A 117,524-nucleotide genomic window follows, 5' to 3' on the forward strand; every position below is an offset into this window, starting at 1 on the left:
TAAGTTTTTAAGGTGGAAAATGAAAAGATGGAGATCATTTAATGGGGCGGATGCGAGGCCGCGTGCATTGTGCCAATTCAACTACCCAGTTCAAACACATTTATTCCAGCACTTATTATATCCCTACCAGACTCAACTCAAGTAGCTGAACAGGAACTCATTTGTGTACAAGATTGGTAAGCTGCCAAACATGCCCTTCCCCTGCAAGTCTGCAACATCAACATTCAACAACATCAATTGCCATACAAATCCCTACTCCAATATTATTTAAAGGTAGGCTACCTGCACACTCGATACATGTATATATATAATATACAAATTTATCGACCAAGTATGTTGAAAAATGCATCCCCGTCACTATTTTTTCTGTCATTACAAAAGTATAGGAAAAGGGGACTAGGTATGTGCAAAAATTTATTGGGATAATTACATTGTCCTTCTATAAAGTTTGTTGTGATTACACGTAAACCCTATATAGTTTGAAAAATTAGATTTAATACTCTTATTGTTCGTTTTTGTTTAACAAATAGATCTCCAATTGGTCAAAATCACTGAATTTGCTGATGCTCTCAAAAAATTAGAATGAAAATTTATATTTACCCCGACTGACGTATCATTGATTTATTACAGGTCAAATAAATTATTTTTTCTAACATATATCTTCACATACTGATGTATATGAAGAGGTATATCTCCACTCTTATAGGATAATTTGCTCAAAAAATATAAGGAAAAAATATTAGATATATGCAAAATTTACTTGTATGATCTGTTGGTCTCGAAATATTTACGACATCTATGAAAAGGGACCCACAATAGATCATATTTAATCTAATATGGAGATTTACTAGGTCATACACGCTAGGAAAATGGCAGGAAAAAAAAAAGCAATTTAAAAATAAATAATTAAGAAGTTAGGGTTATGAGAATTAATGCTCCCCAACAGACTCTTTAGCCTTTATATCACCTAGAAAAAGTGTATTATTGTTGTACACTCACGAAAACTAACTCATAAAATTTGTGTAATTATATTGCATTAAATCAAGTTTATCAACCAAATTAAATGTGGAGTTTTTTTTTTTTTTTTGGTGAATTGTAAGTTTTTTCATTCATTTAGTAATATTTACAGAGTACTCCAGGCATACCCGGAAAGATACAAAAGGACCCACACTAAAATTTAAAGAGCAATTAAACTGTGTGGGAAATGTATCAAGATGAGCCTATATACTGTGATCTTCACGGAAATAATAAGACCCTCGGAACTGGGTTTTGCACCCTAAAAAATGAATTCATTACGATGCCTCCAAAGGGTGTAGACCGTGCATGATAAAGCTAGGTGTCTCGCTTTGTTATGAACGAAGAAGCCAGTTTTCTCCTTCTTGAGTCATTTCACCGCACTGTGCAGGGTGGACATACGTCGGTTAATCCCAAGCCATACTCGGATATGTGACCAAACGTAGTTGCTGAACGGGCACTCAAAGAAAAGGTGTTTGGCCGATTCCTTGGTGTTGATGCAAAGTGAACACAAATCCTCCTCATGGAGGAACCCGAGTCTGTCCCTTGTAGCTAATATGTTGCGCAAGCCAAGCCACATAATAAACGAGTACTTCGGTGGGATGAAAGCCTTCCAAATAGATGTTTTCTAAGGCTGTCTTGTAAGTTTCGGTCTGAAGTACTCATATACTTTCGACGTTTGGAGGCCTTTAGTGGTAGCCCATCCCGTTATATGTTCAATTGCTACCGCCGGTGTCCCAAAAGCAGTGACTATCTTATTGCGGATATCAGCAAGCCGTTGAAAGAGTATAGAATCTCCTTTCTTCGGTTGCCAGTCCCAAATGTGGAGTTCTTTCGTCATGCCATAACATGGTTCCTTTTTGGAGAAACCTACCAAATTTTTTTTTTCTAAAAAATAAAATCTATTAATTAAAAATAAAAATTTGGACGAAAATACAGGAGAGTCGGCATTTATTGCAGAAGAGGACAAGTAAATTTCAACTGAATCATTTTTAATTGAGTAATTCATGCTATTTGATATTTATATTCATCCTAAGATTAAATTTTAATTATGTTTAGTAAAATAGGTCATAATATGGGTGAGTATATTGTATTATTTAGTAATTATGCAAATATTATGTCCAAAATATATCTGGAAACAACATAGAATGCCAGTCGTGTTTGCAAACAAAAATTCTTATTAATGAATTAAATATGGATTATAATTATTATTTACTATTTTTTTATCTATTTATTTATTTATAGTAGATGAAATTAATAGGGATAAAATCTAAAAAGGGAGGAAGGTGGTGTAATTAATCCTAACTTTTATTTTCATATTTCGCAATTGGGCCTTTGACCGAACCCAGTGTGGAGAATGTCTCAGGCAGGCCTACCAATACATATCTAAATATACAGAAGCATTTTTTTGGCACAATATAGTTTTAGGCCTAGTTCAAAGGGTAGGCCAATTAGGCCCATAAGTTTGGCCCAGTTAAGGCCTAATGGGCCCATAGTATGATTTTAATGTACTGTGCAGTCCAAGACCAATCGTTTATTATAGGCCCAACTGACGTTCTCATCTGAGCGCATGAAAAATATCTTAATCCAGCCAGTTGCCAGCAGTATGGTAGCCTGTGACATTCTCCATTCTGCTAAAGCTATTCCTGTACTCTAAAGCCGTCGATATTTTCAATCCATGTATTGAAGCTTTCTAACGACGTTTGTGATGCCTTAAGTCGCGGTGTGGTTCTATACACCAACATATGCAATAATTGCCCTACTATTTGCCGACTATAAATGGCGGGAGCATCAGTTTGTCCAAATTTTATTCCCCAAACCCAATCATCTCTCTCTCTCTCCCCTGTCGTCAACGAGTTTTACTATTTTCAGTTCAAGTCCCTCTAAAACCCTTAATTCGCAAAACCACCGCAAAAATCCCAATCTCCGAAACGCCACTGCCGAAAGGTGTACAGGAATTTCATCACTCGATTCCAGCTCTACGTTGACCCTATTTCTCTCTCTGGATTTTCTCCTCTCGATTTTTGGTTGCTGTGGTTCCTTTTTCGTTTTCCGTTAGGGTTTTGATGACTTAGGATTATTTCGCGGGGAGGTGTTTGTTGCTTTGCGTCAATGGATGCCCCGCCTGCTGCTCCCGCACTCGCGCGAAATGGCGGGTTTTCGATGCCGTCGATGTCGCCATCTTCCTCCCAGCCTTCTCGCAAGGAGTGGCGAGTCGTCTCTGAGCAATCTGTTCGAAACTCCGGTAACGAGGTGAACATTCTACTTGCATTTCCTTTTATTTTTTAAATTAAGATTTCTTACTGTTAATTTGTTTGTTTGTTGTTTTTTTTTTTAAAATAAGAATGACATTTAAAGAGGTTGCCCCTACTAAATCTACTTGCATTGGCACTATGCCGATTTAAAATTTTCCGATTCTTAATTGTTTGTTGAGAAAGTAGTATTTCATGCAGAGATTTTCTGGTTAGGATTTTTGTGATTTTTCTATACATTTTTGGTTTTGATATGCTTATACGCAGGAGTTGGAGCGGTCAAGACTAGGTCAATCTGATGAGAGATTGATATACGAAGTAAAAACTGTGTTTTGAATTCTGGCGTTTTTATTGTTATTCTTTTAAGAGTTGTTTTAGCGCTTTGCAAAAGCCAGTAAAATTGAAGGTGATTTGCTATGTGTTATTTTAAGGTACAGCATGGGCGAGAGCCAGTGGATGTGGATTTTTGCTCAATAACTATTGATGGAGGTTTGGACAATGATATTTTGCAGCAGAGACTTCATGCAGTGGCGAAACAAAGGGAGGAGTTGCAGCACATGGAGATTGAGCTTCGTGCACAGGTCATTGCAAGATCCGAAATTGTGGGAATGCAGAATACCTTTGATACTCAGTTAAAAGAGCAAGCAAATGCCAATATTAAACTTCAGGTTTTGCACTTTCATTGGGTGAATATTTGTTGCTTTTTTAAATATGGACACATGGGCAGTAGTTAGGTACATGACTGTGTACCAGTCATGTTGTTTTGTTGCTAAAATCTTAGGACTATATTTTAGGAGCAACTGCATGAAAAGGGACAGAAGATACATGAGCTGGAGAGAAAGTTGGAAGAAACGGAAAGAGAGTTGCATGCGATTAGATTGGATAATGAAGCGGTTAGCTTGAGAATCCATTCTCCTTTAGTTGTATTTTCACCCTCTGATGCCTAACGATTGTTTTTTTGATTTAAACCTTTTCATCTGTTTTAGCAGGCTTGGGCCAAAGAGGATCTTTTAAGAGAACAAAGCAAAGAGCTCCAGAGCTACAGGTTCTTTCCGTTTCAGTTGTTTTTCAATGCTTTCTACTAAAAACTTGTATTTTGTGATATAAATGAGATTAAAATGTATTTGATTCGCGGTACATTTATCAATCTATTCAAAAGTCATGGTTTATGTTCTCTCTATGTTTATGCATTTACTGTCCAGTGATTGCTTGAAAGTCTGATGAGCTTTCAGTAATTCGCAGCTGCTGGTTTGTTGTATCAATGATAAAGATTCTATTTATGCCTCTCTGCACTGTGGTCTAAGGTTTTTGAAGGTGTGTGATTATAATGCTGGGCTTGCTTTATTTTGCAGGAGGGAGAGAGACAACTCTGAAGCTGAAAGAGTGCAACATATCAAACAAATTCATGATCTTCAGGAACATATTCAAGAGAAAGACCGCCAGTTCATGGAGTTGCAGGAACAGGTCTGTCAGCATGGTCAAATTATTCTTATGATCTTATGCAAATGATTGATTCTCCAAATTTATGAGGCACCTATACACAAATTTCATTTATTTGTCCTTTTCTAGGTCTAGCTAGTAAGTGTTTAATAAGAGAGATGTTCATCACATTCATGCAGATCATCTGGGCTTATTTGCTTTACAAGCATTTATTGGTCTTAGTGCTGGATTGTGTTCGTGCTTTAGTGTTTTCATGAAATTTACTTGTCATAATGTTTTGTGGACAAAGGCATGTTACAATGCCCTACATGATGTATATCTGCATGATGGTTGGCTATCTTATTCAGCACAGGATTGCTCAAGAAACCATTCTTTATAAAGATGAGCAATTACGTGAGGCACAAACCTGGATAACTCGTGCCCAGGAAATGGATGCTTTGCAGTCAACTACTAACCACACTTTACAAGCTGAACTGCGAGAACGCACAGAACATTATAATCAACTCTGGCTTGGTTGTCAAAGACAGGTGGTTAAGCTATAGTTTTTTTCTATATAAGATCTAAATACGAGGTTGCTAGTTGTCTTTGTTCTCAATAGACACTAACTTAATATATATAATATATATATATATATATATCATTCAGTTTGGGGAGATGGAGAGGCTTCATTTGCATATACAACAACTCCAGCTTGAATTGGCCAGTTTAAGGGAAAAGAGTGGGAGTAATTTAGATGGTTCACATTCCTCGCAAACAAATTTGAAAGATGCTTCTGAACTTGGGCAGAGCAGTGACACCCAGCTGGAGGTGAATGGTAATGGTTCTCCTGGTGACAACACCGGTGGTCTACAAAATGGAAATTCTGAGATTGCATCTGGAGGAATCCCATCAACACAGGTAGAATATGCTCTATTTTCTTCTTGTTGGTTACTTGTGGTGCCTGCATGCACGCCATACTAAAAGATTTTGTCAAATGTTTAGCAGTGAGCTAAGGGATCAACTACTATTAGTATTTTCAGATCTTATATTGTTGTTTGCTTCTGTTTTCATGTTTGTTCCTTTTATCTGCTTTCTCTTTCTATCAATGTGTGTGTAAATTAGCCTGATTTGAACTTCTACATGTCAATTTTCGATGATGCCTTATCTGTGTCTCAGTTATTTATGCACGTATTGTTGTAGAACTGATGTCAGAACCGTAACTCAGTCTCTGCTGTTTTCTTGCTTTCTTGGTGTTGGTAACAGATTTTATATATTAAAAACCATAGCATTCATAATAGGATGAACGTTTTCCACTATATGAAATATGATTCCACCATGCAGAAGATACATCTTATGAAGTTTTCTACTGAAGTCTTCTTTGTCATTTTTGCTGAAAAATTACCTTTTTCCTTCGACTAGGCCGACCATGTGCATGGTGTTGCATTTGCTCCATCCCTGCTTGGTATGCCAACTTACATCCCACCTGGACAGGTGGCTGCTTTGCATCCATTTGTAATGCATCAACAAGGTCTACCACACCCATCGCACGTCATGCAGTCTCATCTTCACTCTGTACCTGCAATGTCCTCCATCCAAAACTGGCATAACCAAAATGTAAGTAATGTATTTTTGTCTCTTGCTATCCCTCAGTTTTCACAAATTGCAACAATTTGTTGATTGCAAGTTTTCTTGCTTTACCATAATCAAGGCTCAACCAGATGGCCAACATGTGCCTACCCATGACCAGTATCCTCAGGAAACCGAACAAAACTTATCTAGAACAGATTCCCGTTATGACTCTGGAACTTCAGGGAATGGGAAAATTGATCTTGCAAACTATGTGGATAGCAATATCAGTCGAGGGTTAGATACTGATTCTGTGGTTGCATCAGCAAATGAAGAGGTAAAGGTTTGTAGCTCAAAAAAGCTAATTCCCATATACCTTGCCTTCTGTCTTCTGATTCTTATTTTCTTATCTTTAGCTTTCTTTGATCTGATTAACATTTTACAGGTTCTTGATTCTATTGATAAACCCTATGACAATACCCAATCCCCAAAGAGCTTGCAGCAAATTTCTTCCCAGTTTCATGATGCTCTCCGACTGGATCTTCCTGCACACAGCAATGGCACTAAGGTTTGCTTCTCACATTAACTTGGCGTGATCTTCTTTTATGTTTCTGCAATGTAGTTTATGACCTGGGTGCGAGTTATGCTACTTCTTGTCGCATTAGATTCATGCTCGTCTTGCATTGATACTGCCACAGGAGATGCAGGGCAACCCAGTTAGTGAAATTGGAATAAAACACAAAAGTATGATGATGGAACATCCCAACCTTGCTGTCAATGCTTCCTCCTCTGCAGCAATGGCTAATGCTAAAAGTTTCAGTGAAACAACCACAGATACTGCCTCTGCCTCCAGTGCTGATCTGGCTGATGGCTTTGTTTCCACTGCACAGAAAAATAATATAGCAGCAAAGCCTGGGGATAGCCATCTACTTGATGAAAGAGCATTACTGGCTTCTATAGCTCGCACAATTGGGTCGGGTGGTAGAATTAGGATTAGCTCAACGGTAAGTTAATTGGTTGTAATATGTTTGACATGAAATAATCTAGTAATTGTACCTGATCATTGTCACATCTCTGTCAATAGCTTCCTAATAGACTTGCAAAGATGCTGGCCCCTCTTCACTGGCATGATTACAAGAAGAAGTATGGAAAGCTTGATGATTTTGTCGCCAGTCATCCTGAAGTATGCTCCTTTTCTTTCTGTTGATTTTCTTACAGAGTTTGATATTTTTGTTAAGTTTCTTTCATTTTGGTTGCTGTAGTTGTTTATTATCGAGGGCGACTACATTCAGCTCCGTGAAGGGGCACAAGAAATCATAGCTGCCACAGCAGCTGTTGCTAAAGTTGCAGCTGCTGCTGCCGCAACTCCAACTTCATTACCCTCTGCCGCAACTCCAACTTCATACCCGTCATTGCTGCCTTCTGTAGCACTGACTCCCATGGCTCAGTCCCACCGACTGAAAAAGACCTCATCTCTTGAATCCTCGTCTGTGAATGCTGATAAGACCAGTTTTACTGAGTTTGCAGGCCCTACTCCTCTGAATGTTGTTGACCATCCTTCTCAGTACGCACCAGTCCAGAGCCCTAACATGAATGGTGGTTTCTTTCATGTTGCTGGAGGGACATCAAACGTTAAAATTCTGAGTAAAGCTAAAGACCACTTGGAAATGAATGGCTCTGAGACCAGACTTGGGCGGTCTTCTCGGTTGCCTGTTGGAAACGGAACAAACTCTGAGAAAACTGATTTTCCTCAAAGCAAGGGTGCATCTCATGGAAGGCCAGGTGTGGGTTCAGTTGGGAAACAACACAACAGGTATTCATTGAATATTGCGCAACTATCTGTTATTCTTCCGGCTTCTTTATAGAAGCTTATGAATTACATTTTTCCAGGGCAATTGGGGCTGCGTCAAGTATGAGAAGATAGTAAGTTCAATTTCACTTTGGAATATTTTCATTTGTTCGTATAACTAATTATTTATGCCTGCTATAAGATGTGGCTCCTGCTTGACACAGAACATAGATATATGATATCTTTATCTTCTTTTAGATATAGCACCATTATACATGACAAAGGGGAAAGCAATTTATCAACGATATCTATGTCATAAAATATTGAAGTAAAGAGGTGAGGTTTTACCTATTGCTGGTAGCGGGTTCAACATTCTTCATTTCAGTACTGAAGGATTGACAGGCTTTATTAAAAACAAAAAATTTAAACGAATTGGTATAAAAGTGGCTATCAAGGTGTACGGCCCAGCCAGCGGGCTTTTTGGAACATCCAATATTACATGCACATATTGCATGCAGTTTGTGTTGATTGATTAGAGAGTGGGGCAATAAATCACATAATTCTTTATTATTGATGCTGCATCCTCTTCCTCTACTTCCACTGAATATATGATTGGCAAACTGGTTTCTGTATGAATCAAGAGAATCTATGGCTGATCTCATTTTAGCTAAAATTTATAATGTTCTGACTTAGATGTTTGGAATTGCCATTTTAGATCATTCTTTTAATTTTTGCAGGATCTGTTTTGGATCTTGCAGGCAGTGCCGACACTCAATTATTGGCATCAAGCCGAGCAAAGAACCGAAGATTGTGACTGGAAGGAGGCAGTAATATCTCAAGTTATATTCTCCAGCTATATGTTTACTATGTGCAAATTGATTCAAAATACTGGGTGGTTTTACTACATTATATTCTCTTAAATTGGAAAACATGAATTTATTTAATCCTTTCGGTTGTTGCATTTAATTGCCTGCTGTACTGTTTTGGTGCAACGTTCAGCATTTGCTCTAAATTATTGGTAAACTGATGCTAAATTTTTGTGACGACTGAACCGACCGACAGACCGACTGGTGAATTTTCATTTACCCGTGGGCCTGTTGTGTTGATGCATCTGATGTGGTAACCTGCTTTTGGTATTTGGCTAAATAGACATCCATCGCTGTACAAAAGAATCATGCAATGTGTACAAAGATCTCATTCCATTGAGATTGGATCATAGTGCACTTTTGATAAAGGAAAGTAAAAGATTGTTGGCGCAGAGTTTACCGTTCAGTGCTTCTAATAATCGTGTTTTAATAGATTCAAACTTATATGACAATGCTTGTGCGAACTCCAACATACGCAATATTGCTATTTGAGTGAAGTTCTTTGTGGATCTCTCACACCGAGTGAGAATTCCACACTGCGCGCCTGTTCCAGTGCGAGAAACGCATGAACAATTGCCACATAAAAACATATTGGTGAACGATTTCAGCTTACAGAAACACTCCAGATATCAATCAAAGAGGAACTTTTCGGGTCCCCAGGGTAGATCAAACGCTTGATTAAAGGGTACAGCTTTCAAGGGCAGATACCTTTAAGAGCTCCGAAGTCATTCTTAACTTTTATTTTTAGGAGGACTACTTTGGGAATGTATGCGGCAATCAGTAAAGGTAGAGAGAAAGCTGCCCTGTCATAGGGGAGTAAAGGCTACAAGACAGCGGCTATCTCTTTATGTGAGTCTATAGGAAAAGAAAATCCTGTGTTTAAGGGGGAACAGCTGTGGCCTAATGAGGCACCCAGAAATGGGCAGGCACGAAGATTAAACACAGCTTCAAAGATTGATATAGCACAAGGAGGCTAAACGCATGAGAAACACAATACTGCACACAACAATTAAGCCTCAATTACATCCAAAACGGGTAAAAGAAGTTCTCTTCATTTTTCTGCTTCACATGTTTCAGAAAATGATGTATACCATCACCATCATCAGAAAAAGTCCTTCCTGAGAATTGCATCTGCGGGGTCAAATTTGAAAACTACCACAAGGCCCATCGACGAGAAAAAGTAAGAGAGTTAGCCCGACTATCATTCTCTGCCCTCCATAGACCCCAAAGCAGAGTTTCCTCGGCCATCACCAGAACTAGCCTCCAGTGCACCTGGCTGGCTTCCTCTCAAGTCCCTCAGATTGCCTGAATTGCCAATTCCAGGTTGCATAGCGAAATGCCAACTGTTGTTAGGACCCCCGCCAAGACTAAAGTGGCCTTGCAGTTGTTGCTGGTGATGAAGCTGGTGTAGTTGATTCTGCTGATCCTGAGGCCGGAGAGCATTCAGCTGGAAAGGGAGCTTGGGGGGCCCACTCGGTTGCTGGTGCACTGCTGGAGCCTGGGTCTGAACCATGGGGGAACTGCCTTGTGGAGTAACCGAGCTAGTAGGACCCTTCAGGTAATCTTGATCGTTAGCAAGAGGCAATAGTACCCACACAAAGGTATTGGAAGATATAATTCAAATACCTGTGAAGGTGCTGCAGATCCCTGAGGCTGGGCATCAGCAATTGCGGCTAAATACATCAAATTCTTCTGAAGGATGGCTTGATACCTGAAATGTTTTAAGATGCCAATTATTGACTTTCATTGCATACAGCACTGGATGATTCTATTTCACATTAGATTATTCTAAGAAAATGAAGAAGTCCATATTGGAAAAAGAAAAACAGTTGGACAGTGAACAATGCTCCAATGATAATTCAACGAAGAGAACTATAGAGGACGAGAGAGAGGCTTCAGGAATGATGAAGGGTGAGCCAGAGCAAAATACGAAAAGGAACATGCTGGTGCTGAGAGAGAAAACTTCAGCCACCATATGCACATATCAATCTTAGTCACTGGATGTGCATTCACAAACACTAACACATACTCAAATATGAACACAAAACCCATCTAATATAAACCCCTGAACTCTAATAATAGCCCTTACAATGCACAATCAATTTCTCTACTCCCAAAATCCTCCTCTGGTCGGTATTTATATCTATGCTTTGTTGGTAATAAAGTTCTGCATACTTCCATGGCCAAGATTTTGAACATTCCCAGTGTCCATTAACAACATGTCTAAACAAAACAATAATACAGTATTCTGATAACTGGCTTCATATAAGAACTAAGTTAATCTCCAAGCTTAATGTGCTTCACTGCAAGGAAACTTAACAATTAATTAAATTTGATAAATAATTGATACATAGTGAAAATGGCATCTTTTAGTCTTGCTTATAGTCTTAGCAGTCATCAATATTACAAAAATCTATGTTAATTTGAAGTGCACATGTAATTCCATCCTTACTACGGCAACAACATATCATGTTGCTGTGCAGATAAGAAACTTGTGCAAACCTTTAACATTAGTCTTTCCCCTAGTCACTAACTTAAAAACTTCTTGTTCTTGAGAGTTTCACAATGGCGTCTACCCAAAGCATTAAATGGATCAAGAAAATCATAGAAAATGAATAATATTAATGAATTTAGCCCATAAATTTGGGACTTGCAGTACACAGTTCCCCCGCACCCCACCCACCGCAGCAATCACGAATATGCCGATTCTATAGGATTACTCACCATATAAATGATCTCAACTTATTCAAAATTTTCAGTGCATCAAACCCTTAAACGAACTGCAAAATGTGGGTTAGTCCTCTGATCTTTGATCTCAGGTTATTCATAAAATAGCTTGCCAGTTGCCACAACTTCACTAGGCATCGTTCAAAGTATATTACTCTTAGAGAAATGACAAGTCATAGCAACACTACAACAGCACATATTCCAACCAAAGGAGTGACAAAGTAAGACTAGTCTTGTATAACAAGATCATTCTCAAAATAAAACAAAATTTTAACTTACTGTGCACATTCTGCAACTTTCCCCATGTTTTGACCTTCTAGTATTGCCATGATCAAATTTTTATTCTCATCCAAATACTGCATGAAACAGCCAGTAATCAAATCAAGGAAAAGCAATTTTACTTTCCCATATAGCTCAACTTCACACAGAAACACACTCATACACTGCCCAAATAACCAGGCACCACAGTGATACTGTCCCAAATTTGAAAGTAAACTATGCACATCCAAAAGAACAAAGCAAAATTACAGAAATCACAGCAACAAATTCAGGTACATTTGAATCTAAGATAACTTAAAGCTGTTTACTACTGCCTGAAGGAGTTCTCTTGGTTTCATTTTCAAAGTAAAACATTAAGAAAATGCTCATATAAACACGACTAAATGAGATCTTGGCTAAATTATGTCTGTTCAGATCTTTTTTCATGATATTCATCTGCATTCTGAATATGTTTAAAACTGATAATTTATTTTGGTGTAAATGCAGCGAAAAGGAATTGTAAATTGACTGTTCTCTGCAAATTATAATTCCAAATGATACATGATATTCTAAATCTTCGAAAAAACAAACAAAGAAACAAGGTGAGAGTTCAAATGAGTGAATGAACTACATGTGCAAGTAAATCAGAAATACACCATAAATTCACATAAATCATGCTCTTCCTTAAAAAAAAAACAATAAAAATACAGAATGAAAAATAATTTACAATCCACCACAAATGCGTAAACCATCCTTCAAAACACAAGCAATCCTTTTTTACGATGAGTTATCAATGGACACACATAAACACATAAAAACCACAGCGTAAATAATTTCATTTACGCCGCCACCAAACAAGTAAAACGTTGTACATACAGGACAGAGGGTTGTACCTTCTGAATCTGCTCGGTGGAGACGAGATTGAGAGGCGTCGAAGGAGCAGAAGTCAACGTCTGAGGCGCCTGCTGCTGCATTTTGTTCATTCCTTCTTCTTCTTTTCAACTTCTTCCCTGAGCAAATCCTTAAAACCCCTCAATCACATAAACCCTAAGCTCGGAATTTCGATGAAAATGAAATCAAATGATTCGTATCGTGTGAGGAAATAATAGGCTGTCCAATTTATACCAATGGGAAATAGTTGGAAAAATTTTTAGACAAAAATGAAAAATTGCTTCTCTACACGCGGCTGTTTTTGGTTTTGTTTTAAAATTACATCCCCACACCCAAAAACTTAATATAATTATAAAATACACCCCTATTAAATCTTAAATTACAATCACTCATCGTGAGCTTTATAAAACATTACAATGTACGCCAGAAACACGTACAATAACAAAAATACCTTTGCTTTTATAAAAGTACTCACATTTCCAATAGCGAACCGGGCGAAATGTAATTTTTTATTTTATAGGGATGTATCTATAATTATATTAAATTTCATAGGATGTATATGTAATTTAAGATTTGTTTTCTGTGTTTATCCATTTTCTTTTTGTTGTTGTTGTTGTCAAAGTTAGGAGAAAAATTTATATCAAGCAAAACACGATTTTCATGGGAAAAATAAAAAATTATAAAAATATATTTATTCTTCCTTTTTCTCCCTTTTTGGGATAGGGTATTCAATTTTATTTTATGGGATGAAATAGCTATTAAATTTTCAAATAATTATACTAGGATATTACTATTATCATTTTACTTTGTATTTAGTGGATTTTCATGTATAAATCAAATTTAAGAGTATTAAATAGTATAAATTAATCAAGGATAACTTATAACGATCTTCCCTAAAGTTTGACATAATTACGAATACTTCCTTGTTGTTGAAAAATCACTATAGCCCTCCGATTTAACGGCCGTCTAACAGTTAGTCAAATTCGTTAGGTTTTCATTCAATTTTTATGGTAAACTGACCAAAATACTCTTGTGGATTAAAAAGTATAGTTTTATTTATTTTAGTGAAAAAAAAATTTGGTCCATTAACTTTGTCCGTGATTAATTTTAGTACACTAACTTTCGTTGTTATCACATTTTGACCAATAATTTATAAAAATGGGTCAACTAAGCACGGTGGCGAACGAAAAATGGATTTTTTATCGGAAAATAGCATGTGAACGGCACATGCTCTTTAATTTGAGGATTTTTAGTTCCATGTGGCACTATAGTGTTACATGGCACTTGAGGTGGCAATTTTTAGAGGGAAAAATGTTAGCTTTTCCCTCCCAAAGCCAATTACCAACTAATAAAAAGGGAAAAATAATCTCCATTGAGGGATGGGCTTCTCATCATCACCATTTTAGTAGCAAAAATTTTAGATTTCACACAATAATAGAGTGAATCGTAAAAGAGGGGAGAGAAATTAGGGCTCAAGAATTTGGGGAGTTCTGCTTCTGTTCGTTCTGCTTTTGAAGAATTTGACAAGATGTACATGTCATTGTCTACATGGAAATACACGTGACTATACTAACTGCTTTTTCACTATGGCCTTGCCAAGTCAGCAATTTTCGGTGGAAATATTTAAATTAGCCATAAAATTGGCAATAAAAAATCCTAGTTTGTATTTAGTTCACCCATTTCTGTAAATTATTGGTCAAAATGTTATAACAACGAAAGTTAGTGTACTAAAATTAACCACGGACAAAATTAATGGACCAAAAAAATTTTTTTCCTTTATTTTATTATTTTTTTACGGAGTAAGTGGATAATTTTTTATAATTTAAAAAGAAAACATCCACTCCGTTTGATTTTTTTCTAAATTTTTAATTTTTTAAAAAAATAAAAAAAATACTGTAAGGCAAAAGTTGACAATTTCATACCTCTATCCAAGGTTACATAATTTCATCAAATTGATCCCGTTATCAATTTTCTGTTAATTTTTAATGAAAAGTTGAAAATTGCCGTTAGTTTGTCAACTAACTCATGTTTTTGGCCTTGTTGCACATAGGTTGATGAATTGAAGATAAATCTACCGCCAAATTGAGTCCCCTCTCTCCTTTTTTTGTACTTTCTTTATTTTTAAATCTTTTATGATAATTTGTAATGTGAGAAAATATGAACATTTCAACTTGTTTTCTTATAATAAAATATTGTGATGTTGTGCCTGAAATAATACAGAAAATATAGATTGGCGCAAAAAAAAAAGAGTATCTATGTTTCCAATATTATCGACAAAATACAGTAAAATATACACAAAGCAACATGAAAAATGTAATAAAATGTAAAGCCTGTTGTTATGTGTATTGAGCATTTTGCTCTATTTTGTCGATAATATTAAAAATTATAGATACTCTTTTTTTGCACCAATCTATATTTTTTACACTTTTATTTTAGGCACAACATCACAATATTTTATACAAAAAAAAATATTAAACTATTCCTATTTTCTTACATTAGAATTTGTTATAAAAAACACAATAATAAAGAAATTATAAAAAAGCGAGAGACGGGTCTCATTTTGGTGGTAGATTTTCCTCTTTTTCATCACCCCACGTACAACAAAGTCAAAAAATTGAGTTAGTTGACATACTAACGACAATTTGCAACTTTCTGTTAAAATTTAATTAAAAGTTGCTAATGGGACCAACTTTGCAACTTTTCTTAACATTTTGGGACCAAAAATGAATTCTTATAAATTATAGGACCAAAAAGGACATCGATCCTTTTTTATATTTGCAATTTAGTGAATTCTCATGAATTTTGATTTCAGGGGAGGAATTAGATAAATGATTTTGGTTGACTTCATATTAAAGAACTTAAAACCCATTAATACTAATTGACTCAATGAATTTAGATTTGATGGGAGATGGATAAAGAATTTCAAATAATTAAATATTAAAAAAAATTGAAATTCATAAAACCTACAAAATATTTGAATTTAAAATTCATTAACGTCCAATAAAAAATAATTTAAATCTTTTAAATTCAAAATTTTACAAAGAAAATTCACAATTTTAAATCAATCAAACCAAGGGTAACCATAAAAATTTATGATCCCACTTTAGTCCAATTGGCATTGTACAACTATAAAACTTTAAAAATATCATCATGGACTTATGAGTTTTAATTAAGAATTATGAAAATAAAAAGAATAATTCTACTTATATTTTTTTATTTATAATCTATTTATTTAAAGTATTCCTATATCGGTATTATTACAGATGGCACTTATGACTATTAAAAATTAAAAATAATTTGTGTAATGATATTGATATTTTTTAGTGGTGTATATGTAATTTTTTAAAAAATACGAGTTTGTTTTTTTAAGGGGGAGGGGGGGTTTCCTTGGGGGTGGTAGCTTTTGAAATCAGAAACGAATGAGAAAGCAGGTGCAGGTGGTCCATTTTGTAATTATTCTCTTGTTCCTTCCATGGAGGCACACCGTACTCCTCTCTCTCTCTCTCTCTCTCTATATATATATATATATATATACAGACTTCGATTTGATTCTTCTACTCTCCACTTATACTTCAGTTCAATTATTCATCCCAACAATGTATTTATAGTGCATCTCAATTTATGAATTTGGATTTGAACGTAGAAAATAATAATCATAAAAAAAGAAATTAAATGACTCAATTTAAAAAAAATAAAATAAAATTTATTAATATTTAATAAAATATAGTTTAAAATTAAAATTGAATGATTTGAAATTTTTAAAATTGAAATTATCCAAACAATTTAGAAGAATTTATTTTTTAAAATTTTAAATCCAAATGCAATTTTCACTATCATATGAATTTAAGATTCACGAATTTGGAACTTATCCTATCAATTGCAGTGAATTATGGACATGCTCTTATCTGAATTGATATGGTGATATTAAATTAGTTACACTAAAAATATTATATTTATAATATAATTTATTATTATTTTTAAAAAATTATATATCAATCATATGATAAGTATATTGCATTTTTAATTTTTTAAGACTTTTTTGTGGGGTGGGTGGGGGGAGGGCGTAGGTTGTTAAGAGTGAAAGATTCCCAATCATGTCCTGGTGATACATTTGGGCAACGTATATGTATGTATATATATATGTAAACCATAATTTTAAATTATAATTTGATTTAATTATGTCACATTGACATAAATAAATAAATAAATTTATTATTTTTTAAGAAAAATAATTTATTATTAACAAATTACATGTGCAAAATTTTAAACAAAAATAGTATTTTCTTAAAACATGGGGATAAAATGATATTTAAACATTTAAGCTTATTTTAGAAGTGTTTTTCCCCCAACACCACTCAATTTGATTTTATCTATTTTTTGAATTTTTGATAAATATTATTCACTTTTAATTTTGCTATAATTTTTAAAAGAAACTCAAAAATTAATTCTCAAAAAATAGCACTATGTTTGGTTTCATTTTTAACTTGTTTTGATGTGTTTTGTGGAGATAGAGAGAGAAAAATAAAGATAAATAAATATGTGTTAGAGATAGTGTATATATTTGGAGATAATATAAAATAAGTATGGTATGTTTGATGTTGTTTAGTAGGAGACAAAAATTACTGTTCATTGTCAAATCATATCTCTTTTATATATATTTATATATATGCATGAGTATATATATAATTTTTTTAGTTGTAAGGCTTATAATTAGTGTAAACTTATTTTGACAAAAAAATAAATGAAACACTGTTGCAAAATATTTCAAAATGCCACCAAAACTTTCAAAATAAATCAAGATAAATATTATTTATGTTTTAACCCATCTTAAAAATGAAGTAAAATTGAAATCAAACATTATGAAGAATTTTCAGAAACGCGGTATAAGTTGTCTTATTGTGGATGTGATGGAGAGGAGAGATATGTTATAAATACAGCTGTGTTTCCGTTTCCCCCCACCTCCAATTCTCGCCCCCTAATCATTAATGTCCTATCACTCTCTTCTCCACCTGCTCTGCTCATTGCCAACCATTTTTACATACGTTTCAACATTCTACCAAACCTAAAAATGCTCTTTCTCCTCATAACTCTCATTTATATATATATATATATATATATGAGATATTTTATAAATTACTTATAACCTTTAATAAGTAAATTTGAACACACTATTGTTATATAATTGAATTCAACAAACTCAATAAAAAATAAATAAATATTTAAAAAAAATTACAAAAGAGCATATTTGTCATAAAAATAATTTTATTTTATTACTAATCATTATTTTCTAATTATCAATTATATTAATGGAATCAACTAAGAAATCACAATTATATTACCTTTTAATTTATTGTGTATACCAATCATAGGAATGTTATTCACGTACGATTCCTTTTTCTTTTTTATTCCATTTCTAAATCCATTCTGTTCCCACTTAATTTCATTCCTACATACCGATTATGTCCTAATATGATTACTATAGTTGAGTAATATTCTATATCTCTTCTTGAATAATAAATTATATTCCTTAAATAAACATATATATATTTAAAGTTTCATTCCATAAATGATAATGTCGAACCAAATTCTGAATATGCAAAAGACATAAATACAATACTAACATATATGAAAAAATAAGTTTGTTGCAAATTTAAATTGAAAGATTACAATATTTGAATATACATATTATCCCATAATTATTCTCTTCAAATGCATAATCTCCTCTGAGCTTGTAATAGTAAATTATAGGCTAGCTTGAAATATGATATTAAGTAGGGATGTCAATATAGGTGGAAACTCATGATTTCAGCCGAGCCCACTTAATTTTGAGTTGAATTTATCATTTTTCAATACGGGTTCAATATAATTTTATTTAAATAAATTATGGGACGTTCTAAATAGATTTTTCATGTTTATTTTTTTATTCGTTTATTAAAATTCAATAATATAATAGAATTGATAAAAATATTAGTATAAATTATAAATATAAGTTCGTTATGGGTCTTAAATAAGTCTGACCCAATAATTTAATTGATTAAATTTATTGTTGATAAAGTTGACTACATATAGCTACTTCCATATGTTCTAAATTTTTTTCACATTTTTTTATTAGAAATAAAATTACCAACATATTAGGGGTGTTATAGTTTAACTTAATAAAATTAGGTTGCACTGCCACCATGGATCTTATATAGGTTGGTGATAGGTTTTAAAGTGTCCGTCCCATTATTTATTTGCTTAATTTTATTATTGATTTAATTATACTATATATTACTAATTATTTGTACATTTCTAACTTTTCATATATTGTATGAGAAACAAATTTTTCAAAATGTATTTAATAAATTAATAAAAAACAAATTAAAGAAAAGTGAAGAATTTTATAAAATAGCCAAAACTTGTAATTCATATGTGACCATTTAAAAGTTATTTTTTTAATAAATTGAAAATATAAAATTATATTATAAATTTCAATGCATGTTCAAATATCAACATCTAATTATAATTTCTAATGAACTAATATGTACTATTATTATTGTGATTGAAAATCCATAATTCAATTTTTATAAATACTTATCGAGAAATTAGTTGCACAACTATTTATCTCATAATTTGCTTCAGAAAATGCAGTACTTTGCAATACGCTATGAACTTATTATTTTATATTAACAAATAAATCTTTAATGTCACATGATTACTTTCATAAATAATGAGTAATGCAAATTTAGTCGTATGGTATAACAAATTGTATTAAAAATATTGTCATCTTATTATTATTGAATATTTTAATTTTTATAAATATTAAATATGAAGAAATTAATATCATCGACCTAATTCGACCCATTTGCAACTCAACTCATTTTCAATCAGTTCATTCAAATTCATTTTGAATTGGATTTGAATCCAACCCATATTAAACTCAGACAAATTTGGACCCAACTGAACCCACTATTTGGCACCTCTGTAGTGTTAAGCTTTGAGGATATTATATCATCATGCTAAGAAAGACGTAAAACTTTAAGGTTGTAGTGCTTCGTCGTAACAGAAAATTCTGATCAGTGTGGAATTGTTGCATGAATGTAGTGTCTCATTGCATCATAGAGGCTCCATTTATACGTATTACCTAGGATTTTGACTTGCAGCTAACTCATGTTGAATTCGAACGTCATGAATTTTTTAGTAGATCAATCTCAAAATACACTATACTTAAACATACTTTAGTGCAATTAATCAATCAAGAATAAATAAAAAATATGCATTTATGTTGGATAGATTGTCAAGATGCATGAAACCCCAAATTTGAAATGAACTTATCATAACATTTATAATATCAAAAATATAATTAAATTTTAAATTTATTATATATTTTAATTTGAAGCTCAATTATTGACCATTTGATCTGAATTTTTTTATGAGTAATATATTTCGGAAAAAAATGTCAAACAAATATTATTAAAAGAAGAATAATATAGAAATGAATTTTTATTAAATTTAAAAATAATTCGGAATGACATTACGGTGGTGAAGTGTGGAAGACAATGCATGTATTTATTAAGAGAGAGAGGGAGAGAGGGGCATTTGGGTCTTTTTAATTTGATTATTTTTGTTGCAATGCAGTGTAGTGTGTGTAGGTGGGCAACGGTGCGAATGTTGGAAGCATGGAGGCAAGGCAAAGGCCGAGAATGGCGGCAATACAATTACTAAATTCCAAGCTCCATCCATTCATCCATCCTCCTCATACTCATTTCATTCCTAGTAAATTTCCATTTCTCTTTTTCCTTTTTCACACACACACACGCAGTAGACAAAGATAAAAGCCCACAGCAAACGCACAAACAAGAAAAGAAAAAAGATTCTCTCTCTCTCTCTCTCCCCCTCCCCCTCTCTTGTTGCTTGAAATCCCAGTAAAAAAGTACCATCATTTGGCGGATTTATCATGAAAACAAGATATTCTGGTTTTTATTTGATTTATGTTTGAAATGGATTGGTGAGAAAATTGGGAAGAAGAAAGAAAGGCTGTTTTTCGGAGTGCTGGTTTCTTCAAATCCCAGTAACAAAAAACCCTTTTTTCTGGAGTGGGGGGTTTGTTTCTGTTTTTTGACTTGGTTGTTTTGGTTGGTGATTGTTTCGATAAAAAGGTGGTTTTTCCGTTTAAGGAAAAAGTGGCTATGGAAAAGGAAGCTAAGATTGGTAGTGGGTTTGGCGTTTCACACAAGAAATCATCATCAAACAGTCATATTGTTAGTTCGATGAAGATGCAAGAGATGGATGCTCAAACTGAAACTCAAGCATTCCCTTCCAAGATTTGCATGATGCCTACCCATCATCAAGAAACCAACCCGGGCCGTCCATTTGCTGGCAGTAATGATCACTCTGGCGGCGGCGGCGGTGCTGGTGGTGGAGGTGGAGGCGGAGGCATGGAGCCCACAACCAACAAAAGCGGAGCTAACGAGGTGGTGGGCAATACATACCGTGATGATATCTCATCTTCTCATGGTGACGATGAAAATCTTGCAGAGAGTACACATATGCAGCCTTTTGACAATTTTACTCCCTCTTATTCCTCCTTTAATCCCTTCAAATCCCCAGGTAAAATTTAATATTAATCGCTTTCTTTCTCCCTTTTTTTTAAGTGGGAGAAGTTTATATAGTTTGTAAATGCTAGAAAGAGAAAATTCAACTGATTTTGCTCATCATCTTTTGGTTTCTTGGTTGTGAGCTGATTCAGGAGTAATGGCGGCGAATGTGGGGTTTCCTTTTACAGCTGCTCAATGGAAAGAGCTCGAAAGACAAGCTATGATATATAAGTACATGATTTCCTCTGTTCCCGTGCCTGCTTATCTTCTCTTCCCATTTTCAAGAAACTTTGCTGGCTCCTCTGCTGCATGTAAATCAAAATTTTACATTCTTTTTACCTCTGGATTTCTTTGATAGTTTGGCTTTTACTCAATGAAGTTTGATGAATCTTTTGAAGCAATAGGTAATGGTAGATACTCAAGAAATGGAGATCCGGAGCCTGGGAGATGCAAGAGAACAGATGGCAAGAAATGGAGGTGTTCAAGAGAGGTGGCCCCCCACCAGAAGTACTGCGAGCGCCACCTGCATAGAGGCCGTCCCCGTTCAAGAAAGCCTGTGGAAGTTAAAAACAATGGTGAAAACCATCACAAGAAAACTCGACTTGATCAAAGCAGATCTCTTCCCACAGTTCAATCTAGCTCTACTGTTTCCCAAGAGTTTGTTGCAGCAAATCAGCCCCTTTTGTTGTTCAATGCTAAAACTGATCTCACCATTTGTACACCTTCTTATAATGAAACTAATAGGTAGATTTGTCTGCTGTTTATGTGAGTAAGAGTATAGATTTTGAATGAAACTTTGCTTATGTTTTGGCTTGTGAACTGAAGGGATTTGAGCGTAACGGTGGACGAGGAGATGGTGGGAAGAGATGAAGGTGCTGAGCCGCCATGGCTGCATCCGATAGAAGCAAATATGGGATTGGCAAATGAGGGGTTCTCTGTTTATAGCTCTAACAATGCACCTATTTTTCATCAAGATTATGTGGAGCAACAGCCTTGGGATGTGTTTACTTACCCGAATTTTGAGGGACAAACTGGATTCGTTGATACTTGGTCGGTTGACAGCATGAACATCACAGACAACAGGAATCTTGAATCCTGCGTATCGCTAAACGATGGAAATGGCTCCCCTTCACTCAATTTAACAATGGCTATGGCTGCCGCAGATGTCCTGGGTGAAGAAATGAGAAGTATACAAATGGGGACAAGTGTTATTGATCACAATATTAAGGATTCAATGTGGTTGAGCCCTGTTTCTTGGGAGCTGTTTGCACGAGGAGGGCCGCTTGGGGAGGCTTTGCATCCGGGATCGCTTGTCATTGGGGGCTCAAACCCGGCATCCCCCTACAATTCAATCAGCACGCCTGCTACTACCGTTTCATCGCCATCGGGGGTTCTTCAGAGAACACTATTTTCACACTCTGATGGCAGCGTCTGCAACAGCCCGACTCTCGGGCCTCCCCTGACAACGGAAGCTGCCATCCAGTGGCTCAATTAGAGTGATGAGAATCTTAAATCATATATATATGTCCTTACATTTGGTTTTCTCAATTTTAGTTGTGATGTTGTCCTTGTTGTTTGTTCTTAAGGTGTATTTTAGTACAAGTTTATGTACATTGAGTTCAATTGTTTCTCTTGACAGTTAAGAGGGGTTGTGTTGGGCAAAAACTATGTTTGTTTTGATTGCGTGTGTTGTGATGAGGACATCCTGTGCTTGCCAACTCTGAGAGTCTTCTTGACACTGCTGCTGGGCCAATGCCTTTTAGTCTGTAACGAAAATATCTAGCTTGGGAGAGTGTTTTTTTTTTTGGTTCATCCAAAGTGCCACTAGTCTGGATATGGATCCAGTTAGGGTGAGCGTTCGGGTACGATAGTTCGTATTCTGACCCAATCCAATTGAGTTGGGGTTTTTTTTTTCTTTTTCTAAGAAAAAATTTGAGCATCAAGTAACCCAATATCGGAATTAAAAATGGATCGGGTAGGATTTTCCTACCCGATCAAGTACCAGATATTTGAAAAATAAAATAAAATAATTATCTCCTTCTTCTCTCATTCTTCTTCTTCTCTTTGGTTCATCCCTCTTCTCTCTTATTCTTTTCTTCAATTTCAAAGTTTCAAGTTCCCAACTCAACTACTAAGTCCCAACTCTCAAGAGCCAAGACTCATAATCCCAATAAAAACCCATCTTCATTCTCTCAAATCCTAATTTTTAAAATATCATAAGCAAATAATGGAATTAGAATACCAAATTCAAGGATTTATTACTTATTATAAACTCAAACATTTAAATTTTAAAGAAAACTGAAAAAAAAAATAATAAGCTAAAAACAGAGGCGGTTCGAAACAGCATCTGTTTTTTGACATTAAGATGTTTTATGTTCTACTTGATTTTTCCCCTCTGATTTTGAGTGGAGGTGAATTTCAACAAAAAAAATAACTAAAATTGTGATAATAGAAAGATATATATTCAACTGGTTCGTGTTGTAGAAGAAACAAGAAGTTGAGATGGCCGAGTTGGTCTAAGGCGCCAGATTAAGGTTCTGGTCCGAAAGGGCGTGGGTTCAAATCCCACTCTCAACAAACCCGTCTTTATTTTTCCTTCATTCGCCATCGGGAATTCTAGTGAACATATTTAGGCCTGTAGAAACTCGATTTTGTATAGAAATTCTTCTGAGGAAAACAAGTGATATGATCTGGGCCAGCCCACTGATAAAAGCCCTTCTTCCACACACACCAAAAGGAACCGAGATCATTCGCGAATGCAGCAGAAAGAAACATAGACAAAAACCAACACGCTCTTGATTGCGAGTGAAAACCCGATTGAAGAAACGACAGTTTATCAATCCAGACCCTTCTTCTCTCAAAGCTTCATGATTCCTCCACACTCTTACTTACCTTTCTCTCTCTATAAATCCCATCTTCTCTCACATCACACATCAACCAATACACGGCAGCAAAGAAGTTGTTACCGCAGAATCGCTAGTTTTCTCTATTGTTAATGGCGGCGGCTAAGACTTTGGTCTGTTCTCCTTTTGTATTAAGCAACGTTGTTGGGAGAACAAACAAAGCTTGTGATGCGCCTTCTTCTGTGTTTTTCCCGAATGTGTCTATAAGGAGAAGGCCACTGTCACTTGTTAGAGCCCAGGCAAGCGGCGAAGGCAAAGACACGGCAGTGGACGTGCATCATGTTGGCGGAGGCAACCAGGGAACCGCCGTGGAGCGGCGGCCGCGGAGTTTGGGTGTGGATGTCTCTCCTTTTGGTAAGTACTTGGCGCATTGCTTTCCTTTTTGGTCGATATCTTGTATTTTTACTTGGTAATGGAGTCTTATATCGAGATATTGTGAAACGAAAATAAAGCATAATATCAATGGGGTGAATGTAAAGAACATGGATGAACATTTACATTGACAGGCTTGCTAGACCCCCTATCTCCAATGAGGACAATGCGTCAAATGCTCGACGCCGTAGACCGACTGTTCGAGGACGCCATGACGTTTCCAGGAACGGGAGGAGGGGAAGTGCGGGTGCCGTGGGACATCAAAGAGGAAGAAAACGAGATCAGAATGCGTTTTGACATGCCCGGACTCTCCAAGGAAGACGTCAAAGTCTATGTAGAGGACGATCGTGTCCTTGTGATCGAAGGCAATGGGAGGAAGACGGAGGAGGAAGGGGGGAAAGATTCGTGGTCGAAAAGGGGGTATAGTACATATAGCACAAGGCTGATGCTGCCTGATAGCTGCGAGAAGGATAAGGTGAAGGCAGAGATGAAGAATGGGGTTCTTTATGTGTGTGTTCCCAAGGGGAAAGTGGAGAGGAAAGTGGTGGATGTTCAGATTAACTGAGGAAAGATGTATGTGTTTATTATGCTCTGTTTTCTGGTGTTGTAATGGTTCTGCTTAGTTACTGTTTTGTGTTGCTTTCTTAAATCTACAACATGTACAAGGTTTTTTATTAACTATTCACAACATGTGAATCTTATACATACGATATGTCTGATACCAGACACATCAGAGTGCATGACGAGGTTTGAAACAAAATATTCAAGAATTCGCCAGACCCACTTCAGTAGAATGGGCAAAAACCCCCCCCCCCCAAATACCCCCTTTAATTGGAGTTGTGGTTCACGCACATTAATGCGGGGCATTTTTATTTTTCACACATAAAATAATAAACATATTTTTATTTATCAACGGTTGTATATTACTTTATATGAAGCAGTGTCTATATTCAAGCAATACAAATTAAAAGCCTGAATTTATTAAATTAAAATCGAATAGTTTAGATTTAACTTAACAAATTTATAATTTATATTTTATTGGATCAAGATGAGTGACTTAAATTCTACATAATTTGAATCAACAGTTTAAAATTAAAATTGTATATATAATTAAAATTATATCTAGATAACATATATATAGTTAAAAGATATAGATATATATAAATAAAGAGAGAGAGAGGCGAGGAGAGGGAAGCGACGGTTGACCAAGATAGCGACGGAGGAGGAGACTAGGAGCTGTGGACCAGGGGGAATGGCGGAAGGGTCAGGGGCTGATTGGGGAAGGAGGCAGCAGTGGAGGGGGGAAGGGGAGGAGAGAGGGGGAGGCGAGGCTGCAACAAGGGGGGAAGGGGGGGGGGGGGGGGGGGGGGCCCTGCCGTTGGGGAAGGGGTGGGGGTAAGAAAGGTGATAGTTTCTTTTTTTCTTTTATTCTTTTGCATTTTAAATTAATTTAATTGTTTATGATAAAGGGTAAATATGTAATTGTTTAAATAAAAAGAAAAAACTGAGAATGGCAAGTGTACCACAGAGCCTATCCAAGGCGGGATCTTGCCAATTTATTTATTTTGGCTAATTTACTTATATCAGAGTTTCTTTTTATCTTTTTTTTTTTTTTGGGGGGGGTAAAATCTATGTATTGTAGATACATCGAGCAACACAAATAAATGCAGAGAAATACAGAGGAGAAATTATTATGCATCAAGTTAATTGTTTCCATGCAGATGGATTCATTATATGAACAGCAGTGCTAGCTATGTTAAAACAAAGGAGAGGGAAGAACAGAACCTGCCATAATTTACTAAAGAAAAAAGAGTTTTCGTTCAAGATCAGATGCATAAAACGGTATCAGTACTTTGAGGCATTTCCTAATATCGAGCATAATTAACATCTTGCGCCTCGAAAAAGGTCATATACTCTACAAGCCTAGCAGTCAACTATAAATATCCGGTGCAGCTGAAAGACCAGCAGAGACACGACACAGGAAAATGATAAAAACATCGATGCCACAGAGTACCTTAAACGTATCAGTAACTCCATACGTATATATATAGAGAAAAATAGAAGTGGTTATCTGAAGATCATCAGCGCTAGGGAAACTCCACTGAAAGCTTTAATGCATCACTTGGCGGGGTGCACGGGGTCGGACGGGAGTCTTTGATGGGCTTACCCTGGAAAACGTGAAAAATATATTATTAACCAATTGTGAAAGATAAGGTTATACAGAAAAAGAAATGGAGTGATAAGAAAGAAATCAAACCTTATAGGCAGTGATCCTAAGACTGCACCACTGCAGTTCAGAGCTGCAATCGCACTCTCAGCCTGGCAAAAGGAAAATAGATTCAATTGAAGTTTCTTATTTCAATTGTAGTTTGCAAAAGACCAACCTAACCCCAAATTTCGGGCGCGCACACTCACAGAGGCATAAAAAATTAGAAAAGGGATGAAAAGTCAAATTTGTTACATCAACATGGTGCAATTCTACGAGAAATCAAGCTTCAATGGTAATAGATAAGATAAGTCAACAAGCGCAAGAAATAGAAGAAATTGTTAAAGAACCTAAATCCTTGTTAACCAACAGCCTTCCCAAGTCATTCAACAGATAGAGGAGGAAACATAAAGTAGAAAAGAGTAAAGGCAGTCACTCATCGAGATAGGTAAATATTATGGTCAGATGCAAAAGTGAGTAATATATAAAAAACAAAAAGAATATAAAATAGCTCCTTGGCATTTAAAGAGATGCAGATAACATAATTGCTGGCTGCACAGAGAACAATGGAATAGTTGTATACTGAACCTTGCTCAGCAGGATATGCTCTGCAAAAGGGACTAATGCTGTAGAATCTTGATAACTGGAGGCAGATAAGGAGTTGGATGACAATATGCCAGAGGTCAGGGAAATAACTTGACCTACTATATTCTAAGTGTTAATCAGGTCTGAGGTACTGTGTTCTTCTCCCTCAACAAGTATACATTCTTTGGGTGGCAAGTTGCTCTCTCACTGAAGTTCTTCGCTCAAGGTGTCATGCATGATTATATCCCTAATCGGATAGGGGTAGAACAAAAATCGGGCGAAAGGAAGTTTGCCAGCAAATCAAAATTTCCATACGAAAGTTTTCTTTACCAGATGCAGTAATCTTATCTATTACATTCTTTGCCTTCAGTACAAGATAATGTCAAACACGACATGAACAAATAGGGTATCAAGACTGCCCATCTCACTCTGGTGTGCCTTTGTTGATCCCAGCTAAGTAAACGCACATTATGATCAAACATATCAAACCTAAGCATTCATAATGTGCAAATTTTTCCTGTCGACCATGTCGTGCTTAGGCATTATTTATCAGCTTTTCAGTTCCTTTCTACCAACTGATTACCAAAGAACAAGAGTTCTAAAATTGAAAACGGTCTCCATAGCTCGTTCCTAAATCAATCAAGAGTTTCCTTATGGAGTCCCGCAGCATACCCTTTCCACATTCCGCCCCCCCAACCCATAAGGAAAAGGAGAAATCTTAACTGCATTCAGTTTTTTGCTTATACAACTAGTACAGCACCATTTAGTTACAAACATAACTGCCCAACATGTGGATGATAAACTATATATTAATACTTTCATTTTGTAGCATACGCGATAAAGCACATTTAATAAGATCATAGAGCTCATAATATGTTGCTAATAGCAAATCTGTAATAAAGTTAAAGAAAATTCAACAAACTTATTAAGATATTTAAAATAAGTTGAGAACCCCTTACTTTTTAACGAGGGTATAAGCCCAAAACATCTTATTTTGGATCTTGTAAACTCCTTTTCTAAAAAGTTTTACAAGACAATTCACAACATCTTAAAAGCTAAAGAACTTATAAACTCACCCAACCACCCTCTAAGTATGTTTAAGCATACTAGGCAAAAGACACATAACAATACTGTTTCATCTCACAGATAACGCAAAGAAACGAATCTGCAGCTAGTTAGGTTGTTGACATAGTATAAAGAACACCAACCATTAAAAAAGAATTCCTCATTCAAATGTGCATTTTTAGTGTGCAAAGAGTATGTGTATTTACCAACAAGCTACTATAAGCCCAAGGATATACGGAAAATTCTTGCCCAGACCTGGCTCGGCCAAACTAATTCAATCACAGAGTAAGTGTATCCCTCATTCAAATGTGCATTTTTAGTGTGAAAAGAGTATGTGTATTTACCAACAGGCTACTATGAGCCCAAGGATATACGGAAAATTCTTGCTCAGACGTGGCTCGGCCAAACTAATTCAATCACAGAGCAAGTGTGATACACTTGCTTTGTGATTGGTCACTTTCCCTAAATTGTACACCAGTCACATGGCACCATGTGAATGGTGTACAGGTTTGGCCGAACCGGGTCCGGGCAAGAATTTCCCTAGATGTACATCATAAACATTATTCAACAAAAAACTAACTAAATTATAGCCAAAAGTACCGGCGTAGAACCAAAAGTAATAATTTTTAGCTAACATCATTAAGTAGAAACAAGTCAAACAGAATAAATAAAAACTGTGGTTCTCACCATTACGAATTCCACGAAAGCTATACGAGTGGAATGATGATAGTCACCAAGCAACCTCAAGCGATGAACCTGATTCAGCAGATACATGCCATGTCATCGGTAGAAAAGTTTAAGAAGATAGTTGAGCAAAGCTATCAAAACAGATACAAACCTCGCCACAAATGGACTCAAAGAAGAGTTTGACATCTGCTTGGGTGACCTGTGTTGAGAAAACAATTAAGTCATGCTTGTGTCTAATAAATTGCCATTGACAACATGTCAAAAGGATTGCAAATCATGAAGCTACCTTTTTATCAATATTTGTACAATAAATAGTTCTTGCACACATCTCCCTTTCATCCTCAGACTAGCATCACAGTATGGAAATATGTTAGTGCTTCATTCTTGGGACAAATAGAGCTTGAAACAAGTATTGCAAGTAACTGGCAAGCTAGCATAACTTTCTCACCCTTGGCAAAAATGTCGGATTAACAGGTGCAATTGCAGTTTTGGAAGGCAGTACTCTCACTGGATAATACCCAAGCATAGTTCCTGACAAACTCAAAGCATTCCTTGCTCCTTCTGCAAGTCAGAATGGAGACAACACAATGTGATGCAACCTCAAGCTCCTTTAAAATAAACAACCAAATGAAGTATATCCACGTACCTTCGTCAGTGAATTCAACGAACGCAAAACGGAGTACAGAATTAGGGTCACCACAAACACGACAATCCACAACCTTCAACACAAGCAGCATACAAGAAAAAATTTAGATATATCATTTAGTCGTAGGATGCAGCTTTAACCACTGAGATTGAGTACTAACACACATGTACCTGTCCACAACTTATGAAAAGTGCTGCAAGTTGCTCTTCAGTGACCTACATTCATCACAAGAATGGCCAAACTTTTACGTTTTCACTCAGAACAAGAAAGAATAACAACCAAGAAAAACCACAATAGACTATCTTTACCTGATGATCAATATCAGAGACATACACTGTCCTCCTAATCACATCTTCTCTTTGGGCCATGCTTGTCCGACTATTCACCCTCCTTTTCCCATTAGTATAGCCATTTTTCTTCTGCATTTTAGGAATCAATCAACACAACCAACTAGCCAGCCAAACCTCTATTAGGAAAAGGAAAACAGATAAAATATCTAATCACAGAACATAGTTTCATGATACCAGAAACACAAAATAACTCAATTTCCATTTCTCTTTGCCCAAATATAAAATTCAAGAAACTGAATTAAACGAGATTACTCGTTGCTATACAATATTCAACACAATTATTGTAACAAATCAATTTGAAAGAACAGAAATCAGTATTTCCATATTTCCGTCTTCTTTATCAAGGAAACCAAACATCAATACAGAAAAAAAAAAAGAAGAGGAAAGATTAGTATAATATCATTAAGCTTGCAAAATCAAACAGAATCATCAAATAAAATACTAACCCTTCTAAAAGAATTTTCAGTTGGAACACCTGAATTAACGAGCTGTTGAATTACAAAACCATTAGCATTATACCCAAAATGCCCTGCCGCCGCCGCCGCCGCCGCAGCTGCTGCTGCTGCATGGGGGGGCGCCACCCCCAGCCTGGGGTGCCCGCCGACGACGACTGGGGCAAGCGACGGCGGCACAAATTCCTCCGCCATCGGGTTCAATTTCGAGAGCATCTCCTCTAAATCTCTCATCTCCCTCTTAAACCCTTCCCCTCCATCATCATTCTCATTCATTTTCTTCTCTTGTGGAACCCCATTTCCATTGCTGGAGTGCTGCTGCAGCTGGGGGTGGCCGTTGGTCATTTTCTGCTGCATCAGGTGGTAATTCTGATCGGCGGGCTTCGTTGACTTTTGGCTATTAGCGGCGGGTTTTGTTGACAGTTGCTGGTTATGGTGATCCACAGCGGCGTCCGTTTGTTGCCCATCCCGATTCGACGACGGCATCGCGTTAACCCCGGCATTTTCCACCACCGCCATGATCAAAAACCTTGGCAAGATTCTCTCTCCCAAGCTTCTCTTCCTCCAAATTCCTTGTATTTCCTACACGGGTCTGTCAAAGAACACCAAAAAAAAGGAAAACCCAGAATCTAAATCTCAACTTCAATCGATCAAACCTCGGAATTCTCAATTCTTAAAGCGATTAATAACCAAACAAAAAAAAAAAAAAAGAATCAGAACTATTTACCTGATGGTAACAGCTCTAAATGGTTTCCATTGAGCGAATAAACTGGAAGATCGTGAGCTAAGAAAATATCAAAGTTGAGAAGGAAAATCTGTATAGGCAAACACCAGAGCACTGCTTTTCCTTTTCTCCGTTTATTTTATTCTAATTGCGAGAATATTTTACTGAGCCTGCACGGAAAAGATATGTAGTGAGAGAAATGAAACAGTACTACTACCATAATACTGTTGTTTATCTCTAGAGAGAGAAACGCTCTTTTTTCCAATTAATATTAATAAATAAATTATATATATATATATAACATTTAATTTCTTTTTTTATTATTTATTGGAGTTTTGTTTCGCAACGCCCCAGAAAATATGATGAAGAACTGGTGAGGACAGAGGGGGACCCACCCTGCTATGTGATCAGAATTTAGTGCCATTTTTTCTTTTTTCTTTTTTGTCTTTTTGTTAGTGATTTTGGTAATTATGGTTTAATCATGGCTAATAATTGTATGATCATCATCTCAGTAAGGTTGATGGCATTTATGCTCCAATTTTTTAAGGATAAATTATAATATTTTTTTTAAATTAAAATACTTATAATATTTTTTATATTATAATCTTTTAAAATTAATAATTATCTAATAAATAGTCTGTATAATAAAAACATCACGACGAAGTATTTATTAGACATTCATTAATTTTATAAGAAATTTATAAAATTTTAAATTATAAAAAAATAACTATAATTATAATATATATCAAAAAAATTCATTTTATAATATATTTCACATAATTTCATATTTTTATTTAATTATGTAAAATCATTAATTGATGACATAATTATTTAAACATATAAAAATATATCGGATCAGACCTATCATGAAACATCTTATAAAAGATAAATAATAATCCTATATATTTTGGAGAAAAATTAATATTACAAATAAATTATATTTAATTTTCGTAGGTTAGTTAAATTAATAATGGGGGATGGTATTTACTTTGAGTGTTGGTAAAATGTAATTCTAAATCCATCAGTGTGTGGATGTTTAAATGCCACAGTCAAGAACGAATTTAGAAGTAAAAAGTTAGAGATGGTAAAAAAAATAACACTTCAAGAAAAGAAAAACTCACATTTATATATTGTGTTTCCCTTGCTAATTATAAATACTCTCTTATTATTTGAAAAACTTACAAATACCCTTAAAATTAAAAATAATTATAAGGGCTACAATAAAACGAAAATTAATACTCTATCCTTACTGAATTTTTATTTTTTCTTTAAAAAATATACGAGAAAATAAAAAGAAAAGAATGGGTGAGTAACGTAAAACATTCAAAGGGTATATTTTAGTTCATAGGATTTTTTAAAAAAATAAAAATAAATTAAAATTTGTAGTCCAAAATGATATTTTGATAAATCCAACATGAATATCAATGAAAACTTAACTAACGAGATTTAACAGTTAGACGGAGGTTAAAATGATTTATTTATATTTTTTTAAATGATAATGAATTATTATAGTTATATGAAATTTAATATATATGTATATAATTTACCTGAAATTGAAAATATAAGAGCAAGGTATGATAGAAGATATGAAAGGAATTGTAAAGGGGTGAAGGAAAATCACATGAAGCATGGGAATGAGTAGATGCATGAATTTTGATGTTCCGCGTGCAGGTAAACGTCACAAGCAGGTGCTAAACGTATTTGGCCTTAGCTACCCCAAAAAACTATTTATTTATTAAGTAGATGCCAAAATACCCAGTCTTTATCCGCAAAGGCGATTTTCTTGGGAAAGGCATCTTGCTATTGCTACCGTCACAGCCCTAGCTGCCACGTGTTACGCTCGCCAACACAAATAAACCACATGCTATTTATTTAAATTAAATATTAAACATTTAAATATGCAATTTATTTAAAAAATGATTAATTCAGAAAAATTGGATTCGATTTGACTTCACCGGATGAACAATCCTACATTCAAGTGAAAATTCAAAATCAAGAAAATAAAATGTTTTCAACATGCGATTATAGCAGAAATAATAGAAAAATATCTAAAAGCCATGGTTTGAATGTTTATAAACGTATTTGCACTATTGTAAATATAAACGTGCGCCTAGAAAATTAATAATAATAATAATAATAATTAAAAATTATGAAATTATTTTTATACTGATATAAAAAAGAAAGTTTATTTTTTTTGTCGATAAATGACGATTTGTGATACTGTTATATTAATTTTTTTGTTGTGTTGATAATATTAGTTTATTTATTTTAATATGATGTGTTAGTTTATATATTTTATTTTATTTTATAATATATTTTAAAATATAAAAAATTATTTATTATACTTACGTGTTTAGGCTACGGATTGTAATATAAAGAGTCAAACATGTGAAATTTCAAATGAGTACAAGCTAACGATGATTCTTAGTTTTAAAGATGCCTTCATGGAATTGCGTACTGTAATGCGAGGAGAAGAATTGTACGCAGCCAGGCAATCCCCTGACGGCACCGTTTTGTTACGTAGACGCCACGAACACCACCAACAGTCCGCACACGGTAATAAAACTCTCTAATTTACGAACATTAAAATTCTTAATAATAGCTACAAGAAGAATATTAAAAGAATTGCATTAAAAGGTGGGTCGCGACCATCTTTCTTTGTATTTTTTATATAATTATGAATACTATTTTATATTTTTAAAAATATAATATTTTTTTTATTTTAACAACGGCCACATTTCGTTAGTTGTTCTTACATTTTCATTATTTTTTTTATGGTAAACGTATTAAAATACCCTCTTAGAATATAATTTATAATATATACATTTTGATAATTTTTAAAAATATTTTTATGGATTAATATTCCCTATAGATTACTTATTTTATTCACCCTATATTTTTTTATATATTTTTATAAATACTTTTTTAATTTTTAAAAAAATTCCAGCAAGAAAAATATAATAATGTCCTCTTTACTGTTTAAGAATTACATAACTATTTTTTATTTAAAGGGGGTATTTATAATTTTTCAACAATGAAAAAAATATTTATGATTATGTCGAATTGTAATTTACCCTAAATAAATTATTCGAGTCCCAAACCGTGATCATTTACTAATACAATGCGTTGCTATATATACTTTGTATTTTGTTGAAAAAGAATTAACAATCAAATATGCTAAATTATCAATAATCAAATCAAAATTAAATATATTTATTTTGTTACGATGCATCGTGTTTCAAAATATTCCAATATAATTACTTGAATTAGAAATATATATATATATATATTATGATAAATAGTAAATAATATTTAAACGTAATAAAATAAAATGGCTATCCTTATTTTGGTTTGAACTGAATTAATAAAGCCCATTAGCAATAATGCAGGCGAGCATTTTATACTTATTATATAATTGACATATAATTTAAATCAAATAATCAATTTTTGACATAATATACAATCACATATTTTATATGATTGGTTGAATCCCTAAGTTGATTTTGGATTTTTTTGTTATAAATGTGAAATTTTCACCTTAATACTTATAATTTAAATATCATCGTACCTTAAGTCGCTTTCCCATAAAAATAAAGCAACATAAGAGCAAATGGTTTCGACTTTGATTAAGCAAATGCGACTTGTGAATTCTTTTTTTTTTTTTCATTCTGTATTAAAATATTAGTTGGTCCGATTTCAACCGGCATAAAAAAATCAGATGGACTTTAATATTTATACGAATGCTTAGATTATATTTGAATCGAATGGTTTGGAATTATGAATTTATATTTAGTAATAATTTCTTTTGTTGGATTTATTTAGATAATTATGAATTCAACAAATTTAATTTTTTTTATATGGAGTAATTCAGAATTCTTATCAAAATGTATTCTTAGGATATATTCATTAATACAATTTTTTATATTAATATATATAAATTATTATAATATTAAGTGATCTGTCGTTACCAACCGATCGTATATGAGTAGGATCAATATATGATGCTTACTCCGCTAATGAAATGATTAATTAGACACACCGCCAGGAAAAAAGAATCAACTAGTGGACCACTAAACTTAATTTGATGCAACCTAATTATTATTTGTTTAGGCTGCACTGACTTTTTCATGTGGGCCCCAATTGTTCTGCAAATGATCCCGACATCTTTTAATCCTAGCCGTCAATCGAAGGACCACAAGTCTTTAATTGGCCCTACATATCTTACATCGGTAATTTTAATTATAAATAATAAATATACGAGTGTTAATGTATAACTAATAATAATAATTATTATACTAAACTAATTAGTATTATTTAATACAGCTTGCTATTGGATCGGTGCTTAGTGTTTGAAGTATTATTAAGTTTGTCATGAAAAGACGCCCTCACAAGAGATGGTGTCTTAGTTCAGCCAGTTCGTCGCAAGGTATTGGTCGCTTTGATTTCAGTTTTATAGAGAGGAGTCACACGATTTTATCCTGTTAAGACGCTTCGTTGCGGAGAAAAAACTTTAGATTTATAAGCCAATCAAGTTTCTCGTCTGCAATCAATATGGAACGATTGCCTATGTTATTAATCCTCAAACGAGGGACTTGGGAAGAGCACATGGCTACATTCCCACATACGACGCCAATAATGTAATTGTGATTTTGAATAAACAGATAATGGGAAAAAATACCTTTGTCATAATACTATTAAAATAGTTCAATACATATACACATTGTTGGAATTCGAACTCATAATCTCCTAATTGTGGGATCTCAGCTTCATCCGAAGAATAAATTAAATAACTTATCGACTCAATTAATATACTAAAAAATAATAAAATAAATTCACATAAAATGAAATAAATAATCACACATCTCAAAAAATTCATATACATAACTTCAAACCTGTATATAAAATTTCATTCTTAACTATTAGACTTAGACGTGGTTACTAATTGGGCCTAAATAAATTTATTAATTACCCAAAAAATGTGTTTGATGGTCTTTTTCTGACTGGGACAACAATAATAATGATTGCCTCTAAGACAAGGCGCGGAAGTAAATTTTGTGAGCTACTGAAGAAAGGGACAGAAATGGCCTAAATCATGCCAAGTTTTTTATAATAGTATACCAATCCCTATTAAATTAACTTATTTATTAGTTTTATTGAGTATAGAAAATTTCAAGACTATTTTTTTCTTTGTAGAGTACATTTAAATGTAACTTTTTTCCTTCAAAAATTCAAACGGGAATTAAAACGTGAAATATTATTATATTAATCTACTGTGAAATTAATGGTACCAAATTATTACTTTTAAGTAATATGGTATATTTGAATGTAAATTTTGTAGTTTACGAAATGAAGTTAATTTTTTCAATAAACATGTGAATAATTACATCGACACCCCTGACATATAACTTGTTTATACAAATTATTCCTGCTTTTTAAAAAATTAAACATACACCATCATAAATATCGACATCATATTTTTTTGAAAAACTACACATACACCATATATGAACGCCGATAACACTACATAAACTATTTATGTTTTTTGGCTGTCGTGATGTTTTATGTAATTACGTAAAAGATAAGGGTGATTTATATAATTAGGTTATAAATTAGTAAATGTAAATAAAATTATCCCATATATATATATATAAATGGATAGTTGGAGTAAATATGGAAAGGGTTTAAACTGATTTTATTGGAAGTTTAATATTTTTTTTTAAAAATATTTTTATAGAATGTGTAAGAATTCATAGAATATTAGCAATGTAGATAATTCAATAACTTATTTTTATATGAAATTTAAAATTAGGCGAGTTTTACGAATATTTTGAAAGATATATATACACACTTTTAAAACTTCAGCAAAATGTTGTTTGAAGTGTAAATTGGTGCGGCCCAAACTATTATATGGGCTATGGGCTCCATGTGCTAAAAGCATTATTATATTTATTCTCTCCTACATTTTTAACGTATCGGTTATATATTAATTTTATTGAATTCGATGGCCTAACTCTTAGAAGATATAACTATTGTTTTTATATACTTTATTTAAAAAAGTAAAAAAATAAATATATTTATATATAATAAAACAGAAATACTAAGGCCATCTAAGTAAGCTTTGTCGTGTTTATACTATAGAATTTGAAATATTTATAGATTTTATTTTATTATTTAAAACGAAACATTGATGCCTGAGGGTATTTGTGTATTTAAACTTATTTGCAAAAGATATCGATATAATTTATTTTTTTCAAAAATATAACTATACCATACTTTGGCCTGGGGTACTAACTAGTATAGATATATAATTGAAAGGAATAATTACAGTCAATTCTCCTGAGATTTGATGTAGTTATACTTAAATCCCCTATAATTTGAAAAGTTACGTATGCACTCATGATGTTTGTTTCTGTCTGATAAATAAGTTATCATGTTAGTTAAAATTCATTGCACTTGTTGATATTAAAAAAAACAAATTGAATAAAAATGATATTACCATCGATTGAATTATTGCAGATCAACCAATTTTTTTCGCAATGAATATATATATCCTCACATATATTAACTCATGAAGACGTATGAGAGTAATTTGATCATATTTAGTATAATAAAATAGTAATAAGTCAATTGGGAGGTAAATATATATTTTTTATTTTATTGTTAATATACACAAATTCGATGAATGTTGACTAACAGATAGATTTATTTGTTAGACGGAAGCAAATGTTGGGGGTGTTGGATGTAACTTACAAACATGGAAGTTTACATGTAATTACACAAAATTTCAGGAAAGAGGAGTGTAATTGTCTCTAATTGAAAATAATAATCAAGTTATAGGAGGGCAAATCATGAAAAAGATCGGGGAGGCAAATGTAATTAGGCGAAACCTCAGCACCCTTCATAGGAAACTTTCAAGAAGAATATAATCAGCCCCGTGCCGCATGCTGAGCCCTAGAGCAAAGTGACCGTGAAAAATAGTCGAAGCGCCGCCCAAACGTCAAAAGAGGTATTTGTATATTCGTTCAATTTCAAATTCTCAGAACCCTAATCCTGGATATTCATCTATTAGATTCACGCAGAAATGTCGTTTTGCTAACTGTTTAATGGTTGTAAAATCATGTTTCAGACGAACTTTAGGTTGAAGAAGCCCTAGCTCGACGAGCCCTTGGACTCTCTTCTTCACGGAGTTGGTTTGCGCGGGGATTTACGCTGCTGAGCTGATTGTCTGATCTGGTATGTTTTGTATTGGAAGGAGTTTGATGGTTAGGGTTTCTAAGCAATTTGTGTAACTAGATTCGTGCTCGAATGGAATGAATTCAAATTGGGGTTTTGGAGTTCTGATTGTGGGTTATTGTGTTGGAAACTGAATCAGGGGATATCTTCATATTTTCAATCCCAAGATTCGAAATGCATGTAAATTGTATCAGCCTAAGCGAATCTATTTTCAATTCCTGGGTTTCCTTTTGACTCCGTTAGGATCAAGAATTCAGCTTAGCAAAATTAATGCAAAAACGTTGATTTTTTTTATAACAAAAAAAAAGTTGAACTGAACTACATCAACTCGTTCTTGCACATTTTGGACGATTATGCATGCCAAATACTTTCCAGACGTACTTAAATGTCATTAAGAGTGTCTTATTGTCATGCTAGTGCAAAAGTTTTCTTTATCTTTTACTTAACCAAGTGGAAATATTTTCATAGTTTTGTTTCAATAATATTTGAATTAATTTGAAAATAAAGTTTCCAAAAAACTTCTTACCTTGAATGAAATGTAAACACCATTATATGGTGTCTACAGGCATTTGCTTTAGATGCTTTCCATCATTCCATGGAGTGGTAGATTTGGAATTGAGCTGGGATTTTTGAGATTTTTTTGCATTAAGATTTAAAGAATTTTGTATGCATTCCTTGCTTATGTTGTATTGCTGATACTTGTTGTGGAACTTGACTTTGAAGAAACAAGCAATGCCTCTGGTAGCATGAATTGTCTTCATTAAACATACTGTTCCATGAAGCTTATATTTGAGGGGCTACCTGCATTCCGGTGAAAATGGTCCATGGCAAAGCTTGGGAACGAAGTTTCACTAGTTCCTTCTGTATCTATATTTTAGCTTTACTTTTGGTCTTGCAAGGCTCTTAAAGCACCCATTGGTTAGTTGATTTGTCTTCATGCATCTCAATTTTATTTTCTTAAATTGTTTCCTGGCATATAAGGTGTAAAATTCGAAAACCTCGAGTCCACTGAATTTGGTCTAGTCAGTTGAACCAAGACCTTATTCTTAACTGTTCTTTTAGCCTTATGTTTTTCCAAACAAACATAATTAGAACATTTTTTTTCCACTTATTGATAAATGTACCGTGTCAAAGGAAAAAGGGCTATCAAACACTGGGTCCCTGATATATTACATATTTTCCAGGATCATTTTTCCGCAGTGTAAAGAAGTCTGAATAAGGTGAATACATAAGTATCTGACGATGTTGTCTCATCTCATGACACAAATGCTTTGTTTATGATAGATGTCAAGCGCTTGGACAAATATGAGCTTTGGAATCATACGTAGGGATGTAGAATGGGAGTGGGAGAATTCAGGGTGGAGTCTTTGGTATATTTATAAAATTGGAAGTTCTTGCTCGCTCTCTGAAGAGCTATTCATCTGGCAAAATTTTAGAGAGGATGAGGAGATCGTATTTTAATTCAAATAAATAATAGCTTTGGAGTATCATGGAGCATATGAGCAATGGAGCTTGTGGAGCACCGCTCACCTCAAGGATTGCTCTCTTGGTTTGCTTCATAAGTTTTTTCCTTTTTGATTATTTTCTCCTTGTCAAATCATTCCAATGGTAACAGAAGATGTATAGGGTTATTTAAAGCTGGCACCAAGTTCACTGCTTAAATTGGCTACCCTGTTGATGAAATATTTTCTCTCTGCAGCATTTACTATTGACTTCTTACTCAAGGACTGAGGATGAGTGGCCGATTCTCTCGCACCGCACAATTTGTTTTGCATATATATATATATATATATTCTATTTGCCTTGGTTTCGTTGTGTTTCAGTGGGCATGTTTCTGAAGCACAAACACTCCAGACTTCGAACTATTGTTCTTGACATGCGATTACTTATTCACTACTGTAAAGTAAAGTTATTACTTACAGCTCTTAAATTGTTATGCTAATTCCTCTTTGAAAATCTCCCAGCCATTAGGAAACTGTTCTCTGTTTCTCTTTGCTGAATGTGTCACCTGTGATGCACAGATGTTGGATTTATATTTTTCTAAACAATCCTTCTTCCTCTCTTTGTCTAAGAAGTCCCTTTGATAGAAGTGCATGTTAAATGAGATGCACAGATGAACATGCATCAACATTACTATAATACTTATGGATGACTAGAGGTACAACTAAAGTTACTGAATCATCTTACCAAAGTGTATATAATGTGGATGGAATTGGTGTAAGAAGTGTTTCAGGTGCGTGTTCATTTGGAAACTACAAATTATTGTAGCTTATTTCCAGACTCCCTTTTTGATTTTGCATTTGGCTGTTAGGGATTGATTGCTACAAATAAGCAAGTCCACCATATCAGCTTATAACAATGATAATAGGACAGCCCATAGGAACAAGTGATGTAAAAGTGATTTTTGAATTCAGTGTTTCATCACTAAACTGAAGTTATTGGTTTGCGTTATTGTTTCTTGATTCTATTTCTGCTTGTCCTCATCCACTTCATCTGAGGGTTGATTGTATTCTTGGTATGATTAATTTATGATCTATAAGGGTGTTGACACATTGAGAAAATCTGTAGTATGCTTCTTGAGATAAGCTGGATCTCTTAATGTATGGCATTTAATTTTTCTACAAATAGATTGTTGGGTTTCTATCTCGTGGTATTATTCTCATTCTGTTTCTAACTTGTCAGATTGATCATTGAACATATCTCTCCTTCAAATTGAAGCTTTATATAAGTTTGTTCTTCAATGAATATGTTCTCTTGCAGTATGGTCGCATATTGGACATTGAATTGAAGATTCCACCGCGTCCTCCTTGCTATTGTTTTGTGGAGGTATTGTTTTACTTCAATTCACTGGGGTTCAGCTCTGTGCAATAAGAAATTCTTGCCAAATATATGCTGATGTCTATAAACCAATGGATACTTGCATTCTTGCGTGTGCACATTTCATTTTGAAATCTTGGGATCTTGTAACATTCTGTTCTCCGACTCATTTAATCTTATTTATCTGTAGTTTGAGAATGCCAGGGATGCAGAAGATGCTATACGAGGTCGAGATGGCTATAACTTTGATGGTTGTCGGTTGAGGGTGAGGCAGTAAATAAAAGTTGACGATATTTACCTTTTTGTGTTGTTTGTTCCCCAACCTTTTGGGCCTTCCCCACATCTCTTTTTAATGATTATCTGCTTCATATTTAGGTTGAGCTTGCACATGGCGGCAGAGGCCCATCATCTTCTAGTGATCGCCGTGGTGGTTATGGTGGAGGAGGTGGCGGCGGCGGGGGGCGGTTTGGTGTTTCCCGCCATTCAGATTATCGGGGTGAGTGTGCCCAAGTTTACTTAATGATTCTTCTCGGCTTAGCTGTCTGTAATTTTTTGGTTCTTTTATTTTTTCTTTTTTAATGTTCTTGTTCTGTGTTATAGTTATCGTCCGCGGGCTTCCTTCTTCTGCTTCTTGGCAAGATCTAAAGGTTAGTGAAAGTAGAATGTTTTATAAGCTACACATTCTGTTCTTTTCTGCTAGATTGGTTGTAGCACCTTGTGAAAAAAATTTCAGGATCATATGCGGAAAGCTGGGGACGTCTGTTTTGCTGAAGTTTCTCGTGATAGTGAAGGTATTACTTGAACTATCAGCACAGTAAACATTTTTATGTATTTTTGCCCTTTTATGTTGGATATTTTTATTCCTTATCTGTCTGTATGTATTTCCCTATCACTGTAAGTGTTTTCCTTGCCGATCATACTGTGTAATTTTTTGCCATTGCTTTGATTTGGTCATGATGGTAATTATGCCTCCTTGGTACTGATATTTCTATCAAATGCAGGAACCTATGGTCTGGTTGATTATACCAATTATGAAGACATGAAATATGCTGTAAGTTTATACAGTACAAGAGTTGCGGAGTTGCTTAAGCTTTTGTGTTTTTTATTTGATACAAACCAGCTACTCATACATTTTTGAATTAACCAGATCCGTAAGCTTGATGATAGTGAGTTCAGAAATCCATGGACCAGAACTTATATCAGGGTACACGTCTTTCTTGTTTTTATACCTTAGCATTGCGCTGAAAGAATCTTTATTGATTTTGTGTTAACTGCATTAATCTTGAGATAAAATGAGTTCTATTTCGAGTCCACCCTTGATTTTAGGTAAAAGAATACAAGGGCACTCCATCAAGAAGCCGAAGTAGGAGTCGCAGTAGAAGCAGAAGCCCGAGGAGGAGAAGGTAGCAAATAAACTCTGTATTTTCTTAGTGTGAAGATACGTATCTGGTTGAATTTACTAAGTGAGGTGAGGCTTAGGTTGAGATTTGATTCCAGCTGCTGACACTGCTAATAAATTGTTTTTCTTGCAGCAAATCACCAGGCCGTTCTGTTTCTAGGTCTCCATCGGCATCTCCTGTTAAACCTTCCAGGTATATGAAGCTAGATTTATTCTGATTCAGAATTTTCTTTATTCCGCTGCTGTTAAACCTCAGATCATCTTGAACAATTTTTTGGTCTTAAATGTGCAGACCGAGGTCAAGGTCTAGGTCAAGATCAAGGTCGAAGTCGAGGTCTCCATCCCCTCGCCCGGTAGTGATCTTGAACTGGAATAATCACAAAGGATTTCTTTTTTGGAGTAGAGTTTCCTTGATGGAATGTAGATTTGACTATTATTTGAAGTTCATGTGATAATGTTTTGATTGCAGGCTAGGTCTGGCAGCCCCTGATTTTTTCGGAGTCAAATGCGAATATTCTGTAGCTTCTGCAGTGCAAGAGTATCCGGTCGTTACATTATTCATGTATCTAGCGCTGCAGACTTGGACTAATCACTCTGGATTGAAACATTTAGAACTTGGATGTTTTGCGTCGGGCACTCTGGGGTTGTTATTAAACCATAACTTGCTCTTAATTGTTGTCTCGATTGCTGGAGATTTGTTAGGTCATGTTTTTGTGTACCTTACTAGACGTCGGTATATTCTAAAGCTATCTGGACAGCTTTTGTTGAATTAGAATGTTTCAATGGTGACTTTTATTATGTTATTTTTTATCTATACTATTATAAAAGAAAATCTGTTTGTCGAAATAATTTTTGATTATTCAAATTTACACTTTCATTTGTTTTCCTTCTTAATTCTTAAAGCATTTTGGTTATAATAGTAATTTTTTTTTCGCTATATCTTTTACTTTCTCATAATATTTCATATTTTTAGTAAATCAACGATTAAAAATTTATTTTATCTTTTCCTCTCAATAGCGTGTTTTATGAACTTCTTTCTTGTATATTTTTGCAATTTTTTTTCTGTTTATATCACACCATATTTCTTTTTATATATTTTCTATTTACTCGCCGCAACAATTAACATTAAGAAAAATTTATAAGCATGCAGTAACAACTAGTATTATCAAAAAAGGAAATGAGAAATCAAAGTCAAATTTAAAGAAAAAGAGTACATGCTCACGGCAACGGCCAGCCGCTAGTTCCTTTGAAATCTGGGGAAGAAAAGCGTTAGCCAAATTCAAACCGAAGTAAGAAAGAGAAGGGAAATCAAGTTTTAGCAATATCGACATCTGTAATTACTGATTTTCATCATAGGTTATTCCTAACTTATGTTTAAACACCCCCGCCCACCAAAAAAAAAAATTGAATAAATCAAATCCTATTTTACCATCTTATAAAAATAATAACTAATTCTAATAGTGATCTGATGAAAAATTAAATTAAAAAACGTACATACAAACCTTTGTAAGTATAATTGAGATGGATGCATAATCTCAAAACCTGGACTGAGTTATTTTCCTAAAATTTGTAATTTTGAAAATAAAATTCAGTTGAAAAATCATTTTCAATTTAATTCATATATATATATATATAATTCATTGCCTATATTGAGTGTGACATTGGGAAAAGGTGAAGAGTATAACTTATAACATTATGGGTTTAATAATATTAAGGTATGAGATGTTATTTTTTATTTTAATAGCAGTTGTTGAATATATATAATTATTTGATATAGATGATTATTATATAATTGTTATAATTATTAATAGTTGTTAAGTGTAGATAAAATTTACTAAAATAATAATTATTTACAACTTTCACTTAAAAAAAGAAAAGAAAGAAAAAGGGAAGGTTATATTTTAGTCTTTCTCTTTTAAGAAATAAAAAGTGATGGAAAGTTTTGACAAATAGCATCATATAGGGTGTTTTCTTGAAATAATTGAAAATAACAGGGGTGGAATGTGAAATAATAGAATTTTGGTGGAGGTGGGCGCAGATTTACTCTTATATATTCCAGCAAAACTGTAACCCTAACCCTACTAGATTAAGACGCAGCGGCAGCTACTCCACCACCACACGAACCCTCACTTCCACTTCATTTCCGATCTCTGAACGAAAAAGGGGAAAATGTCTTTTGGAGAGCTCGCTTGCACCTACGCTGCCTTGATTCTTTTCGACGATGGCATCCCCATCACTGTAACTCTCCTTACTCTTTAACTTCACATGTTTGTTTTTGCGGGCTCGCGTTGGTTTACATGATTTGGATTGTTCTGTTTGTTAGGCGGAGAAAATTGCGACGCTGGTTAAGGCTGCGAATGTGACGGTGGAATCATACTGGCCGAGTCTTTTTGCTAAGCTTTGCGAGAAGAAGAACATTGAGGATCTTATCTTGAACGTCGGCGCTGGAGGTGGCGCTGCCGTCGCCGTTGCTGCTCCTGCCGGCGGTGCTGCTGCTGGTGCCGCTGCTCCAGCTGCCCCCGCTGCGGAGGAGAAGAAGGTATTAGTAGTGCTCACTGTTTATTTGTTTTCATTTTATATATGCTATTTTGTTTATGATTGGACCTTGAATTTTGACGGTAAATTATGATTTTCATTTGGTAACAAGAGAAATAGTGCGGCAAACCTAATTGCTGGAAATCAATTTCTAGTCTGCTTTATTGGAAGACTGACTTTTATTTGGTATTGAATTCGAGGATGAATGAAAATGTATTTTGTTCTTAACAAAATAATGCGAGTTGTATAATGTTCTTGTTGTATTAATGAAATAAGAAATGCCGTTATGGATATAATTAATAAGAAGCACTTTGCACAATTGTATTTTCCTTGCTCAAATCTGGGTCGAAAAGGTGTTCAGCTGAATACTTAACAGTCGTCTAACTATGTTCTTGGACCTACATAGGTTGGTAAAGTGAATTGATAATGTGTGTGTTTAACCTTTTCAGGAGGAGCCAAAGGAGGAGAGTGATGACGACATGGGCTTCAGCTTGTTCGATTAAGAGGAGTTATTTTAAGTATTGTTTTGTTGTTCTATATTTGCATACTTGGAGTGTCATCCTAATTTTTGAACTATAATTAGATCATTATCTTTAGTGTTTATGTTTTATTCTTAGAAGAAATTAAAGTTAGCCTCTTATGACAGTTCCAATGATTCAAATTCTGAGTATTTTGAAGGATTCTAATCATGCAGTTGAGTTTAATGTTTGGAATGTGTGATAAGTAGACTGATTTTATCTGATATATGAAGTTCTGTGTCCTTGTGATTACCTATCTTGTCATTTGGATGAGTGAGCATGCATTAGAGACAAGTTGCTTCGCCGCGGTCTTTTACTAGGCCAGTCTCTGTTTTTTCTTATGAATCTATAACCTGATATATGTCTACATCACGAACTACCATGACTTGCATTGACTTGTGATGTTCGTAATCGTGTTAATGAATCATAGCTGCTGGGCTATGGAAGCAGGCTTTGTTTGAGGCTCCAGGGTGTTTGATTTCTGTTTTTAAGCAAAGCTGTGCTTGTATGCTCAAAGTACAGAAAGGCCCAAGTCCAACTCTATAATTCATGTTGATGAAATGGAATTATTATTGCTTCCACATCGCATTTCTCATATCTTTCCTGCTTATGGATCAGTGAAACATTTCTTGTGATTGCTTATTATTGGTAACAATCAACATACTGCTGAGGCTGATATCAAAATCCAGTGACTAGCTAGACTAGTTCCTTATTTTTCTTAAACCCTCGAAAAAGCATAATAGTTAAAACGAAACAATCTATATGGCCTGTGGTCCTGAATTGAGATCTCTCATTCGGCTGGGTTGGGGCAGGAACCTGTTAAGAGCAAGGTGATGGCGAGAACAATTTCAGAGTCTGCTGCTGCTAGGGCATGGGAAATGTTTAACTGTAGCACACCTACTTGATGTACATAAGAAGCTTATGACGTTTAAATAAGGCCTCATTGTAACTATTGCCATGACCAAGCGATCATCATGAGATGGATGGTCCTTTTATATAGATTGAACATGGAAACATCATGAAGTATGACGGATCATCCCATGTTATTAGTAGTATAACCTGCATTGTGTCTGCCATGTAGTTTATTTGGTGTTTTCATCAATAATCGGTCCACATAAACGTATTTTATGTTGGAACTCATGTGATGATGATGATTTAAGATAACCTTTGCCATTGAATTTAAAGTATTTTATATTCTTGTTTAGTAGTTAGTTATATTACTGTACATTAAATAAATTGATTCTGGAATGATTGAATAAGAAAAAATGTGTTTAAGGTGTTTGTATTCACAATTACATCATAATTATATGAATACTTCTTGAGCCAAAGATTATTTAATGAACATAATGGATGGTTAGATAAAAAGTAATTGCAGTAGGATAATAAGATGTAAATTCTAATTTTATCAAAACAGTCATATGAGATTTGATTTCAAAAGTGATGATTAAAAAAAAAGTTGAAACAACACACACGAATCGCATTATGAAGGTGTTGACTAACATAAGTACTTAAACTTGAGGCAACGAGATATAATTTTTTTTTAAATTATAAAGAGTATATATATACTTATATCAAATTTAAAAAAAAAGAATATAATTATCTCATAAAAAAAGAGAGAAGGAAGTTAAACACGGAAAGCGGGAGTGGAGACTGGAGTGCATGCTGCTGCTCCCCATCCCCCCAAACTTCGGAATCCTGTATGCATTATACTTATACTACTCCTTTCCTACTCCAATCACACTTCCCTTTTACATACACTCCTTCCTTCTCAAACACTCTCTTCCTCTCTATCTATATATATACTTCTTCCCACCACTACTTCTCTCCACATTCACAGAATTCCTTTCAATCAATCCTTCTGTTTCTCCAATTCAGCCCGCCATGTTGATGCCGATTCTTACCCCATTCGACGCCCTTTTCGCCGATGCTATTCGCCGCAAAGTCGCCGCCCTTTCTCGTCCCCCATCTCCTCCAAATAAGGAAGCGCAGACGACTAATGATATGAAGAAGGTCAAGGAAGTAGGCGGCCCGTCGGCGGCGAAGATGCAGGACGATCGCCGGAGGTTTCGAGGGCTGAGGTTTGCGCCGGAGCTCGACGGGATCCACTGTTTTGAGACTATTCTCCCTTATGACTCGTAGCAATTACTTTTTTCCTTGTTTTTCTGTTTTAAGTGATCAATCTATGTAATATACGTTTCGTTGGTATATAATGGAACAGAGCAATGGGATTATTCTTTCTCCCACTTAATTTTCTTCTTCTTTTTCTTGTCATTAAGTAATTATTTCTTGATTGGTTCGTTTGTTTGGCCCTTTTTCCTTTTTTTGGTCGTAATTTTCTGCTTAGTGAAAATATTTGTATCTATAAGACATTCTTTGGAGTTCATCAATTTTCGTAGTTTGAATTTGAGTTCAGCTTTCGTACGATATGTTCAACAGTCTTTAGGATATTTGGCTAAGAGTGTGTCTCCTCAAAACATTGCATAAGACGATTGAAAACTTATAAAATATTGTAAAGTGCCCGACAATTTTTTAGACGGGAGTTTATAAGATGTTAGGATTCCATAATTTTTTTTTTCAAAAAAAGAAAAGGGATAATTAATTTTATATCCGTGATCTATGATTTATTTACATAAATTACTTCCACCTTTTAGAAAATCACACATGCACCTATAAAAATATGATATTATTTATACAAATTATTCTTATCTTTTGAAAAATTACACATAGACTTTCAGTTACACAAACTGTCTCTACTTTTTTATTATCACAAGTGGTTTTGTAATTACGCACAAAATGAGTGGTTTGGGTGTGAATATAATTATCTATACTATTATAAAAACAAAAAGCCTTTTGTACTCACAAACTACGATTTTATAATACCGTTATACTAATATTTTTGTTATGCCGAGAATACACCTAAGTTGGTTCTTTTCTTTATTTCTTGATTTCGTTCTTTTCTTTTTAAAATGTGATGCGTTGATATATATAGTTTTTTCTTATCTATTATAATATATAAAAAATATAAAAATATTATTTATCATATGCACATAGAAACGACGTGACACAACGGTTAGTTCAACAAAATGAGGAGTTCGTAATTAATTTTTATAATTTTAACAAACTTTTTCAATTGAATCATATCACTATATTGTACAAGCTTTGTAATTTTATTTTATCAAAACATAATAATTTTAAATTTTAAAAATATTTAATAACATGTATGAATTTATAAGGTACTTCAACTTTTAAATAGGCGTGGCTGAAAGCCTTCTAAGTCTGAATGTGTCAGAAATTTGAGTAAACAGTAATGTTAAATAATCAAACATTGGGATATGATTCTAGATTGAAAGCTAGTACGCTTCCGGGTTGCCGGAGTTTACTCCCTCGGACCAACTTGTACATTACTTTCTTCTACCTAATTCACCTCTTTAAATCCTATTCAACTCCTCCTAACTTTTTTTTTTGGAGATCATTATACCATATTTTTTTTAAAAATTTGGTAAAGTTGCACGTAAATCTTTTATAATTTGAAAAATTATATCAAGTATTTTTGTTATTTTCGTCCAACAAGTGGATCTATTAATTAGTCAATATTCACGAAATTTGTTTATGTTAGCAAACAATTGAATGAAAATTCACATTTACCCGGTAATTTAGTACTGACTTATTGGAGGTCAAACAAATATTTTATAATAAAACTATCCTTATAAAGAGAAAGATGTACCCCTTACCTTTTCATTTTTCCTTTCCTCTTATTGAACCGAATGAGCCCTAAGTGCTGTACAGGACAAAGTTTTAGATGCACGAGAACCACTTCTTAAATCTGTAGGGGCCACCTCTATAATTTTGGTGCCCATGGACTGGTCATGATTATGTCATGCTGCAACAAGAATGTCGCAGTTTGATGAAAGGTTGATTGTGATACCCCATGACATATCGATTAAAAACTGATAAGATAAGTACTATACAAGTTTTGATTCTGATTAAAGAACTGAGTCCATCCATTTTGAGCCTTTAACTCTTAAGTGCTTCAACTTCACTTAATTTGAATTTTGATTTAATTTGGTTTCTATTGTTAAATTGTTACAGATTGTATTTATTTAGAAATTGTATTATTTTTATAAATTATATTTATTGATACATGTATTGATATCCTATAAATGTGTATATATATACACAACATATTCTGGGTCAATCGTTTTTTTCAATTCAATTCGACTAATCGAACTAATGATCCAATAATCTAATAATTTATCCGGTTGAACCATAGATCCGATTTTGAGGGCAATGGAAGAAAATTTTGGACATGGAATTTAAAACACTCTGCATAAACGGGTCATAAAGTGTGAATTTTAAATCACATTAATAAGAAAAGAGAAGGAAATGAATTAAAGATGGAAACAGAAAGAGGGGGAGTGCATGTTCATGGTGATGGTGATGGTGATGGTGATGCTTCTTCCCAACCTGCCAACTGCTTAAGAATCCTATATCCATCACACTTCTCTTTTCCTAATTCAATCACTACCCTACTCCTCCCTTCTATATATACTTCTCCCTAACCCCACATCTCTCCAACGTTCACCCAATTTCCTCCCCTCCTCTTGCTTTCAATAGCTCCTTTTGGTTTCTGCTACTGTTCTCCATTGGATTCACCACAGCCATGTCGATGCCGATTCCTACCCCATTCTACGCCGCCGTCACCGAGGCTATCCGCCGGAAATTCTCCGCCTTTTCTGATCCGCCGCCGCCATCTCCTTCTAATAAGCAGGCCGATACGGGTGATGATGTGAAGAAGGCCAGCGGCACGTCGACGTCGGCGAAGAAGCAGGAAGTTCACCGTATGCTGAGACTTGCGCCGGAGCTCGATGGGATCAACTGTTTTGAGACTATTATCCCTTATGATGCATAGCAATTTGCTCTTCTTCTTCTTCTTCCAGGTACATACGTAATACACGATTGCTAGGTAGGTACATATATACTGAAACCCTAGAAAAGGGGATCATTCTCTCTTCCCAATTAGTTTCTTTGTCTTTATTTTCTTATCAGTAAATTCCTTCTGCTTTGGTTTTCTTCATCTTCTGGTTTTGAATTTACCAATTCCTAGAGTTGCATAATTACATTCACATCTCTGCATAGAACCAACATTATATATGCTTCTCTAATTATATCAAATTTTAAAAAAAACCAACAACTTCCGAATGAATTGATACAAAACGTGTGCAGATTGAAGATAAGAGAGAATTATACTTATAAAAACCGTAGGAAGAATAATATCTTTGCTTCTTAACGAAACACAACAAATGCGCTTTTCCTTATTCCTGCACTTCTTTAATGCACATAATACTAATTGAAAACTAAGAAAGCTTCTTATCTTCAGCACGCTTTTTCTTACCCATTTTAGATAAGCAATGACCGTGCCTTGTAACAGTTCCTCGTATATAATTAGATAGATATGATACAAATTTTAAAAATAATAATTAGATAAATTAAATTTATTTTAGTCTTCGATATTTGATTTTAATTTTAAAATTACTACTTCTCTAAACTCAATTCAAATCAATCCTTCTAGTAGGTGATTTTTCGATATTACTCTTAAAACAACATATTCATTTTTTTTACAATAAAAATTATTTTAGTCCCTCACCTTTTTATTTTCATAAATTTAGAAAAATATAACCTTTTTAATTGAAAAAAATTACAATTGGACAGTCATTAAAATAATAACTTGGTTAATAACATATTAACATAATTGTGTGAATTTAATTAGTAAACTTTTTGAACTTTTCAAATGAAAGAGCAGTTGAATAAATAAGTTGGAAGAAAAAAATTAAATAAAAAAGATACAAAAATATTCACTAACATTATGTTTTTATGTCATTAATCAAGTTATTATTCATATAATTTTTCAACTACTTCCAATTAAGATTTTAAATTTATTTACAAGGGACCAAATTGCAATTGAAAATAAAAAAGTGAGGGATCAAAATGATTTTTTTTATAAAAAGGAAAAAAAAATTATAAGGGTAATATGAAAAAATCACCTATTAGAGGGACAAATTTGAAGTGAATTGAAAAGACGAGGACTATTTTGAAGGTGAACACATTTGCCAAGGACTATAATAAAGTTTATCCCGAAAGTTAATATATACAATTAAAAACAGATCAAGTGATTAATATGAATGAAAGTGAGGGATAGACACGATGGTACATTAATGGTTAATATTAATAGATGATGTGGACAATCTGAAATAAATAAGTAATTGTATTGGTACAAAAATTTAATGGTATAATTGATATTTTAAAATTTGGTTTTGTGATTTCACAAAATCGCTAGTTGTGAATGAAAAGTGGCGTTTTATTATAATCAAAGGATAATCACATCTATATCCCTTGATCTATATTTTGTAATCAATAATATCTTGATAATAAATTAATAACCACGTGGATGCATGCCCACAATTTATAAACACAAAAAGCGCTGTTTTAGGCACTAACGACGTAAAAGCTAACACAACAATAGTCGCTAAACTCACCCCCAAAATAGCCACCTTTTCAAATTCCTTCACAAACATCCAACTGAAAAGAAGAAAAGGGTTGTCGCAATAGAACAGATTTGGCCATTAAATTATAATATTCCCTCACAAATCAATGGCCTAAACGCCTTTGCTTTCTCAGGTCCTCAATTGAAACCACGCTTTAACCCTCAAATCAAGTCCTTAAATCGTGTTTTGCCTTTATTCCTTCTTGTCGTGATCATCAGAGATCATTCTTTCCTTGGATCTCTCTCATCTCATGCATCAATTCAAACAGAGTACGTATATCTCTCTTTTTCTCTCTATAAAAACATGCAAATCAGTCATAATTGAGATCAAGACATACAAAGAAAACACAAAGAAAAAAGTGTTGGGAGGTGAGGAAAAATGGCTGTGAGTAGTGTTTACATTACAGCACCAGCTGCTGCTGCTGTGGGGCTCTATTTGTTTGCCAGAAACCTCCCAAGAAACCTGGTAGAATCCTCATATTTGTTCTTCTCCTCTTGTTTGCAGTACCTAAGCTTGTGTTTGTTCTGCCGCTGATCATCATGAAATGCAGGCAGGTGGGCGAGAGGTGAAGAACAATGTGAAGGATCAGCCAAAGCTGGCTCCAGAGTTTGATGGTCTGTACTGCTTTGAAACCATTGTAAGAGACGAGAAGAGGTGTTAATTCATAGTGCTATTTCGCCCTTTCCTTTTTCTCATTTTGAGAAGAAGATGAATGAGAGGTCAAATTTTGTTCTTGTGTTGGAAGGGTCCTTTTTTATACCCTTATTTGGTGTGTTAGAGTTCTTCAAATACTTGAAGGAATATGTGTATGTAAATACCTAATTTACACTTACTTTTCTTGATATTTGCCATATTTTACGTACTAATATCTATTATTATTTAAAAAATTATAAATACAATTCTCACATAAAAAATAATTATATTGTCTCTAAAAGGGTGGATTACAAATGACTAATTTACCCTTTTTTTTAAAAAAAATTGTTATAATATTTAAAAAAAAAAAGAACTTAGGATGGATAAAGTAAATAGTCCATAAAAAATATTTTAAAAGTTTCTAAATAATATATAAAATTATAATCCATAATCCATAATCCAAAATGACATTTTGGGTGGTTCATATAAAAATTGGATGAAAATTTAATGGAGGATAACAGACGAGCTCGTTGTGAAACGAATGCTAAAATTAGGGGGACTATTTGCAATCTTACAAAAAATGAGGAGGTATTTATAATTACGTTAAATCTCATGAACTTTAGAATTAAAAATCAATATATGATTATAAATGGAGCAAATGATTGCCATGAATGAAAGTGGAAAGATAAACATAATAGGATATTTACAATTAAAATAATATGTTGATCATTTTACATAAGTAATTATATTGATACAAATATTTAAGAATATCGTTTATATTTCAAAATTATTACACTATCACAAAAGTAAATTATAAGTGAAAAATAACTTTCTTTTTATGTTAGTATAAATTATAGGGATATTATACTCCCTTTTTTCTTGATATTTGGTGTAATTACACCTAAACCCTTTGTGATTTGTAAAATTACATTTAGCACCTCGAGGATTTGTTTACGTTTAATAAATAAGTTCTTCTATTAGTCAAAATTTATCAAATTTATTGATATTAACAAAAGAATAAGAAAAAAATCTATTTACTTCAATTGACTTATTACTGATTTATTGCATGTCAAATAAGTATTTTTAGATCAAATTGTCCTCATACGTCTTTATACGTTAATGCATGAAAAGAGGTATACCTTCACTGTTATAGAGATAATTTAGATGAAAAAAATTATTTGACCTGCAATAAGTCAGTAATAAATTAATGGAGAGTAAATATCAATTTTTTTCAAATTTTTTTATTAATATCAGCAAATTTAGTGGACTTTGACTTACAAAAAAATTTATTTGTTAAACTTAAACAAACTTTATCGCTGCCAAAAATAATTTTTCAAAATATAAAAACTTATGTGTACTTATTCCATATATCAGAGGAGTGAGTAATTATCCCTAATTATACTTGTCACCTGAAGTTTTTGTACTATTAAAAAAAGTTCGGTCTTAAAACCTCACCATGAATTGTATCGAAAGGCAGTCACATAACTCACCGACGAGGAAAGCGCCTTTATTGCACGTGTAAATTGCAAACGCCCCTCCGATGTTTTGCATAATCGACGGTTTATAGTCCATTAATAATAATTTATAATTCATATAAAATTTTATTTAAATCTCTCATCAGCATTGCTGCCTCACCCTTCCCATCCCTCTCCCCCTTCCAAGTCGGTGGATGCTTACGCCCACCCATTAATTTCAGGGAAATAATAATTTGAATCTAGTTCAATCAAATTTATACCATTCATATCATAAATATTACTTAGAATGTAATTAATATACAATTCAAAAAAAATAATTAATTGCTTGACAAATGCAATATATTAGCTGTGTGATTGATTTAGCTCAACCAATCTGAACTGGACTAAAATTTTCCTTAATTTTATGGGATAATTCATTACTGTAATTCATGTATATATTGTATACCTAAATATATGTATGCATATTGTACAAACTTATTTTTATAGTTTCAATAAATTTACTTTTTTAAGCAATATATAAAACCATCAATTTAATTCAAATTAGTGTAACCAATTGATTTACTGTGGATTTAAGTAAAAAAAAGAGCATAGACCTTAAACTAGTTTTATTGAATTTAATACCTCTTCAATATAATGGTTCATAGTTGAGAGCATAAAAGTAAATTTTCATAGCTAAAAAGTTTAAGCAAAATCACAGAAAACAATGGTCAGTTAAGATACTAATCTGCACATTTTAAGAAACTGAGGAAGGTAAATTAAAATTATTTTCCCCCAGCGGAACTGTCAAATGATTTCATATATCATATGCGGGTAAATTGTGAATTACGATTTATAACATAACATCTTCGACTCCACAAGTAGAACCATAAATACTTACCCGGCCGCCTCTCAGCAGTTTTCAGCCAGCCATCACGGCTTATGCCATGAGCGGTTCCATTCAACAGAGAGAACAGATCACCGGGGGCCGAAAACTACTTATAGAGAACTCAAACTTGTATAGACAAAAGAGTTGTACATGTAGGATCAAGTATATAATGTATCTGTAAACTTACAACTCTTCTATAACATTGTTTTGCCACTGTGTATTGCTCCTCAGCAGCGAAAGAAACATCAGCTCCTTAGGAAGCGTGTGAAAATTCTAAACTAATTGGTCAACCAAGAAAAGAAGAAATGAAAATTGTAAATAAATATTGTCAGTTTGCCGCCGGACATGCTCTCCTACCAATGTTTCCAAACCTTCTTGCGACACCGAATATGAGTGTCTTAGTCAAGAGTCCTCGGTCGAGACTACAGGCAACGGCAACAGCCCCACCAATTATTAGGAGCTTGGGTATGTTCACACGCTTTGGTTTCTCATCAGCCAAGTCTTGTGATTGTGTTTCTGATGAATCTCCTTCACCTTCCAAAATCTTCATGTAGTCCGGGTCAAGTTTTGTGTTAACTTGAGCCATAAATGCATGACGGGAGATGGGTGCTCCAGATAATCTATGCTTTTGGTAAGCACGGAAACCACGCTCGATATTTTTCACCGCTCCCCACATACCCTGACGCACCCCAAATTTTGCAATTTCCCATGGGATGCCCATGTCTTCATGGTGGAAGAGTATCACCTCACAAGCAGACAACTGCCCATTTCCTTTTCTTGACTCCACTGTCTCAATCAAAAAGAAGGTTTTTCATGATAAGTAAGCTCCATTTTTACAGAGAGAGACTAGAAATTTAGAAGTACGTTCCTAGGGACATACCTCATTTCTTTAATATTTGAAGGACCATAAAATTTTTCATGGCTCCAGAAAGTTTAAGAGATGAAAATGATCTACTTGTATATGTGCCAATTGCTATGTGTCTATTGGAAAATCAAATATTTCGACGAAGTAGGAAAATTAATTTTTTACCTGCTTGGATGTACCAACTCGAGTAGTAAAGATCAACCCGTCTCGGTTTGTCCCTCCTCGGAACAGAAAGACAGGGAACCCCCTGTTTCAGAGACAAAACGGCTGTCAAACTTCATATCATCAAACTAAGCACAAGGATATGATAAAATAGTAAGAGCGCAGAATTTTGTGATCGGTTCCATAGCAGCGAGAGATTTTTCTTTAATTAATTATTACTCCTTTCAGCCAGATGGCAAACATTGTCACCCTGATTGTGCAAGTGTCGGAGCTGTTGCATATAATACTTTTTGTTAATTATAACACCCTCCTTACGCCCTCGCCGTCATCACTGCATCATTTTGCGTGGCTATTTTGTACAGAAGAAAAAAGAAAAGGAGTTGTCAAGAATCTCAAAATTACTAAACTTAAGGTGTTAGGGGAGACAGATTTATTACCAGCAAAATGAACTCCCTAAAATTGGAAAATTCGCTCTTTGTGTCCCAATATTAACACTCTTATGTGATTGTCCATCATTTTGAATTCTTGATAAAGTACGATAAAGAAAACTAATTGTTCCATGCAGGTCTTACTACGGCCAGTATGCAATCTTAACTTCTGTTGTTTCCAACATCATTGAGGGACAATCGTCCCAAACACACGATTTGTATTTGCAGAAACTTGGAACTGTTAGAATCTTTAGAAAGTGAATTTGATTTTGCTATGCATCTCATTTGGACATGCACAGAACTCATTCGGCTTTTTAGACAATCGTTAAACACTTCCCTGCATAAGTATTTGAAAATGAATCTAGAAATAAGAGAAGACGAACCAAATAACATGTCTGTCTGGCTTTACCTTAGTGACACAGTAATACGATCTTCCTGACTCCCATATTCGACGGCCTATAATGTATTCCCTGTCACTACAGAAAAATGGGAACTGCACAGAACTGTCAGATATCCATACTTGGAATTGTGACGACAAGATGACATACAGGATCCGTATCATAACTGATCTCATTTCCTAACCTTCCGTATCCAATGAACCATCATCGTTCCTGTTGTGGGGCATTCTTCCAAAATTGAAGCATGTACAAGCATATCATCCCACCTCAGTCGGAATTCATCATCCCAGAAAAAGTCCCTTAATAATTCAGGAGTTGCATCCTCATAAACAGTTCTGCTGCAATACTGAGGAGGACCAGTCTGAAAAATCACCAGGAAAACCATTAAGCATATACAAATTGCACAGACAACATTGTAGAAGATACACCGTCATTCTTTACAGATAAGGAAGAACAAATTGCTCCAAGAAGATGGATCCTCAAACATTCTATTTAGTACCTCAGGTTCTCTCTGCCATGCCTGGTATCTCATATTTTGGGTTGAACGATCCATCACATGCTTCCATGGGGGGCCTGCATCTTTCCTCTCAACCAGATGGCATAGATGTTCTAAATCCTCGTATGTAATAAGCACACTGTCTTCCTTTCCTAATTCTGATGAACTATACGAGCAATATACAGTCATGAGAAAGTTGTGCCCAATAAATATAGAACTAAAAGTAATTCTCTTATCTCACTAATGCTCATTTATTAGTCTGTGCGCCAGGTGCCAAGTTCAACTACTGCCATGTCCATAATCTGGAAATACATGAGGCAAAATATTGATCTGGCAGCAATAGACGAAGCTAGATAGATTCTTCTTTAATTAATACGGCCCCAAAAGTTTAACCATGCAAGTATTTTGGAGGCTTTAATGGAATACAAGAATTACATGATGAAGCTACAAGTTTATGACACTCAGCGCAGATATACAACCACAATTGCACGCACAACCAAACGAATATAACATAAACACATTAACAATGTTACAATTAAATATCTGGATTACACAACAATATATATATGTATATCAAGCTGAAAATTCACCTGCAAACGGGGTCATCAACTGCCTGCGAAGCAATTTGTTCCTTCCCCATTCCATTATCCGACGCATAAGAACCAAAATTTGCAACCTTGGCCTTGCAAGAATCCAAGCTCTGGGTCGAACCAAATCCTTGAACGGGAGAAGGAATCACAGCAGCAGGTGAAGAAGGTGCTGAAAATTCAAATTTACAATTCCCTAAGCTAGCCCACCTAGGTTTCCAAACCCATCCCACCATTATACCCACCAGAAAAGCAATCCAAACAGGTCCCAGAAACTGTATCATCCCTATTATCATCCCCCAAATTGTGGGCCTCTTCAGAATCTCCAAGAACGCCTCAACCAAAGCCATAACTACTCAACCTCACAAACAATAATCACACAACAGCAGAACAAAAGGGGGAAAACGAAAAACAAGGAAAAAAAAAAGATTGAAAAAAGAGGGTATCCAAGAAATCAAACACAGATAGATATCAAAAGGGTATGTACAGAGTATCTCACGAGAAGGAAGGAAGGAAGGAAACATGAAATGTTAAAATTCCGCTTATCTAGCTCGCGGGGGAAGCTTGATTCTATCTCAATCTTTGTTGGAGTCGTCGTCACCCAATAACGTGTTTCTCGTCGAAAAGGATTTAGCCAAGAACTAAAGATAGAAACAAGAAAGGAAAAAGTTTATCCGAATTGCACCGCCAAATCCAACGCTTCTGCAGCACAAGAATAACCAGTGGCTTTGGATTGATGACGGCGAGAGGGCGCCAGCTGTTGCCTTATTGAGTTGACTGCTGGACTGTTTGGATTTGTTCAATGTGCGAATCCGGAGTTTCGCCTCCTATATTTTCTGTACATGTATTGGAAATAGGCAAACTCGGGTTTTAGTGTAGCACGACTACAATTTCAAAAAATTTTAATTCGAATCTCATTCGATATTTCGTTTTAATTTAATTTAATTATATAAATATAATATATTTATCATGTAATTAATATATAATTTAAAAAGTAATCAATTTTATAGAATAAATTATAAATATGATCACTTATTCCATGATTGATTTAGTTTGACCAAACTCAATTCGTATAAAAACTTTCTATACAATTTTATACAAACAATTCGGAGTGTGCAATTTTCGATAAACTTTGAAATAAAAAATTTAGTTTTTATGAATAAATTCAGTTTAATTTTTTTTTTGTGCCAATTAAATCCAATCGAATAATGAACTTTAAAAATATATATATTACATTAGAAACATATACATACTTATAATAAAAAATAATATAAAAATATTAAATATCTAAATATCTGTATTTATAATATAAAATACTACTTTTATAATTAATACATGCTTAATTTATATAATATTAATTAACAATACTTTATAACTAACAAACTAATATTACTACACTATATATTTTTTTTTAATATTTGATTAATTCGATAGAAATTCGAACTAATGGAAATATTCATTTCGATTCGAAAAAATTTTGGTTAGTCAAAATGACCACCCCTAAATATCACACGTTCTACTTTTGTGTTTGAAAATCCTGTTTTTCTTCTCCAATAAAATTAGTTCAAAAACATTTTAAGAAACAATGGTAAAAATTAAAATTTTCAACTATATTTTAAATTATTTTTATTTTACAGCATATATAAACCACATATTTTTTTCTTAAAATAAAACTACGAGCAGATTTTTAATTGATTAATTCAAACGTATTCTAGACTAAATCATAAAATTTGAGAATAAAACATTAATAAAATTGCATTTGAATCGATAAAAATTTCAAATTCTTAAAAATAAATAATTGAGACTTTGTTCGACTGAATTTTAAATTTCAATAATTTCAAATTATTTTATCTGAATTTTAATTATAATAAATATTGATGGAATTTAAATTCTTTTTATATAGATATTATTTTTTCAAACCAGTCCCACAAATGTAAATCTAAATGAGGTCTTACTTGATTGATAAAGTTGATGCGTGAGTTCGAGTTGCATGAATGTGACTGCATCTCCATTTCTATGGTATATTTCTTATTTCTTTGGCTTATTTGAAAATATTCGTTAATTTGAATTATTAATTATTGGATCAACAATCAAATTTAAACGTATTAATAATATAATAAATAATCTATTATATCTTTCTTTTTTTTTTAAAAAAAAAAAGAGTAGCCAAATAATTGAGGTATTAAATGCTTGAATGTTAAATATAGCATAGGTTAACTCTTGTCAACTCTTGATGACGGCGTCGTTCTACAATAGGCATGCCTAACTGAATTCAAGTCTACAAGGAGGCAGAAAAATAAAAGCAACGGCACTGAGTAGATATGATCGTTGCTCTCCAATATAGTTCCATAACTTTAGGTCTAGATCCTCAATCTCATTCCATAATTGATTTTTGCGTATATGTATTTAAAAAAAGTTGGTAGCATTATATTGGATAAGTTTTAGGAATAATTACGCTGCCCTGTCATGAGGTTTGGTATTATTAAACGTATATTTTTTATAGTTCAAAGAATTACATCTGGTATCCCGACGTTTGTTCCTGTTTGACAAATAGATCAATTCGTTAATCAAATTCACCGAATTTGTTGAGATCCTGGTACTAGCAAAGAGCTTAAATAATATTTACTCACAATTAACTTATTACTGACTTATTGTCGACAATAATTTTTTTTCCAAACAAATTAGCATTATAAGGATGAAGATATACCTCCTCATATAAGGGTAGTTTGGTTGTAAAAGATTTATTTGACCTACAATAAGTTAGCCGAAGTTAAATATGAATTTTCATTCTTTTTTTTTTGTTAATAGCAACATTTTTTTGTAAACTTTAACAAATTTACAACATAAACATTCAGGATATTGAACGAAAATTTTCAAATTATACGAACTTTATATATAATTGCAGTAAATCTAAAAAAATGACGATATAATTATCCCTGAGTTTCTAATATTATCCTTTGATATTTAAATTAGTGAAATGAGTAAGAAAATAGTTGAAAAGTAATAAAAAATCATTAAAGAATGTATATTTGAGTTAAATATTAAGGGAAGCAGGTGGATGAGTATCAAGGGAAGCAGGTGGATGGTAATGATCCAAATGAGAATGGCCATTCTATTCCGGACTCGACTCGTTATTACGTACCAATCAATTGGCAAAGTAAATTTGGCCTAATAATCAATTTTAAACAATAGTCAAATAAGTCAAAAAAACCATACTACACTAATTTGTTGGTTTCGTGCATTTGGCTAAAAGCTTTGACAATTCTATTCAAACTCAAACGCAATTATCAGATTCTCCGTGTAATTTATACACAAAAAGGGCTGTATGTAAGCATTGCTGCAATGATTTGCTCAGTATCCACCGGGAAGTCCCGCTCGAGCTGGCTGGACCGGCTGCGAACAGCCAAGGGCTTTCCAGAGAACGGCGTCACCGATCTCGAAATGTTCCTCCAAAACCCTAGTTCTCCGATTGCTGAGAGGCCGGGGTCCGTAGCAAATTCTGACCCAATTTGCTGTTCGACTCGGGATGAGGATAAACAGTTCTTCAATATAATGAGCGATGTTCTCAACGAGCTATTCAATTTTGGAGATAAATGCGGGAATTCCACAAAACTCAAAACGTCTGCTCGCAAACAGATAAACCCCAGAATCTGTGTATTTTCGAATAATGGGAGTCGTGAGATCAACAATGCAGCTGCGGAGAAGCCGACGCTGTTGAGGAGTGGCGATAGCAATAGTGGAGTGGAGGGAGTGAGAGAGCTGGATAAATGGGAAAATGATGGGGAGGGTGTTGAGAGGGATGGGAATTTGACTGGGTTTTCACGGACAGAGGTAATGGTTATTGACACGAGCTATGAGTCGTGGAAATTCGAGAAGCTGTTGTACAGGAAGAAAAATGTGTGGAAAGTGAGGGATAAGAAAGGGAAGAGTGTGATTATGAGGAGTAAAAAGAAGAGAAAAGTGAGTAGGAGCGTGGAGGAGGATCAACATGGGGGAAAGAAGTTGAAGGTTGATAAGAAGGAAGGGAGCACAGAGGGCTGTGAGTTGCCGCTGAATGAAGTAAGTCTAGGACACTTTGGTATAATTGTTGATTACAGTGTGGTGTTATGTTTACATTGGGTTGTGTTTGCCAAATAATGCATTGTTTCACGTATGTTTACAATGATATTGTTGTAATGTTGTTTGGTTGCTCTTAGTTGAAGTAAGGTTAAGCAACTAATGCTGATTATGTGTTATGAGCTATGTCTATTGATGTGTGTCCACACGAGAATGTCTTTTCAGGTGCATGAACAGATTTTGCATTATGTGGTCTATGATAGCTTGTTAGGAAGAGAGGATATCTTGTAATAATGAGGCTTAATGATTTTTATACTGGTAATATATAATCTCTTACTGAAATAGGACTATGGCGGCTGGATTATCTACTTCACGTGCCATTACCTTTTGGTCCGTGTAGGTTCTGTGCTTGCTTGTTGATTAGTTCTATGTCATATAAATAAGATAAGCTTGTGACCACTGCACATAGTTTTCCTTGTTAACATGTTTTAAACATTGTGCAAGCTTCAGTGACATGCATTTCTATAGGGTCTTTAATCAGTTGTCCTTCTAGTGTTCTGATTCTTCCTGATCTTGTCAGTATGTCTCCTTTATTTCAAAATTTGGTTTTGTACATTCATGAAGCCAGAACATTTTGAAGACTAAGTTGCAGGCTCTTTGAAATATATTTTGGATATCATGGTCACCTAGGGCTTATAACAAGATGCTCATCTATCTTGCAATGTTGAATGCTGATTTTCAATTTGCCCATTACCATTCAAGCAAAGGTTAACTGCTAATAATGTGAATCACTTTGAAAACAGATCTTGCTGTGCAATGTAGCAAGTACTGATGATAGTGCCTCTTTGATCACTTATGTTGCTAGTCTGATGTAGGCTGACTCTATTATAGTGGGATGTGTTGATGTAGTCCTTTCTTGTCGTGCTTGTCATGGAAATTAATGAGTCAGTTGTGCATTGCATGATGGAATTTTTTGTGGTTTGCACTATTTTTGTTATTGTGTGTTTATATGTTTTTTAGGTTCAATTGCTTTATGCCACAATTCTTGAGAATTCACCTTTTAGGTTTTACGTTTCTGATCCATCGACAGATCCCATTCAGATATGGTTCTATTCAGATTAGTGCATTATGGTGTGAATGAGAATGATAGTGTATGCTCCATACTGGGGCATGTGTCTGTTGACCTGACCTATGTTTTTATGATTTGATCTTTACCCTGGCTTATTATATGTTCCACAGGTATATCATCAGATCAATAAATCAGAAGTTCTTGGCAAGGGTTCAAGCAAAGTTGGTGGGACTCTTGAAAAGAAGCAAGAAGACTTGTAAGAAATATGCACTTCTCATTATCTTTTTTCTTTCTATCACACAATTTTCTTTGGTATTTGCACATATATTTTCCATAACGGCTGCATTTCTTGTGTCTCCAGGAAGTCAGGAAATGGAAGCTCATCTGTTATTCTTATTAAGAGCATTCATACTGGTAGGAAAAATGGTCTGAAATCAAAACAAAAGAAAACTTGAGGAGGATCCCATTTGGAGGTTCCACAGTGGAACAAGATGTCTTCTAAGCTGCAAACAACTATATATCTTCTTTGTCGAGGTGATATTGTCCTGTGAAGATCATTATTGACTCTTCTGGGTGATGATACCTATAACGCTTAGCTGATTAAGCAATTTTTTTCTGCTGTGTCCAATTTGCTATATCGCCGTCATGCCTCCTTTGCAGTGGTTGTCCACTGGTTTTAGGCATATTAAAATCTGATGCCTATTGCTTTGTGCATATAAGACAAATTGTAACTATGCAATTCTTGGTGATAGACATCACGGTTTATATGCAGACCGCCGTCTGTTTTATTGAGCCTGAAATGATTAATTACTTATGTGAGAAATCGATCCATGGTTTCATGGAATTTTTCCTTGCAGAGTTTTGCATTTTATTTAATTGCTGCAGTTTATGTTGGTGGGACTAGATTACTGGGCAGCACTGCTGAGAAAACTGTCCCTCTATGCATTATGTACATATAAAACCACCTTTACTTCAGGGTATTAGCCATGATATCACAAGTTATTAGGCCTAATTTTTTGTGTACTTCCAAATGGGCGGCCCGTTATTACTGCTTCAGGCCCGGAACTGTCGAGAATTGGGTTGTGATATCAAACCCGCCCATCTTCCCGATATTAGAATTAGCCTGGGGCCACTTATGGTGATAAAAAATCTTACAATTTTTGGTGTCATTTTAACTTGTTTTGGTGTTTACTGCGGAGATAGAGAATAAAGATAAATAAATATGTATTAGAGATAATGTGTATGTTTAGATTTATTTTTGGAAATAATATAAAATAAATATGGTATATTTGATGATGTTGATTAGTGGGAGATAAAAAGTACTGTTTATGGTCAAATTATGTATTTTTTATATATATTTATATATATATATATATGAGTATATATATAATTTATTTAGTTATGAGTGAATTAAAATAAATAGTATTTTATAATCATAATACAATTCTAAAACACTTAAAAATTAGTAAAAAATGGGCAAAATAATTCAAGCTAAATAAATACATACACTAATAAATACATAATCCGCATTTGTAATAACTGTAAAAAGGGAAGGGGGGATTTCTTTTATGTAAAAAATTCGTTCCGTTGGGTTATTTCTCAAAAGGAAAACAGAGGATCTATTAAATTTCAAGTATTCAGTTTCACCACCAAAATAAGTATAAAGTAAACTTTTTATAAGTTAATCAACAATTTTACTTGTAACTCAGTCATCTTATTATCCAAAGTAAAAGTGGGCTAAGTGTAGTACATAATCTCTATTTAGATCTTTAGTCCTAAGCCTAACATCTTACATATTTAGTATAGGTCCAACGACATGTCTTCCATGTGGTAATGATTTAGAAGCATGATTTTTATTTATACCTCATACAAGTATACATTGTATAATGCATCACAACATCTATTTCACCTTACCCTACTGTAATCAAATATCAATTATAAGCTAGTATTTTTCTTTATATACTATTTTGTATTTACACTTTCTTTTGGAGTAATAAAATATCTAATTAAATTTTCTGTTTAGGTACCCAAGACTTTTATGTGGAGGAAAAAAATAGAAATAAAAATAATAGCATTGGTAATGGAAGCTCCTTTTTTCAAAAATAAGAATCAAAATATAAACATTAAAAATAAAGAAAAGACAATGAATATCAATTTATTTGAAATAATATTTAGAGTATATTAAAATGAGTTCCTCTATAGTTTGATTATTATGAATACTCCATGTTTGTAAAATTACTAATATCGTTTTAAATTCAACGTCCGTCTAATAAGTAACTCGATTTGTTAGTTTCTGTTAATTTTTTATTTTTTTTTGGTATATTGACCAAAATGTCTTTATCGACCTTAAAAAAATTATGAATTAAGTGGATAAGCTTTTTTTTTAATATTTTTTTAAAAAGAATACATTAAAATCAAAATTAATAATTTTATGTGTTCATTCAAGAAGAATTATATAACTTTTAAATTTTATCAAACATCACAAATTTTTGGGGAGGTGGTTATAATATTTAGCTGCACTTAAATTATGATATTATTAAGCTTGTGAGTGCGAGCAAACAAAATTTTTGCACTGAAATTGTTTAAAATCGAACGTTTGTACAAAAGAAGCCGCAAGGACTGTAGCTGAGCTTATCCATCACTCTTAACTCTCCTCATCAATGGCTGCGAATCCCTTCGCTCTGCCCACCGATCCTCGACTCCAATCGCCGTCTCTTTACTTCACAGCTTTCACTTTCACCCATTTCCCACTCACTAAGTTTTCTGGTTTGTCTCTCCGCCAAAGATCTGCGAGCAATCGCCTACTCCTCAGCTGCCGCTGCGGCGCTCTCGCTATCAGTGGGAATGACTCCACAAGCATGTTTGCGGACTCGGGTATGTGGATTAAAGTAATATAAAAGTTTTGATTCTTTTTAGTCTCTCGCCGACGTAAATTATGTCTCTTGCTCAATCTGGGAATGAAGTAAAAATTGTCCTTCCTTTTCCTGGTTTCAGTTAGGTTTGAGGTATGACGCCATTTTCGTTTATTTCAAGAAATGGTCTTTTAATTCTTATGTTTTAGGTATAATGTTGTTCTCGTTGCTTCAAGAAATGGGGTTCAACGAGAAGGATACTGAAGCACTTTTGAGTACAAATGCAGCTCTTAGATTTACGCCTTTCGAATCTATTCGTGCTAGAGTTCAGGTCCTGCAGTCTGCTGGAGTGAATGGTCTTTCTCTTTCGAGATTAATTGTTAAACGACCAGATGTATTAACAGCTCAAGAAATTGATGCACTATTGTGCTTTCTTGTTAATGACGGTAATCTAGAGTTGCAAGGGAAAATTGAGCCCACCCAGATTGAGCGGCTGTTGAATGGGACAGACCCTGAATTTCTGGTGGGATTTGAGAGGAAAGTAAGGTTATTGCTTCAGTTCGGAATTCCCAAGGACAAGCTTGTTCATGTGCTCAACACTGTTAATTTGACCAAGGCCTTGTGTCTTAAATCTGTGGAAGAAATTGAGAGAATGCTAGCTTTTTTGAACCGTTTTGGTGGGGCGGACTTGATCCTTCGTCGTCCTGCCATTCTCAATTATGAGTTGGAGACTCACTTAATTCCAAGAATTGGTTTTCTCTTGGAGTTGGGTGGGGGTGATGAGAGTGCCACTGCCGCAGTTTTGCGTAAATTCCCCTTTGTTTTGGCTTATAGTGTAGACCATTTAAAAGATCATGTTGAATTCTTGAATTCATATGTTGGGTTGAGCAATGAGGAGATTTTTAGGATTGTCCTTGTTTACCCAAGTTTGTTCAGTGCCAGCAGAAAGAGGAAATTGCATCCAAGAATCGATTTTCTCAAGCAATGTGGATTGACTTCGCACGACATATATAGGTTTCTGATCAAAGCGCCCTTGTTTCTGAGCCTGTCATTTGAGGAGAATCTAGCAAATAAGTTGGTTTTCTTGGTGAAGATTGGGTATGAGAACAGAACGAAGGAATTGGCTCTGGCAATGGGAGCTGTTACCAGGTGCAGCTGTAAAAATTTACAAGAGGTTATTGGAGTGTTCTTGAACTACGGACTGACTTGCGAGGACATTTTAGATATGAGCAAGAAACATCCGCAGGTATTACAGTACAATCATGAGTCGTTAGAGGAGAAGCTGGATTACTTGATTGAGGAAATGGGTCGTGAAGTTGGAGAGCTGTTGTCTTTTCCTGCATTTCTTGGTTACAAGCTTGATGGTCGTATCAAACACAGGTATGAAGAAAAGAGAAAGATTTTAGGCGAAGGGATGTCCATCAACAAGCTACTGAGTGTATCCGCGGCAAGATTTTCAACCAAAACTAAAAGGACGGGACCTGTGAGTGTAATCCATGACCTAAATGAAAGTGAAGATAAATGAGAAAGCCAGGACTTGCAGTTTATTTGGCTAATTGACTTAGGACTTCAAGTTACTTCATTTTAATTGTCAATATGAGGTTTGAGACATCCATCTCCAGTTCAAATGCACCAATGCTCTGGTTGTCCTTGATGTTTCTCAAGTCGAAAGCTATGGCAAATTATCTTATTGTGAATGAACTATATAAGAAAATGATTGCTGATATTCAAGTGAAAGAGATCAGAGTGCTGCTTATGGAAAAATAAGATGAGACACATCGCAGCAAATGAAGTCACCTCTTGTGCAGAAACAAACCCTACAGAAAACCTATTTACATGTTCTGCGTGGTGGTCTGTGGTAGGACAACATCTAGATCGTTTTGAAATTAGCATGTTGATAACAGCAGTCCTCAGAGGACAATAGCAATTGTTTATATATTGATTTTTGTAATTCTGTGATATCCTGCTTTTACTAATGTACCTAATATTCGATGGCTATATTCTTGTATACTTAAAGACGAGGCCTCCTCCTACCGGTTCCAAGTGCCCTGTACAAGAGACATGCTTTAATTCTATATTGGATTCATGCTCACACTAGCATTTTCTTGCACTTTATATGACACCATATACAATGCTAAACAATTTAGCATATCTCTTTGAACCACAGCTACTCTTAAAGCTAGGAAGAACTGCCATCATCACAAATTATAGTTAATTTCTAGCTAAATCAAGAACTGAACTTTCCAGTTTCTCTGTTTTGCTGTTTCCTTTGGGAATAATATGCCCGTAGTCTCCAGCTTTACTTCTCTGCGCAATGTTAACTTCAGCTGAAATAGAATAATCGACTACATATAGCAACTTCAAGACCAGTAGATAATCAAAGCAGAAAAACAGAAACAATGGTTCAAGGGGCATATCAAAATTCTTCGTCATAACAATCTGCAAAGAAATACCGAGTCATCTAATGCTACAGAGTACAAAAATTTTACTGCTATAGGCCACTATAGAGTCTTAAATCAGTTTGTTTGACTTCATATGAGTAAGGTTGTCTGCTTCCTGAAGCCATGTGAAATCAGGAATCCAACTGGTATAATAAACTTTTCCAACTCCTCTGCTTCATGCTCCCACTATTATGTCCTAACAAGGGAAAGTACAACTGTATTCTATCAATGCATTATCATTCCAAACAGGGCTCAAGCAGACTCTTCATACGCTAAACCAAAGAACCATCATCACGGATAGAAGCAAAACAAAACAACATAGTTACTTAAGCAATGTACAATAGGATTACTAACAGCCTATACATTTCATTTGAAGAGCTCAAACATCCAAACAATACTACTTCGAGGAAGACCTGAAGCATATGACGATGGGGGTAAAGCACTAGAAAGAAAAACTGAGTAGTGACAAGTCAATATTGATTGAAGAAGACGGCTAACAAATATCAACTGTTGATTATTGAACAAATAATAGATGAAAAACTGTCATAAATGATGTCTTCTCGTTCCTCTCCTTCATCAGGGACCGCCTAATCCTCCTCACTGTTAGCGCACTAGAGTCCCTAACTTTCCCCACCACTGTTGGTGCATAAGGGTCCTTAATCTTCCTCAACTTTCTCTGTATAATAGATGAATCATAACCCCAAATCACCCTCTTTTGCGCGAACTACCGCTTCTTTTTATTTTAAGGCTATCACCTAAAGTTCTCGATAAATCAATCAAGATAACAAACTAATGCAACACAATTGATACAGACTTAGTACATTCTAATCAATGAGCACAGACAAACCTTACATTTTCATAATTTCGAACTTTCCCTAAACTCCCCACAAAGAATAGGTAATCGAACATCTGCTTCCCTTACTAAGTGCCTCTGTTTTTTAACTGCCTTAACCAACTTCTCTTCCCTACAGCTCTTCACAGTGAGTTAGTTGTATTTTCAGAAAAGAATGTCTGAATTCCTAAGTCCTTAATCAATGAAAGAAGTTCATAGCCAAAGTTGCCCCTAAAAGGTATAACATGAATGGCTATTCAACAAGAAACTGAACAACATTTGCCTCCACCCACATGATCCCTCTCCAAGATTCTCCCCCCCTTTTTTCCCTTTTCAAATTCTTTTCCAGCTAGATTATAAGAAATGGCAAATGTTGAAATTTCCCTTCACATACATGTGGTCTCTTCTGTCATAAACATGTGAGATGTTTTCCCACAGCAAAAAGATCAGAATTTCCTCCACCTTAATTGCTTTCAAATACTCTGTTCCTTTGCCTCTTTCAAACCAGCAAGCAAGAACATCAAGAAACTCTAGTGGCCCACAATTTCCTCATCCTCCATTCCTTTTATTTCCTCATCCTCCATTCCTTTTATTTCCTCATTTCAACAAGAACCTAACAGTTAAAAGACAACGTCTTTAGGCATAAGGAAGAAAAGGGTACCTATGAATTTTTGCCTTGAGAATTGACTTCACAGAGGAGAGAGGACCATCCCACTACATTTCACTCCCATTTCATCTGAGCCCAAGAAACTGCAATTTCGTGAAGAAAAATGGGCTGACAACCATTTGAGCTGCTAAGCGCAGAGAGTAAACCACGAGATGGAGTTGGAGGAGCAGCAAAGAGAGAAGCCCTTTCCTTGAAGGTTGCAAGGCAAAAGAGTTCTCACACAACAAACAGTTCTAACAGTGGCGACTGAGACACACAGAACCTGGTGATATTTGGGCTGGTACTGAATTATTATCGAGATCGGAACGATGGGCAACACGTGGGTCTATCTGATTTGTCTGTTCCAGTGTGGACCCAACGGGCTGTGATGTATGTCCAGCTCAAATGGATAACTATTGCTTTCGTTGGCATGCCCTCTCTATGCAAAAGTACTTCTTATAATGTCCTTTCAGATATTAATTATTAGAAGTTTGTTCTTTTCATTCCCAATATTTATTGAATTAATTTTTTTATTAAATCAATTCTAATTATATTATTATTTTAACTGATAATGATAATAATAATAATAATAATTTGATATATATATTTATAGCCAATCAATATCAGCTATTAAATTTTTTTTACACATAGATGGAATTCAAACATATGAACTTATATACGGGACGTGAACCACTTTCAATTACGTAATTAGCTCAATTTTGTCTGCATATGTAGATAAATGTGTTAGTACCGTTAAGTATGTTATAAATGACTTATGATTATGAAGACAGTTTTAACCCAAAGTAATAATTGAAGTTGCGTTTCTTCTATATATTTAAAGAATTGTGTTGGTACGGTTAAGTATATTCTAACGACTTATGGCTCTGAACACAGTTCTACCCACAACGACAATTGAAATCGTATTTCTTCTACAAATATAATTTTGATATACAAAATCGCAGCCATGAGGTAAAAAGTATTATTTTTTTTTGGGTAAATATAAGTTTCATTAATAAAATAAGATTCTACAGTACAACAGTGCTCAACTGGTGGTTTCTCCCTCGACATGCCAAGAGATACGCCATAATCTATATAACGCACATGAACTAACAAAACGAGATAAATTAACACTGATAATCCTCTGTCTAATATCTTCCACGATAATGGTGGCTATTATATTCGGTGGTCGCTCTGTATGCTCAAAGCGCCTCAAATTTCGTTCCCTCCAAATGTGGTAAAAAATATTATTTTTGATAAATTGAGTTTGTTATTTTGCGGGGGGGGGGGGGGGGGTTAGGCATTAGGAACATTAGATGCTAATATAGGAAGTCCATTTGTAATAGATTAAACGTTTGAATCATGAAAAGTATCATTCCAAGGAAAAGTGTAAGCTGGACCCATTCAAGAACAATCTTTTAGGCCAAAATTTAGGTATTTAGGTTGTTAATAATGATTCTTAAAGATGTCGCACAATCCTAGATTGTTCTATGTCTCTCTATCTATTTAGCTTATATTTCTACTCATGTATTTAATATTATGATTTCAAATTTCTACTCAATTTTATTTTTTAATTTATTTATATAATTTTAAATTCAAATGATATCAAATCATTCGTCTCTGAATTTAAATTATATTTTGTTAAATATTAACGGATTTCAAATTCTTTTAGTAGGGAGTAATTTGAAATTATTCTTTAAATTCAAATGTACGAATATATATATATATATACATTTGGATACTATTGTATTTAGAGAAGCGAAATATATAAATTATTTTTGTTTAAAAGAATATTAATAATAAATTTAGATTTGAATTTGATTAAAGAATTTGGTGAAATAAAGTAAAAATTTATCAATATTTAATAAAATATAATTATAAATGAAAATAAAACGATTTGAATTCTAATGTATTTTATAATTATAAATGAAAATAATTATAACAAAAATATAATTCCAAATTCAAAATTTATAAAATTTTGATAGATATAACAAAAAATTATATTTTATAACGATTTAAAATATAATTCCAAACAAATTCAAAAAAAAAATTATAACAAAAATTTGAATTCTCTATTTTGAAATCGTCGGTCCAAAATGTAGCATATGATTAAAAAAAAAAAAAAAAAAAAAAAAAAAAAAGTGTATGAAAACTATGCACATTGGAAGAATTCCTTTTGGGGAAAAAGCTCATCAACTTTAGCACATGTTTAGTTTGTGGTGGCCCACAAGAATTTAGGTCAAAATGCAACGTTTTATTTCTATATGTCTAATATTGTAATTATACATAGAAACCCATTTTTTTAAAAAAAAAAAAAGAAAACACCTTTTTATTTTTTTTCTTCTTTTTCATTTTGTGTCTGGATTTATAGTTTTTATTGATAAAACTGCGACAATGCAGTACCAATTCTTAAAATATCAATTATATCTATCAATATTAAGTAATATAGTTACTTATTTTTTCTTAAATTATTCACTTAATTTTTTAACTTTTGATTTATTATCGTGTTAATCCCATATTTTCACTATATCTTCATCTCTTATCCCAATTAAATTATAGGGTAAATTACAACTAGTTTCACTGAGATTTGACATAATTATGAATAACTCTTCGTTGTTTAAAAAATTATAAATACCCCGTAAATAGAAAATAATTATGTAGCCCCTAAATAGTGATGTGGACATTATTATTTTACTCTTATTGACTTTTTTTTTAAATAAAAAAATATATTTGAAAAAATATTAAAATATTTGAGGGTGGGTAAAAATAAATAATTTATAGAAAATATTTATTCATAAAAATATTTTAAAAAATTATAAAATCTATATATAAAGTTATAATTTATAATCTAAAAGGACATTTTGATCAGTTCATAGCAAAAATTAAATGAAAACCTAACGAAATGAACTCATTGTTAGACGAATGTTAAAATCAGGGAGGATATTTGTAATTTTCAAACAACGAAAATGTATTTAGAATTATTCCAAACCTCAGAAAAAATAATCATAATTTACCCTAAATTATAAATTGGATTTTTACCATCGTATTTGCCCCTCCAAAACTTCCGCTTCGTATTTACCACTTGCTCTATTTTTAACTATATGCTGACTTTTATATTTAAAGTATATACTATGTCCATCTAATTATATGCGCAAAAGTATTACATGCCGCGATAAATAATAATATAAAAAATATGGCTATATGATTTAGAATAGGGACCATTTGTGACACTTTATTACATGTCCACATAGAGTGGGTGGGTGTTAAATCCCCCATGGCCATAGTGTAGAGGTGAGAAAGAAATAAAAGGACAAGTCAAAAAGATGATGAGATGCCACTCTCATAAAATCTTCAAGATATTTATGTACAACTCATCTTGTATAAGTATCTCTTTTTTTCATGTATCTAGCACAAGTCATGTTGTGCCAAGACTATTTTTGTAAATTTTTATATGTTATCAAATTTTCATTTTTTTTCTTACACAATTTCCGAGTTAGCTGCTTACTTACTCGTTCTGTATATTTGTTAAGGGGAGACTCTTATAGTAACTATCATGAATGGCTAAATGTGATTTGTCTAAAACGTCATTTTTACACAAATGATCATCTTATTTATTAGTTAATGTTATTTATTTTGATATTCACACACATTTAAAGTTGTTTTATCTTATTAGTTTTGATCAGTTACTCATTTTAGTTTTTTTTCTTTTTTATTAAATTAAATAAATATATAAAAATTTGAATAATACATATGCATTAAGTATGTTTCAATCGCTAATCGTACAAAATTACTTTTGGTGGACAAGATTTGGACGGACTAAAGTAACTTACTTAAATTTATTTTATTTTTTTTCCATAAATAATGATATCTTTTAATTCATTAGTTATGTCAATTACTTTATAATGCATGTAATTTTAAATATAATTTATTTCATCAATTGTATTCTTTTCATTAATTAATTAATTTATTAAATAAATACAATAAAAATTTAAATTGTATAAATCGTATCAAATGTGTTTCATACTATATAAAAAAAAAATTCTTACACAAATAAGGTTTAATAAAACTAAATCAATTAAATAACAAATATAATATATGTATAATGTGATTGATCATTTTTTTAAAATTATATACCACTCATAAAATAAATATATATATTTATCATATAATTAATTCAAATTTGATCAAAATTGCAAAAAGACTAAAACTTTGTATGATGACCCCACTTATATTTCCACCACTAATGCACTTGAAAACTCATTGTATTAATGGAATCATGGAAAGAATGTTCTACACACATGTCCATCCCATCCCATCCCATCCAAGTTCTTGATCTGCTGCTACACAGAACCCCACAAACTCCAGAGGATTCCAACCAATGACAAACCGAGCTTGAGGAACCCCACCAATCCCAAAACACTTACACATAGACAACATTGCTTTTCTTACAAAACACTACATACTAATATTATATTATTTATTATACTAATGAAAGATTAAACAAAACCAGTTTGACAACACCAAAGCCACAAACTCAAAGATCTAAAACTACTTTTTTCTTGTGTCCACATGTCAATATCCTATCCATGAATACAAAATATCTTCCCAGGTGGGCCCACCAAGGGGGAAAAAAGAAGAGCTGTCCCATGTAAAATATCTTAGGAGATCATAGTTTATTCTGATTGGATGGTGAGATTAATGCTGTCCATTCAAATCCAAGTGTTGCCCATCTCATAGAATAAGTTTGTGCCACCAACCAAATATCATAGGAGAGATGAGATGGGAATTATGGAAAAAGGGAAGGGCAAAAACCAATGGGCCTTTACTTTTTGATTGGGGAGGGGTTGATGACGTGGCCATTTTGGGCCATACATATAAAAAAAAAAAAAGAGTCTTTGCAGATATTTGTGTGAGGTCCCCCTTTTCTTTTATATCCCCAAAAGTTGTGTGGATTTTCACTTTGGCCCCAGAGATTGTGTTTTTGCTTAATTGCCCGGAAGAGGTTATTTGTATTGTGTTTTATACTTTGTTTTTATTCTTGTTTTCATTGTGGGTTTTTAATTTTTAGGGTTTTCAGATGTAGTTTGAATTAATAGATTTTGTGATATCTTATTAATCGAAAAAATGTAGGAAGAAAATATGTTTGAATTATAATGTTAGGTGATAGTTTTCTATATAAAAAACGTGATAGAATTAATGTTTTAAAATTTATGGTACAACCATATAAAAAAGACTAATAAAAAATGAATCCCATAATTTGAAATAGTACATAATTGAAATCAACCTTTGAAAATGAAATTAAATAATGCCCAAGTTTTTGTAAGGTATATTTAATAAAGTGATAATAAAAATTAGTTTTGTTACTATATATATTTTTCATTATAGAATCACAATTTATTGATTTTTTTGATACAATACCAATGGATTTTAGTTTATATTTCTAGGCCGAACTTAATTATGACAAGGTTTGTTCTTATATTTTCTTAAAATTTCATCTAGACTAGGTATTAATTTTCCTCAAGAGTTGGAAGGGCTTGCAAATTATTGAAGTTGTCAAAGTTGGGGGTGTGAAACATTATTGTCATATCTTTAAGGGCTAAACTGCAAAATGTTGTCATATAATTAATACAAGAAATTCTGAGCCATCAGATGTGAGGCGGTTAAAGTGGACCAGTAAAAGGCGACCATAAGATCAAATTTCAGGAACTGGGGTCTCCATATTAAGATATTTTTGAGTTGAAAATGGTGCAAAACCACTGCAAAAAAGCGATGAATGAAACCAGGACTTTTTAGAAACTAATTTCCAACCGCTACAGGTGTGTTTATGCTATATGCTTGTTGTCTGAAAGCATCAAGAATCTCGAAAAATGGGTGAAGTTGTGGTGAGCAGTGAAGGTGGGATGGAATTAGTGGTTCAAGAAACAGAGGTGGCGGCAGAGAGAGCCCAGCAAGCTGAAAAGAAGAACCAGATAAAGAATATTGCAGCGGACGGAGGCGGCGCCGTGGCGGACGGAGGATCTTCTTCTGTGGTTAGGTGGGAGAGGTTTCTGCCAAAACTGGCGGTGAGAGTGCTTCTGGTGGAAGCTGATGATTCCACTAGGCAGATTATTGCTGCCCTTCTCAGGAAATGCAGCTACAAAGGTTGGTTTTCCTGTTCGGATTCTTGCGGGATGTCTGAAACTTTTTAAATGTCAAGAATTGAGAATTCGAGTGTTGGTAGGTGATGGGATTATAGGGATCTTGACTGCTTAGCTTGTTAATATGTTGTCATCTGTATTCGGGTGTTGTACAGTTCTTGTTTTGGCTGTGAAATTGTACATGGATACTTTGTGATCAGCTAATTGTCTATGGATAATACCATAGCATCCATGATTTTGATTCGTAATCTTAGGTGAAACAGCTAGAGGATGTGATTTTCGCTGAAAAGTTTGTGTCTTTATCTGAATTTCTTGGAATTCCCTTTAGATGATTTTAGCTGCCGGCAATAATGAAGTTCTTACCTAACTAGGCTGTCTGCTATGCTTGTTGAGTAACTTCTTCGGTAATTACCTCTGCAAAATGTAGTTTCTGCTGTCTCATGAGTTCATAATAATTCGACTGTTCTAGAGTCATGATCCTGATCTTTGCATCTGAAAATCTTCATGGAAAATTGGATTTTAGTGTATGTTAGTTGGATGTAGACAGAAAATTAGTGGGATGTTACGTAGTATGAATAGCAAGAAGATTTCTTGTCTAGCTGAAGCAGATTGGTTATTTATGTCAATGTGTTACGGCTATAGAGGTTAACTCCAATTTTCTTAAAGCAGTTGCTGCAGTTCCTGATGGCTTAAAAGCGTGGGAGGTATTGAAAGAGAGGTCCCAAAGCATAGACCTTATTTTGACAGAAATTGAATTGCCATCAATCTCGGGATATGCTCTTCTCACGTTAATTATGGAGCATGATGTCTGCAAAAATATTCCAGTAATAAGTGCGTTATTCGCAGCTTCTTTGAAATTATCCAAATCTGTTCGAGCACTATTAGATTCAAACACCTTTTCGTTGATAATGCAGTGATGTCGTCACATGACTCAGTCAGTACAGTCTATAAATGCATGTTGAGAGGTGCAGCCGACTTTCTGGTGAAGCCCATCCGGAAAAATGAGCTAAGGAACTTGTGGCAGCACGTCTGGAGGAAACAAGCTGTAAGCCAAATCCCACATTTTCTTCTTTGCTTATTTGTTTTAATGAAAAATCTGGTACAAAGTAAGCTCCATAATTTTCATGGGTTCTTACCATTTTCTTTATCATGAGACAGTCGAGGACCGCTGCTGGCCTTGGACAACCAGAGGAGAGCGAAGCTCAACAAAAGGTTGAAGCCACAGCAGAGAATAATGATATTAGTAATCATTCAAGTGGTTATATGGCATGCATTCAGAGAAATAGGGAGTGCATTGAGAAAGGAAGTGACGCGCAGGTATTTTTCGTTTCTCTATGCCAAAATTTTCAAAGAGCCCACTTCAAAATCTCAAATAGACTGATTCAAGATTGGAATAATATTGCTTGTCTTATCTGCAGAGCTCATGCACAAAACCGGAGTTGGAGACTGAAGGAGCAGATGTTGAACATGTCCACAGCCTCTTACTGCCGAAAGCCGCTAAATGTCTTTCAAATGAGATGAATATTTATACACAAGAAGAATGCCATCAAGAAAGTAGAAAAACACAGGCACATGATATAAAGGCGGGAGGTAATGCTTTCATTGCCTTGCTTGTAGTCATTGATATTTTTCAGCATCATGGACGGGTAAATGCTTATTGCTTGCCATTTCCGTCGTTCTGAATTTAGAGTCGGAGGCCATGGCTAGCAGAGATGCTAATATTGCAACAACACTGCCAGGGCAGGGCAAGAACTCCGATGCTGGTTGGGAGAAACTTAATGTTATTGGACAAAATCCTGAGAACAATCATGTGCCTCAGAATTCTTCTAGAGAGGCCATTGACTTAATTGGAGCTTTCGATAACTGCCTGAAAGGAACTTTTGGAAGTCCCGCGTCAAACGCTAGTACAAACAAGTTTGATATTTTGCCCCTTCTGGATCTATCTTTGAGAAGATCTCATCCCAGTGGCTCTGTGAATCAAGTAAATGATGAGACGCGTAGGCTAAATCACTCTGATGCATCGGCCTTTTCTAGGTGAGTTTGCATCCCTCTAAATTTTTATATAAGCAAGTGAAGTATCCAATTCTTTCCTTAAATCAGCATCATTTCATCTAAAAGCTTAGGTGTTTTTAAGGTCGTAATTTGTTTATCCGAAGAGTAGAGGACGAAATTCTTACATCTTTTATGAAATATTCCATGGATTGTAGATAATTCCAATTGATATGGAGTAGTTCAAACAGAATTTATATACTCTTGCAGCTACTAATACATATGTGAACCAACCCTCTAAACCTTGAAGGAACCTCATCAAACATTGTACAGTTGGTAGTCTAACGAACAAGCAACACATGCAGGTACATAAATAAGCCATTGCAGGCACGCAACTCCACATCCCCAAGCACCTGTAATCAACAAAAAGACCATGAGACGAATTCCGAGAAACAACTGTCCAATCTTACCCCTGATTATAATTCAGACACACATGGTCCGACAATAAGCTCAGTCCGACCAGGGCTGCCTGAAACTTCATTTCCTCACCCTCAGCAAAGGGAAATATTTCAACCGATTCCAGTTAGAGGTTTAAGATTCGAAAATATAATCAATGGATTTGGTTCTTTGATGCCTCAATTGTACTATGATCAATCAGCACCGTCTTCTTTGCCTAGTCCAGGCACACCTAACCACTCACCATCTTTCACTCAGTTGAATGCTTTCTATCCATCAGATCATCGGCCTTCGAGTTCTCAGCAATTTCATAGAATTGATCAAAGGATCAGTAATGCCATTGATCAGGCAGACAAAAAACAAGACCAAAAATTGGAAACCTTGGAGGCTAGGTTGCATGTGTCTCCTGCAAATGATCAGAGTGGTAATGGCACTTTCTATAATGGCCATATAAGTCATCACCACACTACAAGTTCTGGTAGCAATGTCAAGATCGATTCGACCTTAGTTGTCAAGACCGTACCCGAATGTGGTAATGAAGAGGGATCCCATGTCCACGAGGGTGCATCTCATCGTTCCATGCAAAGAGAAGCGGCTCTAAACAAATTCAGACTGAAGAGGAAAGACAGATGCTTTGAGAAGAAGGTTTGTTGATAACCCCATCAACCAACTTCATAAAATAACATGTGAATATTCTCTATTCAGTACATACATGTTGTGAAATTCCTTATACTAGTTCATATTTTCTTAATCAATATCCGACTTTACTGACAGGTGCGCTATGAGAGCAGAAAAAAGCTGGCTGAGCAGCGTCCACGTGTGAAAGGACAGTTTGTTCGCCAAGTACCTAATGAACCTCCACCAGGGAGCTCATCAGCTTGTTAGCGTTCTCAATCCTCTAACGTGAACAAATTTTGGCAGAAATAATAGACTGATCAGTTAGATTTTTTCAATTCCGTGTATCATGTAGCTTCATAAATCGATCAGTGAACAGAGGTACGCCACAGTTCAATGACTCTAATACCATTTCGCTCCCCCGAGTAACAGAACCAGCATGTAGCTGTTGTATATTAGTTTCTCTTTTAGGCGTTACATAGTTGTTGATATAGATATATTTGAGATATTAGTTTCTCTTTTAGGGCGTTGGAGTTGAATGATTCTAATACCTATAATTAGCTGTTGTATCATAGCCCATATTTTAGTCACGTTGTCGCTACTTACTGATACCGTTTACTAGTGACTTTATTATTTTGTTCTTTTCAAGTTGAGTTGAATCAATATCATCATATTATTCATTTGAGAAAAGAAGATTACATCTTAGCTTCTGTTCCGTTACGGTAGATGGTACTTTCAAGTACATTTTTCACACACATGAATGAAAATCGACTGGCTCGACTCTATGTGAACTATGATCACATTGCAGCTCTAGCAGCATTCAATGATATCAATAAGTAGAGTCATTCTTGCTTTCATGTGTGTGTGTGTGTGTGTGTGTGTGTGAGAGAGAGAGAGAGAGAGAGAGAGAGAGAGAGAGAGAGATGATCCTTTCTTTTGTCGTTGTTTCTTGCATTGTAGAAAAATTGCTTCTTTCTGGGTAATCTTCTGGGCTAGCTTGCAGCACGACAACGAGTATTCACCTTAGAGCACGACTATAATAGGAGAGGCGGAGGTATATTACCTTCCTGCCCATGGCTTTTTTTAGTAGGCGATTGTAGCCACACATTTCTAAGGGCGTTTTTGAAAATTTGACAGGTTGTCTTCCTTGATTGAGCTTTTCCATCAATCTCCATCGTCGATCACGATCTTTTCCTTTATTATCTTAATTAATACCACAATTATGTTTTATTTTCTTTCTGAAATCTCAATGCCATCCGATAACTCATTTTGATTGTCATAATATTGATTCACTAAAATAGTGTCCAATACATTTATTCATCCGACAAAATGACATCAATCATTATTTAAATTGAATTCAGTTCGTTAGTTATGTTTTTTTATTTCTCTTCACATTTGTTAAATTAAATAAAAAAAAATTGTAAGCAATTTCATGATATTGTAAATGAACAAATTATCCTTATATATATATATAAAATAATTTACCTCCAATTATTTTATAAAATACAACAATTTACCTCCTATTTTTTAAAATGAAGTAATTTATTTTTTTAGACAGGGAGGTAAACTATTTTATTTTAAAAAATACAGAGGGGATAAATTATTAGTTTTTGCTATGAAAATGTATTTTACTCATTTATAATATAACAGAAGGGTAATTACTATTTATCTAATTAAATAAATATAACAAAATTTTAAATTATACACACACATCAAACGCGCGCTTCATTTGATCCCCACCTAACACATGAATCATCCAAATGGACCTCAACATTTAACTTACAAACAATGCAAAACATACGATCCATTATTGATAAAAATTCAGCATTTTTTCATGTCGATGTCCCAATTTCCATTCTCTTCCACTCTTGCATCCAACATTTTCATGTCAGCATTTTATTTCATTTTGAGAGATTGTTCAAACAGACACGGATGCACTTGGGAGTTTTGGACACCCATGTCTCTCCCCCACTACCACCACCTCTTTTAACTATTTTCCGCCTACTGTCTTTGTCTCATAGAGGAGGTCCCAAAAAGGGGCTCTTCTTCAGTATGTGGATTCTTATGTTACTTTACTATTTTTAGAAAGCATCCCTAACTTTCCATGTCGATTACATAAATCTTATCATAGAGAAGAAGCTGAATGCCCAACATGAGGAAGCATCTGTAGGGCTTCCTTGCGCATTTATTTATTTTTAATAAATAATTATATATATATATTAATTGATGATTTTTTTTTTTTAAGTTTGAAGAATGGGCACTGATCGGATACAATTACAAAAAAAAATTGAAAATCCAATAAAGGAACGCCTTCAGATCAAGAATAAAGCTCCAATTTCCTGCAATATAAAAAAATTACATCTAGTACCGTTGAGGTCCGTATCAATATAAAATAAATAAAAGGTCCTTTAATCAAAATCATACATGTGGGGAGCTATTTATAATTAAACTAACCATAGGGATCATTAGTGTATATTTGAATGGCAAAGGAGTGATTATGAAAGAGTGCATAGTTAAGTGTATCACGGGGCATGCCAAGGCAAATGCAAGAAGACAACCTACGGAAACAAAAAAGTGAACAAAAAAAAAACATTGTGTGATGGCAACCCACGCACAAGTTGTAGTGATAGTTGTGATGGATGGATCATATTCATAGTCATTTTCAATGGTGCTCAAATGCTAACTCCCAATGTCTGCAAAATTTCCTATTTTTCTCATCAACAATGACTGCAACACCACCACTTCAATCTGCTTACCCATGCAGGGTCCAATGATACTTCCATCCACACACACACACACACACAATCACACACACACACACATATATATATATATAAATTTGGCTGTAAGCTTTCCACCCTCAAGCAGTACTAAAAATTAAAAGTGTTAAAAAATAAAATTCAAAATCAGAGAGTAATTAAAGTTGGAATATTTAGAAAAATGGCTTAATTTTTACGATTTTAACTAATAAACTGTTGAAGTTGATAGGAAGGTGTTGCTTATAATTTTGGATTTAAATTAACTTAATTTAAACAGTTTAAAAGCAGAAAATCTAAATTAGCAATACTCCTTTTGACTTATTTTCAACGACGACTTAATTTGCATACTTTGAGCATTTCTCAATATTCATCCTAAAGGCAAAAAACCCTTTTCCTTAGCACAAAAGTAAAGGCTCACGGGACATTCTTCACTCCATCCCACTCTCTCATAAACTACATTTCCCAGATTCTCCCCATCTCTGCTTTTTCCTTTCGAGTTTTCTCTTTCCAAAATTTGGTGTAATAAATAAAAAAAATACGATCAATCCCTATAATATTATAAATGAACAAATTATATTTTTATTAAAAAAATATCAATTTAATTTTCTATATTTTTAAAATATAATAAATTACCTTTCTGTATTTTTTAAAATAAAATAAATTACTTTATTTTAAAAAGTATAGGAGGTAAATTATTATTATTTTTTTATACGAGTGGTAATTTACAATGTCCAAGGAGGGTAGAGTACATTAAACATAATAAATAATTATTAATAATTTTTTATATGAATCATTGATAATTACATTTTAAATTTCAATCATAAATAATTAATATACGCTAATTATTAATATCAAATAGACGTATCACTATGAAAAGTGATTGACTTTTTTTCTCAATAATTTGTAGTATGATCCCTCAGGATCTATCGTAATAAGCCATGGAAATATACTTTCATCAAAATATACAATTGTAAAGTGTGTGCATTATAGAGAATTCTCAAGTATATTCAAGAATCAATTAAATTCATATTACACTCAATGATTTATGCACTAGATCTTGCTCCCTAATTATTTTTTAAGATCCCGTTTATTTTGTGATACGAGTCATTTAGGTGATAGAGTAAAAAAAAAATCTATATATTAATTATACTATATTTACTTAAATTGTTTAAGTTTAATAAAAATTGGGCGCGCATAATACAAAGTAAACACTGTATATTGGGTAGCTTATTCAACCTAATAATAAATATATATATATATATATATAATGGGATAATTACAACACCCTTTCATGATGTTTAATTTAAACGGTACGCCTCAAGTATTCTTTTCTTTTTTAAAATTAAAAATATGTTTCAATTATCTGACTACATACGTCAACAAATTGCGATAAATTGAAATTAGGGTAAATTATAAAGGACACTCTTGAACTGTGTCATAATTACAAATGTCCCTCGTTATTTAAAAAATTATAATACTTTATTAAAATTAATAGTCGTATAATAAATGCTTTTCTAGATTCCGATGTTATGGGAGAATATTTATTAATTTAAAAAATATATATAATTTTTTAAATACTGTATAAATAACAAATACAACTATTATAATTTAGTCTTAAAATTATTATCAAGGTTTTAACGTAGTGGGGACACGTCAGTCCTCACATTGTTAAAACATCACTTCTTGCAACAGTGATAATCATGTTATTTTCTCACTTGTCGTCAACTTGTCCCTGATTGGACAAACTCAAGAGACTCCTAAGACTAATAGCATGCTAGCAACCTCTTCATGCTGAAATTACCAATCCACCCTCGATAACTAAGGGTATATTACCCTTTACACACAGGAGGAAAACAACGAATCCAGCACCGGAAAAAAGGGAAATTTACACGGATCTAGAATGTTATTTTCATTTATTTCCAAATCTTGGGTAAGAACATTCATTAAAAGACAAAAAACTACTGAAATAAGGAGTTACATGTATGATCGAACAAAATTCAAGGGGGTATTTGCAATTTTAATTTTATATAATTAAAATGTGTTTGATCTAATATATACTTCGATCAGTAAAATTTTTATGGTATTGATTTACTCCATTTAATATATGCACGACACGTATATGAAATTTACACTAACTATGATTTAAGAAAAGATTTATATATATGACGTGTATGGGGTGCTTGCGAAAACTTATGTTTTTCATAAAGTGCCTAATTTTGAGAAAAGTGGATAAGTGATTGTAAAAATTGGGAGAGTTTTGAAGTAATAATTATAAGTAAAAAACAGTTGACGTGGAAATATATGGTAAAAAGAAATTAATGTATTGCCAACTTATTTGTTAAATTATCGAATTACTGTAACAGACGGATAGATCTTATCCACTATTTAAATATGGTATTTTTGAGATATATTTATACAAAAAATAATTAGGGTAACAATGAAGTTCAACTATCTTGAGGTTTATTTAGCACCCCTGAGGTTTATTTTCATCTAACAAATAAGTCCCCGCGTTGATTAAAATTCATTGAATTTGTTGATATTAGCAAAAAAATTAAATAGAAATTATATTTACCTTCGATTGACTTATTACTGATTTCTTGCAGCTCAAATAATATTTTTTTTTTGGAATAAAATACCCTTATAACGATGAAAATATACTTCCTCACCTACATTAATGCGTGAAGATGTATGGGGTTAATTTGATCATGAAAAAATTATTTGACCTGCAATAAGTTAGTTATAAGTCAATCAATGGTAAATATATTTTTTAATTTTTGTTAATATCAGCAAATTTAGTGCATTTTGACTAATGAAGGGCCTTATTTGTTATATGAAAGCAAACCTCAAGGATGCTAGATGTAATTTTTCAAATTACAAAGAATTTATATGTAATTACACCAAATTTTAGGAGAGAGGAGTGTAATTATTCTTTTTTGCAAAAGACATAGGATACATAATATAAGGAGTATAAATATAATTCACCCTAATATTTACAGCTACCTCCAACAATTTTAACTGCCGGTCAAAAAAGCAGCTACCAATAGCATCAAAGCATTCCCTTTATTTAACCTCACACCATACATACATCAACACTGCAAACAATTCTCCATTCCCTCTACGTACAAAATGTCTGAAATCAATGAGAAATCTCCCAAACACTGCGCTAACAAGCAAGCACTCGACCTCCACAAGTTCAAGAAGAAGCTCTTCTTCTACCTCACCACACTCCTCCTCGCAATCCTTTCCCTCATATTCCTTGTTTGGTTCATCCTCCACCCATCAAAACCCCACTTCTCCCTCAAACACGCTGACATCACTCAGCTCAACCTCACCGCCTCCTCCTCCCTCAACTCCTACATTCAGCTCACCCTCCTCTCCACCAATCCAAACAAGAAAGTCGGAATCTACTACGATCAGTTCTTGCTCTACGCATCCTACAACGGCCAGAAGATCACCAACGTCACCGCCATCGACCCCTTCTACCAAGACCGCGAGGAGACGAACCTCCTCAGCGCCTCGTTGGTTGGCGACGAGCAGACGGTGGCGCCGTCCCTGGCTTATCAAGTTAAACGCGACGAGGGGACAGGGAAAGTGGCCTTAAGCTTCAAGGTGATGGGGAGGTTGAGGTGGAAAGTTGGGACATGGACTTCGGGGAGGTATAGGTTTAATGTGAATTGTGTGAGTGTTGTCGCGTATGGAGGTAGATCAGTTTCATCACCTGCCTTGATGAGTTTGAGACAGGGGACGGTGTGTTCTACTTCAGTTTGATGATGTCTGTTTTTTATGAATAATTAGAGAGGTTGATAGCTTCTTCTTCATGATCAGTATTGAGGGTTTATTATTAATTAATATTGTAAATGTAAAGTGATGAGAAAGTCATGTAATGTCATGAGATTGTTGTAAGGTTTATTGCTGCCTTGTATCTTTCTCTCTTCTTTTTCTTGGATTTGAGCTTTATCTTTGCATGCTTTTTTGAGACTTTTTGGTGGGGTTTTGGGCTTTTGGAGTAAAGGGTTTTTAATTATACTTTTTTTTTATATAGGGAAAATTGCATTGATAATTTCTAAAGTTAGGCCAAAATATGAGGATATTTTTTGTGTTTTGTAAAATTACAGCTACACTCTTTTTAAGAGTGCTACTTAATTTTATTTATTAATTAATAATTTATAATTACTTAATTTAAAATAATTAATAATCAATTATCATAAACATAAATATATCCACGATACTATAATCTCATTTTGGATAATCGTCATGCGAATATGATTTTACTAGTCACAGGCCCAACTCAATTATGATTTTGTGAAGTTGAAATGGGCGGAGTCCAAAATATAATGGTCAATACAATTGTCCAGTCCAATTCAGCCACTGCTCTAAAAGTCTTGTTTGAACAGCCCAATAAAAGCAAACCTTCCTCTCTTCTCATTTTACACGCGATCAACCGTCGCCTGAATTCTACCGCCCAAGTCTCCATTCGGTGTCACTCCTCGAGTCAATCAATTAATAGTATTTGTTATCGCCGTTGCACGAACACCGCCAATAAATCCCACGGTCGCCGCGAAGCACCTCTTTGTTATTTTTCGAGCTACCATCATCGGATTTTTGCAAAAAGGTCCCACAAAAAGATAGGTCTTCTCTTGTGGTAGATCTCTTTGTTTTGCTTCTACTCTCTACTACGTGGTTTTGTGCCTAACGTTTCTTTCTTTTTCTTTTACCAATCGGGTTCTTTTATTTTTCTAGTGGCTTCTTTTTTATTTGTAATTCTGTGAATTTTCATATCCATTATGTTTAAGTTTTCTGCTGGGGAGTAGGTAATAATCCTTTTTTTATAATAGTTGGAGTGGGTTGCTGAGCATTAACCGTTACTTGAATCTTTTAATGATTGTGGGATACAGATCGAAGGTGGAGACCCCAATAATTTTTTTACTGAATCAATTGTTTTATAATTCTTTTGGATTTTGCTGATATTTTTAGTAATGGGAGTACCATGTCGTTCTGCTATTTTATGTTAAAAGCTGGAGCGAGAAAGGTATGCGAGTGAACTGATGTTGATTGGTATAATGCAGCTGAACTGCCGATGACAATAGAAATTGCTTGTTTAATTCTGTTAAGATCCCATTTGAGTCCTTGATTTGAACGTAATCTTCATGCAACTGTTAGTTTTGTCGGTTTAGATGTTATTATCTGCAGTTGTCATGTGATACTTAGCTATGAGGATTTTTTGTTGTAAATTATACAATGTAAAGATGTTATATCTTTGTCTTTTACATATTATTCCCCTTAATTATTATTTTTTTTTAAATTATGCAGCTATGGCGCTAGACACAGGTATGTTTACTGTGCTACAGACGATTGGTAGTGCTTTATGCTGCAAGTGTGGTATTTTAATACAACCAAATGTGGCAAACATGTGTGTCAAATACCTGCGATCCGAAGTAGACATAACAAAAGGCCTTCAAAAACCTGTTATTATCATCCATTGCCCTGAATGTGATGCCAATTTGCAACCACCAAGTACTTGGATCAAAGCTCAGCTGGTCTACTGACCTTCTGTGTGAAGAGGTTGAAGAACATGGACTAGGTTCATTTGGTACATGCAGAGTTCATTTGGACTGAACCTCAGTCCAAGAGGATTAAAGTCTAGTTGAGGGTCCAGAAAGAGGTTCTCAACGGAGCAATACTTGAACAAGCTTACACTGTTGAATATGTCGTGCAAGATCAGATGTGTGAGTCTTGCTCGAGGGTCCAACCGAATCCTGATCAATGGGTTGCTGCACTGCAACTGCGGCAGCATGTTTCTCACGGACGCACTTTCTTCTTTTTGGAGCAGCTATTTAACTCTTGTACTAATGTCATCAACACATAAAGTTTCATATAATTATTCAAGGAACAACATTATTCTCAATGTATAAAATTTATCAGTAGGATAAATCCGGATATAAAATACCCAACATAGATATATGATAGTCTTTTACCCAATTCGGATGAATCAAACCCAAGAACTCAAGCGATACATCGTATCATTCTGGGTTGTAAGCATAATATATACTTATTTCATTTATGTAACTCTATGATCCAAATGCTAAAAGCACAACAGACTTTGTGGAATTGTCTAAATCCAGCTTCTTTGGCCAGCGCTTGAAATTCCTTTTCTGTCCTCTCCTTTCCCCCTGGGTTGTAAGCCAACATAAGCAGGTCGACAGTGAAGCCTATGGAAGCTAGTGGGTCACTGTGTGGAGCCTCAGAGAGAATGCGTTCAGCGATTATCACTTTTCCATTCTCAGGGATTGCAACATAGCAATTCTTCAGGATTTTCAAGCAGTGGGCGTCGTCCCAGTCATGGCAAATCCACTGGGGAGGACAAAAATGAAAATTCATCTTCAATTGAAAACCATTTAAATATAAGGGTTAAAATGAAAATTTTAATTTACTTTTCATAAAGAAAAAACATAATGATGCTAATCTTACTTCATATTTGGATGTTACATTTATTTCTTTATACGTCCAAAAATATATATGAGAATATAATGAGCGTAAAATTAAAAATTTATATCATTTTTCTTGCTGATCTCAGCTTTTGTCGTCCAAATTCTCACGGAATAGGGTTAGGTATAAATGAAAATTTTTTGATAAAGGTATAAGTATGATTTTAAAACTGTTTTGGATTCTTTTTTAATTTTTAAAGGGGATCTAAAAACGTAATTAGTTCTAAATTATCTATATTATTATAAAATAAAACTCTTTGTCATACCAACTTTTGAATACATAAATGTTTTATCTTTCAATTCATTTCATCCCTTAAAAAAGAGACCAAAATAACAATTTTAATATTTTTAATAATTTCATAATTATATTATTTTTTCCTCTCAGCCCACTATTTCATATTTGTCTCTCCAATCCTCCATGTTCTTTTCCTCATAAACTTTCATATTTTTGATAAAATTACAATTATAATTTCTTTTTTCACATACTTCTTTCTTTTTTCTCATTTCATATGTTGATGTCTTTTCACAATTCTTATTGTCCTCTCCATTTCACGCTATAATTTTTTTTATATGCTCACTATTACTGCATGCGACAACAACTAATACTTAGAAAAGGAAGCAACAATAGTTTCACCTTCATAAAAATGGCATCGGCTTTGGGCACGCTAACAAACATGTCCCCACCAACGTGCTCCACTCCTGCATTCATTACCATATCATGTACTTCACTTGAACCATGAAATAAATAAATAAAAATTGAACTTTAGATCATCTGAAAAATACAACCTAATTAATGACGGGACAAATTAAATTACAACATGCTCTTCTAAAATTTGTTATAATTATAAATATCTTCTTATTATGTGAAAAATTATAAATATTTTTCTGAAATTAACGGTCATCTAACAAATAATTCCCTATAATGGGCTATCACAAAAGGTATGTATCAACGACAGTTAATTTTAGGAGAATTTTTATAACTTTTCAAATAACAATAAAGTATTTATAATTATAATAAATTTCAGGAGAACCCAACATAATTTACCCATAATAGTAATAATAATAACGATGATGTAATACAGATTGGAATGGACCCGAAATAGATGGAGCATCTTTGACAACATGGGGCAGATCAAAATTGATTCCCGTAATGAATGGATGTTTGGAGACAATGATGCTAAGCGTGGCGCCGGTCCCACCACCAACATCGACCAGGGTTTTGAGACCCTCGACGTTGAATCCTTTGTATTTTTTAAGAATTTGGTTCATGATGAGGGTGGATTGTTCATACATAGCTCGGTTGAAAGCGGTGTTGAATTTGGGATTCCTAGCACCGTACTCGAATGGACTCATCCCATGCGCTCTCTTGAAGGGGGTTCCTCCCTCAACAACAACGTCCTTTAGATGGTGCCTATACATAATCATTCATATTTGCAAAAATTATTTTAAAGAGATGATCATTTTGCATAAAAATAGGTATGTCCGAGGATATTTTAGTTAATATACAATTGTCAACTAAAGATTGTTACTCTAACACTCCTCACATTTAATAAACTAGTTGTTTCTATGTGTATATAATAAATAATTTTTCATGCTTTAAATTTATAAGTAAGAGAAAAATATACAAATCAATACATTACATAAAAAACAGAAAAAACTAGTTGACATTTAATAAATAATTTAAAAAATTGAATAAATTAGTTAATTATCCTATTAGTTGAAGGGCATTTTTGACTTTATAAAAAAATTGATGCAACGATTTCGTTAACAGTCATTTATGAGTATGAAGGCCTTTTCTTTTTTATGTTAGTATGGGGGCATGTTCAACACGTGCAGGGTAGAGGTGGCGATTTATGCACTAAATGTACGTAAAATGATATTTTTTTCGTACTGCATGTAATAATTAAGTGATTGAAAACTGTGAAGTAATTAGTTTTGAAGGGATAATTCTTATATTATGAATTTGATAAAAAAAAAATTATTTAACCTACATCAAGATAGTAGTAAGTGAATTAGAGATAAATATAAATTTTATTTATTTTTTTTACTTAATATCAACAAATTCGATTAATTTTGATTAATGAGGGATCAATTTATTATTGAACGAAAACATATGTTAGGAGTATTTAAATATACTTTTTCAAATTACATGGAGTGTACATATAATTGCACAAAATTTTAGGAGAGTGTGGTGTATTATCCCTTAAGTATTTCCTATAAGTTTAAGAAAAAAAATCAGCATAATTAATTTAAGAGAAAAGGAAGTAAATTAGAATTAGGCTTGAAAATAAATTGAACTATCGATACTCAGTTGAAATTGATTGGTAAAAACTCGTTCCAACTCAATTTGTTAAATTTAACAAACCTAACTTGAATAAAAAATTTGTATTGGTAAACTTTCGAACTCGACTTGAGTCCGATTCGATTAGTGAAAAAAATAATAAACTATATTTAAAAATATCAAATTACTCGAATTCAATTTGTGTTTGATCCAATTGCACCTCGTCTGATCTTGACTAAATCAATAATTAAACCAAATAGAAATTAAAGGCAACTTTTGAAACTGCATAATAATGATTCAAATAAAATTGAACAATAATATGTTGGATTTGACTACAATAATTTACAGCCCTAATTAGAACAATCATGCATGATCCATCTTAAGAAAACTATGATTAAATTGATAATTTAAATTAAATTACCAGGATTCCCCGCATATCTGGCCTTGATTCAAGAGCAAGAGAGGAGCCATGGAAACACCATCCTCGTTCCTGGTCAAGAACTCGCAAACCGGGGCCAAGGAATAGCGCCGCTCAACGCTGCCGTCAGGCAGCTCTCGGAGGCTGCAATTGAGGATGTTGTTGGCGGCGAGGAGGCGGAGGATTCTGTCCAGCATGAGGTCAGCCTGGGGGTTGGTGGCCGGAATTTGGGCGGCGAGTTCCGCCGGAGAAACAAATGCGCCGGGGCCGGCTCTCTTGATGAGCTCCAACAGGCCGAGCTCTACGGCGGATCTGAGTGCTGCTGGCATTACAGAGGCAGTAACCAGTTGCATGGCGAACAAACAGGTGTCTTCTACTGATGATGAACTCATTTCGATGCTGTTCATATTTTGCTATAATGGTTTAAGTTTGAGAACTGCGCGCCTCTGCTGGATTGGCAGGGCACCGGATGCTCTATATATATACCAGCCTAATAAATAATTTTTTATATTTTAAAATATATTTTATATAAAAATAAAATATATAAATCAATTAGTCAAATTTAAAAATAAAAAAAAATCAATTTAAGGTATTATCAATATAATAAAAGAATTGGTATGGCAATGTTAAAGTGACCTTTAACAACCTGGGGTTACTTTTGTAAAAAAAAAAGTAATAAAAAAGGTATTATCGGCATAATAGATCAACAACTACTATTAAAGTAGACCAACATTTACATATTAATGGAATTCGAATTCACAACCTCATAATTTTGGAGCCTTAATTATGCTCACCAACTAAACTAAATCTTATTGACGTGATTTATTTAATCTTTTTAAAGAATATTTAATTTGCTAAGTAACACATTTTCATCATGGCTCCAGCAAAAAATAACTGTTTTTTGGAAAAATCTTACAAAATCAGTCTTAGTCGAATTAATTCAATCACATAGTAAGTATGATATACTTATTACGTAATTAATTATTTTTTTTAACTACATACTAATTATGCAAAAAAATATATTATTTTTATATTATAATTAATTCCAATCCCACCAAATATCATATTTCTTAAGCAAATTAACCAACATCAGGCATTCCACGACACATAAACAGGCATGGAAAACGCAGGTTTACGTGATACATTAAAAGCGCACTTACAGGCATGTAGTGATACGGTCAACTTCAAATAAGGCGTGAATGGAACCTATAGTCCTATTTTTAAGCTTAATTATTTGTGTGCCAATCGTAATAAATAAGAAGATGCTTATAGAAATGTGCAAATTAATATATAGGGTTAAATACGCCTTGCCTTCCTTATGCCAAAATAACATTTTTGGTCTTGTAACGTAAGGTCGTTAATACTTTTGATTTTGTAACTTACTTTATTTATATATTTAGTTATTTTTTTTTACTAATTTAGTCTTGAACACATCTAATATTTGGTTTTTTTTTTTGACAAATTTAGTTCTATGTTGACAATTTTTATCCCTTTCACACTGTAATAGCTCTCATTTTTTGTTTTGTAACTATGAGTCCTTAGGATCAAAATTGCCAATATAAAACTAAATTTGTCAAAAAATGACCAAATATAAGATGTTCAGGACTAAGTTCGTCAAAAAACAGACTAAATTTGTAATAAAGTAAGTTCCAGGACTAAAAGTACTAATGACCTAAAGTTACAGGATCAAAAATATAATTTTACCCTTCCTTATTTATTCTGGAAACAATATTCACTTCGGTTCCTAAACCAACAAATATAACACTTATAGAACCCATTGTTTTATAATTCTTTTGGATTTTGCTGATATTTTTAGTAATGGGAGTACCATGTCATTCTGCTATTTTTTGTTGAAAGATGGAGCGAGAAAAGGCATGCGAGTGAATTGATGTTGATTGGTATAATGCAACAGAAGTGCTGATGACAATAAAAATTGCTTCTTTAATTCTGATAAGATCCCATTCGAGTCCTTGATTTGAACATAATCTTCATGCAATTGTTACTTTTGCCAGTTTAATCAGATGTTATTATCTGCAGTTGTCATGTGATACTTAGCTAAGAGGGTTTTTTGTTATAAATTATGCAATGCAAAGATGTTATATCTTTGTCTTTTATATAATATTCTCCTTAATATTTTATTTTATTTTTTTCAAATTATGTAGCTATGGTGCAAGACACACGGGTATATTTACTGTGCCACAGATGATTGCTAGTTTTATGCTGCAAGTGTGGTACTTTAATACAACCAAATACGACAAACATATGTGCCAAATGCCTGCGGTCCCAAAAAGACATAACAAAGGGCCTTGATAAACATGTTATTATCATCCATTGCCCTGAATGTGACACCTATTTGCAACCACTAAGGACTTGGATCAAAACTCAGTCGGAATCTAAAAAGCTACTGACCTTCTGTGTGAAGAGGTTGAAGAACATGGACAAGGTTCATTTGGTACATGCAGAGTTCATTTGGACTGAACCTCACTCCAAGAGGATTAAAGTCAAGTTGAGGGTCCAGAAAGAGGTTCTGAAAAGGAGCAATACTTGAACAAGCTTACTGTTGAATATGTTGTGCAGGATTAGATGTGTGAGTCTTGCTCGAGGGTCCAACCGAATCCTGATCAGTGGATTGCTGCAGTGCAACTGCGACAGCATGAAACACTTTTTTTCCATCTAGCAGCTAATTCTTAAACATGACGCTGCTTAATTAAGCAGATGGACCAGGGCATTGATTTCTTCTTCCGTAATAGGAGTCATGGTGTAAAGTTTGTTGAGTTCTTGGGGAAAGTAACTCCAATTAGGAGTCGCAATGACAAATTAACAACTTGCAATGAAGGGTGAACGGTGAATGTGAATTTTTAAAATTACTCGTGTCTGAAAATTGATGATAGACTGCTCAAGTCTTTTTTATCTATGAATACAGAATTTTGCAGTCGTATATGTAATTTTAAATTGTGAGCTGTGAGTTATATGGATTAGAGCCCTTCCCACCTCTCTTTCTCTAGTAAGCGTCAACAAATTTCCTGATAGTTAAGAATCTAGGTGCAATTAATGTTGATACGTTTTGCTTCCTATTTCTTCAAATCAAGACAACCCCCAGACCATGTTACATAGTTTCGTGAAGTCTCTTACAATGGTATGGTCAAATCTCATTATACATTTCCCGTAATTTAATTACTCTCCAAGAAACGACATTATTCTCAGTGTATAAAGTTTGTCGGTAGCATAAATGTGGATACAATATACCTGACATAGATAAATGATAGTTCTCTACTCAATTCGGATGAATCAAAGCCAAGAACTCAAGCGATACATCGTATCATTCTGGGTGGTAAGCATAATATATATATTTATTTCATTTATATAACTCCATAATCCAAATGCTAAAAGCGCAGCAGACTTTGCGGAATTGTCTGAATCCAGCTTCTTTGGCCAGGGCTTGAAATTCCTTTTCTGTCCTCTCCTTCCCGCCTGGGTTGTAAATCAACATAATCAGGTCGACGGTGAAGCCTATGGAAGCCAGTGGGTCACTGTGTGGAGCCTCGGAGAGCATGCGTTCAGCGATTATCACTTTCCCATTCTCAGGGAGTGCCTCGTAGCAATTCTTCAGAATTTTCAAGCAGTGGGTGTCGTCCCAGTCATGGCAAATCCACTGGGGAGGGCAAAAGTGGAAATTGATCTTCAGTCGGAAACCATTTAAATATAAAGGTTAAATACATCTAGACCTCCTTTAAAAATATAAAATTACTCTTTCCTTCAAAAAAGTTATAAAATTCCACTTATACCTCCTTTGAAAATTCATCGTTTACTTTTTGTTAAGGTATGGACGAAAAATATTGACATTAGAAAAATATAAGTACGTGATTTTTAATTTTATCCTTCATTTAATATTCTCATGTAATAATTTTATACTCATAAGGTGGCAAATGTTATGATGTGAACCTCATTTTGTATGCATATATTAAATAAGAGGGACACTTATAAGTTTAAAAATATATATGAGAGTATTAAATAAGTGGAAAATTTCAAAAAATTGTCGTTTTTTTTTTTTTTTGCTGACCAAAGCTTTTATCGTCTAAATCTTCATGGGATGGGGTTAAGTGTAAACGAAGAACTTTTTAAAAGAGTGCAAATTTAATTTAATTTTTTTTTAGAAAAAAATATCGTATTTCTAAAAAAATGTAAGTATAAGTTATCCTAAATTATAATCACAAAAGGAAGCAACAGTAGTCTCACCTTCATAAAAATGGCATCGGCTTTGGGTACGCTAACAAACATGTCGCCACTAACGTGCTCTACTCCTACATTCATTGCCATATCATGTTAACTTTGTTTGAACCATGAAATAAATAAATAAAAACTGAACTCCAGAACATTTGAAAAAAATAACCTAATTAACAATAAGACAAATTACAATGTGCTCTTTTAAAATTTATTATAATTATAATTTTTTTCTTGTTTAAAAAATTATAAATATTTTTTTAAAATTAACGGCCGTCTAACAAATAACCCACATAGAATGGGGTGTCGTGAGTGGTGTGAGTCAGATGAAAGTTAATTTTAGAAAAATATTTATAACTTTTCAAAAAATGATAAAATATTTGTATTTATGATATTAATTTTAGGAGAACCCAACACAATTTATCAATAATAATAATAATAACAATTATGAAATACAGATTGAAATTTGGAACTCGGAATAGATGGAGCATCTTTGACAACATGGGGCAGATCAAAATTGATTCCCGTAATGAATGGATGTTCGGAGACGATCATTTTAAGCGTCGCACCAGTCCCACCACCAACATCGACCAGGGTTTTCAGACCCTCGACGTCGAGCCCTTTGTATTTTTTAAGAATTTGCTTCACAATGAGGGTGGATTGTTGATACATGGCTTGGTTGAAAGCGGTGTTGAACTCGGGATCCGTGGCACCATACTCAAATGGACTAATCCCATGAGCTCTCTTGAAGGGGCTTTCTCCCTCAACAACTGCGTCTTTTAGTTGTTGCCTATACGTAATCATTGATATTGCAAAAATTGTTTAGAAGACAATTATCATTTTGCATAAAAACAAGTATGTTTGAAGGTATTTTAGTTAATATATAATTATCAACTAATTAAGGTTGTTACTCTAACTCTCCTCATATTTAATAAATTAGTCGTTGTGGCACATCGTTTCTGTGTGTATATGATAAATAATCTTTCATACTTTTACATTTATAAATAAGAGTAAAACATACAAATCAATACATCGCATTAGAAAATAAAATAAAATAATTTATCAGTTAATGTATAATTTAAAAAATTGAATAAGTTAGTTATTCTATTAATTAAAAGATATTTTTTACTTCACAAAAAATTAGTGCAATGGTACCACTAACTGTTATTCATGAGTATAAAGACCTTTTTTTGTTTTTTTTTTAAATATTAATATAGATAATACTAGCGGATGGAGGCATGGTCGATGCAGGGTAGAGATGGCTATCGATACAATAAATGTACGTAAAATGACATATATATATATATATAACTTTTTTTATATAAAAAATTATTTTCTCGTACTGCATGTAATAATTAAGTGATTGAACACTGTGAAGTAATTAGTTTGAAGGGATAATTCTTATATTATGAATTTAATTACACAAACAGCCACCCAAGCTCCATCTTTTTAAAGTAATTCTTTAAAGAATAAGGTCATTTTAGTAATCTATATTAGCTTACCAAAGTAGTTAGTCTTCTGGGCTTAGCTCTAATAAAAGAGCATATATAATAATATTATATTGTACCAAGTGCTTCACTTCTTCATGCAATATATCTATACTATTATACTAATCCTAAACCCCCTAAAATACCTTATTTGTTGTAACAAATCTGAAAGTTTTAAAATATTCTTGTATCATGTGAATGTATCGAGTGTGCTTTATCGACTGATAATCTTTAAAGTGGGGATAATGAAAATGTTCTTTCTTAAAATTGGTATAATTATACATAAACCCTCTATGATTTAAAAAATTATATGTAATTTTTCTAGTGTTTGATTCCTTCCAACAAATAGATTCCTTCCTTAGTCAAAATTTATTAAATTTGCTGATATTAGTAAAAATATTGAATAAAAATCCATATTTTTTCTAAATTGACTTACGACTGACTTAGTAAAGGCCGAACAAATATTTCTGACCAAACTACTCTTATAAGGATGAAGATATACTTTCTTCCATGTATGAGCTCGTGTGAAGATCTACAAGGGTCTTTTAAATAAAACAAAAATTGTTTGATCTACAATAAATCAGTAATAAGTCAATCAATGATAAAGTAATTTTTTCATATATTTTTTGCTAATATTGACAAATTCGATCAATTTTAAATATAAATAAATATTAAAAGTATTAAATATAATTTTTCAAATTATATAAAATCTACGTCTAATGGCACAATGTTTTGAGAGAGTATTGTGGTGAATTGCCCCTTAAGTATTACCTATAAATTTTTAAGAAGAAATCGGCGTAATTAATTTAAAAGAAAAAGGAAAGAAGTAAATTAGAATTAGGGTTGAAAAATAAATTCAATTATTTGATAGTCGACTGAAATTGATTAATTAAGTTAATTTAAATTCAATTTGTTAGACTTAACAAACTTAACTTGAACAAAAAAATTTATACTTGTAAACTTCAGAACTTAACTCGAGCTTGATTTAATTATTAAAAAAATAATAAAATATATTTAAAAATATCAAATTATTCAAGTCCAACTTATGTTTGATCTAATTAAAACTCATTTGATCTCGATTAAATCAATAAATTAAACCAAATTCGAACATAACTTTTAAAACTCCATAATAATTCAAGTAAAATTGAATAATAATGTGTTCAGCTCCAATCAAATAATTTACGGCTGTAATTAGAATAATCATGCATGATCAATCGTAAGAAAACTATGATCAAATTGATTATTTCAATTAATTACCAGGATTCCGCATAGATCTTGCCTTGGTTCACGAGCAACAGAGGAGCCATGGAACAACCATCCTCGTTCCTGGTCAAGAACTCGCAAACCGGAGCCAAAGAATAGCGCCGCTCAACGCTGCCGTCAGGCAGGTCGCGGAGGCTGCAATTGAGGATGTTGTTGGCGGCGAGGAGGCGGAGGATTCTGTCCAGCATGAGGTCAGCCTGGGGGTTGGTGGCCGGAATTTGGGCGGCGAGTTCCGCCGGAGAAACAAATGCGCCGGGACCGGCGCTCTTGATGAGCTCCAGAAGGTCGAGCTCCAGGGCGGATTTGAATGCTGCTGGCATTACAGAGGCAGTAACCAGTTGCATCGCGAACAAACAGGTGTCTTCTACTGATTTGATGCTGTTCATCTTATTTTGCTATTAGTCTTTAAGTTTGAGAGTTGAGCGCCTCTGCTGGAATGGCAAGGCACTGGATTATGTAAATAATTTTTTACCTTTTAAAACATATTATAAATAAAAATAAAAATATATAAATTAACAAATCATATTTAAAGTAAAAAAATAATCAAATAAAAAAATTAATTTAAGATATTATCGACATAATAAAAGAATTAGCCTAATATCATTTGGACTAAATATGTCACCTCTAATTTATGCAACTTATGTGTAATTTAATTGAGTAATTTATGCAATTTATATGTAAGTTAATGAGTAATTTATGCAATTTGTGTTTATTTTATTGTGTAATATATTTAATTTATGTAAAAAAAATTGACCAATTTTACCAATATTAACATTTTTATATAATAAATGTAAATAATCACAAAAAATTGGAACAATATTCCCATTAATAAATTTCTACATAATTATCACATTAACAAAAATTAGACTAATATTCCCAATAATAACACTATTTACATAACAATGTCAATAATCACAAAATTAAATCAATAATTCCAATAATAATATTATTTACAAAATAGTGTCAACAATAACAATATTAAGATAATATTTCAAATTAAAATATAATTAATAATTAATAATTATTTAAAAATGTATAGTTCCTTTATAACCACGTACAATAGATCATGCATGTCCTTAAGCTTGTTTAACCCATCAAATGAATTTTGTCAGTAGAACTAGTTAGATGTATCCGTCTTCATCTGTCAACAAAAGACAATGTTGATAGATAAGATCCCCTTAAGCTAACCCATCAAATAAATTTTGTCACTAGAACTAGTTAGATGTATCCGTCTTCATCTGTCAACAAAAGACAATGTTGATAGATAAGATCCTAACTGTTTTTTTCTTCTACAGGAGGTAGAACTTGGTCGGCCGCCCAAGCAGATGGAGTTATTTGAAAGGTGCTACAAAAAAAAGGAGAACGGCTGTTGGAGCAGACTGAGGGCGGCTGAGGTGGCGGTAAGTAGATTATTAATATTATTTTTTTTAGAAAAAAATAATTCCTGGTTAAAAGTAATAATAATTTTTTTTTATTTTGCAAGAGCCATTCTGGAACAGCCTCCAAAAGACCCCCTGCCCTCGAACTAGGACGATACGGATGTCGGTGAACAGAAGGGGTAAGATTAGGTTTTAATTTTTTTTTCATTTTTGTAATTAGATAATTTTTCATATTAATATAATATTTTTTCTTAATTATTCATGTTTTATAAGGTTTATTACATTCCATTATTTCATATTTAATTAATTAATTAAATTCATAAATATAATTAATTAAAAATCTATTAAATTAATTTAATTATATATTAAAATTTTATTAAAATATATAAATTTATTTATTTATTTTAATTTATTAAATATATGAATAAATTGTAAAATATAAATAACTTAAAAAATTAAAAAATTAGGAACAGTTTTAGTGATGGTAAAGAAATGTTACAAATTTAAATAAATGACCATTCCAAATATCATTACTAAAACAGTTCCAAACATATGTTCCTAAACTGCATTAACCGTTCCAAATACCATTGCTAAAATTATTTCAAATAAGTGTAGTGGCCGACCATTTCTAATACCATTGCTATTTCAGTTTTAAGTAGGTGTAAGGCCGCTCCTAATACCATTACTAAAACAGTTTTATATACGTGTTCTTAAATAAGACTAGCTGTTTCTAAAACCGTTTAAATTAAAAAAAATTATATTTTTTTGACAAATTCAATATTAGGAACGATGTTCATAAAGTGTTATAGTTCCCGTCCCAAATAGAACGATCTTGCTTGAACCGTTCCTAAAATTTTGTAATGCCATTTGTAAGGACGGATTTTCAACCGTTCCAAAAACCGCTCCAAATAAATTCAGCGTCCTACAAACCGTTCTAAAGACAAAAAAAAAAAAAAAATTGTTACTACCCGCTCCAAATCCCACTTTTTTTTGTAGTGTAAGCTATAGGAGTAAAATTGTATTTTTTTGTATTTTTTTTTTATGTTCCTCATGCCAGATCAGTAACAATAATTTTAAAAAAAATTAAAAAGCTTCAAATTAACTATATTAAATTTGTTATGTAGTTGATTCCGATTCGATCTGATCTCATGTTTCTTAGGCATCTGGCATCCCGTGACTATTACGCATAAACAGGGATCGAAACACGGTTTTGCCTAATACATTAAAAGCGCACTTACAGGCATGTAGGGATAAGGTCAACTTCAAATAAGGCGTGATGGAACCCATACTCCTATTTTTAAGCTTAATAATTAGTGCGCCAATCGTAATAAATAAAGATGCTAATAGAAATGTGCAGATTAATATATGGGATTAAATACATTTTGCCCCCTTCATTATTTTGAAAGCAGTGTTCATCCCCTAAACTAATAAATGTAATACTTACTCCCCCTACTTCTAAATATTTGGACAAAAATTGCCTTGTATTATACATATATTTGTGGTACAAATGGTTTTTAAAATATAAGGGTGAAGTATACCTCCCACATGCATCTGCATGTGAAAATGTATAAGAGTAGTTTGGTGGAAAAAAAAAAATTTGACTTACAAGAAATAATAAGATAATTTGGGGTAAAAAAGGATTCTTATTTAATTTTTTGGGCTAAAATCGGTGAATTTTAACGAATAAAGGAATCTATTCGTTAAATAAAAGCAAACGTCAGAAATAATAAATATAATTTTTCAAAATTATAAAAAATTTATATATAATTATTACCAAACTTTTACAGAGTGCAAGTGTAATTACCCCTTTTCTAAATGAATTTTCTTTTCAAAAGTGCTCCAAAACATGCACCGAAGCAGCTGCGTCTTCACTCCCCACGGCATTGATAGATGATGCGTACAAATAAAGTATCGAACCAACCGTTTTGCCTTCGTTATTTTATCATTTCTTTCGCCATCTCGAGATATAACTTCACCCTCACTTAACGCTATTTCTAAATTTAAATTAAAACTTTAAAATGTTAATATTTTATAATATTGAATTCACCTCTTTTTTTCCTCAAAGTAGATATTAAGAACTAATACAGTACATGATTTCAATTGAGATACTAGATTGACGTAGATGTCGTTGATATAGAATAAGAGGCGGAATAGGTATGTAATGAGCAATATTGTCCAGGCCAAATACAGATCCAAACCCTCACTTTTAAATAGGTCCGAACTACGTAATTTAAAATGACGGAGTCTGAATCGAATAATGTATCTTTTCTTATCTAGATCCAAATCTTCATCAGATCCCAATTCTCTTTGCGAACGGGAGAGTGCAAAAGCAAAAATACACTCCTGAAAGCTGGTTCACCATTTGTTTAAACTAAGTTCATTTAGATTAAAAGTTATAGGTAGTTTTTTTACACCAAATTATGTGACTTATTATAAAAATTCTAAATATAAATTATTTTTTCAAACACTTCAATTCCACTTTTTATTATTATTATTATTAATATTTTGTAATACTTCAAACTTTTACTAGTAGGTTATTTACAATTTATTCTCATTACAAAAATAGAATCGGTTGAAAACACCTTTTTCGTAGCAGTTCCACAACATGTCCAATCGCTACAAAACTATTGGAATAGGCAAAAGGGTAATTTCGTAAAAATTGTGTGGCCCAAATCCGTCTAAGGCCCAAAGCCCATCGCACTGGATGGCTAAAGCTTCTTTGGCCATATCAACTATCCAAGCCCACTTCCCTTACCCTGCCCACCAGTCCGATTCGCTACCACCTCTTTAAATATGTTGTCTCTTTCTCTCTCTCAGTCAAATCCTTAATCCTAATTCTCGAAGCCTCGATTCTCTTTCTCCTCTCTTCTCTTGTCTCAGGTTTTGGTTTCTCTTCTGTCGTTTCTCATTTCTCCCTTCACCGCCTCTTTTTTCGATCATCCCCTCCTGCCATTAATGGTTTGTCCCAATAAATATCTAGTTCTATTCTGATTCAAACAAAACTTGAAATGCTATACTCTAATATCTCATTTTTTATGCTTCCGACTAAAAGTTCTTAGTGAACTACCCCTTTGTGATTGATAAGTGATTTGAGTGGATCTGTGCCTAAGTGGCTCTCGGTTGAACTGTGGCTAAGTGACTCTCGGGTAATCTATGCCTTTGTGGCTCTGTGCTTTAAGCAACCATTAATTGGGTTGTAGGCCTTTGTGGCGAGTTGGATTTACAATCTTCGAATCTGGCTTTTTGAACCTAATTTTTATTTTTCTGTGTTTTTTTATTCCTTTAACTACTATATTTATTATAGTATAGATCTATTTGTATTTGCATAGATCTGTAATTATCTTTATTCTTTATTCTTTTATTGTTAAATAATTGTACATATAAGGGTTTCAAACCCATTTATGCTCTGTAATAGTTTGTTTAGAGTTGATTCTGGGCTACTACTGGTGGTTGATACCTAACAAATTTAATCTTTTCAAATTATTTACACCTAGAAAATATTAGTTGTGGGTTCCGGAGCTACAATTCTCGTTCTATTTTAATCACTAAACCATAGGATTTTTGTGGGTCACTATATAATAATTTTCTACTTGATATGTGTAAAGAGAATACCTCAAGTAAAATGATACGAAAAGAGATAAAGCGGCGAGCAGTTTGGCACGAAGCCTACCATGCCGACCTTAGGAAAAAGATCTACGAAGGAGGAGGTTGCCTTGGCATGGCTAGGATCATACGAAGCCTCCATAGTGGAGTAATACGGGAGCAATTTTGTCTATTCAAAGAGGAGGACTGAAAATGCATAAAAAAAGGTTATCATGTTCGAACTTTCAACCCGTATAGAACAATCTCTATTTTTTTATGGAGAGGGCTTTTTTTATGGGGTTTATAATTACATCTGGTTTTTTTTGCTATTTAATTAACACGGGTGAGTATTTAGTAATTTTTCTAAAACATAGGGGGTAATATGCAATTTTTCTATATTTAACCTCACATCATATATATATATATAATATTTATCTTCTTACAAGTACAAAAATATATATGAGAATATTAAATAACAAGCAAAAATAAAAATTTATTAAATTCTTTTGTTTACATTAGCATTTTCATCCAAACTCTAATGGAAATTAATAAAGTATAAATAGAGAATTTGCAAAAGGAATGTAAATGTGACTCTGAAACTTTTGAAGGAAAATGTTATTTTGGAAGGGTTTAGATATAATTAACCTTAGGAAAGGTAGATATGATTCATTTATTACATTTATTTTTTCAAAAAAAACAAACTCACCTTCAGAATAAACGATTCAGTAAGTAACAAACTGAAATGGGCCCAACTAGAAAGAAAAAAAAACGGCCCAAAGGGCTCTTAAAACTCCCCACGCGGCCCAAAGAAACACATGTCATTTATGAAATTCGAGGATCCAAATACTGGAAGCGCAACAAACTTTTCTGACTTCTCTGAAGCCGGCGTATTGAGCCAAAGCATGAAATTCCATTTCTGTCCTCTCCTTCCCACCCGGGTTAACGGCTAACATGATGACATCAGCGTGGGCCGCCCGCCTGAAAGCCGGCCCACTGTTCTGGTCCTCCGGGAGAATGATCTCGGCAATAATCATTTTTCCATTATCCGGAAGTGCGTCGTAGCAGTTCTTCAAAAGCTTCTGGCAGTGCGCGTCGCTCCAGTCGTGGCAAATCCACTGTAATGGCCGAACCCGTAGTTTCATCTCTTCAGAGTAGCAAAATGGGCATTTACAGCTTTTCTTTCTTATGCTTTTATTTTTAATTTTATATAAATTTTCGTGTGAAATATTATTTGAAGTTAATAATTAAATATATCGAAAAAATATTAAAATTTACCTTCATAAAAATGGCGTCGGCTTTGGGCACACTCACAAACATGTCGCCGCCAATATGCTCCACTCCTGCAAGACTTTCCAAACTTTATAACACTAAAAAGTTGTCTATTCATCTTCTTTTTTTAAAAAAAAATAGAATTAAGTTTATTATACTTTTACTATATTCGAAATTCAATTAAGTACAGTAATATTTTCTATTAAATTCAAAAAGATAAATTAAAAATTATATGTAATTACACAAACATTATTTATCTTTTTATAAAATTACAGGTATATACCTTAAGTGAGTTTTACTGTAATGTATCTCAAAGGTTATTTATATAAAATTTTACAGTTGAATATGAGATGTACTTGTAATTACAACTTTAACTTCAACGAGTATACTTCTAATCTATAATCTATATTATATATAAAAAAAATAAAAATTCTTACAAGCGATGGTTAGAACACCGCGACACTAATTTTATTGTTATGCAAATAATATTCTTAAGTTGATTTTCTTTTCTTTTCTTTTTTTTGGCTGCTTTTTCTTTTTTAGAAATATGATGTGTTGGTTTATATAAATTTTTTGCTTATTCATAATATATTTTAAAATATAAAATATTATTTATTATATGCACACAGAGACGACGTGGCACAGTGACTAGTAACATAAAATAGAAAGGCCTTCCACACTCATAAGCGGTGTCAGTGATACTGTCACAAACTTTTAAATATGACAATTATAACTCTAATTAGATAATTTTAATAATTAATTGTAATTTTTTTTACTAACTCTATGTCATTTCAACACCACTAAAATAATTCTTTTATTGTGTCAATGATACCCTAAGTAAGTTTTGTTTTTCTTTTTTTATAATTCTTTTAAAATATAATTTATTTGTTTATATTTTTTATTTTTTTAATATATGTTACAAAGTAAAAAAAGGATTTATTATATGCATATTGAGATGATGTGACACGACCGTTAATTTTAAAAATGGCATGAAATATTATGTAATTATACCTAATTTCAAGTGTTAATTTACCCTACAGTGTAAAATGGTAAATAAGTGAATGTACCCGGAAAAGATGGAGCATCTTGAATGACATGGGGCAAGTCAAAGTTGATGCCCTTAATGGCCGGGTACTTGGATAGGATCATCCTAAGCGAAGCTCCGATGCCACCACCCACATCCACCAGCGACTTCACCCCCTCAAACCCTTTGTATTTTTCAAGTATTTGCTTCATGAATATGGTGGACTGTTCGTACATTGCTTGGTTGAATACCCTGTTGAATCGCGGATCCACAGCTGGGTATTCGAACGCGTTCATGCCGTATGCTCTATTGAACGGGATTCCTCCCTCCAAAACGGTATCTTTTAGATGATACCTACCGAAAAAAGGCTAAAACAGTTGAAAATATATATACTTGTGGTGTGATTGATTTCTGCATATAGCATTGTACCAATTGGATTTTCTATTGTAATTCATACTACATTTTTTATATATAGAGATGATGTGTATAAAATCTTTCTGTCGATAGAATTAATAATGGATTTTTATACACTTGCGGGATTAGATGTGAAATGAAGCAGAAGATGCAACGTGAATTGCAATAAAAAATTCATTTAGCTTTTCCAAACTATAAATACAACACAAGTTGTATAATATATGGACAACTAAACGAGGTATATTTGATGGATATGCATAATTAATTTATTATTAACTTATTGAAATCAAATAATTTTTTTTAACAAAACTATCGTCATGATAATGATGAAGATATATATTAACGCGTGAAGACGTATGAAAATAATTTGATCATTAAAAAATATATTTAACTTATAATAAATTAATAATAAATATTAAAAGGTGTTGCTTGCGTTTTTTCCAAATTTTCCAGGGGTTGATGAACGCCAGTTGTTTATTCAACAAAAATGAGCGAATTCCGAGAGATAGCTACACATCACTTACCAGGACTCCATCAAAACCTTGTCCTGAAGCATGAGCGCAACGGGGGCCACGGAAACCCCATCCTCATTCCTGGTCAGGAACTTGCACACCGGCGCAAGAGAGTAAAGCCGCTCCACGCCGCCGTCTGGAAGCGGTTTCACGCTGCAGTGCACGACGGAGTATGCGGCAAGGAGGCGGGCTGCTTCGGTTTTCAGTTGGAAGTTGAGCTGCGAGTTGGGAGGGAGAAGCAGAAGCTCCTGGACCAGCTTTTTTAATGAGCTCGAGGAGATCCAGCTCTATGGCGGATTTGAGTACCATGGGGAGCACAGAAGCAGAAGCTAGCTCCATGGCGTATAAGAAAGCCTCTTCTTCCTCGGACCGATCCGCCATTGAAGCTGTGGGTATTTCAGTTTTGATGGAAAGAGACAATGGTAAAGTTTAACAAGCTGGTCAGCTTTTTGTAAGCCAAAAGCTTGATCGTGGAGGAGAAATAAATAGGGAAAATTATTTTTAAATTGTAAAAAAAAAAAAATTATGAAAAATGTGCATTTTAAAGAGTGTTAAATTATAGGCAAAGTTGGGATTTGAAATCCCAAGTTTGGCCATGATTTTTTTCAAAAAAAAATCATCTAAAACAGATCTGGGATTGCACAACACCCAGATCTGTTTGTCATTTTTTTATAATAAAAGGGTAAATTACATAATACTCCTTGTATTCTAAGAAAATAGCGTAAAATCTCTTGTATTATATTTATAGACAAAAAAATCCTATGCTATTTAAAAGGAAGCAAAGTACCCATCTTCGTTAGAAATTAACGGAGAGTGCGTGTCACCCGCCTAAAATGCTTGAGCTAATTAATTTATGGATTGGATTCATTAATTAGTGGAGATCAACTATAATTAATTAATTGGACTAATTTATTTGAGCTTGATGAATAAATTAGATTTATTAATTGAGTATATTTGAGCTTGTTTATATTTAATTAGATTAAATATATACATGGATGTTTTATTGCGTATTTATTTAATGGGATAAATAATAAATTTTATGGATTAAAAATTGAACTTGATTAATTTATTGAACAAATTAAAATAAATTCAATCAAAATAGCCACAATCGGCAAGAACACTCTCTATATTTTTACGGAGAGGGCTTTATTTATAGGATTTATAATTACACCTGGTCTTTTTTTGCTATTTAATTGACATAGGTAAGTATATAGTAATTTTTCTAAAATATAGGGGGTAATATGCAATTTTTCCTAAATTTAACCTCACTTCATAGATATATAATACTTATCTTCTTATAAGTATAAAAATATATATTAGAATGTTAAATAAGAAGTAAAATTAAAATTTTATTAAATTCTTTTATTTACATTAGCATTTTCATCTAAACTCTGATGAAAATGAATCAAAGATAAATAGGGAATTTGCCGAAGGAATGTAAATGTGACTCTGAAACTTTTGAAGGAAAATGTTATTTTGGAAGGGTTTAAATATAATTAAGCATAGGAAATGTAAATGTGATTAATTTATTACATTTATTTTTCCAAAAAACAAACAAACTCACTTAAATTAAACAAAAGTTAAGAATTAACGATTTAGTAGGTAGCAAACTGAAATGGGCCCAACTAGAGACCAACGGCCCAAAGATCTCTTAAAACTCCCCACGCGGCCCAAACAAACACATCTCATTTATGAAATTCGATGATCCAACTACCGGAAACGCAACAAACTTTTGTGACTTCTCTGAAGCATGAAATTCCACTTCTGTCCTCTCCTTCCCACCCGGGTTAACGGCTAACATGATGACATCGGCGTGGGCCGCCTGCCTGAAATCCGGCCCACTCTCCGGGAGAATTATGTCGGCTATGATCACTTTTCCATAATTCGTACTACATTTTCTATGTATAGAGATTGTGTGTATAAAATCTTTCTTTAGATAGAATTAATGACGAATTTTTGTATACTTGCGGGGTTAGATGTGAAATGAAGCAGAAGATGCAACATGAATTGCAATAAAAAATTCATTTAATTTTTCCAAACTATAAATACAACACAACTTGTATAATATATGGACAACTAAACGAGGTATATTTGATGGATATGCGTAATTTAAATTATATTTATTTAATTAAATAAATAAATAATCAAAACTGAAAAATATAATCTATACTAATACAAAAAAAAAAAAATAAAGAACCATCTACACTCACAAACAGCGATTAATGACATCATCGTACTAATTTTTTACAAAATAAAAATGCTTTTCGATTAATAAGATAACTAATATATTCAACCTTTTAAATTTTACATCAACTCATAAATTAATCTTTTTAAAAAAATATAATGTATTTATTTATATATTTTATTTCTGCATATACTATATTTAAAAAAAAAATTATTTATTATATGCACGCAAGAATAATGTACCACAACGACTAGTTTTTTAAAGGAACACCCTTCCACTGAGGTTTATAATTACACGTAAACCATATATGGTTTGAAAAATTACATCTAATATCCTGAGATTTATTCCGTGTAACAAGTAGATTCCCCCATTAGCGAAAATTCACTGAATTTTTTTATATTAAAAAAATTGAATGAAAATTAATATTTACCCCCAATTGATATATTACTGATTTATTGCAAATCAAACAACTTTTTTTTGACGAAACTATCCTCATGATAACAATGAAGATATACCTCCTTTATGTATATTAACGTGTGAAGAACGAGGACGAAAATAATTTGATTATTAAAAAATTTATTTAACTTGTAATAAATTAATAATAAATATTGAAAGGTGTTGCTTGCGGTGTTTATTTAACAAAAATGAGTGATATTCCAGAGATAGCTACACATCACTTACCATGACTCCATCAAAACCTTGTCCTGAATCAAGAGCGCAAACGGGGCCAGGGAAACCCCATCCTCATTCCTGGTCAGGAACTTGCAGACCGGCGCAAGAGAGTAGAGCCGCTCCACGCCGCCGTCTGGAAGCGGTTTCAGGCTGCAGCGGACGACGGAGTATGCGGCAAGGAGGCGGAGCATCCTATCTATCATGGTGGCTGCGTCGGGGTTTTTGGTTGGAAGTTGAGCTGCGAGTTGGGAGGGAGAAACAGAAGCTCCTGGACCAGCTTTTTTAATGAGCTCGAGGAGATCCAGCTCTATGGCGGATTTGAGTACCATGGGGAGCACAGAAGCAGAAGCTAGCTCCATGGCGAATAAGAAAGCCTCTTCTTCCTCGGACCGATCCGCCATTGAAGCTGTGGGTATTTGAATTTTGATGGAAAGAGACATTGGTAAAGTTTAATAAGCTGGTCAGCTTTTCTGTAAGCGAAAAGCTTGATCGTGGAGGAGAAATAAACAGGGAAAATTATTTTTAATATTTAAAACAAATAAAATTATGAAAAATGTGCATTTTAAAAAGTGTTGAAATTTTAGACAAAGTTGGGATTTGAAATCCCAGGTTTTGCCATGGTTTTCTTTTTATCACTTTCATTTTTTTTTTAATAAAAAGAGTAAATTGCATAACAGCCCCTGTATTTTAAGAAAGTAGCGTAAAATCTCCAGTGCTATATTAATAGGCCAAAAAATCCTATGCTATTTAAAAGGCAACAAAGTAACCCTTTTCGTTAGAAATTAATGGAGAATGCATGTCACACACCTAAAATGCTTGAGCTAATTAATTTATGGATTTAATTCATTAATTAATTAATATGGGCTTTTAATTAATGGATTGGATTCATTAATTAGTGGAGATGAGCTATAATTAATTAATTGGACAAATTAATTATTTGGGCTTGATGAATAAATTAGATTTATTAATTGAGTATAGTTGAGCTTGTTTATATATAATTAGATTAAATATATACATGGATTTTCTATTACGTATTTATTTAATGGGATTAAATAATAAATTCTATGAATTAAAATTGAACTTGATTAATTTGTTGAATAAAATTAAAATAAACTCAATCCAAAAGCCTCAATCGGCGAGAGTTAGTCACCAAGTGGCCTCTTTTTGCAACCACATCACCCAAAATTGTGAGGTGTTAGTTTTGCAATTTGAGAATTTGATAGAGAGAAAGAGAGAGATTTGGTTGCTGAATTTTGGAATTGGATTCCATGATACACATAACTCTCTAATCAAATGTATACCCCTTGATCGGAATTTTATATGCTTTTATAGCATGATTTTTAATTTTTCGCACTTTCGCCACGCTTCCCGGGCCGATCCGCTCCCTGCAAGATTCATGGTAAAGTGCAAACTTCGCAAAATTCAGATGGTAAGTTGATAAAAAAAAAAAATTAGATGCTAAAGTGTAAAAATGGGTATAGTTCGGATTGCAAAATTACTCTTTTAGATAATCCTATATTGGTTTTGAATATCCCTTTGTAGCATCCAATTGCACCCAGTGGCCTCATCATACTTGCACGCAACTTTTTAAGTTTTGGTTTGCTCTCAACCACATAATATTCTTGCCTTGCAAACCGCACCGAGAAATCTTATACACTCGCTTTCAAGTGCGTTTTACTCTTGAAAATATAAATATAAAAAGAGGAACGTAATGGATATTTTAAAAAAATAAGAAAAAAGGGAGGTAGGTGGTGATGAGAATGTATAGTCTTCAGTCTTGTGGATGAGATGGAAAATTTTCTAATGGTGACAATGAGATTATGTGTATATACATACTCAGCAGGGATTGTATTATATATGTGCTTATTTACATATTTAAAATAGGATTTATTTTAAACCTGTTATTTAAAAAAAATATAGTCATAGTACTTTTAGAAGGTGCTGCATTATATACTCACGGAAACCCATGCTACAATAACTAATATATACATTTTCAAAAGAGTATTAAAATTAGTTCATAAACTCGTCTGATTGGATTCAAATTTATGATTTATTTTTTCTAAGATAAGGTATCAGGTTACTTAATCTTTCCTACCTAACCAAATAATATAACATCTATAGAATCTATTAGATAAAGTCGATTGGTTGGTTTAATTATTATCACGGATAATGTTTTAAAATTCATCTGAGTACTTCCCTACCTAACCAAATAAATGAACATCTACAGAATCTACATGTTTTTTTTAGATAAATCAATTGGTTGGTTTGATTATTATCCGGGGTAATATTTTAGAATTAGATCAAATCAGTGTTAGAATGGATGAACAAAAATCAATTAGATTTAATTATTTGTCACTTGTTAATCTTTAACAAATAATATTAAATAGATAAATACGGTAAGAATTAATCAAGTTGGCTTTGCGCATTTTGTCGTGCTTACCACTAACGTTTAATGGGATTTTAATATCACTATGAAACACCTGTGGACCGAAAGGTTAACCCGTGAAATGGGTTGTGCATAATTTGGCAGTTATGAAACCAACTTTTGAGGATCGATCTAAAATGTTCCAAGTCGAGGACCTCAAGACAGGCATAGGGGGTCCTATAGAGACTTGTAATAAGTACTGCAATCGTGTTTGTCGGCATGAGACGTAGATCATCTGTGCAGTTTTAGTGGGTTAGTCGGCAAGGTAGGCAACTGACTGAACTGACTTGCGAGAAGCGTCATATACAAGCCTCTTAAGACTTGGTAGGTATGACTAGGATTTTCAGTTCCGATAGTACGAGATTAATTCTCGAACTTGAGAAATCATGATAGTCACGTACATACAAAAATTGTATATTAGATATGGTGAGTAGTGCCTATGCCTTGAGCCATGGCTATCATAAGTCTTATATAATACAGTCGGATTATGTAATAAGTAGGATGAAGCTTAAAGAAGAATCTGTTCCCTTTTAATAGACCCTTGCCTGTTGCCAACCTAGAAAGAAAGCAATAAATTATGTGGGCTATTACATTATAAATACATATATGTTTTCTAGAGGAGCCACGTCCAATACAATTATGCAATTAATTGATAATATTTAAAAATTTTAATTCATTAGTAAATAAATTATAGCGTCAAACTTTAATTATATTAAGACTTAACGGGAGTGAACTGGAGATTTATTAAAGTTTTGGGGTCAAATTTAATAAATTTAAAAGATTTATTTGTGATTAGTATAAAAGTTATTATATATATAGGATAAATTACAACAACCTTCTCTAAGATTTGGTATAATTATGAATACCTCCTCGTTGTTTGAAAACTTACCGATATTCTCCAATTTTAACGGCCAACTAACAATTGACCCCTTCCGTTAGGTTTCTATCCACTTTCTATAATAAACTGACCAAAATGCACTTGTGAATTAAAAATTTAAATTTTATTTATTTTTTAAAATAATATTTTTTTTATGAATTAAGTGGATAATATTTTTATATTTTGAAAAAAAATTTCTATCCATCCCGTTTTTTTATAAATTTTTATTTTTTAAAAAGAACAAAAAAAATACAATAAGGACAAAGTTGACAATTCCATACCTCCATCCAAGGGTTGTATAATTTTATCAAATATCAGGGGGTATCTATAATTTTTCAAACAACGAGAAGTATTCATAATTATGTCAAATTTCAGGAGATATTATTGTAATTTACCCTACATATATATATATATATAAATAGAGAGATGGGGATTAAATTGAGCATTACGTGGCTGTCTAATTGCATAATTGTATTGGACAAAGCCATCACCCCTTTACAAAACATATACGAATATAATAATTTTACTATATATAGAGAGATATATATAATGTAATAGACCCACACACAGTCGCCAACACACAGATTGCTTCGAACAATTTATTACTTTTTCCGAAGTTGGAAACAGGTAAGGGTTCAGACAAAGCAATAATTAAACAAAAAATTCAGACTTATAACGATACCAAACTGAAATTCCAAACACATCTCACTTATGAAATTCCATGATCCAAATATTGAAAGCAGAGCACACTTTTATGACTTCTCTGAAGCCCGCGTATTGGGCCAAGCTCTGAAATTCCTTTTCTGACCTCTCCTTCCCACCCGGGTTTAAGGCTAACATGATGACATCGCCGTGGGCCACCCGCTTGAAAGCCGGCCCACTGTTCGGGTCCTCCGGGAAAATGCTGTCCGCGATGATCACTTTTCCATTATCCGGAAGTGCGTCATAGCAGTTCTTCAACAGCTTCTGGCAGTGCGCGTCGCTCCAGTCGTGGCAAATCCACTGCAATGGCCAAAACCGTAATTTCAGAGTTGCAAAATGGTCATTTACAGCTTTTCTTTCTTATGTTTTGTATAAGTTTTCATTTTCTTTTACCCGAGTTGGGTTGTTCCGCTGAGGACTTTCAATAAAATACAAATAAACAAACATGATTTTAATTTAATTATTATTTCAAAAATTCAAACTCAATATAAAAATACACTAGTAAAAGAAATTCACCTTCATAAAAATCGCGTCGGCTTTGGGCACACTCACAAACATGTCGCCGCCGACATGCTCCACTCCTGCAAGACTTTCCAAACTTTATAACACTAAAACTTGTCTATTCATCTTCTTTTTTTAAAAAAATAGAATTAAATTTATTATATTTTTACTATATTCGGAATCTAATTAAGTACAGTAATATTTTCTATTAAATTCAAATGTATTAATTTAAAGATAAATTAAAAATTATGTTCAATTACGCAAACGTTATTTACCTTTTTATACAATTACAGTTATATACCTTAAGAGAGTTTTACTGTAATGTATCTCAAAGGTTATTTATATAAAATTTTACTATTGAATTTGAAATGTAGTTGCAATTACAACTTTAACGAGAGTACTCCTAATCTATAATATATACTATATAACAAGAAAAAACTTTTTTTTCTTACAAATGATGATTAGGACATCGCGACACGAATTTTATTGCTATGTCAATAATACCCTTAAGATGATTTTTTTTTTTTGCTTTTTCTTTTTTAGAAATATGATGTGTTGGTTTATATATATTTTTTGCTTATTCATAATATATTTTAAAACGTAAAATATTATTTATTATATGAACACAGAGACAATGTAGTACGACGGCTAGTAACATAAAAAAGAAAGGCCTTCTATATTCATAAGCGGTGTCAGTGATACTGTGCACAAACTTTTAAATATGACAATTATAACCCTAATTAGATAATTTTAACAATTAATTGTAACTTTTTTTTACTAATTCCATGTTATTTCAACACCACTACAATAATTCTTTTGTTGTGTCGATGATACCCCAAGTTGATTTTTGTTTTTTTATAATTCTTTTAAAATATAATTTATTTGTTTATATTTTTTATTTTATTTATAATATATTTCACAAAGTAAAAAAGTATTTATCATATGCATACTGGGATGACGTGACACGACCGTTAATTTTAAAAATGGTATCAAATATTATGTAATTATACCTAATTTCAAGTGTTGATTTAGCCTACAGTGTAAAATGGTAAATAAGTGAATGTACCCGGAAAAGATGGAGCATCTTGAATGACATGGGGCAAGTCAAAGTTGATGCCCTTAATGGTGGGGTACTTGGATAGGATCATTTTAAGCGAAGCTCCGATGCCACCACCCACATCCACCAGCGATTTCACCCCCTCAAACCCTTTGTATTTTTCAAGTATTTGCTTCATGAATATGGTGGACTGTTCGTACATTGCCCGGTTGAATACCTTGTTGAATCGCGGATCCGTGGCCGGGTATTCGAACGCGCTCATGCCGTAAGCTCTGTTGAACGGGATTCCTCCCTCCAGAACTGTATCTTTTATATGATACCTATCGAACAAGTCGAAAATATATACTTGTGATGTGATTGATTATTGTACGCAACATTCGTGCCAGTTGGATTTTCTATTACAATTTATATTACATTTTTTATATCATTTCATATATAGAGGTTGTGTGTATGAAATATTTTTTAGATAAAATTGATAATATAAGTTTTGTATACATGGCGTGTGCGAAATAAAAAAAAAAAAGATCCATTAGAGAGCATTCATTTGATTTACTAATATTAACAAAAAGAAAAATTGAATCAAAATTGATATTTATTTTCAATTGATTTATTACTAACTTATTGCAAATTAAATAAATTTTTTGGGAGGTAAATATAAATTCTTATCTGTTTTCTTTTGTTAAAATTGGCAAATTAGGAAAACTTTCACTAATAAATGAACTTATGTGTTAGACGGAAAATTTCGGAGGTTAGATCTAATTTTTAAAATCATAGAACGCTTACATTTAACTACACAAAATCTCAAGAGAAAGGAGTATAAGAGGGGGGAGTATAACTATCCCTATTTTAAACTAATGGAACAAAAATGCATTTAATGATTAATGGAAGAAACATGCTCGATAATTTAAAATAATATTGATTTAATCAAATAAAACAGAAATTAAATAATTTATCAAAAATATTAAAATGTAATAATTCTAAATATTTTAATTAATAATATCACGACAACTAAAAATAATAATAGTAACTACTTATACTTATTAAGTGAGAACATCAATTTAATATATTATTTGTCAAATCTTTTAATTTATAGAATTTTTAATATTTAACTTAATTATTTATTATTTGTCCCACGGCCCACATTGATCATTCTTTTCAATTTTTACTAACTCTTTACAACCTTTTTTTTTAATTACAATATTTTTAATTTCTTTAATTAAAATATTTTTTCAGAAGTATATCTTATATTTTTAAAAAATTTATTAAGTTATATATATCGATTTGAGTGTGCCACACAGACTAGTATTTAATAAACAACATAAAGGAAATTTCAATGTTAATAAATAAATATAGAAACATATATAATTATGTTGTTAAAAAGATAAAATATCATAAGATATTTTCATCGATCAGTATTTATATCACGACAATCCGATATCAAAATATAAGATTAATTATAATACTAGTTTTATTTTTTATAATAACTAATAATAATATCATATTTTAAAAAAATATAGTAAAATTATCCTAATGTTAGTTCCATAATTTAAAGAAATAATAGAAAATATTGTAAAGCTATTCCAAAAATATTCCAATTTTTTTACGGTGAAATTAACTTTTCAAATTTATCTTGGACTTATATTAATTAATTTAGAAAATATGAACTCCTGTTGCAAATTAACTTACACGTCAGGGACCAAAATTATAATTTTCTGCCACCGAAACAGTTATCTATGCGTAGATGAACGCCAGGTGTTTGTTCAACAAAAATGAGCGATATTCGAGAGATAACTACACATCACTTACCAGGACTCCATGAAAACCTTGTCCTGAAGCATGAGCGCAACCGGGGCCACGGAAACCCCATCCTCATTCCTGGTCAGGAACTTGCACACCGGCGCAAGAGAGTAGAGCCGCTCCACGCCGCCGTCTGGAAGCGGTTTCAGGCTGCAGCGGACGACGGAGTATGCGGCAAGGAGGCGGAGCATCCTATCTATCATGGTGGCTGCGTCGGGGTTTTTGGTTGGAAGTTGAGCTGCGAGTTGGGAGGGAGAAACAGAAGCTCCTGGACCAGCTTTTTTAATGAGCTCGAGGAGATCCAGCTCTATGGCGGATTTGAGTACCATGGGGAGCGCAGAAGCAGAAGCTAGCTCCATGGCGTATAAGAAAGCCTCTTCTTCCTCGGACTGATCCGCCATCGAAGCGGTGGGTATCTGAGTTTTGATGGAAAGAGACATTAGTAAAGTTTAATAAGCAGGTGGGGTTGTTTTTACGTGAAAAGTTTGATCGTGGAGGAGAAATAAATAAACAAGTGGAGGCGGCGCCCGACACTTGGGGGTTGGTGGTTCACAGCTTTGAAAAAATAATTAGATTATTCAAAAAAAAAAAATTATTAGACCTGCAATAAGTCTTTAAAACGATTGAGACTAAATATAAATTTTAATATATTTTTATTAATATCAGTATTTTAATCGGATATATAAAAATAAATGTTAGAAATTTTAACTATAACCTAAAGTGCACCAAACTCTCCAGTGTAATTATCCTCGAATAATTATATCATATGTGTTGCCTAATGTGTGCCCTGATTTTTAAGTATTTGTTAACCTGAGTTGCATTC

The 117,524-nt window shown here is 33.3% G+C and overlaps 18 protein-coding genes, 4 long non-coding RNA genes and 1 other non-coding gene across 28 annotated transcripts; 14 read left to right on the forward strand and 9 right to left on the reverse strand.

Moving 5' to 3' along the window:
• LOC105166774 lies at window positions 2,723-7,685 on the forward strand. The gene is made up of 15 exons (XM_020695273.1): window positions 2,723-3,267; window positions 3,534-3,584; window positions 3,698-3,934; window positions 4,061-4,159; window positions 4,256-4,311; window positions 4,619-4,730; window positions 5,054-5,233; window positions 5,352-5,603; window positions 6,105-6,299; window positions 6,394-6,594; window positions 6,697-6,819; window positions 6,950-7,255; window positions 7,336-7,434; window positions 7,514-7,639; window positions 7,680-7,685. Exons 1-15 carry the CDS (start codon window positions 3,127-3,129, stop codon window positions 7,683-7,685), a joined length of 2,184 nt encoding a protein of 727 aa, XP_020550932.1. The 5' UTR covers window positions 2,723-3,126.
• On the forward strand, window positions 7,650-9,041 carry LOC110011229. 3 transcript variants are annotated; one of them, XM_011086254.2, is made up of 3 exons: window positions 7,650-8,064; window positions 8,142-8,174; window positions 8,778-9,041. In XM_011086254.2, coding segments are annotated over exons 1-3 (408 nt in total). In that variant the 5' UTR covers window positions 7,650-7,690; the 3' UTR covers window positions 8,779-9,041. The 3 variants fall into 3 exon arrangements, with proteins under 3 accessions (XP_011084556.1, XP_011084557.1, XP_011084558.1); XM_011086255.2 differs by having other exon boundaries at window positions 8,799-9,041; XM_011086256.2 differs by lacking the exon at window positions 8,778-9,041 and adding an exon at window positions 8,299-8,423.
• LOC105166776 (GRF1-interacting factor 2) lies at window positions 9,694-13,027 on the reverse strand. The gene is made up of 4 exons (XM_011086257.2): window positions 12,785-13,027; window positions 11,913-11,989; window positions 10,533-10,617; window positions 9,694-10,458 (listed from the first exon to the last, which is right to left on the reverse strand). Exons 1-4 carry the CDS (start codon window positions 12,872-12,874, stop codon window positions 10,108-10,110), a joined length of 603 nt encoding a protein of 200 aa, XP_011084559.1. The 5' UTR covers window positions 12,875-13,027; the 3' UTR covers window positions 9,694-10,107.
• Window positions 20,403-23,187, forward strand: LOC105166777 (growth-regulating factor 7-like). Of its 3 annotated transcripts, none has more exons than XM_011086258.2 (4): window positions 20,403-21,371; window positions 21,505-21,669; window positions 21,757-22,102; window positions 22,184-23,187. In XM_011086258.2, exons 1-4 carry the CDS (start codon window positions 20,951-20,953, stop codon window positions 22,851-22,853), a joined length of 1,602 nt encoding a protein of 533 aa, XP_011084560.1. In that variant the 5' UTR covers window positions 20,403-20,950; the 3' UTR covers window positions 22,854-23,187. The 3 variants fall into 3 exon arrangements, with proteins under 3 accessions (XP_011084560.1, XP_011084563.1, XP_011084561.1); XM_011086261.2 differs by having other exon boundaries at window positions 21,763-22,102; window positions 22,184-23,186; XM_011086259.2 differs by having other exon boundaries at window positions 21,511-21,669; window positions 22,184-23,182.
• TRNAL-AAG lies at window positions 23,855-23,935 on the forward strand. Its single transcript has one exon. It is a non-coding gene; the product is annotated as a tRNA-Leu (tRNA).
• Window positions 24,173-25,340, forward strand: LOC105166778 (small heat shock protein, chloroplastic-like). The gene is made up of 2 exons (XM_011086262.2): window positions 24,173-24,615; window positions 24,768-25,340. The coding sequence occupies exons 1-2, from the start codon at window positions 24,354-24,356 to the stop codon at window positions 25,196-25,198; spliced, it is 693 nt and encodes a 230-aa protein (XP_011084564.1). The 5' UTR covers window positions 24,173-24,353; the 3' UTR covers window positions 25,199-25,340.
• LOC105166779 (polyadenylate-binding protein-interacting protein 12) lies at window positions 26,405-31,516 on the reverse strand. The gene is made up of 11 exons (XM_011086263.2): window positions 31,352-31,516; window positions 30,619-31,216; window positions 30,131-30,241; window positions 29,993-30,037; window positions 29,823-29,895; window positions 29,625-29,737; window positions 29,463-29,522; window positions 29,328-29,375; window positions 29,177-29,245; window positions 26,891-26,952; window positions 26,405-26,801 (listed from the first exon to the last, which is right to left on the reverse strand). The coding sequence occupies exons 2-11, from the start codon at window positions 31,141-31,143 to the stop codon at window positions 26,744-26,746; spliced, it is 1,164 nt and encodes a 387-aa protein (XP_011084565.1). The 5' UTR covers window positions 31,144-31,216; window positions 31,352-31,516; the 3' UTR covers window positions 26,405-26,743.
• LOC105166780 lies at window positions 38,227-40,347 on the forward strand. Its single transcript, XR_848211.2, has 3 exons — window positions 38,227-38,354; window positions 38,475-38,581; window positions 40,281-40,347. It is a non-coding gene; the product is annotated as an uncharacterized LOC105166780 (long non-coding RNA).
• LOC105166926 (serine/arginine-rich splicing factor SR34A) lies at window positions 41,291-43,608 on the forward strand (the record flags this gene model as incomplete). Its single annotated transcript, XM_011086446.2, has 11 exons — window positions 41,291-41,407; window positions 41,589-41,663; window positions 41,774-41,894; window positions 41,999-42,045; window positions 42,132-42,189; window positions 42,400-42,449; window positions 42,546-42,602; window positions 42,725-42,801; window positions 42,931-42,990; window positions 43,090-43,150; window positions 43,267-43,608. Coding segments are annotated over 11 exons (744 nt in total), but the record flags the coding sequence as incomplete, so codon positions are not given.
• LOC105166781 (60S acidic ribosomal protein P1-like) lies at window positions 44,865-46,074 on the forward strand. Its single transcript, XM_011086264.2, has 3 exons — window positions 44,865-45,035; window positions 45,121-45,336; window positions 45,782-46,074. The coding sequence occupies exons 1-3, from the start codon at window positions 44,967-44,969 to the stop codon at window positions 45,833-45,835; spliced, it is 339 nt and encodes a 112-aa protein (XP_011084566.1). The 5' UTR covers window positions 44,865-44,966; the 3' UTR covers window positions 45,836-46,074.
• LOC110012336 lies at window positions 52,275-53,236 on the forward strand. The gene is made up of 2 exons (XR_002287471.1): window positions 52,275-52,857; window positions 52,943-53,236. It is a non-coding gene; the product is annotated as an uncharacterized LOC110012336 (long non-coding RNA).
• Window positions 55,282-59,109, reverse strand: LOC105166783. Its single transcript, XM_011086266.2, has 6 exons — window positions 58,305-59,109; window positions 57,718-57,880; window positions 57,403-57,579; window positions 57,230-57,313; window positions 56,396-56,477; window positions 55,282-56,151 (listed from the first exon to the last, which is right to left on the reverse strand). The coding sequence occupies exons 1-6, from the start codon at window positions 58,649-58,651 to the stop codon at window positions 55,694-55,696; spliced, it is 1,311 nt and encodes a 436-aa protein (XP_011084568.1). The 5' UTR covers window positions 58,652-59,109; the 3' UTR covers window positions 55,282-55,693.
• Window positions 61,523-64,329, forward strand: LOC105166784. The gene is made up of 3 exons (XM_011086267.2): window positions 61,523-62,360; window positions 63,597-63,682; window positions 63,788-64,329. The coding sequence occupies exons 1-3, from the start codon at window positions 61,644-61,646 to the stop codon at window positions 63,879-63,881; spliced, it is 897 nt and encodes a 298-aa protein (XP_011084569.1). The 5' UTR covers window positions 61,523-61,643; the 3' UTR covers window positions 63,882-64,329.
• LOC105166786 (transcription termination factor MTERF8, chloroplastic) lies at window positions 65,988-68,370 on the forward strand. The gene is made up of 2 exons (XM_011086268.2): window positions 65,988-66,300; window positions 66,488-68,370. The coding sequence occupies exons 1-2, from the start codon at window positions 66,087-66,089 to the stop codon at window positions 67,801-67,803; spliced, it is 1,530 nt and encodes a 509-aa protein (XP_011084570.1). The 5' UTR covers window positions 65,988-66,086; the 3' UTR covers window positions 67,804-68,370.
• Window positions 68,653-70,497, reverse strand: LOC110012330. The gene is made up of 2 exons (XR_002287459.1): window positions 70,213-70,497; window positions 68,653-68,915 (listed from the first exon to the last, which is right to left on the reverse strand). It is a non-coding gene; the product is annotated as an uncharacterized LOC110012330 (long non-coding RNA).
• LOC105166787 (two-component response regulator-like APRR5) lies at window positions 75,912-80,071 on the forward strand. Its single transcript, XM_011086270.2, has 8 exons — window positions 75,912-76,335; window positions 77,001-77,162; window positions 77,246-77,376; window positions 77,490-77,648; window positions 77,750-77,921; window positions 78,020-78,365; window positions 78,686-79,421; window positions 79,551-80,071. Exons 1-8 carry the CDS (start codon window positions 76,062-76,064, stop codon window positions 79,659-79,661), a joined length of 2,091 nt encoding a protein of 696 aa, XP_011084572.1. The 5' UTR covers window positions 75,912-76,061; the 3' UTR covers window positions 79,662-80,071.
• LOC105166788 (NDR1/HIN1-like protein 1) lies at window positions 85,220-86,072 on the forward strand. Its single transcript, XM_011086272.2, has one exon. It carries the CDS (start codon window positions 85,277-85,279, stop codon window positions 85,916-85,918), a length of 642 nt encoding a protein of 213 aa, XP_011084574.1. The 5' UTR covers window positions 85,220-85,276; the 3' UTR covers window positions 85,919-86,072.
• LOC110012325 lies at window positions 86,439-87,600 on the forward strand. The gene is made up of 2 exons (XR_002287444.1): window positions 86,439-86,792; window positions 87,461-87,600. It is a non-coding gene; the product is annotated as an uncharacterized LOC110012325 (long non-coding RNA).
• Window positions 88,003-91,772, reverse strand: LOC105166789 (caffeic acid 3-O-methyltransferase). The gene is made up of 4 exons (XM_011086273.2): window positions 91,338-91,772; window positions 89,730-90,046; window positions 89,270-89,334; window positions 88,003-88,501 (listed from the first exon to the last, which is right to left on the reverse strand). The coding sequence occupies exons 1-4, from the start codon at window positions 91,739-91,741 to the stop codon at window positions 88,205-88,207; spliced, it is 1,083 nt and encodes a 360-aa protein (XP_011084575.1). The 5' UTR covers window positions 91,742-91,772; the 3' UTR covers window positions 88,003-88,204.
• On the reverse strand, window positions 94,514-98,741 carry LOC105166790 (caffeic acid 3-O-methyltransferase-like). Of its 2 annotated transcripts, none has more exons than XM_011086275.1 (4): window positions 98,300-98,741; window positions 96,125-96,345; window positions 95,571-95,635; window positions 94,514-94,986 (listed from the first exon to the last, which is right to left on the reverse strand). In XM_011086275.1, exons 1-4 carry the CDS (start codon window positions 98,689-98,691, stop codon window positions 94,690-94,692), a joined length of 975 nt encoding a protein of 324 aa, XP_011084577.1. In that variant the 5' UTR covers window positions 98,692-98,741; the 3' UTR covers window positions 94,514-94,689. The 2 variants fall into 2 exon arrangements, with proteins under 2 accessions (XP_011084577.1, XP_011084576.1); XM_011086274.1 differs by having other exon boundaries at window positions 96,029-96,345.
• Window positions 103,880-106,980, reverse strand: LOC105166792 (caffeic acid 3-O-methyltransferase-like). Its single transcript, XM_011086277.2, is given in 5 exon segments — window positions 103,880-104,381; window positions 104,542-104,606; window positions 105,603-105,913; window positions 106,498-106,671; window positions 106,673-106,980. Coding segments are annotated over 5 exon segments (1,041 nt in total). The 5' UTR covers window positions 106,867-106,980; the 3' UTR covers window positions 103,880-104,084.
• Window positions 109,333-109,758, reverse strand: LOC105166791 (caffeic acid 3-O-methyltransferase-like). The gene has a single exon (XM_011086276.1). It carries the CDS (start codon window positions 109,741-109,743, stop codon window positions 109,348-109,350), a length of 396 nt encoding a protein of 131 aa, XP_011084578.1. The 5' UTR covers window positions 109,744-109,758; the 3' UTR covers window positions 109,333-109,347.
• Window positions 113,228-117,186, reverse strand: LOC105166793 (caffeic acid 3-O-methyltransferase). The gene is made up of 4 exons (XM_011086278.2): window positions 116,711-117,186; window positions 114,914-115,224; window positions 113,863-113,927; window positions 113,228-113,646 (listed from the first exon to the last, which is right to left on the reverse strand). Exons 1-4 carry the CDS (start codon window positions 117,139-117,141, stop codon window positions 113,350-113,352), a joined length of 1,104 nt encoding a protein of 367 aa, XP_011084580.1. The 5' UTR covers window positions 117,142-117,186; the 3' UTR covers window positions 113,228-113,349.

Source organism: Sesamum indicum, linkage group LG7 (assembly GCF_000512975.1).
Source record: "Sesamum indicum cultivar Zhongzhi No. 13 linkage group LG7, S_indicum_v1.0, whole genome shotgun sequence".
In the NCBI taxonomy this organism is placed as follows: domain Eukaryota; kingdom Viridiplantae; phylum Streptophyta; class Magnoliopsida; order Lamiales; family Pedaliaceae; genus Sesamum; species Sesamum indicum.

What these genes read in the sequence shown, in the direction of transcription:
- LOC105166778 (XM_011086262.2), top strand. Translation starts at nt 24,354, where the DNA reads ATGGCGGCGGCTAAGACTTTGGTCTGTTCTCCTTTTGTATTAAGCAAC. An exon ending in TGTGGATGTCTCTCCTTTTG is followed by an intron (nt 24,616 to 24,767) that starts GTAAGTACTTGG and finishes TTACATTGACAG; the next exon opens with GCTTGCTAGACCCCCTATCT.
- LOC105166777 (XM_011086258.2), top strand. Translation starts at nt 20,951, where the DNA reads ATGGAAAAGGAAGCTAAGATTGGTAGTGGGTTTGGCGTTTCACACAAG. An exon ending in TAATCCCTTCAAATCCCCAG is followed by an intron (nt 21,372 to 21,504) that starts GTAAAATTTAAT and finishes GGTTGTGAGCTG; the next exon opens with ATTCAGGAGTAATGGCGGCG. An exon ending in TCTTATAATGAAACTAATAG is followed by an intron (nt 22,103 to 22,183) that starts GTAGATTTGTCT and finishes TGTGAACTGAAG; the next exon opens with GGATTTGAGCGTAACGGTGG.
- LOC105166786 (XM_011086268.2), top strand. Translation starts at nt 66,087, where the DNA reads ATGGCTGCGAATCCCTTCGCTCTGCCCACCGATCCTCGACTCCAATCG. An exon ending in AAGCATGTTTGCGGACTCGG is followed by an intron (nt 66,301 to 66,487) that starts GTATGTGGATTA and finishes CTTATGTTTTAG; the next exon opens with GTATAATGTTGTTCTCGTTG.
- LOC105166789 (XM_011086273.2), bottom strand. Translation starts at nt 91,741, where the DNA reads ATGAACAGCATCGAAATGAGTTCATCATCAGTAGAAGACACCTGTTTG. An exon ending in CAGATATGCGGGGAATCCTG is followed by an intron (nt 90,047 to 91,337) that starts GTAATTTAATTT and finishes GATTATGTATAG; the next exon opens with GCACCATCTAAAGGACGTTG. An exon ending in AGATGCTCCATCTATTTCGG is followed by an intron (nt 89,335 to 89,729) that starts GTCCATTCCAAT and finishes TAATGAATGCAG; the next exon opens with GAGTGGAGCACGTTGGTGGG.
- LOC105166787 (XM_011086270.2), top strand. Translation starts at nt 76,062, where the DNA reads ATGGGTGAAGTTGTGGTGAGCAGTGAAGGTGGGATGGAATTAGTGGTT. An exon ending in ACGTCTGGAGGAAACAAGCT is followed by an intron (nt 77,377 to 77,489) that starts GTAAGCCAAATC and finishes ATCATGAGACAG; the next exon opens with TCGAGGACCGCTGCTGGCCT. An exon ending in ACAGATGCTTTGAGAAGAAG is followed by an intron (nt 79,422 to 79,550) that starts GTTTGTTGATAA and finishes CTTTACTGACAG; the next exon opens with GTGCGCTATGAGAGCAGAAA.
- LOC105166776 (XM_011086257.2), bottom strand. Translation starts at nt 12,874, where the DNA reads ATGAACAAAATGCAGCAGCAGGCGCCTCAGACGTTGACTTCTGCTCCT. An exon ending in AAAGTTGCAGAATGTGCACA is followed by an intron (nt 10,618 to 11,912) that starts GTAAGTTAAAAT and finishes AAAACATTTCAG; the next exon opens with GTATCAAGCCATCCTTCAGA. An exon ending in GATCTGCAGCACCTTCACAG is followed by an intron (nt 10,459 to 10,532) that starts GTATTTGAATTA and finishes GATTACCTGAAG; the next exon opens with GGTCCTACTAGCTCGGTTAC.
- LOC110011229 (XM_011086254.2), top strand. Translation starts at nt 7,691, where the DNA reads ATGGCTCAGTCCCACCGACTGAAAAAGACCTCATCTCTTGAATCCTCG. An exon ending in GTTGGGAAACAACACAACAG is followed by an intron (nt 8,065 to 8,141) that starts GTATTCATTGAA and finishes ACATTTTTCCAG; the next exon opens with GGCAATTGGGGCTGCGTCAA.
- LOC105166781 (XM_011086264.2), top strand. Translation starts at nt 44,967, where the DNA reads ATGTCTTTTGGAGAGCTCGCTTGCACCTACGCTGCCTTGATTCTTTTC. An exon ending in ACGATGGCATCCCCATCACT is followed by an intron (nt 45,036 to 45,120) that starts GTAACTCTCCTT and finishes TCTGTTTGTTAG; the next exon opens with GCGGAGAAAATTGCGACGCT. An exon ending in CCGCTGCGGAGGAGAAGAAG is followed by an intron (nt 45,337 to 45,781) that starts GTATTAGTAGTG and finishes TAACCTTTTCAG; the next exon opens with GAGGAGCCAAAGGAGGAGAG.
- LOC105166783 (XM_011086266.2), bottom strand. Translation starts at nt 58,651, where the DNA reads ATGGCTTTGGTTGAGGCGTTCTTGGAGATTCTGAAGAGGCCCACAATT. An exon ending in CATGGCAGAGAGAACCTGAG is followed by an intron (nt 57,580 to 57,717) that starts GTACTAAATAGA and finishes GTGATTTTTCAG; the next exon opens with ACTGGTCCTCCTCAGTATTG. An exon ending in GAGTTGGTACATCCAAGCAG is followed by an intron (nt 56,152 to 56,395) that starts GTAAAAAATTAA and finishes TGATTGAGACAG; the next exon opens with TGGAGTCAAGAAAAGGAAAT.
- LOC105166793 (XM_011086278.2), bottom strand. Translation starts at nt 117,141, where the DNA reads ATGTCTCTTTCCATCAAAACTCAGATACCCACCGCTTCGATGGCGGAT. An exon ending in AAGGTTTTCATGGAGTCCTG is followed by an intron (nt 115,225 to 116,710) that starts GTAAGTGATGTG and finishes CTTGTTCGATAG; the next exon opens with GTATCATATAAAAGATACAG. An exon ending in AGATGCTCCATCTTTTCCGG is followed by an intron (nt 113,928 to 114,913) that starts GTACATTCACTT and finishes AAAGTCTTGCAG; the next exon opens with GAGTGGAGCATGTCGGCGGC.
- LOC105166774 (XM_020695273.1), top strand. Translation starts at nt 3,127, where the DNA reads ATGGATGCCCCGCCTGCTGCTCCCGCACTCGCGCGAAATGGCGGGTTT. An exon ending in TTAGATTGGATAATGAAGCG is followed by an intron (nt 4,160 to 4,255) that starts GTTAGCTTGAGA and finishes CTGTTTTAGCAG; the next exon opens with GCTTGGGCCAAAGAGGATCT. An exon ending in TTGTCGCCAGTCATCCTGAA is followed by an intron (nt 7,435 to 7,513) that starts GTATGCTCCTTT and finishes TGGTTGCTGTAG; the next exon opens with TTGTTTATTATCGAGGGCGA.
- LOC105166784 (XM_011086267.2), top strand. Translation starts at nt 61,644, where the DNA reads ATGATTTGCTCAGTATCCACCGGGAAGTCCCGCTCGAGCTGGCTGGAC. An exon ending in GTGAGTTGCCGCTGAATGAA is followed by an intron (nt 62,361 to 63,596) that starts GTAAGTCTAGGA and finishes TATGTTCCACAG; the next exon opens with GTATATCATCAGATCAATAA. An exon ending in GAAAAGAAGCAAGAAGACTT is followed by an intron (nt 63,683 to 63,787) that starts GTAAGAAATATG and finishes TTGTGTCTCCAG; the next exon opens with GAAGTCAGGAAATGGAAGCT.
- LOC105166790 (XM_011086274.1), bottom strand. Translation starts at nt 98,691, where the DNA reads ATGAACAGCATCAAATCAGTAGAAGACACCTGTTTGTTCGCGATGCAA. An exon ending in AAGATCTATGCGGAATCCTG is followed by an intron (nt 96,346 to 98,299) that starts GTAATTAATTGA and finishes GATTACGTATAG; the next exon opens with GCAACAACTAAAAGACGCAG. An exon ending in CCGATGCCATTTTTATGAAG is followed by an intron (nt 94,987 to 95,570) that starts GTGAGACTACTG and finishes TGCCCTCCCCAG; the next exon opens with TGGATTTGCCATGACTGGGA.
- LOC105166788 (XM_011086272.2), top strand. Translation starts at nt 85,277, where the DNA reads ATGTCTGAAATCAATGAGAAATCTCCCAAACACTGCGCTAACAAGCAA.
- LOC105166791 (XM_011086276.1), bottom strand. Translation starts at nt 109,743, where the DNA reads ATGGCGGATCGGTCCGAGGAAGAAGAGGCTTTCTTATTCGCCATGGAG.
- LOC105166779 (XM_011086263.2), bottom strand. Translation starts at nt 31,143, where the DNA reads ATGGCGGTGGTGGAAAATGCCGGGGTTAACGCGATGCCGTCGTCGAAT. An exon ending in ATCCGACATTTTTGCCAAGG is followed by an intron (nt 29,523 to 29,624) that starts GTGAGAAAGTTA and finishes CTGTGATGCTAG; the next exon opens with TCTGAGGATGAAAGGGAGAT. An exon ending in TTAGGATCACTGCCTATAAG is followed by an intron (nt 26,802 to 26,890) that starts GTTTGATTTCTT and finishes CACGTTTTCCAG; the next exon opens with GGTAAGCCCATCAAAGACTC.